This window comes from Hemicordylus capensis, chromosome 6, assembly GCF_027244095.1.
Source record: "Hemicordylus capensis ecotype Gifberg chromosome 6, rHemCap1.1.pri, whole genome shotgun sequence".
NCBI lineage: Eukaryota > Metazoa > Chordata > Lepidosauria > Squamata > Cordylidae > Hemicordylus > Hemicordylus capensis.
This window is the reverse complement of record NC_069662.1, coordinates 158,317,217-158,451,151: the sequence shown is the minus strand read 5'-3', so window position 1 is coordinate 158,451,151 and position 133,935 is coordinate 158,317,217. Positions and strand designations below refer to the sequence as shown.

General features: G+C 43.6%; 2 protein-coding genes across 4 annotated transcripts; one reads left to right on the top strand and one right to left on the bottom strand.

The window, feature by feature from the left end:
- Window positions 1–18,752: 18,752 nt before the first annotated feature.
- On the bottom strand, window positions 18,753–30,731 carry XRCC2 (X-ray repair cross complementing 2). Of its 2 annotated transcripts, none has more exons than XM_053259144.1 (3): window positions 30,382–30,731; window positions 20,627–20,708; window positions 18,753–19,604 (listed from the first exon to the last, which is right to left on the bottom strand). In XM_053259144.1, exons 1-3 carry the CDS (start codon window positions 30,418–30,420, stop codon window positions 18,895–18,897), a joined length of 831 nt encoding a protein of 276 aa, XP_053115119.1. In that variant the 5' UTR covers window positions 30,421–30,731; the 3' UTR covers window positions 18,753–18,894. The 2 variants fall into 2 exon arrangements, with proteins under 2 accessions (XP_053115119.1, XP_053115118.1); XM_053259143.1 differs by lacking the exon at window positions 30,382–30,731 and adding an exon at window positions 22,379–22,844.
- A 24,156-nt stretch (window positions 30,732–54,887) lies between these two features.
- Window positions 54,888–96,991, top strand: ACTR3B (actin related protein 3B). 2 transcript variants are annotated; one of them, XM_053263498.1, is made up of 12 exons: window positions 54,888–55,082; window positions 65,963–66,018; window positions 66,532–66,656; window positions 68,726–68,836; window positions 71,982–72,077; window positions 73,283–73,390; window positions 75,165–75,308; window positions 78,626–78,799; window positions 80,115–80,207; window positions 88,446–88,571; window positions 91,773–91,856; window positions 95,993–96,991. In XM_053263498.1, exons 1-12 carry the CDS (start codon window positions 55,039–55,041, stop codon window positions 96,086–96,088), a joined length of 1,257 nt encoding a protein of 418 aa, XP_053119473.1. In that variant the 5' UTR covers window positions 54,888–55,038; the 3' UTR covers window positions 96,089–96,991. The 2 variants fall into 2 exon arrangements, with proteins under 2 accessions (XP_053119473.1, XP_053119474.1); XM_053263499.1 differs by lacking the exon at window positions 65,963–66,018 and having other exon boundaries at window positions 54,935–55,082.
- Window positions 96,992–133,935: the final 36,944 nt, after the last annotated feature.

Genomic DNA, 133,935 nt, shown 5'->3' with positions numbered 1-133,935 from the left:
TCCCCAGAGTGGAATATCTTACAGTGCTCACACTTCTAGTCTCTCATTCATTTGTAACCAGGGCAGACCCTGCTTAGCTAAGGGGACAGGTCATGCTTGCTACCACAAGACCACGCCAGCAAGGTGGAACAACCACTGGAACAACTCTTTGAGACCAATCTGATCCTTGCATGCTTTGCAAGGAGTACCTGTCACAATCCTTTCAAAGGTTGCAAGAAACCCAAGGAAAGAAGAGGAGGCTGCTGGCAACCTTCTCTCCTCCCCACCCCACACACCACTTTCAACGCTTGAGAGGGTCAGCTCTGAAAGGGGACTGGCCCCACTAGCGGTGTGGGTCAAGGCAGTATTTGGTGCCTCACCTCCAGCACCACAATATCTTGGGCTGCCCTGAAGTCCTCCTTGGTGTAAAAATTCTATCAGCTATGAACTCAGCTTCTCAACTTAAAAGGGATTAGACAAATAATTCATGGAGGATAGGACTATCAACAGCTGCTGTCAACATCAGGATTGGAGGTGCCATGCTCCTGAATGCCAAGTGCTAAGGAGCATCAAGGGAGGGAGCAGTTGCCCTCCTTCCCCTGCTTGACGGGCTTCCCAAGTGCGCCTGCTTGGCTGCCGTGTGAGGCAGGATGCTGGGCTGCATGGGCATTGGCCTGATCCAGCAGGGCTTTTCTTATGTTAGCTCACTAGTTAAGCCTCAAGCAAGCCATTTTCTCAGTCTGCCTCACTGCCTGGCCCATCTGCAATATGTAGGTAATAATACTGGCCAACCCTACAGGGTTGTTTGAAAAAGCAAAGAAGAGTGCAAGAGAGTAGACCAAACCTGTAGGAATGGTGCTGAGATGGCGAAAGCTCAGAATGAGCTGAGGCTCATGAAGGATGCCAAAACAACCCTAAACAGGGTTTGGGGGGGGGTGGGCAAGAGGAAGGTTAAGGAAGTGCTTGCTCTGTTGCTTGGAGGAGATGGGGAAATGGTAACAAATTTTTAGTTGTTATATTTTTATACCACTCTTCGTCCAAAGACCCCAGGTTAAACAACAAGATTAAAACAGTAATAAAACTTTAATAAAAACAAACTGCTAAAACAAAAACACAGTTATGTTACAAAGAGACTGAGGGCCACTCATTGGCCAAAAGCCTGTTTAAAAAGGGCAGTCTTCAGATTTCTCTGAAAGGCTGGGAGAGAGGGAGCCAAGTGGATCTCAACTGTGAGTGAGTTCCACAGCCTGGGGGCAATCACTGAGAAGGCCCTGTCCCACATGCTTGACAAACGGGCCTCAGCAGGTATCAGCACTTGGAGCAGAGCCCACCCAGTCAATTTAGTCAGGTGGGTAGATTCAGCTGAGAGCAGGCAGTCCCTAAATTCCTGGGGCCCACGCCATTTAGAATGATCAAGAGAAGGCAGGGTTGCTAGATTCCTGTTTTGCATGTCTTCTCCCACAAGGGAAATGTGGCCCACACTGAGGGAATTGTGCCTCCAGGGAGGTGAAGAGAACACCTACCTGCTCTAAATGAATTTACATCTCCAGGACCAGATGAGTTACATCAAATATTATTTTTCTACTGTGACTGTACTCACCAAAGTGATGCCTTTAGTGAGCTTTTCACTATGATTCCAAGATCTCGGGCCTTAATAGTTAAAACCAATAGTTTCTGTCCGTGAATATCTGGAATGAAATATGCCAGGGGCTCCATAAACCTTCTGCTATTTCCTTCTGCCTGGGACTGTGAATGCAAAGTGTATGGTGGTTGCCGCATATGTCTGGTGAGCTTCATTCCACTTGGTTGGTCACAGGTTGTGTGAAGGCCTGATGTGGCAGCAGCAAGCCCCTCTATCAGACAATTTCTGCAAGCTTAAAGCCCCTTTATTTTTATTCTACACAGATCTGGGCTTTCAAATATGTTTGCCGTCTGGGCCAGCCAGCTAGCTACTCCCTAGTGTTCTTGGCAGGTGCTGGCATTTGCACCTTGCTATTTTACATACTGCAAGAAATTCCCATCCTTTTGCAGTGTAGAAATCGGCAAAGGGAAGCCAATCACATGTGGCATCAGGGAACTACACAGGGGCAGATCAGCTCTTTCCAGGGATTTGGCACACAAACCAAGGAAATGGAGTAAAGGTAAAGTGTGCTGTCGAGTCGGTCGATTCCTGGCGAGCACAGAGCCCTGTGGTTGTCTTTGGTAGAATACAGGAGGGGTTTACCATTGCCATCTCCCATGCAGTATGAGCTGATGCCTTGCAATGCTACTATTTTGCTGTTTTGGAGGAGTGAGGACTCTTCCACTCACATCTCAAATACAGGAGCAGAAGCAGCTTGATTTATGTGGATCTTTAAAAAAAAATTAAAACTTTCAAAATATAAACAGGTTGCACTTTTAAGTGTTCTCCAAGGAGAAAACAGAGTGTTCCTACAACATATGTTCCTACAATGCAAGCTATTTATTTTTCTTTTAGGGGAAGGTGAGGAGGGAGTTTTAATGGACTCATTATTGGCTTCCCTTGGTGGAGCTGTTAATTAATTAAATAATGGCATGCGAATGGCATCTTTTGGAGAAGAGCATTAGAGCTTCCAGATGTGTGATGCTAGCTCATTTGGGACTGAAAATAGTTACTGTTGAGTCACTGCTTACTCCAAGATGAATTGGCGTGGCGTTTTCCCTTGGGAGAGAGTAAAGCTCTTCCAGTTTGTACCAAATATGTGCCAGTTTTTGATGGAGTTGATATTAATTAGCTCTTTTAGAAGCAGAAGTCACAGCTATAAAATATTTAAGCAAACTCCATCAGTGGAACAGAGAAAAAGAGAGAGACGTTGAGACACTTAAAGGAGGACTTTAAAAAAAAATTCCGTGGTGGATAAATATAGAGCCAGACTGCCTCATCCACCAACTAGTTCTGCTGGCATACTTCACCATCTCATGGACATCAGGGTGGTGATGCCCATTTAAGTTCAAGAATGCTCACGTAACTGGCATGTTAATTACCATCTTAATAAGCATGAACCAGTTTCTGGTTTCTTTTTTTAAACAATCATTTTTATGGCTCCCAAGCATGTAGCCAATATAATTTATGGAGCAGGAAAAAAAAATGATATTTGTTGCCAGGCCTCAGGAGCCAGGTTAGCAAACATTTTCCCTGGCCAAGACTAATTATCGAAGGCGCTTCTTCTTCCAAAAACCAAACTAGTAAAACAAGATGATACAGTCCTCCAGCGTGGTTCTCAACTGCTAGGAAAACAGAAATATTTAAAAGACTGGGCAGCTGTCCCCTTCTTGTGGCTACCATGCAGCTGGTCCAATTAGTCACTTCTGGTGGTTAAAGAAGTGCGCACGCACACACATCCTTCATGCAGTCTTTTACTAATCGGGTTTGGCTCTACCTACACTTCCCATAATGAAGACACATGTTTAGAACTGAACTGCCAGCATTCATTGTTAGAAGCACTGGATGGTTTTAATAGAACTTCTCCTGCAAGTTGTTTTTGTTCTTAGAATCATAGAAGTTTAGAGTGGGATGGAACTTTGGCGATCTTCTAGTCCAACCATTGCTCAATGCTGGAATCAGTTAGTATCCCTGACTGCTGGCCATCTTGTCTCCATCTGAAAACCTCTAGCCAAGGAGAGCCCATGGCTGCATGAGGAAGACTATTCCACTGTCAAAAACCTCTTCCATTACAAAAAGATCTAACCATGTAACTCCTACTCCTCTTGAATTCAAAGGCACAGTATGTCCCTACACAAAGTTCTTGGTATCTATTTGTGAATTTTACAGCAAACAGGCTGGTCAAAAGGTGAACCATGGAGAAACAACACTGCCTGAAGTCCAAAGAGAGACGAATGTTCTCATTTTCCTTGAGTGACTCCCTTTATAGTTCAGCTTTGGGAATGATGGGTGTTAATAATGTCCTGAATCCTCAGCTCTCACATCTGGATTCCAAGAACTCAATTGTTCACTCGTGCATGCAAACCATCCAGCAAGATTTAACTGATTTTCTTGTCTTCCAACACACAAATAATAACTTGCATATTAGAGGCTCAGTGTGTGGTGTTGGATTTCTTGCTTTGGATGGAATTCATGGGAATGTTTCTGGGACTGAGAATGAGTTTCTTCAGGAGCTTATGAAGGCTGGAGCCTGGAGGTTAGAGCTAAGTGAAAGAACTGTGAGTTCAGCCAGATCAGAGCTGCCTCCTCAGTGACTCCTTCATGTTGGATCCCCTAGGCGAAGTCCAGGGGCAAAACAAAAGCAAAGGAGAGAAGAGACCTATCGAAACCATGTTTCATGTGTCGAGTGGTTGATAGGCAAAACTACTAATGGATTCCTGCTTATCCAATCAAACATTCTTAACCAATGATACAGCATAGACTAAAGAATTCCCTAGATCTTACATAGACTACCCGGAAGATTAAGAGAAAAATATAATGAGGTCATTCACACAATCAAAAACTGTTTTCTAACCGGATTTGGGAGCTCTGTGTGCTCCCAGTTTTTGGTTGTGTGGAAGCAAGGTAAGAGGAAAACCTGGGTAGAAGTGATTGTGTGGAAGCAAGATAGGAGGAAAAGCTACCCAGGTTTTCCTCCTACCTTGCTTCCACACAACCAAAAATTGGGAGCACATACTGCTCCCAAACTCGGGTAGAATGCAGTTTTTCATTGTGTGAATGACCTCTTTGGCTCCTACATTATAAGAATTTTAAACTTGTGGTGTTGCCATGGCAGCACAGCTTCTTAAAATGATCAGCACACTTCACAGATGGGCAAAAAAATCCATTAAGCCAAAAATGAGAGAAGACACATAGGAAATTGCAATTAATAATCCTGTTTCAGGTCAGAACTATTTGCCTAAAGGAATCAACCTCCTGGTTCCTATCTCTTGTGGCCATTCTCTTTGGTCTTTGGAATCTGTACATGTGAAGTGTGTTTTGTGATGCATTGGTCCTTTACTGCAACCTCACCCATTATTAAGGTTAAAGAGTTGTGAAAAACTAAAGAAGTACTTTGACTACAAGGTCAGGAATAGGATTTGTCATGAAACAGTTTGAACTGAGACAAAGCAAGGTCACTCAGATTCTCTATAGCAAACAGGGCCATTCCGTAGCACTGGAAGTGCTTCATAAGCAATGGACTGGTGATAAGCTAGACCTCAGGACCAAAGGAAAAATGGCTTCTGACAGAAAAAGTTCCCAGAAACTGAAGGTATGACAACTGTATGTGATTGGTTCTCTGTTGGCAATAACCAACCACCCTGAGACATTTTTGGAAGGGCGGTATATACATCCAATCAATCAAATAAATTAAAATAAAACAAACACCTAGCATCTAGTAGATTATGATTGGGTCTATTGCCCCCATGTCCTTCGCTTTGATTCAGACCTTTTCATTTCATCATCTTTTCTCATTTGCCTTCTTTCCTTTATCATACTTCTATCAACCTAGGTAATTTCTCCTTTTGTTTGTTTCTATAATAATTTCTAATTGTACAAATACTGCACAGAAAGTTTGAGCTAGAGTGGAACTGGAGGTGAATAGTGTAACATTTGTTTCCTGCTCTGTGATACCATTTTAACAGAATGGTTTAATTTAAAAAAAATTACAGAAGAATGTACAGAAAATGACTGAAAGCTAAAATTATTGACCTTCACTAGGGTTATGCTTCTTACCCAGCATTCTCTGCCTCCTTACAGTGTGCTGGGAATACTGTTTGCCTTCAGGACTGAGCAAAGAGGCACCTTTTAAAGTGGCGTTATGTTTAGCAGGGGGAGAGCAACTGTCCCTCTCCAGCCCTGACACAGTGTCCTTCCAGTGGTTGTTACAGGTGTCTACCTTATATTTCCTTTTAGACTGTGAGCCCTTTGGGGACAGGGAACCATCTCTTATTATTTATTTTTCAATGAAAACTGCTTTGAGCACTTTCATTGAAAAGCGGTATATTATTATTTCTTGTTTACACAGTCAGACAGGTGTTATTGACTGGTTTGTTTTATCCAGACATTGCGTCCTTCCCAAGGACCTGGGATGACTGGATTTTATTATCAACGTTGTTGCTGTTGTTGTTATTATTATTTCAATTTCTATAACACCCTTCAAAAAATGGCTCGGGGCGGTTTACACAGAGAAATAATAAATAAATAAGATGGCTCCCTGTCCCCAAAGGGCTCACATTCTAAAATGAAACATAAGATAGACACCAGAAACAGTCACTGGAAGTACTGTGCTGGGAGTGGATAGGGCCAGTTACTCTCCCCCTGCTAAATAAAGAGAATCACCATGGTAAAAGGTGCCTCTTTGCCCAGTTAGCAGGGGTTATAGATATCGTTGCAGAATATAGGCTGTTCCCATTAAAGTTGCTTTTTGTAATTGGCTGATGGTGATTTCTGTGGCCCCTATGGTGTTGCGGTGCTCTTCAAGGTCTTTTGGAATTGCACCCAGGGCGCCAATTACCACTGGGATTATTTTGGTCTTTTTCTGCCACAGCCTTTCAATTTCAATTTGTAGATCTTTGTATTTTGTGATTTTTTCTATTTCTTTTTCTCCTATTCTGCTATCCCCTGGTATTGCTATGTCAATTATTTTAACTTGTTTTTCTTTCTTCTCGACTACAGTTATATCTGGTGTATTGTGTGGCAGATGTTTGTCTGTTTGTAGTTGGACGTCCCATAATATTTTTGCATCTTCATTTTATACCACTTTTTCAATTTTATGGTCCCACCAATTTTTGGCTACAGGTAGCTTGTATTTTTTTGCAGATGTTCAAGTGTATCATCCCTGCTACCTTGTCATGCCTTTGTTTGTAGTCAGTCTTTTTACAACAGCTGATTAGGTGGTCCACTGTTTCATCTGCTTCTTTACAAAGGCGGCACTTGCTGTTTGTTGTTGATTTTTCAACTTTTGCTCTTATTGCATTTGTTCTTAGTGCCTGTTCTTGTGCAGCCAGCATTAAACCCTCTGTTTCTTTCTTCAAGTAACCATTCTTAAGCCATTGCCAGGTCTTGGTGATGTCTGATTTTCCATTTATATTGTGCAAATATTGATCATGCAGTGGCTTATTTTTCCATTTTTCTGCTCGGTTCTTGACTTGTTCTTTCTTGTAGGCCTGCTTTGTTCCACTGCTGTTGAATAGTTTCTCATTATTGACCATTTTCAGTGCATCTTCTTCACTGTCCTTTATATATTCTTCAATGCCTCTTTTCTCTACTGTTTGATGGGCTTGCAGAATTCCTCTTCCACCTGAGCTGCAAGGGAGGTAGAGCCTATCTACATCACTGCGGGGGTGCAGAGCATGATTGATGGTCATTCTTTTCCTGGTCTTACGATCTAGCGTCTCTAGCTCTACCTGGGTCCAGTCTATTATTCCTGCATATTATTATTTTTATTTTATTTTATTTTGTTCATTTATAAACCACCCCATACAAAGTCTTTGGGCGGTTCACAATATAAAACTATTAAAACATCAACAAAATTAAAACAATTTAAAATGCAATAAGAACTCTAAAACCAAAGCTTTATAACCATAAACTAAAAGCCTGACTAAACAGGTATATTTTTAGGTCCTCCTTCAAAACATTCAGAGAAGAGGAGACTTTAATTTTGTTTTTGCGTCCTCAGCTGGGTCAGCTTATGGGAAGGAGCAGACCTGAAAAACAACAGCTTTTGTAAAGTGCTATTTCAGTAAGGTAAAGTAAGGCAGTCAGTGGACTGTGTATTATTACTGACAATGTATATGCTGTGGTTCTGCAACGTTGTGTCCCTTGCAGCTACAATATGTACAAATAAAACATCAAAAATAAATATATTTAATTCAGCTCCAGCAATAATTCAGTTAAATATAATGGCTGACATGATGCATAGTGGTTCGGTGCCACTGCATGCTGTGCCAGGATGGCTGCAGAGCCATAAGCCATCTCCGACACGGTAGAAAATGGGCAGTTATGCAGTCAGCATGACTGCAGTCACTCCCATTCATGAAATGGGAGTAAAACAGTGGAAGCACCAACTCATTCTTGTTTTGTAGCTGCTTTCCTCGTAAACACAAAGCAATCCTATGTTTGTTTAACTAAGTTTTATTCAGAAACTTTCTCTTTTTCCTTCCCTTCCCTTTCCGACTCCACCCTCCCACCCATGGTAGGGCTGCTCAACTTCGGCCCTCCTGCAGATGTTGGCCTGCAACTCCCATAATCCCTGGCTTTTGGCCATTGTGGCTGGGGATTATGGGAGCTGTAGTCCCAAAACCAAAGTTGAGCAGACTTGCTCATAGGAACACAGGAAACATAGGAACATAGGAAACTGCCATATACTGAGTCAGACCATTGGTCTATCTAGCTCAGTATTGTCTTCACAGACTGGTGGCAGCTTCTCCAAGGTTGCAGGCAGGAATCTCTCTCAGCCCTATCTTGGAGATGCTGCCAGGGAGGGAACTTGGAACCTTCTGCTCTTCCCTGAGTGGCTCCATCCCCTGAGGGGAATATCTTACAGTGCTCACACATCAGGTCTCCCATTCATATGCAACCAGGGTAGATCCTGCTTAGCTAAGGGGACACGTCATGCTTGCTACCACAAGACCAGTTCTACAGGATTCCCAGTGGGACAAACTTATAATTAACAAAACATAAAATATTGCTAGACACAATACAATTCTCTACAGTGTTGGGACTGCCTTACAGGTTTGCAATAGCCCATGATACCACTACACATCATGTCTGCCAGAATAAACAATTCACAATATTCCGGTAATAAGAGAAAGAAAAGAGAAAGATTGAATCACCGCATTCTAGGGATGGAAGGGACCTTGGAAGCTTTCTAATCCAACTCCTGCTCCAAGACATAAATTACAGCTGTCAAATTATAATATGCAAAATAATATGCACAAAATAATAATATGCACAAAAATACAAGACTAGCAGCTGTTCCACCTAACTGACTTCAAGAAGAGCAGAACTCACCTTCCCAATCCCATGTCCACACTAGTTCAGATGGAGTTGTAGGCACTCTTCAAACAATAGGCTAACAGAAGCTCAAAGACCTCTTTTCTCTTGGAAATGTGTTCATTCCGCCACACAGCTCTTTGACCTTCATGTTTTAAAGGACCTCGCTGTTGGCAGTTGGGTGGTGAAAGGGCTCCACACAGCGGCGTAGGCGGACCGGCGGTGGCCCCAGTTCAGCCCACTGCCAGCAAGTCTCCCAGCCATGCTCCTGCATCTGACATCACAGATGCAGGGGGCATGGCGGGGGCGGGAGCCACAGCCCTTGAGCGCGGCGGCACGAGTTCTTTGAACCCATTCATGCTATGGTGGCTCTGCCCCTGGCTCCACTCTGAAAACTCCACTTTGATTCTCCCATGGAGTCAGGGAATCTCTAGGAACATACAAAGCTGCTTTTAGTGTCATTCCTGTGTTAGTTTTGCTGCTGCTATTTGTTTTTGTTGGTGCTGTAATTTTTCTTGTGGTGTTTTTAATGGCTTGTTAGACACTCTGGGCACTTCCATTTTTGGGAGGGAAAAAATCAGTTTATACTTTTAAAAATTCTAAATAAATCTATTATCTATTTTGAAGAGTTTGTGGATTTGTTTGTGCAAAATAAATTTATACTTCACAATTACCTACAGATAACAAATTTTGCATACACAATGCTGCCTCTTCAATTAGCTGGACGCACTATGTTTACACCAGAATATGCTGGGTGGAAGATTTTTTTCAAAATGCATTTTTAGAAGAAATTTTGAATATAATAATCTTATTATAACTGTTATTGGTCATTAGAAATTTTTAATACTCAATAATCAGATCAATAATTAAAAAATGACATAATGCCCAAGAAAAGTATAAGATCTTTCTTGATACAAATTTACTATGATTCAAATTTACTATGTATGGCAATCATTCAATAAAATGAACACCATTTGAGGTTGAAATTCTTACAAATTTAGAACATTCTTTTGCTTCCCTTTTTTAAGCATGTTAATTTAAAAATTCTATTATGTATATTTACTTTGCCCAGTCAAAGATAGGCCTCATACTAGTAAATCATAAATAAACAAATAATAGAAAAGTGCCAAGCTTACAAGACTCCATCATGTGTTGAGCATTGTGTGCATAATCACCACCAGCAGCCAGATCATTTTCTTTCTTGCTTGGCTTTGAAGTTTTCCTTTGCTTTGTACACTTGCAAGTCACATGCTCTGTCCACGCAGAACTGGAATGCTATTATCACTGTGGTGGATCCATTGTCTGGTCAACAAGCTTGATTTTCTTTGTGGCAGGTGCCATGTGGAACTGTCAACAAAGTTGCTGGCTAATTAAAAACATTTGGTTAATTACAAACCTGAAGTTGTAAATACATTAACAAACTAATAACTAAATGTTTGCAAACCAAGCACTACAGAATTAATTTGTTTGTAACCTATGATTAGTATAAAGTAAATCTTATTACCGATGGTATTTTGAATGAGAATTGGCCCAGTGTCAATATCTTAGCAGTAGGCAAAACACTACATTTGGAACATATTCTTATAATCTCTACTGGTTACAAATTGACCCGCATCCTCCAAATACACAAGACAGTCTCACCTGGAATGCTCTTTCCAAAACAAAGACCAGGGCAGAGCTAAAATAAGGGTGGATGGGTCCAAAGAACCTGCCCCTCTGCCTCTGGAGCTGCCTCGCACTGCCATAGGAGTCACCTTGCTACCCTCCTCCCCAGCATGCCGGCCTGCTACTGCCCACCACTCTGCTCCTCTGTGGCAGCATGCTGTGCCTCCCATCCTCAACAGCGCGTGGCGCCCCCGCAGCTCCTTCCCAGCCACTCTCGCAGTTCTGACTGTGCCAAAGTGGCTGGAAACGAGGGCGTGCATGCTCCAGTCCCGCCACCTTGGGGGTCATTTGTCCTAAGAGGTTTTATTTTATTTTACAGTCAAGAAATATGCCGCAGAGTAACACTTGGTAGGGTTGCAGTAAAGGCCTTGGGAAGGATATTTGGATATTTAGATGCCGTGACGTGTCTACACCTACAAAGATTAGAGTTGTTTGGACAGTGGTTTTCACCATTACACTCTATGGATGTGAAAGCTGGGCTTTGAAGAAGCAAGATAGAAAAAGTATTGACGCTTTTGAACTCTGGTGCTGGAGAAGACTTTTGAGGATACCATGGACAGCCAGGAAAACAGAGAACAAATCAATCCAGAACTTTCACTCGAGGCACAAATGACCAGGCTCAAACTATCATACTTTGGACACATTATGCGAAAACCCAGCTCCCTTGAGAAGTCCATAATGCTGGGAAATTTGAAGGAAAGAGAAGAAGACGACCAGCAGCAAGGTGGATGGACTCAATTACAACAGCAATGAATACACTACTGAGAGAGCTTAAAGGCCAAATTGAAGACAGATCATCATGGAAAGAATCTATGTATGTGGTTGCTAAGAGTCGGCACCAACTTGATGGCACGTAATCAATCAATCAATCAATCAATCAATCATTATTGGTTTAATATTGTCACCAGCCATGCAAACATTTTATTGTGTGTAGCAAAATATTTTTATAAGAATGTAAAGACCCAAAGAAAAACTAGAAGTGTTGCACAGCCAACAGCATGGGTTTTGGACACAGCACTCCCACTATTTTATACTGCCATCTGATAGCTCTGGATGGTTATATGGCCCCATCTAATGACATGCACTGTACTATCAAACTCTTCCTTTTCTGAAAGCTTGGCCCAATGGTTGGTAAGTCTAGAATGCTGAGAGGTTAAACTGCACTGATTGCCACTGAATGGCTAACCAACTAATGGCAGTTTGGTGAGAATGTTGGTGTCTCTCAGCAAAGTCATAACTTTCCTTGTTTGACTGTTATGGTTGAATATCAGTTTATCCTTTTTGCTTCCATCAGAGGGAAGATGCTGCAGGTCAATCTGTTTATATCCAATGGAGCCTGTGGATTTTCTGGTGAACATGCTGGTTGTTCCCTGTTTCTATACAGTTGTACTACGTACTGTTGAGCGCTCTGCAAGATTTATGCCAATAAGATCAAATGTCTCAATTTGTGGATCAGAATTAAGTTTCCTGAAGTTCATCTTGAATAGCTTAAAGTAAGTTTGAAGTAACAGTCTGAAGTACGTTTGCTGAAGTTTACTCCAGCTGGTGCAGAATGCCCCAGACAGAATGTTGACCAGCACCAAATGTGATCATGCAATGTGGTGTTGTATCAGCTACATTGGCTGCAGGTTGCAGTTCAAGGTGTTGGTCGTTGCCTTTATTTAAAGCATTAAACGGCTCAGGTCCAAGGTGCCAAGAGAACTGCCTCTCCCCATATGAATCCACATATCCCCTAATTAGATTTCCAAAAGCAGTCCATATGAGGGAGACCTTTTTGTGGTGGCACCCACCTTATCGAGCCCCCTGCTCAAGCAGCACATCCCATCAAATGAAAAAACTATTATTTTTAATCTTTGGTTTGCTCAAGTAAGAGCTAATCTGGGGGTGGGGGGAGACTGAAAGACAACTTTCAATCCAAGATTTTGATATTTTGTTCATAAGCCTTTATAGCATACGGTGGTTAGATATTTTTGTTTTTTATTTCACTGCAAGTTATTTATGCTGCAGTTGCAGGAAAAGTGGGATAGAAAGTTTTCAGATAAATAAATCTGGTCCAATCATATTCAAGTTCACTTTCCATCAGATCTTAAAACAAGACCAAGGCAATCATATTTTGATCGTTAATATAAGTAGCTAATGGAGAAAATCCAGAGCTTAATATTTCCTTAAGGTCATACTGTAGTTGGAGTACTGAATCAAGAATAAAATAGTTTCAAATACCTAGTGGATGGTGCATCTTTTTAGTCCATAATAGAAATTTAATAGGAAAGCCTATGAATTCCTCTTCAAGGTCACTCCAGCAAATGACCTTATTTTGATCAAACCATGCTTTTGCTGCAACCAAGGATGCCAATAAAAAACAACCACCACCACCTAAAGGCTGGAAACCACTCGCTTCCTATCAAAGTTATAATAGTCTTTTTACATACTCTGAAGAGTACATAATTTAAATTCAAGGTTATGTATGATTCACAACACATTTAAAAGCAAGGAAATATACAATCAAATGCCACCATGCACAAGACCTTGGGGCAACCTTGAACTGCAAAGGGTCCTATAGAAATGCAAAATGTTCCAAAGGAATTGCTTCTATTCAGGAAGCTATGTTGCAATTCTGCTTTGTACAGCTGCCTCCATGGTCTACAGTTGGGTTGAATGTACTAGTAAGCAAAGAGCACGTTACAATGTAAGATGACAAAAGGATAAAGTGTTGTATTCTATCTAGCCATCTTGTATGTTTTGTTAATTAGAAGCTTGTCCCTGTGGGGATCCTGTAGAAAGTGTCAGGGTGGAGTCGGAAAGGAAAGAGGGGGAAAAGGAGGAGGAGAAAAACTGAGTGGTTTCTGAATAAAGTTTAATTAAACAAACATAAGATTGCTTTGTGTTTATGAGGGAAGCAGCTATAAAACATAAAGCTAATCTAATGAGCCTAAAATGTGTGTGGGGACTGCTAATGGACTGAGTAGCATTCATATTTCAATCATGTACATGCAAATACCACTGGGGGCAAGAGAACAGTGTGGTTGTTGCTGTTTCTCCCTGTTTCACACATGTGCTAAAATTAAGGCTGCAATTCTATGCATGTTTAAGGCAAAACTATACATTAAATTAAACACACATAGGATATGTGTTTGCATTTCCTAAGTAGCAACCATGGAAGGAAGGGAAAGGCAAATTCTCTCCCCTCTCCTCCATGGGAAGGGGGAGACAAGACTGCTCTCGCTAGAAGGGCCAATGACAGGCTTGACATAAAGTTCAGTTTGGCCCTTCTGGGGAGTAGGTCCCATTGAAGTCAACTACTGGACTTTGAGTAAACATGGGAACTGAGGTGTAAATTAACTTCAACTGCTCTCTAGTAGTTTATCCAGCACCATTGATATGAAATGGATAATTGGAAATATGGTTATTCATTTTCATATGTACTGGCCCAACTTCATGTGTTTAGATCAACTTATAATAATTATTTATTCAGCATCATTTGTGTGCATGGTGCTTTATAATGAATGAGAATGGATCTCTGCCCCAAGGGACTCACAATCTAATATTGACACAAAGGAGTCAACTGTGGAAGGGGCTGGAAGTGGAGTCAGGGATAATTTTTTTTAAAAATCATTTATATGAGCTTAGGTTTAGTTACATCATCTTATTGGGGGCATTCTTATGACTGTTCTGAGTACTTTGGTCTTCTGAACCTAGAGTAATGCCTACCAGGAGCAGGACCTTCTCAGGAGTGGCATCCAACCTTTGAAACTCACTCCAATAGAAGCTCACCAGGCCCATTCAGAGCCAGCCTTCGGAGGCTGATCAGCACTCCAAATGAGGAACAGTTGTGTCTTTGCGGTGTGGAAAATGTGGAAGTCATCTATTTTGTATTAAATTGCCCCATGTATAGATATCTGAGAAAGACACTTTTAAAAACATGCTTCGTCAAATGACAAGTTGACCTGCAAAGCTTAAGCTTGGCTGTTTAGAAAAACCAACAAGCGGATGACTCTTGAAGTAGCCTTGTTGGCAGTGCATTTGTGGAGGAATGAGGCCTAGACTTCATGTTTTTGTAAAATAAACCCTTGTATTATAAATGAATTGTAAATTGTATTAATATGCACAAATCTCTTCATTATTGTAGATAGGATTTCTGTGTTAATATGCTTGCAAGTCCCTATGCTGCAAAGAATGCTGGCAGGGTCAAGAATTCATGCCTGCTGTATTTTAGTTTAACATTTAGAATGTCAGTTTGTTTTTGGAGGGAAGAAACATTTTGAAAAATGGCGGGAACTTTGCGTTATATGGACTGGATTGTTTAAAAAGAACTGTTGGGAGAATTTTTGTGTATATATAGGAGTTTGCTTTAGCAAAGTCAGTCAGAGTTGTAGCTGGAGCTGGAAAGTCTTGAGTTTAGAAGCTTTGAGAGAGAGAGTCCTGGAGAGAGAGAGAGAGAGAGAGAGAGAGTCTGAAGTCACCAGTTGAAGAGTGAAGAAGTTGAGTTGGAACGAGTTGGAGAGTGTCTTGTTTTAGTTATTCCACATTACAAGCAACTTTGTGGGTCTGGTACAGGCTGATAGGCCAAATGTAAAGGATACAAAACACAGTTGTGAATACACATCCTGACAGTAATGATTCCAAAGTCACTCCATACTACTGTCATCACCAGTATGGAGAAGGACCTGCTGATATGTTATTTCCTCAGTTGCTATTTGTCTCCTCATAATGCACATATTCCAGTCTCATTTTGGGGCACGTGGTTCAGTGGAAAGAGATTTCTAGCTGCAGTGCTCCATTAACTACCCCTAAAGGATCTGGCAGTAAGGGCAATCATAATGCCATCCAAGTGACTACTCTGCTTCAACTGAAGAAGAAAGGCATTCAGATATGACAAAATCCTTCCAGCACAGCTTCCTGTACCACCAGAGTTGCAGAAGAGTTTTGCAATCTGTGCAAGTACTTTACAAATGCAACTGCCCTAACTTCATTAGGCCCAGAGAATGCTCTGAGCTGAAATCACTTGATGTAGTTTACAAATCCAACTCTGAAGCCAAGCAAGGATGGGACCTCCTCTCAGAGGAACTCCTGGAGACCTCTTTGGAACTCCACTCTGAGCTCCTAGGAGGAAAAGGTAGGATACACATGAGAGCTGATGTAGCGTAGTAGAGACTGAAGTATGAACCAGCAAGTCCCTGGTTTGAATCTTGCTTCAGCCATGAATGCACTGTGTGCATGCCATTGTCTCTTCGTCCCAGTGCTGATCTAACCTACAGAATTGTAAGGATTACGGCATGTTTTTGAAGCACTTTGGAATTCAAAAGCACTATATACATGCCAAGTATTATAATCAATGTATTAAAGGTTTCTGGAAATAACGTGCAATTAACCTCTATACAGAACTACCATTGGTTGAAGCCGATCTTCCAGAATTTGACATATTTATCATATTTCTATACTGCCTGACATAAACATCTCTAGAGAGATGTGTGCTGAATGCTAAACATTAATGGTCTCCTTGGATGTTGTACAGGCTGAACGTCCTTCAGTTGCACTCCATATTTGTCCTGCCATTATACGCAAGATTTTTCAGTATTTGGAATTGCTACTACAAAGCTAAACCGAACCAGTTCAAGGCAACCTCAAGATTCTTCAAGTTGAAGAATAAATGCAAATAAAAGGTTGCTGGTTGTTTGGGAGAACTCACCTTTGTCCATACACTTAACAACTCCCAAGAAGACAACACATCAGAAACTACCAGTGTTAAAGCTTCTTAAGGTATGCACACATAACATTACTGAGAAGATGTCACTGTGAGCTAGTATTAGTCAACATGCTAAATTTTGATTCGTTGAAGCGATAGGATGGACAGGAGAAAATGTGTAAACTACAATGAACAGCTCAAAGGCTGTCCATGAGAAGAGTTACTCAGACATTGACAGTGTTTCAGAATCAGATTGTTAGAACCTGTTTTAAGCTCTCTTTAAGCAACCATGTTCCTGTTACACAAGCCATACAGTTTATAAGACTCTAAACGTTACAGCTCTGGCTATATTCAAAACTGCTCCTGGAACCATTTTCTGGTGCCTGTGCTTAGACATTGCTTGCAGCTTGAGATCCTCCTATAGAGCAGGCTGACAAACAGCTGGGCCTTAGTTGATGATTTCCTGCCAAATATTTGTTCCCCATTTCTTAGCCTCCAAAAGCACTTCAAGACCTCTAAATTTATTTCCTTTACAACACTTCTCAACAGGGGTATTTGAAAGTGTCAGTGCACCTGACATCTGCAAGCTACGAGGGAACTTTGCCAATCACTACTAGTCCAAACAGACTCACAGGTTCAAAGGGCGGCGGGGGTGTGTGTGTACTCAAAATAAGCAACTGTCACACTCACTTGCCATCCTATCTACCTTTTCTAGAGCTTTAAGATAAAAACTAGTTTAGTATTATCATTCTGTGAAGCTGCTATTGGATTCCCTGAAAATTAACCAGTGACCACCACACCCACACACACACTGCCCCCACCCAATGAAACTAGAGTGTGTGGCACACCCTTGAGGTCTGGAAGCAAGTTTTAAGAGTGCAGAGTCACTTTTGTAGATACAAGACCCATCACATTGCAATGATTCTACCATGAAAAGACTCTGCCTTAAGATGGGTTATTAATTAAACCCAGAAGCTATTCACATGCATGTGCAAAACTGGCCTAAGGAAGCCCAGCCCAGTTTTCCACGTGTGTGTGTGTACCACCAGGATTGGGCCCAATTCTGGCGGCAAGATGTCCAGAAATCTCCGTCATTATTGGGTTGAACAATCCACGTCCTCCACGGATTTCAGATCCGCGTCCTCCATTGGTCGTCCAATGGAGCACCGGGCGTGTTCTACCTGCCTCCCTCCTCCGGCTTCTACCCGCCTCCACTGACCGTCCCATCCGCGTCCCCCATTGTTGGGGAGCAATGTCATTGTCTGGTTAACCCAGAAGCTATTCACATGCATGTGCAAAACTGGCCTAAGGAAGCCCAGCCCAGTTTTCCACGTGTGTGTGTGTACCACCAGGATTGGGCCCAATTCTGGTGGCAAGATGTCCAGAAATCTCCGTCATTGTTGGGTTGAACAATCCACGTCCTCCACAGATTTCAGATCCGCGTCCTCCATTGGTCATCCAATGGAGCACCGGGCACATTCTACCCACCTCCCTCCTCCGGCTTCGACCTGCCTCCACTGACCGTCCCATCCGCGTCCTCCATTGTTGGGGAGCAATGTCATTGTCGGGTTAACCCAGAAGCTATTCACATGCATGCGCAAAACTGGGCTAAGGAAGCCCAGCCTGGTTTTGCACATGTGTGTGTACCACCGGGATTGGGCCAGATTCCGGCGGCAAACCTGCCTACAGAGCCACCCTCCAAAACGAGGTTAGGAGAACAAGTGCTCTCCTAACTCCTTTTTACCGAATGTCTGCTAGCCCAGACTGCGGGGCCCCCGGCTGGTTTCGGGGAGGGGGAATCCCTATAATACACTGTGTACTCACACAGTGCATTATAGGATCTCAGAGGTGGGGCAACACAGGATCATGTGCCTGGCACCCCGACCCTCAGAGCTACCAGCAGCAGCTGGCAATCATCTGGGCGGGCAATCCATCCGCCCAAAAGACAGGACCAGATCACCTGCAAGGAGGTAAGTTTTTCAAGGCTTCCTCCCTGCTAGCCCTCTTGCCTTTTCTCATGGCTCGTGAGAAAGGGCTCCCAGTCCATTAAATTGTTTTGGTGTCTTGATTTATTTAGGTAACCAAGGAGCCAGAGTCTCAAGTGAGCTGAGAACAAGAAAATAAGCCCCATGTGGATTTTGCATTATGATGGTATTCTACTGAATCAGAGCATTGCATCTGAATTTATTTCTAGTTTGATGGCAAAAAACCTCCACCCCAAACTGCTACAAACATCCCGTGTGTTCTTCTATTACGTGTGTCAACTAAGTGTCAGCTCACGTACTAACATAATTCCATGTGACTCAGGGAATCAAGCCCAACTTTAAGGTGCTCAGTTAATACCAATCAACTTCTGCTTTAGTAGAACAAGAAACAAAAACAGTCCCCCTCCTCCACCCGGGCACCATGGATGACTGGTCTTTTTCCAATTCCATTTTAGATGTTTCAACACTCCACAACTGTGAGGCTGAATTTCTACAGTAGCAATAAGCAACATACTCTTCACTTTTATTACATGGTAGGAAACATTTGTACAAAAATTTAAAAGTTTGTTTTTTTAAAATGACATTTAAATTCAAACTGTAAAGTATCAAAATTTTGTCCACATTTTTTTTAAAGCAGTCCATTATTAAAACTGGATTCCACATTCTGTAATGCTGAATGAGCGTTTTACAACATTGTTATTTCGGATATGACAAGCAGTAATGGAAAATCCTTTGGTGCTGTCCGCGCTGCACTGTTTGGAGAAAAAGATCCGATGGGTTACCAGCTGTTGCCATGACTTACAGAGGTAAGGCCGGTAGTCCCTATCTGTTTCCTTCTGGTGTTTTCCAGAAGCTTCATCAAAATTCAAGGATTTCTGCATGATTGTTTGAGTTGTTGCAATCAAAACCAAGTGATGCTCTTTTACAAGCTTCTCTAGACACTGAGCACATCTCTTTAGGTTTGCTTCCTGCAGGCTAAGGTTCTCCCCTCCATTGACTCTGTCAATCCAATAAAAGGCTGATATACTGTCAATAATCAAAAGGCAGAGGGATGGATGGGAGCAAAACATGTTTTCCAGAGTGTAAAGGGTGAGAAGCAGCTGAGAGCTGCTATTGCAGGTGACAAGAAAAAATCTCCCCAGACACTGCTTTATCATCTCTTCTGTGCCTTGGGACAATCTGCGTTCCAGAATGGTCACTAAACGCAGCATGTTAAAATGAAAGTCTGTATCGATAAAAAGCAGACCCATCTCCAAGCCACCTTCTGATTTTGGAAGAATGCAGCGAGCAACAAGATGATAGAGCATTTCTGTTTTTCCTGTTCCTTCTGGACCATGGAATTCAACAACATCTCCTGTTCAACAAGAAAAGCAAGTGTTCAAGCTAGAAGCACATCTACCAGTAGATGCTTAGCATCCTTAGCCCAGCTTTCAGCACGCACACGCGCGCACACACACGCACACACACACACACGATATATAAATGTACATACATCTTTAGTTTTCGAAATCCATTTTTCCCCTTTGTACATTAAGGCCTCTCTATAGTACCACATTCTACTAAAGTAAAAGTACATGGAATTCTGTACATATTTAACAGCTCCAATCAAGCAGAAGTAAAAGAAGATGACTTTAATTGAAGCACTTTCTGGATTTACATGAACTTCCTGAGAATAAATGGCATATAGGCAAGTGTCCAGAAAAAATGTAATTCTCACCAATCAATCTGTATCTGTCTGAACAAATATTCTCACAAGCCATTACCCAGTCTTCAAAAGATATTATTGTCCGAGGAAAAGTTGTGCTAAGCAAAAAACAGGACTACCATGGAAAATCTCATATAACAGAGCAATAGATAATTTTTAAAATCATTAAAGATCTTTCAAGAGGGAGCAAAAAAGGAAAGCTCACTTATTTTTTATTTGTGAATTTCAAGATCCTTTAGAAGCTCACTCTCTCATGGTGCCGCTTTAAAAGTATTATCAAAACTTACAAACCAGTTAAAAGGAAGCAGGATTTAACAGTCCATCTAATATAATATGAGGCTCAAACAGGGATTCTTCAAGGTTCCAAACTGGTTAAAGTACTGCCTAATGTTTGCAAGTAGTTATTTTTAAAGGGGGAAAATTGTAATATAGAGAAGTATGCAGATGTCATGATTGTAGGGGACTTCACATTCAAAAGGGCTCCATGTCAAAATCTCTCTGCATGTAGAAAGCATCTCAGATAAGGTTTCTCTTTAAATGTTTGCCCACATGCATTTCAAGGTGATACAGCTGTATAGTGGTGGATCATGTCACAAAATAGCATGTTTTTAATCTACTTTCACATCTACGACAATGTTTACCTGTACATATTTTAGAGATTTATTTTTTACCATGAATGGGATATCCTTCATCAGCAAAAAGACAAGGCTCAAGATTTTTCAGAGAACTTCTGCCCTCAAGTCGAGCAAGCAGCTTTAAGACAAAGGGAAAGGTAAATCATGAACTAGAATTAATTAGTAAAATAATCCAAATGTGTAGTGTTTATGTGGTACACAGAGTGGATTCAGTAACTGGTGTTAAATGTATTTTTGCACATATAGTTCATACATTTTAAAACTCTAGATGTGGCCCCCACCCACAGTATCCAAATAAATATCAGTGGTCAGAAAAAGATGCATGGTATGGGCAGAATACATTGTACCTCAGTGAAGTTATTTCCATAAAGCATATTAACTGCAATAATTTTAATGGAGTTTTGCCAAAATTGCTCAAAGCAGTTTACAGTTTACAAGATACTTCATTAAAATATGCAATCCAATAATAAAATCCAAATGCCTCCAACACAACATATTGTATTAACATACAGCATACAAATTACAAAAGCCATTGTACTATATCTGACATTAAATCATATAAAAATATAAACTGGGCTGGTTGAAACGTAACACTGAACCATGGTTAAGCTTGGTTCCATATGATGTTCCTGAGGCTCAGAAGCACAGAAGTGGCTCAGAAGTGGCCACTCCCATGTTAACATCCAACTTAGGTAAAAGTAAATGAAAATCGGCTGTGATGTCTGACCCAAATGATCTCTGTGTACTCTGACATTTGAAATAAACTACTATCTGTAACTCAATTCAAACCATGGGTACAGATCACAGTTTATTTCAACTAAGTAAGCTGGAACAAACCAAAATTGGTCAGTTCAGACATTATGATCAATTTTGGTTGATTCTAATTTAAATTGGAAGCAGACACACTTTTGGGCCATCATGTGGGACAAGGCTGAACTTTGGTTCTGTGCTACATCCATGTTGCATCTGGACCAACAGAGTGAATGGCAACTCTTTCCTAAAATGGAAGGTTTTGCATTGCTTTCTAAAAACAGGGCTGCACAACTCAAATGCCCTGGTGGGTTTGAACCAACCAAGACATGGTACTCGAGGGCCAAGGCCAATTTTCAGCACATCAATACACTGGAAGTAATTTTTACATATATTAATGAAAGCAGATATTGGTTAATGGTGGATCTTCTCCCTTTGTCAAGGGACCTACAATTTTAACGAGAGATAGTGGCCAGAAAATAGGCCCTGTTCCCGTTCAGTCACTGTAACTGACCCCAAGGGTGACTGTCTGCCTTTCTAGGATGCTGTTGCCGCAGGATATTTCTACCAGTGGGCCAGCAAAAAAGTCCCCACAGGCCAGATCTGGCCCCCGGGCCTTATGTTGCTAAAAGCCTGCATGCTGATACGGAGGCAGGCCTCTCTCTTCAATAGATGTAATAGCGGAGGCCTGGGGCTGATATTATAGTGACACTGGAGCTGTGATTGCAAAAGCTACCTTGGGAGTCCCTCCAGGGGCTGAAAGGCAGGGTATTTTAAAGTGTTCTAAATAAAATTACATAAATAGATCAATTGATAGAGACTTTAAGAATGATTTGTGAGACAGAAACAACAGTGCCACCAAATCCCAAAGAATGAAGAGAACTAAGAAGAGAATGATTAAGCATGAATAATGGTTTCTAAATACCCCTAATCTAGAAAATATAGACTGCAGATTAAATGAAGCTAGTAAAACATGGTCTCATCCATTGCCTCCAATTAAATTTCTAAGAAGTGTGCAAACACCTTCAAATTACGAACCTGATATGGGTGGAGAGATGAAGAAACGTTGGGCAACCTCAGTTGGCGTAGATACCTAGGGGCCCTATACAATCTCATTTTCTTCTTGTCTGGATTTAGCTGCATCTAGTCTGTCTTCATCTATTTGGTGTGGTTGTAGAGCAGGGTTGCTCAGCTTTGGCCCTTCTGCAGATGCTGGCCTACAATTCCCATAATCCCTGGCTATTGACTACTAGCTGGGGATTATGGGAGATGTAGTCCCAAAATAACGGTGTTTGTGTTTGTGTGTGTGTGTGTGTGTGTGTGTGTGTGTGTGTGTCTAAGTTGAGCAAGCCTGTTGCAGAGAAACACATTTGAGGTCCTTATCATATTGAAACACCAGACTTCAGTTTAATCTTCCTGTGACTTCAGTTAGAGATTAAACCAACAGCAAAGGTGGAACTGTTCCCTTAAAGGACCGCATAAATGGTTTAGATTTGTCTGTTCTGGATGGGGTTACATTCCCCCTGAAAGATCAAGTACGTAGTGTGAGAGTGCTCCTGGACCCAAAGCTCTCCCTAGTATCTCAGGTTGAGGCGGTGGCCAGGAGTGCTTTTTATCAGCTTTGGCTGATATGTCAGCTATGTCCATTTCTAGAAGCAAATGACCTTAAAACTGTGGTACATAATATGCTGGTAACCTCCAGGCTTGACTACTGTAATGCACTCTACATGGGTCTGCCTTTGTACATAGTCCAGAAACTACGATTGTACAGAATGCGGTAGCCAGATTGATCTCTGGGACAACATGAGGGGGCCACATAACATAGGTTTTGAAATAACTGCACTGGTTGCTGATAGGTAAAATACAAAGTGCTGGTTCTTACCTATAAAGCCCTTAATGGCTTAGGTCCAAGCTATTTAAGAGAGCGCCTCCTTTGTCATAAACCCTACTGTCTGTTATGATCTAGAGAGGTCTGGTTACGGATGCTACTGGCTTGTTTGGTGGCGATCCAGGACCGCGTTTTCTCTGTGGTGGTCCCAGGGCTTTGGAACATGCTCCCTATTGAAATAAGAGCATCTCCTTCTCTGTTTGTTTTCAGTAAGAACCTCAAAACTCTCCTGTTTTCACAGGCTTTTAATTAGAATTAAAAGAATTATAATAATTTTAAAAACTTGTTTTAATATCTACTTTATTCTATTGTTTTTATTGTCATGTATTTTAATTTGCAACTTAAATATTTTAAATTTTGTACAACGCCTAGAGATGTACATGTCAGACAGTATAGAAACATGATAAATGGATGAATGAATGGATGAATAAAATGAGCTTACAGGTGAAAAAGGTATATGCCTCTATCAACACTCCCTGTTGATGACCCACTGTGTCAACTTTTGCTGAGAGTTTTGCAAGGAGAATAGTATTGCCCTACTTCCTTTACAGAAGACTATCACCAACAAGGGCAGATAAAGCAGTCTTGGTTCCAAACACAGGCTGGACTGAAACACGTAGGCAACCAAGAAAAGGTCGAAATAGCTTGCCTCTTTATTTGTCAATTTTTATTATATTGTAGCTTTCTAGATACAATAGGCTATTATTTTGGTCCGCTTTACCAAGAATTTCCTAAACAGCACAGCTAAGGAGCCTAATGCAATATGGATTTTTGTGTTAAGAGGGACACGTCTCAATTTTATAAGATGCTTTGCTTTAATAGCCAGATATTCTAAAGTATCAGAGGACACACACACACACCACACAGTGCCATCCATCTATCAATCAATCAATCCCCTGAAACCTATTTGGAATATCTAGATGTGGTATTCTGTTTATGGCTAGGTTTTATAGTTTGGTAATAAGTCTTAAAAAAAAAATTAAACCACTACAAAAATGAAAATAAAAGATCATCTCAGATGTATAGTTATTATGGTAAAATATTAAATCAGAGACTCATAATGTGTATTCATTTGATAGTGTTGTGTGTGTGTGGTGTGTGTCTGTCTTCTGGTACCTCAAAATATCTGGGTATTAAAGCAATACCAAAAAAACCAAAAATCAAATTACAGATTATTTTATATTTAGTGGGCTGCGGTTCATAATACATCTGTGTACTCAAGGAATGGATGTCAGGTGGTAAAGAAAGAGTCTAGTTTGTTTAGGAATTCTCATCTGATGAGTTCAAATGTCTGTAACAAGATGTCCTCATATCAACCTTTGGGATGATATTATTTTATTCAAGTTCTAACCCTCAGGCTCTCCACAGCAGAGGGATACCAGTTGTGAAGGTCCATTGCATTTTACAGCGGTAATACTACAATGAATAATGACTGCAATTTTCGATGTTTACTTTCTAATAGAAATAACGTAGAATGTGTTTAAAACGAGTTATTCTATTAATAACAAATCTGCCTACTTTCATTTCACTATCCCTGCAAATGGAATACATTTGGTCCAAATTGGTTAGGCAGTTCACAAGTTGGCCCTCTTGCACCTCAAACATTTATGCATCTGCCATCTTGAATTGGGGTGGATGACATCATCACAAACTATAGGTTTGAGGTGCCCCTATGTATCCCTGCAACTGTACCAAATTTGGTCCAAATTGGTTCCCACTTACACCTCAATAGTTCATGTGTCCACCATCCTGAATCAAGGGGGAAGATATCATTACAAACTATGCCCTTGAGGTGATCCCAATTGTGGCTAAAATTTTCATGTGTCCACCATTTTGAATCGGGGTGGATTACATCATCAAAAACTACACCACTGAGGTGTCCCTATAGCTGTAGCAAATTTGGTTCAAATAGGTCAGGCAGTTCACAAGTTAGTTCCCTTGCGCCTCAAATGTTTACGGGTCTGCCATCTTGAATCAGGATGGATGACATCATCACAAACTATGCCATTGAGATGTTCCTGTGTGTCACTCACCACAACTGTGTCAAATTTGGTTCAAATTGGTTACAGTCCATAAGCTGGCCCATTTGAGACTCAAAATTTCCACGCGTCTGCTATCTTGAATTGGGGTGGATGACATCACCACAAAATATGCCATTGAGACATCTCTATGTTTCCCTACAACTGTAGCAAATTTGGTTCAAATTGGTTAGGCGGTCCACAAGCTAGCCCATTTGTGCCTCAAAAGTTTACGCATCTGCCATCTTGAATCTGGGTGGGTGACATCATCACAAACTACACTATTGATGTGTCCCTACAACTGTACCTGATTTGGTTCATATTGGTCCAGGCATTGCCAAGTTGAGGGGAGGGGATGGACACACACATGGAATGCTGGGTGATCTCATAAGCCTACTGGAAAATTGGCTAAAAACGTAGAACCCTGGTCCTGCTGATATACTCAAGCAACTAAATACTTAGCATGGTGCAAACTGTTGCTGCGAAAGTGCAAGAATCACACAGTGAAATGATACACCAACATCACAAATACTTTATTTTGGTTTTACAGGATAATAAACTGGCACAAATTAAGACAAGGCTTGTCAGTTGTCGAACCTCCCAAACCCATTGTACCAGTGTGTATCTTGGGGAAGTAGAAACTTTAAATGCCAGCTTAATTGGTGGATTCAGACATCATGCAGAACCATGATTTATTTCACTGAACTGTGGTTAGCTTGTATGCCTGAACCTGTGCCAGTCAGCAAACTGTTATTTACTTTGGGCAGTCAGGCTATGATCTATTCTAAACCCAAGGTTTGAAGTTGGTTTTTTTGTCCCCTTGCAGGGCCCTCAGATTGAGAGAGGCAAGTCTAGATCATGAGAAATAAGGGAGGGGACCAACATAAACCATGATGTGGTGAAACATCACAAAATTTGGTGATCACTTGTGACGCCAATCCAAATTTGTTAAAATAAACCATAGCTCTGTGTGATGTCTGTTCAGGCACTGTCTGAATTAATCCAATGTGTTATGCAAGACAATCATATAGATATTCACAATACCATTGAGGCAAGTGTTGCATGTATTTTATGGCTGGCTTCCCCTCCTAAATTATGACACATGCTTTGCTAGTTTTATTACATAGCTTTAGTTTTAATTACTATTGTGATTTTAATCTTATTTTGTGAGTCACCTTGAGGGTTGCACTGGGATTATAATGTGGAATATAAATGTAAAATATAAAATAAATACAAAGCAGTAACCCACCCTGAGTATGCTAATATGCCCCACCCTGAAGAGTGAACGGTTCTTCTCTTGATACCATAATCAATATGCTTGAGAGTACCTCTGTGTATCTAATGGCCTGAAAAATATAATTTAGTAGCAGAGCTGGGATATAGGTGCTACAGCAGGATATATCGTATAGATGCCAATGTATTCTTAGTTTTTATAACCAAAGCATTCTGCACAGAATATTTCCTGGGGATCAACACTGTGATTGCTCTTCCAGCCCCTCTCACTTTGCTAGTTGCTTTCAAGAAGTATCCCACTTATTGTTGATTATATCACAAATATGATTATAATATTATAAAAGCTCACATATTTTGTCAAATAACAGCAGGTGCTTATATCTGGAGAACAGCATATGCAAATTATTATGATAATTAGGTACTAATGCACCTGTGTTTCTGATGCGTGTTTACTTCCCAGTTTTTGAAGCAAAATAACTGCAGCCGTTTAGCAGCATGCTGTGTGCTGTGGGCAACAGCCCAGGGGAGCCAGCTAACCGTTTTCCAAAAACAAAAAAATCCAACGAAAGCCCATTTCTGTAGCGGTCTTAAGCCAAATTGTTAAGATATTAAATAGTTATCCTTATAACTGGATTATTAAAGATCTTTTTTTTTTTGGTGTATTCCAAACAGATTTTTTTTTAAATTTTGCTTAGCTGATAAAATTCCACTTATAACATTAGGAAATACACCTACATAAAACCTAGCGTTGTTTGTTTATTTACTTCATTATTATCCTAAAGGTAAAATGTGCCATCAAGTCGATTTCGACTCCTGGCGCCCACAGAGCCCTGTGGTTTTCTTTGGTAAAATACAGGAGGGGTTTACCATTGCTGTCTCCCGCGCAGTATGAGATGGAATCTTCCTCTATCGCTGCTGCCCGATATATTACCAGCAGGGATTCGAACCGGCAACCTTCTGCTTTTTAGTCAAGCATTTCCCTGCTGTGCCATAAGGTGGCTCTTTATCCTACCCTTCTTAAAAGGAGCTCAAGGCAGCACAAAGGTTCTGTTTCCCTGCCCTCCCCCAGCAAGTTTAAGATCACAACAACCTTGTGGGGTAGGATAGGCTGGGAGATAGTGTGATGTGAGTGCCAGTGTGGAACCGTGATTAAGCTACTGGACAAGGATTTGGGTGACTTGTTTCAAATTCCTGCTCAGCCTTGAAGCTCATTTGTGTTCTTGGGCCAGTCTAATCTACTGTAGCAGATGGGATTAGTAGATGGGGTAGGGAAGAGCCATGTTCCTCATCCTGAGCTCCTTGAACAAAGGGAAGGATATAAATGTACTACAGTGAATAATGTCTGGCCTAATTTAAAGCTTGTTGTCTGACATTCTAACCTCTACAGCACACTGGTGACAAAAACTAATGACAAATAATAGTCATTAAACACAATAAAGCAGAATTTTTATCCCTCCATTCCTAATTAAAATCAAAACAACTCATACAAATATAATCAAATCTTGCTAGAACCAGCTTCCAGTCATCTGCCAATAGTACCAGAACGTTAGGACCTCAAGGTCTTAAATGCAAGAAGCTGGATTTTCCTGGGCAAAGAGTTTCATGAGAAAGGAGCTGCTACTGAGAAACTCTCAGTCTAGGACCACCTGTTCCCAAAGGTTACCACCTTTTTATTGACCCTGGCTCCTAAGATTTAACAGCAGCCTGCCTGACATACAGAAATTAAGCAGCGGGGGGGAGTTGCTTCTGATGCGGAGATAAGCAGTGGAGAAAAGCTTCATCTGCTTAGTGTAAGAGGCGGCTTGTTGCATCAGGCCCAGGCATATCTAGTCCAACATCCTGTTCCCCAAAGGCCAACCAGATGCCTCTGGGAAGTACACAAGGAAGAGATGAAGGCATGCCCCGTCTGTTGCCCTTGCTCTCCTGCTATTGGTATTCAGAGGCATTCTGCCCCTGAACCAGGAGATTGCATATAGCTATCAAGCATGGTAGCCTCTGATAGACTTGTCCTACATGAACTTGCCTTTTAAAGCCATCTTAAGTTAGTGGGATGCTTAATTTCTGGATGCTGGGCTGTGAATGCACAGGAATAGGGGGCCCCAAAGCGGCAAGGATGGTATTACAGGCAAGAACTCCAAAAGGTAAGTCCTTTTGCTGCATACTGATGCAGTGACAGGCAAAGTTTCACCTGTAGTTTCTGCCTGTCATACAGCTGCTAAAGACATTAAAGTCCTCCCACAGAAAAAGAGCGACAGAACCAGGTTTCCAGAACACCAGCATGACAGGGAGACCCTCATAAGAGCCCACCAGCTCAAAACCAAAGTAATATTCGGCCAGTTCAGATGATACTTAGTGCACGGGCCCGACAACATGTGATAAGGATGTGTGCGCACACACTGTGAATGTACGTGTCCTTCCCCGCTCCAGGTGTGCAAAGGTGTTTTCCCTAACTGCATTGGGGGTGGTCTGTTCTAACCGCTTCGCTGCACATGCTCCTCAACCAGTATTCAATTCAAACTTGATTTCGGTCATCAGTAAGCAAAAATAAAATAACCAATACCTATTTACACAGTTTTGACAACTGTTCAAAACAGCACCAGACAGTATTATCCTAATTAACCTCAGAAAAACAAAAAACCACCCATACCTCAAACATACTACTACACTTAAACTCAGCAAAAAATTTGAATAATCCCACAAAAGACTGTTTGTCACTGCAAAAAATCTGGCAACATGAATTGCCAGAATAGACATTTGATTCTGGTCTGATAAAAGAATGTGCACCACATTGAGAGGGATTGCCTCTCCCCATGCAATTAGGGAAAGGCGCACCAGGAGGAGGAGGGAAAGACATGCACACTCACAGCACACACTCCTCCTTATTTGTGTGTGGTCAGGCCAGTGAAAGAAATCTTGTCCCAAGTCTTCATCTTGTATCTGCTGTCAACACTTATTTAGGTTAGAAGAAACAGATCTCATGTTGAGTAACCATTGGTTTTTTTTAAAATTCTGTTGTGAGTTGCTATAACAGAATGTGAGCTTAGAAGTAGGATCTAAATTTTAGAAGGAAATGAAGAAATAGACCCTGCTTAACATGCAACCCATTGTAGCACAATCTTGTGCATGTTTATTTGGAAATAAACTCCACTCAGTTCAATAAGGCAATGAGATTCAGTACAAATCTGCATGTTGGGGCAAGAAATCTTAACCACATATACACTGAAAAGATCTGAACTGGGTCCCCAACAGAAATGGTGGGGCAGTGATGGGCAGCTCACTGAAACGTCAAGTCAATGAAAAAGGCAAGTCAGTGTTAGGAACAGAGTTTAAACGCAAGAATGGCGGGGAGCCAGTATAATGCCTTAATATAAGCTGATGGTACAGGGGGACTAGCCATAATAGCCAAACAGAACCTCCTTGTTCAGAGGCATTCTATCTCTGGATATTAGCAACTGAGGGATATAACATAGGAAGCTGCCACATACTGACCCAGACCATCTCTCAGCCCTATCTTGGAGATCCCAGGGAGGGGACCTGGAACACTCTTCTGCCTGCAAGCATGCAGGTGCTCTTCCCAGAGCAGCCCAGTCCCCTCAAGGGACTCTCTTATAGTGCTGCTCACCCATGTTGCCTCCCATTCAACTGCAAACCAGGGCAGGCCCTGCTTAGCAAAGGGGTCAAGTCAGGCTCGCTCCCACAAGACCAAGGCTGCTGTTTCCATGCTCTGCTGCCTGCTAGGGGTTCTGCCCAGAAGCATCGGGCTAGCCGCTCGCTGCGGGAAAGCGTGCTGGGCTAGAAGGGACCCTCACGCTCACTCAGCTCTGCGAGGGGAGAAAAGGGGGAGAGAGACCCCTTTTCGCCTCCCCTCGCGCGAGGGGCGTCACTCCCGGCGGCGGCCTCACCTGCGCACCCGACTCCGCCTTTCCGAGCCCGTCAGTCATAGCTCCGGCCAGTGGCGGGGCCCGCAGGGGCGCCAGCAGCTCATTACTGTCAAGGCGCCCACACGCTCCACCCTCAGCGCGCACGCGCCACTGCCTCTGCTGCTGCGCACGCGCATTTCCCGTACACGGTATTTTCGGGACGGGCGTGCTGTGTTGGGCTCTCGGGGCACTTTCCTCCCGCACATGCGCGATGTGTATCTTAGGGCGCCGCCTTCGCCTCTTTGCACTGCTAGGTCCATCGCCGCCTTGCTTGCAGTTTGGGGCGTGCTGTTCTGCGTTGTCCGAGAAAAGCTCCTGGGCAGGAGGCGGGGCTTCCTCCTGCGCTGGTTTTCCTTCTGAGCGCCAGCTGGAGGAAGAAGGGAGAGTTTAGATGCCAAGCCCGGCCCTTGCACCTCTGGTGCAGCATCAGCATCTTGTGCTCCATCCCAGAGCTTTTCAGGCGTTTGAAAAGCTGCTGTGGACAATTTGCTTTTGATGCAGGTTGCCAAACGTGCATTACCTCTAGGGTTGCCATTGCCAACTGAAAAACTGTCCCAGGAGAGCTCTTTCCTTCCAACTTTTCTTTAAAAATTGCTTGTCGTCGTCTTTATATACCACTTTTTCTACAGAAAAGACCTGGGCCGATGAAAAGGTTTTCACCTGGTGTTAAAAGAAAAACAAAGTTGGCACCCGGAGAGTCTCCCTAAGGAAGGCATTCCAGAGGGTGGAGTCACCACAGAGATGTCCCTTGCCCTGTTGCCTGTCTGCTGTGGGATTACCAGCTGTCCCTCATTATGTGGAACGTCCTTCATTTCAGGGATGAAATGTTGGTCCCTATAGAGACCGCATTTGTCCCTCGTTTTGGTGGTGGGGCGAGCAGCTTCTTATTTTGTTTTTTATGTTTTGGTTGAAAAGTGGTATAACTTGAATATGTTCTAGATAATAACCACACTGGCACTATTCCATAGCATATAATTCAATTACATATACGTCAATGCTACTCAGGATTACCACTGCATACACCTGCTGCCCCCATCCCCCAACCAGCCCCCCACCCCCAGTTGTGTCCTTCATTCTGGCTATGAAATGTTGGCAATCCTCATCTGCTGCATCTATAGTGCAGCAGGAAGACTGAGCAAGGCCTCAAGATTCATCTGGCCAGCTGAGTAGGTTGACATGAGATTGTACTGTAGAGTGTAGTACACAGGTACTGTGAATTAGAGCATAGGAAGCTGCCTTCTACTGAATTAGATAACTGGTTCATCTAGCTTAGTACCGACTACTCTGACTGGCAGTGGCTCAGCTCTCCAAGGTTTCAGATGATTTTTTCTCAACTTTAACCCCTTCTGTGCAACCCAGCTTCAGACTTTCCTTCGCTCTTTTATCTCAGACTAGGAGAAAATCTGGTGCAGGCTTGTGTTATGTTAGAGCCTGTGTTGTTAGAACTGGTCTTATGGTAGCAAGCCTGAATTGTCCCCTTTGTTAAGCAGGGTCTGCCCTGGTTTGCATTTGAATGGGAGACTACATGTGTGAATACTGTAAGATATTCCTCTTAGGGGATGGGGCCACCCTGGAAAGAGCATCTACATATTGGCATGCAGAAAGTTCCAAGTTCCCTCCCTGGCATCTCCAAGATAGGGCTGCTATTAGAGGTTGTTAATTTTTACCTTCAATGGGTAAAACAGCAGAGCACTAAGTAATGAGCCAGTTACAGAGTAGGTAGCAGAGGATGGTTTAGTTGTTGCAGCTATTTAGAGAAAACACATGGAGATTCTTGTAGAACTAAATATTTATTGGTTAAATACGCTAAAAGACCTAAACCTAATCTAAATAACTACATAATGAATAGGTAAAGAGGGAGAGAGATGTTTCCATCTGCTCTCAAGGAGGAAAGGAAGGATTGTGACTCAGCACAGGAAATGCGGAAGAGTCAGATCAGGGTTCATAGAATAGGGACAGGTAGAACAGTCAGGGAGACACTTACTCACTATCTCTACTCCCAATGTCCCTAGTGGTGATTAAGATAGTTGGTGCAAAAGGTCAATGCACTGGAAGTCCATCTCCAACAGCTGCGGAGAGAAACTCCTGTCTGCAACCTTGGAAAAACCACTGTCAGTCTGTGTAGACCAGGGATTCTCAACATAAGGTCCCCAGATGTTATTGGACTTCAACTCCCATAATCCCCAGCCCCAGAGTCCTTTGGTTGGGGATAATGGGAGTTGAAGTCCAATAACATCTGGGGACCCAACAATGAGAATTCTTCGTGTAGACAATACTGAGCTAGATGGACAAAGGGTCTGACTTGGTATAAGGCAAATTTCTAAGTTCCTTGACAAGAGGCCTGAATATAGCTCACTATAGGTAGTGAGCTTGCCAAATAGGTTAACCTGGCAAGATTGTGTTATTACCAATTACTGCTATTGGAAATTGTCACCATGTTTGTCTTATATCCATTTAAGCTTCACAAAATTGTCAAAGAAGCCCTATGCACAAGTTATGGTCAGTGCAGGTACAGTCTGGGTACAGTGTACACATATACAATTATATGTGAATATACAATATTCAATGCACATACAATAGTAAACCTTGAGGGGGTCTGGATTTAAAAGTAAAACCAGGTTTACTTTTAAAATGAATGCATGTATAGTCAAAGACTTACTTGTTTGGCCTGGCCTTCCAATGTTTTTAAATTGTTCTTAAGCATTTTAATTGGGTTTAAAAGATTTTGAATTGTTTTAGATTTGTTTTTACATTTTTTCTTGTTTTAAATGGTGTTTCCCTTTGTTGTTACACTTATACACTGCCCAGAGCCTTTGGTATAGAAATTTAATCAACCAATTAATTAATAGATAAGTAGATAGATAGATAAATCATACAAAACATGTACATGTGTACAGACACTTGGACTGCCAGCTGCACCTCATGAAGTGGGCTCTAAAGTGTATAACTTTAACTGTATAACATGAAAACCGATGCCACAATAAGTCTTCCAACAAGACTCTTTGTTGTTTCTGCAGCAACTGACTAATATGGATACCCCTCTGGAAGTTGTTTATAAACCAGTTTACATTACCAACGAAAGCCCTATTCACACATTATGTTCAACACTAGTACAATCTGTATACAGTGTACACAGGTGCAAATGTGTATGCAGTTCAGTTGTTCACATGTTATTTTGAACGCAGGCAGAGCAGTACACATCCTATCTGTATCCTGCATTTCAGGAGGCCTCTACCCAGGTTTGCTTTTAAAATGAATGCAGGTACACTCATTCACACAAAAGCATGCACCTGGGTACCGCTGTTCCCTCTGACACGGATTCCCAGATGTTGTTCATTACAACGGAGTCCCAGCATACCTAGCTGCAGTGACCTTTAGCTGGGGATTCTGGGAGTTGTAGTCAACATCTGGGAATTCCTGTTAGAGGGAACATTCTGATGTACAGACATCAGAATGCAGGTACAACATAATATCTGAATAGACTACTGTGGAGTCTTAGTAGTCAAGCTTCAACAGGCAACTATCATCAGACAGAACTTAACACTTGCTAAAAGTGAAACTCAGCCAAGGGGGTAAACATGTGAAAATTCTAAGGATAAGGGAAAATAACATCAAAGCAGGATTTTGACCAGCACTTAAAAGTGTGTGTGTGTGTATGTATAACTAGTGATCATTGATGGCCTTTCTGAACCATAATAATGACACACTTTTCTTTTAATTGCACTTGTGCTTTCCATGGCAGGATCCTTAAGCACTTTGCAATTAATGCTCACGATATCCCAGGAGAGAGTGTACATTAAATTACAAAGGTAATTGAACAAAGATACAATTACCTTTGTCTAGCAGAGGAATAGTAAGAAAGAATAGTTGTCTGATGATACATAGAATTTAAGAAAGGAAAGATTTCATATCCTTGTATGAAGGATACATTGCACTTTTTGTTTCAGCAAAGCGTAATTTTATACTATTATAATTTAATTATAATTAGTGGCTGCTCTTCAGTTATGAAACTACCTCCCATGTGAGGCTTGCTAGAGGGTCACTATTTACCCAATAATTTATTTAGGCCGGGTTTTGGTGATCATGGTTTTTTAAAGTTTGGAATTTCACTAAACACGCTCTAGTCTGATTTTATTGTGATTCTTAGAGCCAATGTTTGATTTTTGGATGTGAACCTAAGATCTTTTTAAAAGTACATCTAAGTATAAAATGTATGAAAGAAACATCTACATTTTTGGAAAAAAGGTAGTAGATGGCTACCTTTTTCTTTTTAAAAAATCAGTATATTGGAATTTAAATATATTTATTTGGAATATCAAATTCAATAGCCAATTCAACAAACTAGACTAGAGAAAAATTCATACATATGTACAGAATCTTGCACTTTCATGTCCCAGTACTGAATGAATATGAAACAAATTTATCTATAGTAGGGACATAATAGATAAATTATCTATAGCATCTTCATCCCTATAATGTTTATAGTATGTACATTTATTTATTTATTTATTATTTTATTTTTAACATTTTTATCCCGCTTTTCCTCTGAGGAGCTCAGAGCGGTGAACATGCTTATTTTTATCCTCACAACAACCCTATTATTATTATTATTATTATTATTATTATTATTATTATTAATTCGATTTCTACACCGCCCTTCCAAAAATGGCTCAGTACGGTTTACAAAGAGAAATAACAAACAAATAAGATGGCTCCCTGTCCCCAAAGGGCTCACATTCTAAAAGAAACATAAGACACACACCAGCAACAGTCACTGGAAGTACTGTGCTGGGGGTGGATAGGGTCATTTACTCTCCCCCTGCTAAATAAAGAGAATCACCACGATAAAAGGTGCCTCTTTGCCCAGTTAGCAGGGTAACTGGAGATGCAGGAAATGAGGTTATCTCTCTTTGGCATCGGAGAAGCCTCAGGGTATCCCCTTGAGCTATCAGTACTGCTGCTTGTGTTATAACAGAACCTGCAGAATGTTGCACTCACTGCATGTGGTAGGTTAGGCTGAGAGATACATGAGTGGCCCAGAGTCACCCAGTGAGTTTCATGGTTGAATGGAGATTTGAACTCGGGTCACATTCCAAATATATTTTAGCCAGTCTAGCATCTTTGGTAGTGTTGCTTCCCCCCCCCCCCCCCAAACTTTTGCAATACAGATTCTTGCTCCCTATTAGCAGATAAGAGATCATTTCTACACCTCTCTTATGTAACCAAAAACAATTAGTTTTGGATCATCATTTAGATTATAGGTTACATCTTTCTAGAAATTAATAAGGCCAGGATGCCCTTAAATTCTAGCCCACCCTGAGCCCTAAGAATAAGGGGGGCTAGTCAGTGAAATAAATTCCAATAGATAAATAATTAGAGATCCTTCTGGACGAGAAAAAGGGATAACGAAGAAACAGAATCCGGAATCTCGGCTTTCCTGAAAGAGTGGAAAGAATTCCCAGTGAGCTGGCTGTGGACCGGAATAAAATCTTGCTCAATTCCATTTGGTTGGGCTGAGGCAGAGAGGATGAGGCCCTCTGCCTTGAAATGGGCACCAGAGTAATTAAGAGCATTACAGTATCTGGAGGCCTGTATGCAGTAACAGCCTCAATTCCTAGAGTCATGGAAATGAGGTTATCTCTCTTTGGCATCGGAGAAGCCTCAGGGTATCCCCTTGAGCTATCAGTACTGCTGCTTGTGTTATAACAGAACCTGCAGAATGTTGCACTCACTGCAGCAAAAAATATAAAAGCAAGGGATCCTTGCTTCCCCCACCGGATCCTTGATTGGTGCTGACATCTTTTGTGCCTCCCCCCCCCAATATATCATGCAAAGGCTGCCCCTTAAACCATTCCCACGGTTAATAGCTATATTCAGCATCCCACAGGCCAGTTTTTGCTCCACAAAGGAAGGAGTATATGAACTGTGCTTGAGAAGGGAAAGTTTAAATTTGAATTGCAGCCTGAGGGCAAAAGGAGCTTGCCAGCTTCTGCTCATTTCCAAAGATTACATGTCAATTCACAATAGCTGGGGCCAAGACCAGCACTTGTTTCCATGAGTCACACAGCAAATGTGGGTCATGTGAAGGGAGGACTGGTGAAAGTGGAGTTTGGCATCTCAGTGAGCAATAAAACAGAGAATCACAGGATTTTAAAGCTGGAAGGGATATTGGAGGCCATCTAGTCCAACCCCCTCCTCAGTGCAGGGAAACTGCTATGGCTTCTCTGGCAGATGGCTATCCAACTTTTGTTTGAAGACTTCCAGCAAAGGAGTGCCCCCTACCACTTCATGAGGCAGACTGTTTGACGGCCGAATGGGCCTTACCGTTTGGAAATTCTACCCAATGTCTAGCCTAAATGTCTAAATGTCTAGCCAGCGTGGTGTAGTGGTTAGAGTGCTGGACTAGGACCGGGGAGACCCGAATTCAATTCCCCATTCAGCCATAATACTTGCTTGGTGACTCTGGGCCAGTCACTCTCTCTCAGCCTAATCTACTTCACAGGGTTGTTGTGAAAGAGAAACTTATGTACTACACTGCTCTGGGCTCCTTGGAGGAAAAGCAGGATATAAATGTAATAATAATAATAAATCTGCTTCCTTGTAATGTGTAAACTCATTGGTTCCAGTCCTGCCTTCCAGAGCAAAAGAGAACAAGTCTGCTCGTTTTTCTGTGTGACACTCCTTCGGGTATTTGAGACGACTGCCATATCCCTCCTTTATGCTGACACTTCTGTATAAGAATGTCTGTGGCACCACAAATGCACGGCTTGAACGGTTACTTCTTTCTTAACACAGTACCTGTATCTAGAGCCACTCCACATATAATATATTTAAGTGTACATCCATGATGCTTTAGTCACCTTAAGTGGGGAAATGCTTGACTAACAAGCAGAAGGTTGCTGGTTCAAATCCCCGCTGGTACTATATCGGACAGCAGCGATATAGGAAGGTGCTGAAAGGCATCATCTTACACTGTGCGGGAGGAGTCAATGGTAAACTCCTCCTGTACTCTACCAAAGAAAACTACAGGGCTCTGTGGGCGCCAAGAGTCAAAATCGATTTGACAGCACACTTTACCTTTACCATGATACTTTAAGTGCACCCCTAAAATATGTAAAGTGTGACAAATCCAAGTTTGCAAATAAGTATTAACACCCATCAGCTAACTGTGTTTGGCTTGCAGCACTATGGTGTGTGTATGCTCGATGGCAAACCTAATTTAGTTTTTGCATCATGTGTGAAATGACTCATGTGCACAGGCGGCAGGTATATATTATGTTTGCTGGAATGTGCCACCCAATTAAGAGGCCTGTCCTAGTCACATGATGATGACGACAATGATAATGATATAGTATTTATATAGTTATATGGGGCAGGAGTTCTTGAACTTGGGTCCTCAGATGTTAGACTTCATCTCTCATAATCCTCAGCCACAATGGCCTTTGTGGCTGAGAATCATGGGAGTTGTAGTCCAAAAAAACCCCCTGGGGATCCATGTTTGAGACCCCTGCTCTAAGGCAGCTTCACAAGTAATGGTGGAAGGTAATTAGGAGGGAACCTCTCGTTCCCTGTGTGCATGTGCTCCCAGTATGAGCCAGTCCTCTCTCCATTTCCATATCACCCAAATCTGGAAAAACGGAGTCCCCTCCAAGGCTGACATCTGACATTTGGTGCTCAATTTCAAATCTAGATTATGAATGTCAAGTTGGGGACCCAACCTGGACAACCCGACATTTCCAGGTTCAGACAACACAGAAACAGGCAGAAGTATTGCCTTGTGCCAGGAGTGTGCATTCATTGGGAATGGCAGTTCCCTCCTACTTACTTGCTGTCTTACGTGTGAAGCCACCGTCAGAGTATTAAAACTGCTTTACATACATTATCTCAGTCATTCTTACAACAACGCTCTATGGCCAGTTTTATTATCCCCATATTGCAGATGAGAGAGCATAATGTTTTGTTTTATTTATAGTCCAGTGTTTATACTGCCTTCAATAAATGAATCTTAAGATGGTTTACAAAAGTTAAAATACAATAAACTTCCATAAAAGTTGCCTTTAAAACCTTAAAACCAGTGAAACAGTAAAAATCATAAAACATAAAAATCCACCATTAAAAAGACAAACAGGAAAGCTGAGAGACTCATCAGCCCTTAAGGGGTAAAAGCCTGAACAAATGAAAGAGTCTTTAGTTGTTTTTTAAAAACAGCCACAGATGTCAAGGAGCGAATGCTCACTGGGAAAGCATTCCAGAGCCTGGGGGCATCAACAGACAAGGCCCTGTCCCATGTGCATGACAACCTCTCTCAATGTTGGCACACAGAGCAAAGGCCTCTCTGATGATCTTGTTGGGATAATAGCTGGGATTTAACTTATTCATAAATGATCTAGAAGTTGGGGTAAGCAGTGAAGTGGCCAAATTTGCAGATGGCACTAAACTACTTAGGGTAGTGAAATCCAAAACAGATTGTGAGGAGCTCCAAAAGGATCTCTCCAAACTGAGTGAGTAGGCGACAAAATGGCAAATGCGGTCAATGTAAGCAAGTATAAAGTGATGCATATTGGGGCAAAAACCAACTTCACATATACACAGAGGGGATCTGCATATCCTGCTACCCTACACTGATGGGCTCTGCACCCCTGCTAACTTGGCAGAGGCACCTTTTTGTGTGAGACATGCCATGGGTTGCTCACCTGTTGTACAAGAGCAAATGTGCGTACACTCGTGCAACTCTAGTCTGGAGTGCGAGCTCCAAACAGATTGCAAGGCGCTAGCGCAGCAGCCTTGTGCTAGTACAATGACCTTGCTCAAGTGCAGTGTGGATTACGATGTCAGATAACAAACACCACCACAATAACAATAATAATAGGCACCCAAATTTATTGTGCCACTTTCAGGGGTGGTGTTGGCTTTCCTTTTGACTTTATTATTTTTTGAAAAACCAGTTTTGAGCTACTGTATCTCCTTACAGGAGAAAGATTAGCCTTTTAATGGCTGGCATGCTAAAAGGTATTCATTGTTCAAAAGTCCATTAATATTTTGATGGACAAAAGGAAAAAAAAACAGAAAAGAAAAGAGAGTGCATTGAAAAATGCAATGATTCTCTGTTTGTGGAGGCAAGTCTTCATTTCATAATGGAAGCTACTAGCTCAAATGTGACAGTTCTATCAGACAAAGCACCTTTCTCCCCACTAAATCAAGCCAACCTGAAGTAGGACATCTGTTATTAGCTTCACGAGGCAGAAAATCAATTGTACCAGACCTTATGGTCTTTCATGCTTCTGCTTCTTCCTCTCCAGGTGAACTTCTGTCGAATGTCTGTTCTTATAACAGGCACTGCCAATTAATGGGAAATTAGCTGCTAATGGAAACTTTTTCGCTCAAGCTATATGGCACGCAGCCATCCACAAGCAAGTCGTGAGGGCTGAAAGTACTGGCCTAGTCTGCAAATGCTGCTGAAAGGGAAGAATGGAAGTTTAGTCCCCAAATGGCAGAGCAAAACTAGATTGGTGAGAAAGCATCAAAGCAAGAGGTCTTGAGACAGTTTTTTTAGTACTGAAGAAGTACAAGGATGTATTTAAAGAAAAGGTTACAAACAAATGTGAAAAAGCCTGCAGCTTATTTCAGCTGTAGCTCATGGTTGAAGAAAGAGACCAAAACAAACTGCATCTCTGGAGAGACAAAATGGAGACTAACACTGGAAGAACAAAAAAGGGGAGGAGTCCAGCACTATTTATCCATGACCTTAAAAAAAACCCATTAGTTACTATGAGACATTGCAGCTGAGAGCTGATGCTGTCAGGGTCCTAGTTCCAACAAGAGTTTGGCTTTTGCAATGGTTGGAAGTTTGAAGATTTTGTTGGAAACTTTGGGGTGAACTGGTATTTCTGAGACTAGTAGAGTGTCTTAGCCTTCACATGGACTAACTGCAGTTGGATAGATTTCATATATAAGAACGCATATTACAAAATTTAATTGCCCAGGGACATGAGTTTTGGGATAGTATACAAATATGTTAAATAAAATAAACAAATGTTTCTTGAGTATTCCAAGGGCTTCCCATACATTATCTCAGTAACCTTCTCTTTTTCCTCCTCTTTTGCACTTGTCTGATCCTCCACCTCTTCTTTCTTTCTTTCTTTCTTTCTTTCTTTCCTTCCACCCCATCTATTGCAGCACTCACTTCTTCCTTTCTGGCATTCCCTTTGACTGTTGGTGACAGCTGTTACTGTTTTGTGCTATTTTCTCTTTCTGTTGAGGGCAGTTGGATTTTTAACTGTGGTTTGGAGCATTAGTGATAGAGTTTCGTAGACAGCCAGCAGATGTTGATAATCAACATGAGCATTGTGAAAAGGAAAACAGGCAGTGACATGAAGCACAGTGAAGTAAAACATTGCTACATGCTTGCCTTTTCAGAGATGGCTGTTTTCTTAGAGGAATGGAGTGTACAACAGGCCTGAATTTTCTAAACCCTCAAGTGTTGTAGAAGGTGAAGGAAACTATGGATTTTTTGAGTGTGAGGAACCAACCCATGGTGGCCTCTTGGATATTCTATATGTTAATTATTACTATTTGCTGTCACCTGATTAAAGAAACCTTAATCTACAATCTTATGCACACTTACATGGGACTAAGCCCCACTGAATATGGTAGGTAGAGTAAACATGCATAGGGTTGTGCTGGTACTTGATTAATTATATGATTTCTAGACAATTAATTGATTAATTAATTGAGTAAAGCTGCATACGTCCACATATGAATAAAACAATACTTCTGAAGAAAAAAGTATTTATACCTGATGCATACAAGCAGTGCTGTAGATGCCATCTTAGAAAAGGCATTCTCTCCTCTGGAAGATAATAGGGGAGTTTTCCTTCTAAAATGGCACCTGGTCCCTTCTCCTCCCATGTTTTTCATAACTGCATATTTAAAACGATTAGTGATTTTATAAAAACCTACTTCCTGGTTAATCAGGGGCAGTTTTTAGGATTTTATGTAATAATTGTGTCTGGAATCTGCTGTTGCCATGCAACAGGAAGGTGGTGGCGGACCTATATTTTGCCACCCAGAGGCTGTCCTGATGCCTCTGAGCAGCTCTCGGCCCCAGACTGCAAGCACTCCTAGCCCCGTCTCATTTCCCTGGGTGTCCAACTATTTACTGGGAGTGGGTATGTGAGATCTCGCCCTGAGATGGTGCAAGAACGGGATGTCTTGCGAGACTTTCCGGCGAGAGCCTGATATCTTGCAAGACCATCGACAGGATTTTGGGCCTACATATAGCCAGTGATGAGAGGCCAGACAGGGGAGAACTAACCAGTAGGTGGGAGCTCGGGGATCCAGGCGGACGGGGGCAGAAAGAGCTGGCTAGTGTGGGGAGCGTCCTGTGAAGCTAATGGGCACTCAAACTACCCTCACTAGAGCTGGGACGAAACTCTGAAGCTGGAAACTAACCCCTGGTAGGACTGGGTCAAAGAGGGGTCATGACAAATTGATTAATCCAGGAGTTCTCAAACTTGGGTCTCCAATTGTTGGACTACAACTCCTATCATTCCCAGCCACAATGACCAACATCCTATTGGGAACTCCTGGATTAATCAATGAAATGTTGCAGTTGATTATTTTACACAACACTCACAGCATATATGGCACTTAACAGAGTAACACAGGCCTGCTCAACTTAGGCCCCCCAGCTGTTTTTGGACAACAGCTCCCATAATCCCCAGCCACAGTGGCCAATAGCCAGGAATTATTTGTTTGTTTATTTATTTATTTAACATATTTGTATACTGCCCAAAACTTACATCTCTGGGCAGTTTACAACAAAACAAAATAAATGACAACAGGAAAATTAAAACATTAGTTAAAATAAATGATAGCAGAAAAAGTTAAATCATTACAACAATTTAAAATTATAAAACAAACAATGTTAAAACTATTAAAACAGTATGTAATTAAAAGCCTGGGTGAACAGATGCATCTTTAAAGATTTTTTGAAAAATGTCAGAGATGGGAAGGCTCTTATTTCAACAGGGAGTGCATTCCAAAACTCCGAGGCAGTAATGGAAAAGGCCCATCCCCAAGTAGCCACCAGATGAGCCAGTAGCAACTGCAGATGGACCTCTCCTGATGATCTCAATGGGCTGTGGGTTCATGACGAAGAAGACGTTCTCTTGAATACTCAGGACCCAAGCCATTTAAGGCTTTATAGGTTATAACCAGCACCTTGTATTTTGCCCGGAAACTTATGGGCAGCCAGTGTAGCTCTTTCAGTACAGGAGTAATATGATCTCTCTGAGATGACCAAGAGACCGACCTGGCTGCAGCATTCTGAACTGGCTGTAGTTTCCGGACTACATACAAAGGCAGCCACACATAGAGCGCACTGCAGTTATCCAGTCTGGAGGTTACCAGCATATGTATCACTGAGGTCATTTATTTCAAGAAACGGACACTGCTGGTGTATCACTAAAGCTGATAGAAGGCACCTCTGGCCACTGGCTCGACCTGGGACAGGCTTGGATCCAGAAGCACCTCCAAACTGCTGGGACTTGAAGGCCAAAATCTGTAGGAGGGCTGAAGTTGAGCAGCCCTGGAGTAACATAAGTAAAAGACAGGTCCTTACCAGAAGGCATTTACAATCACATGGTTCATATGGCCAAGTCAGATTCTTTATAACTGAAGGCTACTTAACTTATTATGCATTTCCTACACAGAAAACACTTGTATGTAGGAAAAAGCATGAAATCTACATGTGGTCACATGTGAGGTTCCAGTGCATGCCTATTTAATTGCATGGTCATGCAGTATCCAGTGCTGGGGAAACTGTAGTTAAGTGTGGTTTCTCAGAGCACATTCTGCACCAAATAACACATGTAATAGCAGAAAATCCATCTTAATTGCTGCTATTCAGTAGCTGGATGAAGACAGGTTGGCTCTGCCCACCTGCCAGAAATTCAGTCCAGCCTTCCAAGCATGCAGGAGAAGCATGTTCAGCTGAAATTGGCAAAGAGAGAGTTGAATCTCTGGAGACACTCAAACAGCAGCAAATGAAGCTGACAGCAGAGTAAGTGAAGAAAGAAATGCAACAGGAATATCCATTGCGCACCAGCAGAAGAATGTGATGAGTTTCAAAGTACAGCAAAAACATCTCATTTACATTAGGATGCATTATTTATTGCAAGCCACTCTGAGTCTACAAGAAAAGGGGCCAAATAAATAAATAAATAAATGCACTCCACATGGGGCTGCTTTTGAAGTCTGGAAATTGCATTTGGTGAAAAGTACAGGCTACAGCATCTAGGCTGCCAACTGGTACTCAAATCAGGCAACAGAGCTTGTGAGTATTTAAAGAACTACACTGGCATGGTTCAAAGTCCTGCTTATTACCTTTAACATTCAAATGGCTTGAAACCAGGATATCTGAAGGACTGTTAACTTTCGCATGAACCTGTCCAACATTTAAGATTTTCTTTCAAAGTCCTGCTTTGAATGCCCCCATCTTTGAGGTGAGGTGGGTAGTAATAAGAAACATGGCCCTCTGGGTTATGGCCCCTCCACTATTCATCCATCTGGCTCCCTCTCTGCTAGTTTTCAGAAATAAGCTGAAAACCATTGATCTCAGTTTTTAGCATGGTGTGACATTGGTGTTATGGATATTAATTAATTAATTACATTTCACTTTGCAAGCTGCTTTCAGTCTCCAAGAAAAGGGGTCAAATAAATAAATGTGCTCTATATGGGGCTCTACAAAGTGGCTCTGGGTGGTTTACAACAGCAAAACAAAAAGCAAACACTTTTAAAACAATCAGCTTTAAAACCAATATTAAAATCAGTTCAAAACCATTTTTAACAGTTCAAAACATTCAAGAACAATTTAAAAACTTTGGAAGGCCAGACCAAACAAATAGGTTTCTGCCGGGAGTGCATTCCACATTCCAGGAACAGCTACAGAGAAGGCCCAGTTCTGAGTTGCTACCAGACATACTGGTGGTAACTGGAGACAGACCTCTCCAGACGACCTTAAGGTGCAGTGGGGATTATACAGAATTGTCAAGTATGATTTGCTGCTATTATGTGCAACATATTGTTTTTGCTTTTTAAATATATTTAATGCTTATGACTGAGAGGTGGGGTACAGGTGTTTTAAATAAAATAATAAAATACATAGAATGATTTCTCATGTATATCTACATTCAAATTTCATGATTTGTTCAACATGCAAGAGCTTTCTATGCATGAAATGCATAATGTGAAGCAGGCTAGGGTTGAAAGTTTGGTCTTGCTAGAACAGAAGTTTATGTAATTCCAGAAGAACATATCTTCCTATTTTTACTCTTAGTAGATCTGACAGTTATCTCTCTACATGCTTATATTTCATACTTCCTAATCTAACATATGGTGACACTTCACTTCCCAATATCCAATTGACATGTTTGATGCCTCTTTTGGACTATTGCCTAAGTACATTTGCAAACAGTTTAGTGCTCAGTTTAAGATGAATACATTCCCAGAATTCCTTTTGCAATCTATTATTTATGACTCACAAATGCTAATATAAAAAGAGAAGAATCAGATGTATATTGCATTGTGGCATGGGGTCCATGGGGATTATAAAACCCCAGAAACTTTAATGCTAAATTTGTGTAAAGGGGATAACCCCCATTCCCCCAAAGATTCCAGAGAATGTCGCTTTTCCTTAAAAGGATAAAAATGGGCTTACTTAATCAGTTATTCCTCTTATTTTTACCCACCAGCATGAAACAGTACACTTGACTGCCTATTTATTTTACACACTCAAATAACAACTGAAGCAAATGCTACCCTTGCATTTTGTTTTCTATGGGCATTTTTCTGGGCCAGTTTTAGCAATTAGATAGCTCTCTTGTTAACCATTCTGTGAAAGTGAAGGTTCAAAAATAAATGTGTAAATTGAATTGTATTTTATTTAAAGAAAATAGTGATTATGGAGCTGGTGATATTGCGTGGATTGTCTTACATGCATCTGCCTCCATCCATCAAGGTACATGTGCAGCTGATGTGCATGCATTTTAGACATACATCTAGTCCTCTGAATTTGCCACATGTGTCTTGTGCTGGTGTTTATGTGCCTCTGAGGATCACTAGTTACATACAATGAACTGTGGCAAAGCTGGATTGAGGCTAGTTCCTCCACACATCTCTCTCTGTAGCACAAATATTCTTTCTCCATTTCCCCTATCCCAGACAAAATTCTGACTCCTGCAAGAGCACATCTTTTGCAAATGGAACAAATTAAGGAAGTTAATTTCAGACTTTTATTTATTTAATTTATTCTAATTCTAGAATTCAGTTTTGCTGGCTCCAGGAGTTTGGCTGTATTCATGGAAAAATCTACACACTGCTGACACTTTTCAGACATTGGGACTTGACAATAACATAATGCAAAATTGTGAGCAGAAAGTTTGTGAGAACTTAAACACATGCTGTTCACAACTTTGTGTTGTGTTGGTTGATCCTACTGGTATTACCAGATTGTGGTCTTTGAAGTTTTTGTAATGGGTCAACATGTCTGCTATTGCCCATGATAATGGAAAGTGGCTTGTGAAGAAACTCCTGAGAACCTTAATACCAATTGCCATATTTTTGACTTGGCCATATCATGTACGTGCATTGATTGCCTAAGGGATCCGTGTCAGGTTATTCTCATTATGGGTTTTCCATCATTTTTCTTAGATAAGCACTTGCTTGGCGATTCTGAGGTTTCACAGCACTGGAAGATGGGAAGATTAAATAAAATGAAATAACATTTCAATTGTTTTTCTTGGGGATTTTACCCCAGCTAATTAATTATTGGACTTGAATTGTTGTGGCTTGGAGTGAAAGTGTCTTGTAATCTAAAAGTTAATTAGAAAACAAACCAGCTTTAGTTTATTAGAAAAACTGAACTGAATTACATATGTGGAGAATTTTCTGCAATAAGGTTTATTTTGTTTACTTCCCAATAGTCCCCCATCTGAGTTTTTCCTCTCCATAGAAGTGCTTGCTAACAATATCTGTTAATTATTCCCCTCAGATCCTGAATGCTAACTACAAATCATTGACATGGGTTAGGTACCTTTCAAACCAGTGTTATCAACAGTAGTTTTACATGATCATGAAAAATATGTGGTACAGTCCTCCTGGGACATTACCCCTTCAGAATGCAGACTGTGGATTTTAAAGATTTATATAGAAAATTCTAAACTGCATTTCTGGTTGCTTAAAAAAAATAGCCAAAGTGGTGTACAAAATGAAACAAAACATTACACAATTTAAAACCACTTCTAAACAATACAACCTCAAACACAGAACATGCACAAAAACATGAGAGTGAATTTAAACACCAGCAAAAACAAAACAAGTTGTTCTAGTAAGAACTAATCAGCCTACTTTCCTTTAACTGCCTCTACAACTGGACTAAATTTGGTTCAAATCAAGGTCCACAAGTTAGATCTCTTGTACTTCAAATGCTCATGCATCTGCCATCTTGAATTGGGGTGGATGACATCATTACAAACTAATGTAAGATCACCATCATTGAGGTGTCCCTGTTTGTCACTCACTACAGCTGTACCAAATTTGGTTCAAATTGATTAGACAGTCTTCAGGTTAGTGCACTTGGACCTCAAAAGTTCACACATCCACCATCTTGGATCGGGGTGGACGACATTATCACAAACTATGCCACTGGGGCATCCCTATGTGTCTGTACAGCTGTAGCAAATTTGGTTTAAATCAGTTAGACTGTCCACAAGTTAGTGCATATGCGCCTCAAATGTTTTCTTGCCCGCCAACTTGAACTGGGTTGGATGACATCATCACAAACTACACCACTGAGGTGTCCCTGTGTGTCCCTACAACTGTACCCAATTTGGTTAATATTGGTCCAGTCGTTGCGACGTTGATGGGGCGGGGGTGGGTGGGGGACACACGGACACACACACAGAATGCCGGGTGATCTCATAAGCCTATTGGAAAGTAAAGGTAAAGTGTGCTGTCAAGTCAGTGTCGACTCCTGGGGACCACAGAGCCCTGTGGTTTTCTTTGGTAGAATACAGGAGTGGTTTACCATTGCCATCTCCTGTGCAGTATGAGATGATGCCTTTTACCACCTTCCTGTATTGCTGCTGCCCGATATAGGTGATTCCCCTAGTCTGGAAAACATACCAGTGGGCTTGCTATTCAAGTCATTTCCCCGCTGCACCATAAAATCACTGTCTCATTCCAAGCCATGGACACAACAAAGCAGACGGTTTTCAAACAACCTATGCCTTAAAGGCAGTATTTGAGAGATCCAACTGGGCCTCACAGAAGATAAGTTTCCACAAATGGAGTTCCACAGCCTGGGCCCAACAGCAGAAAATTTCCTATGCTTTGATTAGTGACAGAATCTGGAACAGGACCTTTTTAACATCTAAGCTAGTGTGATGTAATATGGTCTTGACTCCTGACCCCCAAAACTACCTGCCTATGGAAATCTAGAGGTACGGGTGAGGTAGAGTTGCCAACATCCTTCTGCCCAAATAAGGGACATGAGGCAGGGAGTAATTGGGAGCCTGAGTGCTGTATGTGTTTTTACCACTTTTGACTTAAATTGATATAACCGTGAAAGCCAGTTCTTGTCTGGGTGGTGCACGATGCCAAATAATACACACACATAGGGAAAAGCTCATGGGATTTTACTGCTAACAAGTAAGGCTTTCGGGGTTCACCCAAATCAAGAGCAGTGACCCCCAGTTACAGGTAAGTATTTATACACAGAGGGTAGCTTAGTCATCTATCATGGTGTAACAAAAGTCTTAGAAGGAATGCAAAGCCTATTATCAGTGCAGATCCACCTTTGTTTACATCAGAACGAAACAATTGACCACCCCTTAACTTGTATCAGTTTCCCAACATCCACCCTTTATTGCCTATTCCATTTCCCCATTTGTTGCCCCTTCCCTTATCTTCCTAGAGGTGTCAGCGAGTTATATGGGCCCCTTGTCTCTGTTTCTCTTAGCAGAAGAGTAAGATACCAACAGCAGCAGCAGATTTACTCCTTAAGAGGTAAAGGCTACCTCCCTGGGCAGAGAGGGCTGGGGGAATTAACCCCTTAGTTTCCAGTGTGGAAGAGGGATAGAGAGTTATGGGACTTCATATTAAGATGGCTGTACTGTGGTTCCCTAGGCCTTAGTTTTAGGTTAGACTGCCCTCCCAACGTGGATGGTTTACATGGGTATATCATTATGTTATAAATTACAACTTAGATTGATTCTCCTCTGCTTATTGATATAATCATGGTTAGCCAAACTGGATGTGATGCAGGGGCATAGTAAGGTTGGAGTAAGGTTAGAGTGGGCCCAGGGATGAGATTTTAAAATGGGCCCCTCGCTGACTTCCTCTCTTTCTCCTGGCTCCCTGTCTTTGCTGCAGAAGAACACTAAGGACACGTGTAATATAGTGTAGCAGATTACTAGAGGACAGGAGTCCACAGTTACAAGGTGTAAACAACAGCAGAACCAATGCAAGACCAAGCTGCATCTGATCGCCTCAACAGTCCCAAAGTGACTTTAATATATATTGCTTTCTTTAATATATTTGGACAGGGGAGGGGGGAAGAGAAGAAGAAAAGAGAACAAACCACCCTAAACGGAGTGTAAACAGCAAAGCCATAGATAGGCACAGAAATAGACTGGGATGATTAAAACATGAAAGACCAACAAGGTTTGCAGGGTGCCACAAGAACTTGTTCTCCAGCTGCTAGTCAGCTGATTGGCTGGGAGTTTTCACCCTCTTTCAAGTGTGGCTCCGCCCCTGGTGTTGTGAACTACACCTGGTTTCGCACTCTATACATGCTCAGAGGGAAAGAGGCAAAGTCACATCATACACAAACTGAATTGGTTCTTGGAGATGGTGACCATGTAGGATCTGGGCGCACAAACAGAGATAGAGAGACACACACTCAGAAAGTTCAATGGGCTTTATTATAAGAAGTTGCTCATCAGGATAAAATAATCCACATTAAAAACATGTTTCCGATTCAAAGTGTAGTGTAATGTGCCTAACTAACATATGTTTGTGCAATCAGTAATTACAGCTATCTAATAATCTAACAAATCCTAATAAAACATTTAGAGAGAAGAAGGAAGGAGGGAGGGCTTAGGAAGGGGGTAGCAGTGATTAGTAGGAAGGAGGGAAGAGGGATCCAAGGCTTGTGAAGGCAGCATATTACCAGGATCAGAGGCTTGAGAGTGGTGGGGCTTTCAGCTGAAGTAGAGAGGCTGTAGCAGGGAACAGCAACTTGGGAGCGGTTGTCTGGCTTCTGGTGGTCAAGCAGGCTGGTCAAGCAGACAGTTTGCTCAGAGCGAGGCAGAGAGTGAATGTACCATGGCTGGGGAAGTCTTGATTTCTCACTGCGCAGTGGAAGTCACAGCCAGTTCTTGTCCATGGACAGAGTTCCTGCTTGTTGCCCTGTGGCTTAGCAGCAAACCCTTGGATTGCTCATGAGCAGATCTTGCTTGTAGGCACAAGATTGCTTGTAGGCACAAGACTGCCTGTAGGCAAGAGACTGCCAGTTCTCTGTCCAGTAAGCCTCCTTCTTTATAGTTGTATCTTCCTTTGATCTCCCATCATCTTTCCTGGGTCCCAAAAGGTGACAACTTGCTGTTACCTTCTGGATAATGTCTTTTTAATTATTCAGGCAGTCCAGGGAGATCTTAATCCCATCTTCTGTTAGCTGCTATCTTGGGGAGGAGACCAAAGCAAATCTGCACCTCTGAGCTGCAAATGGGCCTCTTCTCTTGTCCCCAGATTTGGGCCTGGTCCCAGAAGGTATTAGTAAAAGGACTAAATCTACAGGTGTTCTTCTAGGGTGGAATTTCTATAGACAGCAACTGAGTAATCCCCTTTGGGCATAGCAGAGCAATAATTGACAAAGATTAACATAGACGTCTTGCAACAGGAAAGGGGAGATCAGCCCCTGGCCTCTTCCACAGACATTATCTGATAGTGAGTTACATTTTAGCATACTGATTAGCTCAGGCCTAGCCCTTGTGTTTCTGTGAGTGCCCATTTCACAATACAATGCTGGATTGCCTCCTCTTTCACAGAGTGTCACGCCCTCGAGCTCCGACAGCGAGGAGGAAGGGGAAGCTGTCAACTTTCCAGCCGATTCAGGAGTGTCTGAGGGGCAGAGCCCGGCTGTCAGCGTTCATGAAACGGCTGTGGTAGATCCAACTAATGATTTAGAGCAGGCACGGCAACCTGAGTCAGCAGAAGGCGTGGGGGACCAATGCGAAGAAGGGCTATGTAATGAAACACCTATGACTCCACAACAGCGCAGGATCACGAGACGTAAAACGCAATTAGAGGCTGTTAGGAGAAGCAAACGCCTCTTGCTGAGGGCTGACAAGCCGTGAATTCCTACCAGCTGGGAGCTCTCGGCTTGCTCTATAAATCACAGCTCCAGCCTCCTACTCATTGCTGAGAATCAACGTTCGTCAGCATTCCTTGCTGACAGCGTTCAGCCAAGCCATATCCGATTTCAGTAGCTCTGCTTGCTTCGTGAACTTCCCTAGCAGCTGGCCAGACCTTGACACAGAGCAGTACATGAGGCAGTCCTGAGATCTGGGTGTCAGTTCACCTTGAGTTCAGGCATTTAATTGAACTCTTATAAAATGGAATCAGACACAGGCCTGGGTTCCATATAATTCTGGGTTGGTGGCTCTGGGACTAATCTTGGGGTGTGTGTCCCCAACATTGGCTACCTGAGGAACTCTGGGTCTGAGCCACGGTTGGTTGGCCCACTCAGGCAGCCCTGCCTTTCTCTGGAGTGTCATCGAAGTGAGTAATATCAGCCCCAAGTTGGAGTTGGAACTCATTAACTATTTGTTATTAGTGAGAATAACTGGTTTGATCTGAGCCATAGGTCCTTCCCATTAGCTGAAAAAAAAAAAGGGACAAATTGCATACCTCAAGGGACAGAGACAGGAGTGTAGGGAAGCTGCCAGCGGCGCTGGTTCAGCTCACCAGCGGTGTCCACCACCACATCTGATGTGGTGGTGTGCTTGCAAACGGAACTGCGTACTCTGTTTTCAAGCATATTCCGCTCAGTGCTGTGTTTGCAGCAAGGCCGGGAATTTGGCTCCCTGCCTTTTAAAGCAGGGAGAGCCGCTCTTGGCCTCACTGCAATTGCGGCACTGGGTGGAATAAACTTGAAAGGGGTACGTGGCTCTGTTTGCGAGCATGCCACGTCCCCTCCATGTGACATCAGACACAGGGGGCATGGCTGGGGTGCAAGCCACAGCCCCTGAGTGCAGCAGCCCGGGTTCTTTGAACCTGTTCGTGCAATGGTGGCTCCCCTGCCCCCGACAGTTTTGGGCTGAAATAAGGGACAAGTGGTACAAGTATCACTCACAACTCTTTGCAGCAGCCCTACAATCCACACAAAAGTACACTAACTACAATGGAGCTGAGCTCTCAGTTTTGATGGCATTCGTTGTGGATGCAGCAGTTATTGATTCTTCCTTCACAATGTATTATGATGATGGGAGACCGGAGAGGGTGTTGAGAGGAAGGGGGTAGATTCTGTCAGCTCCCTGACTTCTCCTGATGAACAACAGCTGTCTCACCCTGCCTGCGCATTCCTGTCTCGGATGAGGAGGTTTGTTTCTGCAGCCCCAGACCTTCTGAAGAACTGGCTTGGGGCAGCCTGATTGCTGCCCTATTCCACCTGTCCCTTCTATCTGAGTGCTTGACTTGTTCTACCTGTCCCCAAGGACCAGAGATCTCTCATGAGATGAGAGATTTCTGGAGTCCGTGGCAGCATATACTGGAGGGAGGCACGCCAGAGGCACAGTCGGCAGACCACCTGTAGGCAGCCGCCGAAGCCGGCCGCCAAAGGGGGCTGACATTTGGTGACGGGCCTTCGGTGTGGGACTGGGGTCTGTGGGGGGGGAGTTATAAGGTGGGGTTGGAGGTCTGGGTTGAATGTTGTTAGTTCTCCCTTTTATTGGGTTGTGCTAGGCCTTTTGTTGTCATGTGTTTGGGTTCTCTTGGCCAGAATGATGCCGGGTGTGTGTCCTGTGGCTCTGGGCCAGCTATTACTGTTGTGGTGGGTAACAGAAGAATTAGCATTGGCAGAGCAGCTGGCTATTACAGGGGAAGGGAAACCAGTAATTTAGTAACTGTTTCCATTTCTGGTTGCCCTGTCAGCTCTCTGGCCTTGGGGAGCAGATCCAGGCGGTTTTGGAGGAAACCGATTATATAGATCCATTTCAAACCAGCATTAAAGCTGGCTATGGGGTTGTGTCTGCCTTGGTCGGCCTGATGGATGACCTATACCGGGGAATCGACAAAGGGAGTGTAAGTAACTCTGTTGGTTCTTTTGCATCTCTTGGCAGCGTTCGATACCATCGACCATGGTATCCTTCTGGATCGCCTGGGGGAATTGGAGATAGGAGGCAGTGCTTTGCAGTGGTTCCGCTCCTATCTCTCAGGCAGATTCCAGATGGTGGAGCTTGGTGACAGTTCCTCTTTAAAACAAGAGCTATTATATGGAGTCCCTCAGGGCTCCATTCTGTCACTAATGCTTTTTAATATTTACATGAAACCGCTGGGTGAGGTCATCAGGAGATGTGGTGCAGGGTGTTATCGGTATGCTGATGACATCCAAATCTATTTCTCCTTGTCATCATCATAGGAACATAGGAAGCTGCCATATATTGAGTCAGACCATTGGTCTATCTAGCTCAGTATTGTCTTCACAGACTGGCAGTGGTTTCTCCAAGGTTGCAGGCAGGAATGTCTCTCAGCCCTATCTTGGAGAAGCCAGGGAGGGAACTTGGAACCTTCTGCTCTTCCCAGAGCGGCTCCATCCGAGGGGAATATCTTACAGTGCTCACACATCAGGTCACCCTTTCATATGCAACCAGGGTGGACCCTGCTTAGCTAAGGGGACAAGTCATGCTTGCTACCAGAAGACTAACTCTCCTCTCTATCATCATCATCATCATCATCATCATCATCATCATCATCATCAAATGGCATTCACTACCTAAATGTCTGCCTACAGGCAGTAATGGGCTGGATGAGGGATAACAAATTGAAGCTGAATCCAAGCAAGACAGAGGTGCTCATTGTGGGGGATCAGAATTTAAGGGATGAGTTAGATCTTCCTGTGCTGGATGGGGTTACACTCCCCCAGAAGGAACAGGTACACAGGTTGGGAGTGCTCTTGAATCCAGGCCTCACACTGGTATCTCAGGTGGTGGCCATGGCCAGGAGCGCTTTACATAAGAACATAAGAACAGCCCTGCTGGATCAGGCTCAAGGCCCATCTAGTCCAGCATCCTGTTTCGCGCAGTGGCCCACCAGATGCCGCTGGAAGCCACAGCTTTCTACCAGCTTCGGCTGATTCGACAGCTACGTTCATTCCTTGAAGAGAACGATCTCAAAACAGTGGTGCATCAGCTGCTAACCTCCAGGCTCGACTACTGCAGTGCGCTCTACGTGGGCCTGCCTTTGTACGTAGTTCGGAAACTTCAGTTAGTTCAAAATGTGGCAGCCCGATTGGTCTCTGGGGTAACCCGGATAGACCATACTATGCCTGTCGTAAAACAGTTGCACTGGCTGCCAATATGTTTCCAGGCAAAATACAAAGTGCTGGTTATTACCTTTAAAGCTCTGAATGGCTTGGGTGCGGGCTACCTTAGAGAGTGCCTTCTTTGGTTTGATCCCCATCGCTCATTGAGGTCATCTGGAGAGGTCCATCTCCAGTTACCACCGGTACGTCTGGTGGCGACTCGGAACTGGGCCTTTTCTGTAGGTGCTCCAGGCCTATGGAATGCACTCCCAGCAAATATCCGCAGTTTAGGCTTGCTGTTGGCCTTTATTTTAATTGTTTTTAATTGTTTTCAGATTGTTTTTACCACTGTGATTTGAATTGTGTTTTTTTTATTTCTTTAAAAAAGTTGTTGGACACAGCCCAGAGCCTCTGGATGGGGCGGTTTATAAATGTAATAAATAAATAAATAAGTTATGCAACATTAGGGGCCTTCAAACACGAATCAGCAACTGGCAACCACTGCTGTACTACAACCTTGTGGCACCTTCAAGCTGAACTGGCTACTGTGACCTGAGTTGCTGAATGAATTTCTTTTATTATGGCCAGAGACCAGCAAGGACCTGAATGGTGTGTAGGTTATCAATTAGCAGCATTGTATCAGCACTGCTGAGGCTGGGCGTCTGCGGATAAGCTATTTTATTTCTTCTTTTATTGGGCATTGCTGTGACATTAGATTTCCCTGGGCTTCTCTCCCTTGTCCCTGCTCTGCCCCGCCCGCGGCTCCAGGCCAAACCCCACCGGTTGCTAAGTGATGGGGCGGGGGCGGGGTGGGAGGAGGAAGGAACCTAAGGGCAAAGGCTTAGCCGTGCCCCATCTCAAAATGGCCGCCCCGGGGGCACCGCAGGGTTTTAAAAGCACGTGACGTTGGGGGGAGGGGGTGGGAGAAGAAGCGTGGGCTTGACGCCGGCGCGCTGAGGCCGGTGCTGTCAGTTCAGTCGGCTGCGCGGTGCGGCGGTTGGGGCTGTCCAAGCAGCGAGGAGGGCCTGAGGCGCCCCCCCCCCGCGCGCCGCCCGAAAATGACGAACCACCTGCCCCCGTGCGTGGTTGACGGCGGCACCGGGTGAGTGGCAGCGTAGCCGGGCTCCACGCTCTGCAGGCATGGCGCTCCCCGCCCCGCTCTCCTCTCCCAGCGGCACCCTCCTCCGTCTCTCCAGCGCAATCCTACCATGCATGCACGTCTACTCGGAAGCAAGCCCCACTGCCGTCCATAGGGCTTGCTCCTGGGTAACCGTGTGCCTCGGACTGCAACCTCGCTCTCTCCCTGCCGCTCTGCTCCGGGACCTCTCTGACCCCAGTGAGGACCTTGCCTTAAACCAGCATCTCTTCTGGGAATAGCTGTTATCTGCTCCCCCAGTAACAAGAATTCAGGTGCCCCTGCCTTGCCTCTCCCATCGCTCTCTCGGCACAAGCCCCTTTTCTTGTGAGGAACTGGGAGCAGGGGGCTCTTCCTTGCCCCACTTTCATTCCCCTAAAGAGCCTCGGCTCTTCCGCTCCTTGTCCCTCAGGGCCTGGGGTGGTGGTCCTTCTTCTTATAGCACCAAATGCAATAGCCTTGCCTGTGCCTGTGATGTCTTGCTCTGTGTGCTGCTGCTTCTACTACCAGTTACTGCTGCTGGGAATGGACACTGTGCTGATCTTATAGCCATTTAAGGTTTGCATAGTATTGTCAGGCATGCATTTGATGACTCCTCCGTTTGCAATTTTTTTCTCCCCTCTGCCAGCTGAAGAGAACACTTTAAGCATCTGATGAAGTGGGCTGTAACTCACAAAAGCTTTATGCTACAATACATTTGTTAGACTAAGGTGCAGCAAGATTCCTTCTTGTTACTGCTACTGTATGTAATAATAATAATAATGCTCTATATTTAACCCTCTTCACCTCTGTACAAGGCATTCCTGTTCCCCTGCCATTGTCATTCTCTCAAAATCTCAAAGCTAGCATCTCTAGTGGTGTCAACCTTGCTCTTTTTCCCATCCCCCTCTTCTCCTTTCTTCATAGGGGAAGTCTCCAGATTTCCACATTCCATACCCAAATTGGGTCTCCTGACACTCGCCTCAACCCCGTTCAACTCAGTACAGGCACCTCTTATCATTTATTCCTTGGAACAGTCGGGGAGTTCAGAGTGCATGAGATTTGCCACAGATTGTGCCTTGGGGCAGCTCAGTCTGTTTTTTACCTGATGCCCTTAATGGCCCCCAATGACCACTACTTTGCTTTCTCCCTTGATAGGACTTGCTTACTCTTTCTCCACTGCTTGAAACAGCAACCCTGTAACCTTGCCTTTCTTTAGGTCCTTTTTGGAAGAGCGGGGAATGTTCTCTTACCTTGTAGCAGCTGCCACCATTCTGCCTGTCCTCCAACCCCTATGGGACCAGCCTTCTTTCCTTTACCTCAGAGCTGGCACTCCTTCTTCTCTACCCTCTGCCCTGTCCTCCATTGCCAATACTGATGCAGTCGGATCCATACAACTCTCTTCACCCCCTAGAATTTTTGGCATCCTTCTCACACCCCTGGACTTGGAGCAACCAGCCATTTTTTTCATTCCTTCTCCTTCCAGTATTGGTAAACTTCTAGCTGAACTTTTCTCATGTGTTTGATACACCCCCTCCCCAGTTTTGCATGCCTTCCACCCATTTCCTACGCCTGCTATCCATACATCTTCACATATTTAAAAGATGATCCCCTCTGTAGGGCTCCTATAGTATTCTCCTCTCCTTTATTCTCCTGGTATCAGCTGCCAGGGGAAATCTGTCTCATGCCATCTTCTGACAGCTTCATCTTGCCTGCCTTCCTACCTCTAGCTGATTCTTCAACCTCAGATTTCAGTAATATGGATGCAATGGCGTATATATTCAGAAAGGGAGATCAAGGAGCACGGCTATTCATGCTGACATATTGAAGAGGGGGTCTCTCCCTTTCTGTCTTTGCCAGCCTTGTGAGATTTGTTCTGCGTGCCATCTGCTTTTAGTTCAGGTTTGTTACAGTAAGATGGAGATGAATGAGAACATTGATGGAAGTCAGAACTAGTTCACAAGTGCTCTGTGGTGCTGCTGTTCTGTCTTTCCCTCTATACTTTTCCTTCCAGACCTGAGCGAAATATTGGATTAAAGCGCACATTAATTGAGAATGCATTTCTTAAACCAGAATTGAACTCTCCCATCTTGGATCTCTTCCTCCTCCTCTTCATTGCTTAAACAAAGAATTATTCCTGTCATTCTAGGCAACTCCAGTGCTGAAGTAAAGATTTTTCAAGTAACAATGTGAGAACTAAAGACTCTGGTTTGCATGTTTCCATAACTGCTTATTTCTGTCGCAATCCACCAGGAGACATGCATTGTATTAGTGAAATCCTAGCCGAGTACTATCTATGCTGACTGACAATGGGTGCTCACGGGCCCCTTAATTTCCCCTGTAAGCTTTGTATCTTGCACCCTAAAGTCTTTGGTTTCCATGTTGTTTCTTATGAGACTTCAATATTAATGGACCTTGTAAAGAGTTGACTGTGGGATCCTCTGAATTTCAATAGTTATGAAGCACTAGAACTCCAGCAGCTGCTACAGAATGGCTCCATACTGTCTCTAATGCTTTTTAACATCTACATGAAACTGCTGGGGTAGATCATCAGGAGACTTGGTGCAGTAGGCTTATGATACCCAAATCTATTTCTCCTTGTTGGCTTCATCAGGTAATTAAGCTTCCTTAAATGCCTATTTGCAGGCAATGATGATGGACAACAAACTGAATCCAGATAAGATGGAGGTGCTCATTGTAGGAAGCTGGAATAGATCTTCGTCCTCTGGATGGGCTTATATTCCCCCAGAAAGAACAAGAACAAGTGCACAGTTTGGGAGTTCTCCTGGATCCAGATCTCTCTCTCTCTGATACCTCAGGTTGAGGTGGTGGTCAGGAGTGCTTTTTATCAGCTCCAGCTGATACACCAACTGCATATTTTTTTTGGGGAAAAGTGACTGTAAAACAGTGGTGCACATGCTGATAACTTCCAGAGTTGCCTGTTGCAATGCACTGTATGTTGGCTGCCTCTGTCTGGAAACGACAAGTGGAGCAAAATGCAACAGCCAAAGAGTGCCTTTTTAAAAAACAACTTCATTGACTGCTGCAGCAATTAAATTTATTTATATACTGTCCCATCCAAATGGCTCTGGGCAGTTCACAACAACAAAATCAAACCCCACAAATCAGTCCTTTAAAAACAATCCTTACATAACACTGGAAGGCCAGGCTCTCCTGAAGGCCAACAATGAACTCAAACTACGGATTTCTGCTGGGAGTGCATTCCACAGCTCAGGAGCAGCTACAGAGAAGGCCTGCCTTTGAGTTGCCACCAGACATACTGGTGGTAACTGACCTCCTCAGATGACCTTAACGTGTGCTGGGGATCATGCAGGTGAAGGCGCTCTTTAAGGTAACTCATACCTAAGCCGTTCAGGGCTTTAAAGGTAATAACCAGCACTTTGTATATTGCCCAGAAACATATCGGCAGCCAATGCAACTGTTTCAAAACAGGCATAATATGGTCTCTCTGGGTTACTCCAGAGACCAATCTGGCTGCCGCATTTTGAACTAACTGAAGTTTCTGAACTATATATGAAGGCAGCCCCACATAGAGCACATTGCAGTAGTCAAGCTTGGAGGTTACCAGCTGATGCACCACTGTTTTGAGGTCGTCCTTTTCAAGGACTAGATGCAGCTATAGAATCAGCTCAAGCTGGTAGAAAGCACTCCTGGCCATAGCCTCCACCTGAGATACCAGGGTGAGGCCTGGGTCCAGGAGTACCCCAAGCTGAGTACCTGTTCCTTCTGGGGGAGTGTAACTCTGTCCAGCACAGGAAGATCTAACTCATCCCTCTAATTCTGAGCCCCTACAATGAGCACCGCTGTCTTGCTTGGGTTCAGTTTCAATTTGCTATCCCTCATCTAGCCTATTACTGCCTCTAGGCAGGCATTTAGGGAATGAATGCCATTTCCTGATGATGAAGATGAAAAGGAGAAGTAGATTTGGGTGTCATCAGCATACTGATAACACCAAGCACCAAATCTCCTGCTGAACTCACCCAGGGGTTCATGTAGATATTAAAAAGTAAGTAAGGGACAACCCCTGAAACATCCATCCATCCATTCATTGACCTTCTGTGTCTTTGCACTGGGTGGAGGGAGGGAGCAAGCTTGACTCTGTGTGCGCACGCTGCATTTATACTACCTGCAGATTAGGACTGATCAGGTCTGTCATCCCTATATACTGCTGTTAATATGTTCATAGAATATAATTAGTAGTTGTGATTAATATTCATGACAATATCTTTAACCTAGGTTCTTTATGATTTTAAATAAATAAATAAACAGATAAAGAAATAAATGTAAATTTAAAAATCCATTTTTTTTAAAAAAAAACCCATTTTAAATTTTTTAAAAGTTGATTTTTATCAACCCTGTATATAAATGCACCAAATAAATAAATGATGCGGCTGTGAAAAAAACTGCATTTTTTGGATGTTCCATTTCTGTATAACTACTGAAGATCCTCTATAGCTGGGCTTCTCAACCAATGGATCCACAGATATTGTTGGACTGCAACTCCCATCCTCAAAGGCCATAGTGGCTGGGGATGATGGGAGTTATTATTGATTAATTCCAACTCAAGCGTTGGAAACTCCTGCTTTGTGCTATCTGATCACCAAATCAACTGCAATCTTTATTCCCCTCCCCTTGGAGATATACCTTCCCAGTTTACAGCCCTTCTTTTTGATGTACACATCACACACACACCAAAGCTATCCCCACTAAGTTCCAAATTGTGTGTGTGTGTGTGTGTGTGTGTGTGTGTGTGTGTTTGGGAGAAAGTCCAGGAAATTGATTGATTGATTGTTAAATTTATATACCGCCTTTCATAAAAGCAATCTCAAGGTGGTTTACAGCAAAAAAATTTAAACACAAGATGGTGAGGAAGATGCAATTAAAATATTAAGTGAAAAAAATATTAAACAAATCTGATTTAAAATTTAAAACAAAAGCATACAAGCAATACAGACTATAAAGAGCAGCAGCAGAGAATCAAATAAATGCCTGGGCAAAAAGCCAAGATTTTACACTTTTGCTAAAAGCTGTGATGGAGACCGAGGAGAGAATAGCCACCAGGAAAGCATTCCAGAGTCTGGGGGCAGCAACAGAGAAGGCCCTGTCCCACGTGCACGACAACTGAGCCTCCCTCATTGTCGGCACCCAGAGCAGAGCCCCCTCAGATGACCTCATCAAGCGGGCAGCAACGGGCAAGGAAATGTCTGGCTGGGATTGAACAAGATGCTTCCAAAAGCCTGGGCACGCTCAAGGAGACTCTTGATTTCTCGTGGCAGGTCCCCATTACACATCACAAACTGCTTTTGAAACTTGCTTCTGTTTCAAAAGAGTTTTGCAGGACTGCGTGGAGGACTGCTGTTCGAAGCTGTTCTGGGTGTGTAGAATTAGTTCTTGGGGTCCAGACCATTATGTTCACAACATGCAAATTAAGTATATGACTGACTCGTTTGCATGATATTTTGGATTTTGTTCTTTCTGAGAGAGTTGCCGAGATGGTTCTTTTATTTATATTTATTTATGACTTTCGAATTTGTAGACCACCCCAAACTTCAGTCTCTGGGTGGTTTACAGTATAAAGCAAGTAAAACAAAAATGAAAATCTTAAAAACAATTAAAAACCACAGTCAAGTTAAAATGCTTGAGTGAGAAAATGAATCTTTAGGGGCTTTTAAAAAGTTGTAAGAGATGGGGAAGCTCTTATTTCAGCAGGGAGCACATCACAGAGTCCTGAGAAAGCAACATAGATGGCCCTTCTCTGTGTAGCCACCAGACAAGCTGGTAGCTACTGCAGATAAATCTCTCCAGATGAACTCAATGGGCGATGGGGCTCTTGGCAAAGAAGATGTTCTCTTAAATAGAGGTAATGTGTGCCGTCAAGTCGATTTCGACTCCCGGCACCCACAGAGCCCTGTGGTTTTCTTTTGGTAGAATACAGGAGGGGTTTACCATTGCTTCCTCCTGCACAGTATGAGATGATTGCCTTTAAGCATCTTCCTATATCGTTGCTGCCCGATATAGTACCAGCAGGGATTTGAACTGGCAACCTTCTGCTTAGTAGTCAAGCATTTCCCTGCTTCACCACTTAAGGGGGCATACTTATGGGATCTGTGTGTGGTTTGGGAGTTGTACAGCCAGAGAAAGAACACTGCTGTCCAAGGTTGTTAAGACTGCGGAGAAAATAATTGGGTGTACTCTTCCTACCTTAGATCAAATCTATGCCACTAGGTGTTATAATAAAGCTGTAGAGATAGCGCAGGATCCCACACACCCTGGAAATGATCTCTTTCAGCTTCTGCCTTCGAGAAGGAGGTATAGGGTCTTAAAGACCAGGACCAGCCGCTTGAGAAGTAGCTTCTACCCAAAAGCGGTCTCAGCTTTGAACGCAGCAAAACACAGCTTCTGAGGGGTTTTTTGTATTTAGTTTTTAGAGTTTTTTTAGTGGGTTTTTAGTGGGTTGATGGGAGGGGGGCGTATGGGTATATGTTTAGATTATTCTTGTTAGGTCCTGTAGTAGTGGTTGTAGATTCTTTTCAATCTCGTTGTTCTGCACAGGACAATGACAATAAAGATCTATCTATCTATCTATCTATCTATCTATCTATCTATCTATCTATCTATCTATCTATACCTTGGGCCTGAGCTGTTTAGGGCTTTATAGGTTATAACTAGCACCTTGTATTTAGAATCCAAGTTCCTAACTACATGATATCTAAGGAACAAAACTATATGCAACATGCACCATACACAACTGGTGTCCTACATAAACCATTTGTTGTGGGTTTAACATTATTTTTGTCTGGAGAGAAATTTTGAACATGTGAATCTTTTAAAATGAGCTGATCAAAAGCAATATTGAGACAGTAACATTTTTGAAGCAAGCCTGCCAGAGGCAAAAACAGAATCCATCTTTAAAGGCGGCCTTTGACTCACAGGTACAGTGGAATTGTTCTGCTAGGTGGGCAGAAAACTGACACCTGAGCTTGGATTTCGAACTCTGTTATTTATAGTCTGATGTCAAAAGAAGTTTCAAAGAGCTTTACTTAATTTATTTCAAGTTTCTGGGGGGCCATTGTGACCTGGCCTCTATCACTGAACATTAATTTGTCCTTATTAAACTTATTTTTAAAATACATTGTTGCAATGTTGTGAAACCTTGCAATAAAGTTGGATTTGAAATAAACCTGAACATTTATTATGAGCACTTTATCATGCAAGTTATTAAGCCTGTTCAGTTCCATACTGGGGAGCTTAATTCCCTCTTAAGTGGTGGAGTTCTGGATACAAAGCCTGTGTGGTTTAGTGGTTGCACTAGGAGCAGGGAGACCCACGTTCATAAGTCATGAAGCTCATGATCACTCTCTTGCAGTTGGACCTATCATTATTTGTCCCTTACAGGATAGGCCTAAGCCACCTAATGGCACAGTGGGGAAGTAATTTGCCTAGGGAACAAGAGGTTGCTGGTTCAAATCCCTACTGGAATATTTTCCAGACTATGAGAATCTCCTATATTGGGCAGCAGTGATATAGGAAGATGCTGAAAGGCATCATCTCACACTGCATGGGAGGAGGCAATGGTAAACTCCTCCTGTATTCTACCAAAGACAACCGCAGGGTTCTTTGGTCACCAGGAGTCGACACTGACTCTACAGCACAACGTTACCTTTGCAGGATAGGCTTATTTTTATAACTTGAAAAATCCCAGGCACACGGCTGCCCAGTAACCTAGAAACTTGAAATATTTCAAAATAACCTAGCTTTAGACTTTTGGGAAGTCTAAAATGCCTAGGCCCAACAGACCAAGGAGAACACTTCCTCACCCATTTCAAAGATGTGCCATGGACTCCATCTTTGCACCAAGTCCAGATAGAGTTTGGGTGGCTTAAGGCAGTGTTTCCCAACTAGTGTGCTATGGGACATTTGCTGGGTTGCCACCTCATTCTGAGTCAACTGCAAATGGGGAGCTCTTGGAAGGGGAAGGAGCCCCCTTCCCAATGCATAAAGGAGCGGGCTGCTGCAAAAGCCGAGAGTTTAAACTCCCATTTTTGCAGCTGACTTCCTCCTTCATGCAGTGGGAAACGTGTGCCTCTATCTCGTGCATGATGGGGTAAGTTGGCTCCCAGTTGGCCAGTGTGCCCCCAATTTTTTTTCTTCCTTTTTATAATCAAAGGGTGTCATGTAGGGGGAAGGCTGGGAAACACTGACTTAAGGAACTTCCTCCCACTGGAAGCTTGTCAAGTGCAATCTTGGATATTTTGCATTAGTATTTTGAGGCCTCTCTATTTGAGCTGACTTCTGAGGGATGAGGGTTAAGCCAGAAGATTGATGGAGACTTAATGTGGTGAAATCTTACTCTGTGCATTCTTTCTGTTTTAACTTGCTGCCTACCCTGAGCCTTCGTGATCAGGCGACCCATGCATCTTAATAAATGCTTCAAGTCCTGCTTCATTCCCATCCTAATAATGCCCACAGCTGTGCAGTTACCTGGTGTAATAAGGCAGTTGATAAACTAGCACAGCAGCTTCACATATCCAAGCCATAATTGTGATAGCTGTGAGCTCATGATTGGGGCACTTACATTTAGTCATCTGTTCAGTCATGGGTGGATGTATGTTGGCTGTATGCAACCTGGTGCAGCAGCCTGCTGCCACTGTGTACAACTGTGCTTTTCATGTGGGCTTGAAGGTTCATAAGCAGAGAGAAGGGTTATCTCTGTCTCATTACACTGTACATAATAACCAATTATCCAAATCATAGTGGTTGTAACAGTCCCTGTCAAGTGCAAAGTGTTTCTCAGATGTAAGCCCTGTAGGTTGCAGCAGGGGAATATGCAAATAGCGCTTGTCTGTGTTTCATCAGTACAATCCAAATTTGTTTTGGTAACTGTGGCTGGATCCTTTGATTAATGCTTGCTTATGCTAGATCTAATTCTTGGGCTACAGCTAGAAGACGTTTATTGAGTTTTCTTACTTTCTGGCCATTTGCGTTACGCAAATATCTACATTCACACACTGCCTGTTTGATTTACTTCCAGTCTTGGTTGTATAAATCCTCCCTCTCCTTTGAGTTGCCCTAGAGATCAGTTTACATGCTGATCCTGATTCCATGTGGGACAGAGTGGTCTATTTTAAGACTGTTTGGGGAGGACATGCCTTGGTGATGTTAAAAGTTGAACTGTCTTAAGCAGCCTTTCTTATTAATTGTTTTGGCAAAGTGATGTGCCCCTGGGAGCTTTTGAACTGTGTGATATGCCCTGCTGTGATTACTATTACTATGAATATTTATATACCACTTCTTCAACCAAAGTTCTCAAAGCGGTTTACAGTACATAGAAACATAAATAATACATAAATAAGATGGATCCCTGTCCCCAGTCTAAAAAGGAACATAAGACCGATACCAGCAACAGCTACTGGAGGGATGCTGTGCCGGAGCAGGATAGGGTCAGTTGCTCTTCCCCCTGCTAAATATAAGAGAATCACCACTTTGAAAAGTGTTTCTTTGCTTAGTTAGCAGGGGTGCAAGCTAGAGAACATCTATATGGGAGCAAGTCCCAATGGACCCAGTGTGACTTCTGGGTAAATCTTTTGAAGATTGTGTGTGTAAATCAGTAAGACTTGTAAAAGTGAAGTTGAGCAACTTGTAAGAGAGATGGAATCAGAGCCTAAATTCTCAAGATGTTGGTATGAGGGTATGTAGGGTTGGTATGAGAGATGTAGTGTAGGGATGCGCATGGAACCAGGCGAGGGTGGTTCGATGGCAGGGGTGTGTGTGCATCTTTAAGGGCAGGGGAGGGTGCACTTACCCCTCCCGTCACATTTCTCCTGCCAGTGCTCTGTTTTGTCAAAGCCCTTCGGGGCGGCAGCATGCTGCCCCATTGCCACGTCTCCCGGAAAACAATAAATCCTGCACTTCCGCTTATGTTGACTAGTCAAAATTGTGAATTGATTAATTTTCAGCTGTGTCAGTTTATTTGCAGGTGAATTTAAAGGAGGGGCCAAACACATGCTTTCCATGCTTAATTCTGATCATTTCTAGCTAGGAAACAATCCAATTATATCTGGGGAAAAGACCTCCTTCTGAGAATTGGAAGACCCATGGCACATCAGTATAGATAGTATGTGGCTTGGTGGCCGTCCCTTCAGTGTTCTAGTGCTGTCTACCAGGAGAATGCTGCCAAAATGTGTGTCAAGGGTTTGGAAAAAAGGAAAGATTGTGCCGTCAAGTCGGTGTCGACTCCTAGCAATCACATTCCATGTGATTTTCTTGGTAGAATACAGAAGTGGTTTACCATTGCCACCTCCTGTGCAGTATGAGATTATGCCTTTCAGCACCTCCCTCTATTGTTGCTGCCCAATATAGGTGACTACAGATGTATTTACTGGGCACAGTCTGGGAAGCACACCAGTGGGGATTTGAACTAAGAGCCTCTAGGCAAGCTGCTTCCCCACTGCACCACAGCAGCTGATGTGTTGAGGGTTTACACAATTTAAAATACAAGGCACAAAAATCAGGCTCCAAACCCTATGGTGTTGAAGAATGAGTCCAACTTGATAAGACCAAACATCTGGAATCCTGCTTCCCACAGTAGCCAGCCAGATGTCTCTGGGAAGACACAATTGTTCTTCTCTATTGTTGCTCCCCAGAAACTGGTATTTGGTAGCAAGCTACCTCTAACCACGAACGTTCCAAATAGCCATAATGGCTAGTGATTGGTAGTCTGTGTCTAACTCCCTTTTAATGTCATCTAAGCTAGTGGCCATCACCACACTTGTGTAACAAATTTGTATAAATACAGCCCTGTCTTTTCATGGTATTCGTTTGAAGACCGGTTAACTTTCTTTCTTTAGGTATACAAAACTGGGCTATGCAGGGAATACTGAACCACAATTCATTATCCCATCATGTAAGTAATATTTGCTTCACCTTCTAAAACTAATTATTCTTGGTGAAAGGAGAAGAATACTTTTGCTTCTTGGCTCTCTTAACTCTGCTTTCTCAGGGTGGGGTGTCTCTTTTGGGGAAATGGTGTTTACTGCACTAGCATCCTTGGCTAGCGTGTAGCTGGAGAGAAAAGCTCGCTTTCCTTCTTGCCAGCCCAGTCCTCATTAAATCAGTTTCTGGTTGCTATGACAAGTCCTGTTTCCTTCCCATCTCCATTGTGTTGCTGCCAGGGATCTGCTTTTGCAAACAAGTGACTTCCTTTTTACCTGACACCATGGATACAACTTGAATAATCCCGTGGGAGTCTTCCGGTCAATTTAATACTGAATTGCAGATGCCACCTGGCTGGGTAATTGTGTCTATATGTGAACTGACTAGGCGTTTGGAGTGAGTGTGTTTGTCTACTTTAAAAAAAAAAAGAATGTCAGTGGGACTGTCTCTGGTATGCACATTTTCTTATCATTTTTTGATTTAGGTATTGCAATACGAGAATCAGCAAAAGTAGGCGACCAAGCACAGAGGCGGCTGACGCAAGGAATTGATGATCTAGACTTCTTCATTGGAGATGAAGCCATAGATAAACCTACCTATGCTACAAAGGTATCACTGGGCCAAAAATGGAAATTCCCAAAAAGAATCAATGGGCAGGCAGTGCTTGCTGTTGTAAGGTGTGGCCACCCTAATGGCTGTGCAGGAGTTTAGCAAGTGTACACTTCATTCATCACTAATTTGGCACCAAAGTGCATCTTTTACAGAAACAAGGAAAGAATGTATTAATATTCCAGGAGTGGAAGAGTTGTTATGACCAATGCACAGGATTAAGTTGGATACTTGATGTTTCTGACTTGGCTAACCCTCCTCTGCTTGAGCCTTCTGCTTTCTTGAGCATCCCTGCCTTTTCTCCCTTATGCTTGAATTCTATCCCAGAACACCTATGTGATACCATCACCATTCCTTCAAATATCTTATTAAAAACTCAAGGAATGTTTAGCGCGGGTTCCCTGTCCCAAAAGGGCTCACAATCTAAAAAGAAATACAAGGTAGACACCAGCAACAGCCTCTGGAGAGATGTTGTGCTGGGGTTGGAATGAGCTCGTTGTTCTCCCCCTACTAAATATAGAGAGAATCACCACCTTGAAAGGTGCCTCTTTGCCCTGTTGGGCAGGATCTGTCTCTCCTCCTTCCTTTTGCTTTTCTGACTCTGTAAAGCACCATTTACACCAATGGGCGTATTTCATGTCCAGATTTTATATGGGTTGCATCCGGACCAGGAAATACCAGTTGGTGCCAGACTGCCGTCTCCTTGGACCCCATCTGCTCGCCTTTGTACATGTTCTGGTGCTGCAGGCTACTGCTGCCTTCCTGACTGCTGCCATCTGTAATGCACATTCCAAGGAAGGAAGGGAATGCAAAAGGCACAGAGAATTGTGCAGGACTCCACAATCTCATTCACAAAATAGATAATTGATAGGCCTGAATTATGTTTTAGAGGCTCAGTGCCAGGGAGGTCCTTGGGGGCAGTCAGGTCTTAATTGTTGGGAGGGTGACGGGACTAGTTAGACGCAGAGGGTTCACAAGTTGAGAGATGGCTCCAGAGTCCTATGGCTGTTGCAAGGGACTCTAAGGAGTGCTCTTACTTAGTGCAGGGCTTGCCAAGGTCTGTGTATATTTCATCAACCCAGTTGGATCCTGTGCCAAGTGAAAGCCAAGATGACAGCACTGCTGCTAGTGGGCCCCATAACTGGTATACCTTGGTATACTGGTACACCATAACTGGTATACTGCTCAGCCCTCCCCAACCTCCCACACTGGCTGTGTATATTTGATGTGTGCACAAAATGTAGCCCAGAAAGGGGTTGCTGTCTTCACTTCAGTGTCATACATGACTTATTCCTTTATATTGAAATCTGTGGGGCAGACCCTGCACATGAGTTGCTTCATGTGCACCATGGAATCTTCTTGTGTGCAGTGTAGCTACTGGTTTGGTGCAACAGAGTAAAGAACTACAGGTGGCCCTTGTTATCCACGGTTCCAGTGACTGTGGTTTCACATATCCACGGTGAGGTCCTAGAGACCTGGTTTCCGTATCTGTGGGCACAAAAATAGGTGATTTTTGCCTATCCATGGTTTCAGGGCCACCAGAAATGACTTCTGGTGTCATTTCCTGTCTGGAAGTTGCACGAAGCCATTTTGTGGCTCTTTTAACCCCCCCCCTCGCGATTTCTTTTTGCTAAAATTGGAGGAAGGGGGGGCATTTCTGGAGAGCAAGGCAGAGTACTTTATCTTATTTATGCTCTCCCCAGCCAATTTTTAGTCTTTTTTGTTTGTGTGTAGGAACCTAGCCCCTAGATTCCCATGGGGTAAGGTTTCATTATTCATAATTTCCGTATTCGTGCCTATAGGTAAGAATGGAACCCCTGCGAAAAACGAGGGCCACCTGTATTGTGTTACCTGAAAGAAGACGAGTCTGAATTTAAAACTACCCTCTTGAAAAAAAGAGGTTAAATACAGGTCCTACCTGTATTTACCCCAAAGGAAAAGGACTCTGAATTTAAGACGACCCAATTTCTAACGTCAAAAAACTTGAAAAAAACCTAGTCTTGGATTCAGATAAATGCATATTATGGACACACAACACACCTGTTCCACAGTGTTCTCTCTCCCTTCAGTGGCCTATACGACATGGTATTGTGGAAGACTGGGATCTTATGGAGAGGTTCATGGAGCAGGTTATTTTTAAATACCTTCGAGCTGAACCAGAGGATCACTACTTCTTAATGGTAAGGTTAAGAGGCGCAATGCATGCTGTCACTGACTAATTTTATAGCCTTGGTAGTGTTGCAACATCATGCGCAGCAAACCCAGACCTGGGATAAATCGGCCAATTCAAGCCCAATTCAGACATTGTTACCAAGAGATACCTGGGTCAGCATCTCTTTGCACTACTAATATTTATATACTGCTTTTCAACAGAAGTTCTGGAAGTGGTTTACGTAGAAAAATAAAGTAAATAAGATGGTAATGACATCGAATTTAGTCTTCATTTCTGACATGTGTACTTGTATGGCATATTTGTTTTGCTGTGTTCACATGTCACATTTTTCAGTGTATGCTTAAGTTGATGTATAAAACTGTAATGTGCTTAAAAACTCCTGCAGAAGGCTTTTCATTGTATTTTCTATTTTGTTCATAAATGTGTGTGGCTTTAAAAAAAAAAAAACAATTGCTGGAGTAACAATTTATAAAACCCCATGACAAGTATACTCCAATATATTTCTTGAGCAGGCTTTCTGATCTGAGTGTGTTTTAGTAATAATGGGTGGTGCGGTCGGAGGGAGCTTTGGGTGGCTTGATTAGATTACAGATGCTGCTTCAAATAATTGGCTGGTTTTTTACTTAAACAAAGGACAGCATTACAGCAAAATGGAGCAAAATGTCACTTAGCAATATGCTGTGTTTTAGCAGCTACATGCGCAATTATGTATTGCCTTCTGTGGAAGCTGCAACATTATTGCAGATAATGTTAATGCAAGGCATTTTCTTAAGATTCAATTTGTGACTTTTATGTTTATATAAGGAGACAATATGCAGGCTATGTATCTCGGCTTTTTGTTTTTTATTTGAAAACAAACAAACCAAAAAGGAACAATTTTACATAAAGGTTCCAAATTAGCTGTGTCTTTAAGCTTGTCAGTGGCTATATACATATTTTTATCTCCCTTCCCTCCACCAGCTAGACTGGCAGAAAGGTTGGCTATTAAGTCACATTAATGTAATTTATGATACTAAGATGCTTTTTTCCAAGGGTTCATGTAAACAAAGAAATTTGACTTTTTCTTTTTTAAAGTTTGATTTGACAGTGACGGAACTACTATATTTGACCTGCTATTATTTGACAAACACTGCTGGATTGGATGAGAAGTCCAGCTTTTTGTTTGGCCAGCTAAGCTAGGAACAGGAAAATCTGACTTTCAAGAACTTTAGCTTCCATATTTAAGTATACAACAACAGGTTACTTGATGGAAAGCATACTTAAGGACAAAATTGTTAAACCTATAGAAAAACAGGCCTTGCTGAAGGAGAACCAGCATGGCTTCTGCAAGAGCAAGTCTTGCCTCACTAACCTTTTGGAGTTCTTTGAGAGTATCAACAGGCATGTGGTTGAAGGTGATATAGTATACTTGGTTGACATAGTATACTTGGACTTCCAAAAAGCTTTTGACGAAGTTCCCCCCAAAGTCTCTTGATTAATCTTAGCAGTTGTGGGATAAGGAGACAGATTTCATGTGTGAATCGGTAACTGGTTAAAGGACAGGAAGCTGAGGATAGGAATAAATGGACATTTTTCACAATGAAGGGAAGTACTAAGTGGGGTCCCCCGGGGATCTGTACTGGGACCAGTGTTGTTTAACTTGTTCATAAGTGATCTAGAAGTTGGAGTAAGCAGCAAAGTAGCCAGGTTTGCAGATGACACCAAACTATTTAGGGAAATCCAAAATGGATTGTGAGGAGCTCCAAAAGGATCTCTCCAAACTGGGTGAGTGGGTGACAAAATGGCAAATTTGGTTCAGTGTAAGCAAGTGTAAAGTGATGCATATTGGGGCAACCCCCCCCAACTTCACATATATATACTGATTGGATTTGAGCCTCCCTCTCAGGAGAAAGATCTTGGGGTTGTGGTGGACAGCTCATTGAAACTGTTGACTTGGTGCGTGGCAGCTGTGAAAAAGGCAAATTCCATGCTAGGGATCATTAGGAAGGGGATTGAAAATAAAAATGCTGATATGATCATGCTCTCATACAAATCTATGGTGCAGCCACATTTGGAGTAGAGTTATCCCTCACCAATCGCGGTTTCCCCAATCATAGATTTGAGTATCCGTGACTGGGAAATTGACTGCCCTCACCAACCGTGACCCTAGTTTGGCGAGATTTATTTTGAAATTTTGTGTGGTCCAGGGGGTTATTTCCAGGGGTCGGGGATTTTTTTCTTTTTTCTTTTTACTGTATTTTTCAGTCGTTTCGTGCCCACGATTCCCCTAACCCCCTGTTTTCAGTGATTCCCCATTGCTTCCCACCTGCGAATTTGCCCACTGCGTGTGTTTCCCGGAATGGAATACTCACAGCTGGCAAGGGACGACTGTACTGCTTATAGTTCCGGTCACTGTTAGGACATTGTAGAACTGGAAAAGGTGCAGAAGAGGGCAACCAAGATGATCAGGGGTCTGGAGCACCTTCCTTTTGAGGCAAGGCTACAGCATCTGCGGCTTTTTAGTTTGGAAAAGAGGCGACTACAGAGAAATGTGATAGAGGTGTATACAATTATGCATGGAGTAGAGAGAGTGGACAGAGATATTTTTCTCCCTCTCTCTCAACACTAGAACCAGAGGTCATCCAATGAAAAATTGGTCAGGAAATTTAGGGCCGACAGAAGGAAGTACTTTTTCACACAGTGCATAATTAATCTATGGAATTATCTGCCACGGGATGTGGTGATGGCCACTAGCTTGGATGGCTTTAAAAGGGGCTTATACAAATTCATAGAGGGCAGGTCTATCAGTGACTATTAGTCTGGTGACTATTGGCCACCTCTAGCCTCAGAGGCAAGATGCCTCTAAATACCAGTTGCTGGGGAGCAACAGTGGGAAAGACCTCTTGCCTGTGGGTTTCTCGGAGGCATCTGGTGGGCCACTGTGTGAAACAGGATGCTAGATTAGATAGACCTTGAGCCTGATCTAGCAGGGTTGTTCTTATGTACTTTACCAATCACATAACTGGGTCTATGTATGCTTGTCAGATCAGTTTATACTCTTTTTATGGGACTGCTCTTAAATCTGAGCACCTCTGTTTTCTGCTATCAAGACCAAGTTTAATGAAGGATATGTTTTTTTATTTGTAATATAACAATATCTTCTTTCTGAACAGACGGAACCTCCATTGAACACACCTGAAAACAGAGAATACCTTGCAGAAATTATGTTTGAATCTTTTAATGTACCAGGACTTTACATTGCTGTTCAGGTAAACGGGGAAAAAATTGAATGGTGTAGTGTTTTAACAGGAGAGAGAGAGAGAGAACCTTCTGTGTGTATTACCTAGATGCAAAGGCCTTCAATTGAAAGGAATGCTTTATTCGAAGGTTAAACTGTTGCTAGAGTCCTTGTTGTCGTCATCTCCTTCTGCGTATGTTGTGAATGATGCTGAATACTGCCTATGTCACTCTTGTAATTAGTTGTGTGCCTTCCCAATTACTATGTTGATTGAAGGTGCTGAGGATCAATAGAGCATCTCTGTGTGTGTGTGGTATGCTTTTTTATATAGATCTTGACTATAGGCAGCTTCATGTGACCACTGGTGAGTCTGTAAGTGGGGAACATATTGGCAACCTAGCGTGCTTGCCCCCGTTTGAACTCTCCCTCCGGTTTCTGTGCTCTCTGGCTGACATTCTCTGTCCAATTTTCAAATCTTGGTTACTGAAGGTGGGAGGAAAATTTCAGAAACTGGACTTGAATGGAAAGATTCGTTCCTTGTGGGTGCTTGCTACGATATAGTCTGAGTACCGCTAGTATAAGGGGATGGGGCTGCAGCTCAGTGGTTGAGCGTCTGCATTGCATGCAGAAGGTCCCAGGTGCAATCGCTGGCAGCATCTCCAGGAAGGGCTGGGAAAGACTCCTGCACGAAACTTGGGAGAAGCTGCTGCCAGTCAGTGTAGACAGTATTGAGCTAAATGGACCAAGGGTCTGACTCTGTATTAGGCAGCTTCCTATGAAACTGAAAGCAACAAACTGCATCTTTTGAAGAAGCTAAGTCTAATGACACTCAGAAACAGCACTACAAAAATATGGGTGCCATTTCTCAGAGTGATCCATTAAAGTAGCTTTCTGCTTAGCTTCAGACAGCAGATGATTTTTAAATAACACTTTTAATTACTAGAATAGAGTTATTTTGAGGATTTAAAGCACTTACCGTGCTTTATTTTGGTGATCCTTATGACCATCTTTTATGACAGGCCAGTATTATCTTCATATTGGAGATAAGGCAGCAAGATCATGACTTGCCTAAGGCTAGCTGGTAATCAACTGGATTTGAGCAAGGGGCTTCCTAGCTCAAGCCCCTGACTATGCTTTCAGGCTTTTAGTCTTCAGCTGTTGTGTTGGCTGGAAATTTGGGTGGTATTATGGTTGCTGTATTGTTGTAGTTGACACTTGTATTTGATTTCTGTGCAGGCGGTGTTAGCCTTAGCTGCATCCTGGACGTCACGGCAAGTTGGGGAGCGTACCTTAACAGGCACTGTCATTGACAGTGGTGATGGTGTGACCCATGTCATTCCAGTGGTAAGTAGCACTTGCAGGCCGCACTTTGCCTATTCAGCATTATGGCCCTTCTCTTAACACCATGTTTCCCAGCTAATGTGCTGTGGACACTGGTTGGTGTTTCATGCTGACTTACTCTGAGCCAGCTCCAAAAGCAAAGAGTCTGAATTCTCCACTTCTGGAGCTAACTTGCCCCATAATGGAAGGAGAACACTCACCCCCACCACCATTTCCGAACTCCTGAAAGAATGAGTCGGCAGCAAAATCTGAGAGTTTAAACTTTCTGCTTTGCAGCTGGAGATTCCTTTGTCTGGGAAGGGGACGCCACCTCCCCTGTGCATTTTGAGGCAACTCGGCTTGAAATGCGGGAAGCTTAAACTCCTGGCTTTTGCAGCTGACTTGCCCCATAATGCAGAAGGAGGGCTGCGTGGATAAGCAAATACATTGTATAGAGAGAAAATGGGGGCACATCAACCCTCTGACAGCTTGCTTTTTTTTTTTTTTTTTGGCATGTGATTATGGTGTGCCCCCATTTTTTTCTTATTCTATGTCTTGTTTGAAGGGGAAGGTTGGGGAACACTGTCTTACCACAGCTGAGAAGAAGAGGTTTATGTTGTGGTTTGTGGAAGAATGAGACGGGGCGGAAGATTTATTATGCAGATATATTAAATATATAGGAGGAAAGATTATTAAATGAATGCTTTTAAAATTCAGTATCAAGACGCACAGAACACAAATATGTATTTAGTAAGCAAGCCAGAAATGTTTTCAAGTTGATTGCACACAAAAAAGCAGATGTGAAAAGCTTAGATTTATTTGGAGTGTAAGCCTGGCAACAGGGCTTTGCCATTAATTCTTTGTTGCATACTGTACAGTGCCTTGCTTTTCTCTTTTTAGGGGCTTAAGAAACATTTTGCTTGCCTTAAAAAAAAAAAATCACAACATATAGAAGTTATTCTATAGTTACATTACAGAAAGCATTCTAAAAGCTCTTATCTGGCACCAGGATCTAATGATCTGTGCATGAGTTCTACGCACCCTCAAAGGGTTTAGATTTCTGATTTTTTTTTCTGCAGACACGTCCCATATTTCATTGTGGACCACTTTTGAAAACTCTGCTATGTTTTAAAAGTAGCTTGTGGTGCATGGGGCCCTGCTGATGAAAGAAAAAGGGCAACAATCCCACTGAGTATACACAAGCCCCTGAGCGCACACGTAAAGTAGCTTTTTGGATCCCAGCCCAGGTTGATTAAAATAGCTTTTTCGCCCTTAGAGAATGCTTTTGACGGTGTTCCTGCTGCTGGAGTTTAATCCTTTGAGACCCTAAAGAAGCTAAAATTCCATTTAGAACATGAAAGTACCAGCCAGTTCACACTGCCACCATGCATACACCTGGCCCCTCTTTGTTTTCCAGCCCCAGCTTATACTGTGCATGTGGCAAATGGGTCACTTCAATAGTTCGTCAACAGCAGAAGTCTCGTTTTTGCATGCCTGCCTATTGTGCTCTGGGTGATGGCAATGCCAAATCACGGTTTGAGGTCAGTATCTCGGAGACCAATTTGCAATGGGCACAGTGCAGTCTAAGCTGGGAGGAAAACTGTGACCACCTGAAGGAGCAGTTGTGTAAATTGGCCTTCGGTCTGTCACCTAGGTCTTATAGGTGCACAACATTTTGTTTGTTAACAGATAACAAACACTGGTTTCATTGAGCTAAAAGTGGCTGAAATTCAGCTGTAAAGGCTGAACTTATTGCTGTTGGTTCTTGATGCATAAACGTTTTCTTCTTCTTCTGTAGGCAGAAGGTTATGTAATTGGAAGCTGCATCAAACATATCCCTGTTGCAGGCAGAGATATTACGTATTTCATCCAACAGCTCCTAAGGGAAAGGGAGGTGGGGATTCCACCTGAACAATCGCTGGAAACGGCTAAAGCCATAAAGGTAAAAATGTCCATGGAGCCAGCCAGACTCTGAAAATGTCCCTAACAGAGCATCAGTGATCTCTCCCCCTCACTTTAGTTCAGTACCCCTTCTCCCTGCTACCCAAAAGCAGTTTGCTATTAGTGGCTGTCTCCCACCATTGCTGTAGTACCACTGTGCCACATGTAAATAGTTGCATGTGGGTGGGACGTAGATTAGATTTCTTCCTGCCACTTTTTTTGTGAATTATCTCCTGTCATTTTTTTGCCCCTTGAGATACTTTCCTGCCTGAGGTGAAGGTCAATGTGATGGTACCCTCATCTGTGGGTGGGTACCATCACATTGGCCTTTTCAGGCCACTAGCCAACTCCACATTGGCCTTTTCAGGCCACTAGCCAACTCCTTGGCCTTTTCAGGCCACTAGCCAACTCCACCCAGAGCATCTGTGCGCTCTTTGGGGCTGGCGGTTACCTCTCCCCCTCCCTCTGCCCCAGTCTCTGCTTCCGGGCCCAGCCACCTCTCCTCCCCACCGCCACTTCTGCCCCTGCACTTTCTCCCCCCCAATCTGGGCCTTGCCTCCACGGCCGGGCCAGGCCCGCTGCCGCCTCTGGCCTCTGCAGCTGGGCCCGCCACCGCAGCGACCAATCCTCCTAGGTGCGCCTCAGCCAATTAGGTGTGTCTGCCGCCCATCCAATCAGCTGGGTGCTGAGACACACATTCCAAGGCACACCCTGTAGAATTCTATATATAGATGCTGCTAAAGTGGTGGCAACACATGAGCACCCTTCGGCTATGCCCCCAAGGTAGGCAATGGTGACGAGGGCATTCCCTCCTCAAGTCAAGAGCAGGGTGGGGATGGGTGAGGAAGCCGTGTGCCCCAGCAGAGCAAGGAGGAGAAAATGAGCAGCATACCCCCATGGGCCAAGGGCGGCGGCAGCAGCACACAGAGGGGTGGCACCCATGGTGGCAGGGACATGACCCTTGTCACCCCCTGCATACCTCTGCCTCACCCTGCCTCATGGAAGGGTTGCCCTTAGCCGATAGTGCAAATATGCAGCAAAAGGGAAACTAGAGCAGCACCAAAAATGGCCAAGGCAACAAAGAGAGATGAAACTCAAACTGTTGCTAGGTGGAGGACTTATTGGGAACACATGAACTGGCCTTCTACTGAGTCTGACTGTTGGTCCATCTAGCCAGTTTTATTTCATTCATTCATTCATTCATTCATTCATTTGTTAAACTTCTATACCGCCCAAACTTTCATCTCTGGAGTTGTCCACTCTAAGCAGGTATAGGGCATGGTTCTTATCAGTTGCTACCACCATCCTTTCAATTGAAGTTCTTATATGGAATTCTCTGACATGGGATTGGTGATGGCCACCAACTTGGATGGCTGTACATACAAGGGGCTTAGACAAACTCATAGAGGACAAGTCTATCAGTGGCTACCATTCTTGATAGCTATAATGCTACCTCCAGGTTCAGGGCAGAATGCCTCTGAATACCAGTACCAGTGGGAGGGAACAAAGGCAGGAGAGGGGGCATGCCTTTAATCTCCTGATTGTGGGCTTCGCAGAACCATTTGGTGTGCTACTGAAGGAAACAAGATGCTTGACTAGATAAGCCTTGGGCCTGATTTAGCAGCCAGGCTCTTCTTATATTCTGATGAAGTTTGCAGGGATTGAATCTGGGACCTTTTGTATAGAAAGCTTGTGCTTTAACACTGAGCAATGGCCCCTCCTAGACACTATGCAAAAGCCCAATTCATTTTTGACCAATATGATTTTTGACAATTTTTGACCAATCCGCCTTGGGATTGTTTTAATGAAAGGCGGTATACAAATTTGTCAATCAGTCAATCAGTATGTCTTCTTTAGGAGCAATGGCCCTGTATCCCTAAGGATGCTTTCTCAGAGTTCTAGACACAACCTTCACCTTTCCCTTTTGACTATGATTATTGAAAAGTAGAGCAAAGCTTGGTCAGTCAGTTCTATGCAGCTTGCCAGGAGTAGGATTGGATGTTCAGTGGTATTTGCTGATGATGATAATAAAAAACAAACAAAAAGCCCTTGTCACAGCCTGGTCTCAACCAATCCCATGACTTTAAGCTTCAGCACTGCCACCAAGTAGGCTTCTGTAATTTTTTTCTGGCTGAGTCTACTTAAACAGCCTTCCAAACCCCTGTTTCATTCAAAGTTAGATAGTGTGGAAAGGCTCCTAAGCATGGGGTGGGGAAAACAGACAGAGGCTACAGATCATTAAATTCAAAAAGAGAAATTTTCCTCTAAAACAGTTCAATCAAAAACAGTAGTTATTTTGGAAAATTTAGTACAAAGGAACAGCAGCCATATGAGCATAAATAAAATAGGATAAAAATGCATCCAATCTCACCTGCACCTCATACTGTGTCTCAATCCAGATTCCTTACCAGGAATTTTTTTATGATCAACTCTAATCAACTTCTGCAGCAGGCCTGGCTTTCCCCCTTGCTCAGCTTCAGGTCTGACTCCTCCTTTCCTGTACTGGAGGTTCAGTTCCAGACTGTTCCTTCAGCTGCTCTGAGGGTGATTCAGACCTCAAGAGAATTTTCAGCCTAGACTCTCCCAGTGATTTCTCAACTCTTAATTTCAGCAGCTCTTCTCAGCTCTCTGCTCCTGGCTCTCAAAGACTCCAACTTGAACCTAACTTGAACTCTCTGAACTAAAACACTTTCCCCTCCCAAACCAGGTTTAGAACAGGAGCTGTGAATGTTTGACCTCTGCACAACTTTTAAAAATGGAACATAGGGATGATGCAGTATAGAAATCTGTAACACAAAAGGAGGAGGTTCAGGCTTCATTCCTTCACACCCCTGTAGCTGTGCTTTCCTTCCATCGTTGAGTATGCAAGCACGTGGACAAATGTAGCATGTCAGTGAGGTGATTAAAGATACAGCCAGGAGCAGTTCCTCGGAGTGTGTGTGTGGACAGCTGCCACAGTCACAGGAATTGCTGGGATTATTCAATGGAACTTACTCTGGCTGACATCCAGATTAATGTCTCGCTCACAGTGAAGAAGGGGATCTCTTCTCTCTGCAGCCACCTGTGCCCCTCTATGACACATTCCTGAGAGGCACAGACAGTTGCAGATGGAAAGGGGAACCACCAAAAAGTACCCCTTCCCCCTTGCATGACTAAAAACATACTTCCACAAATGAAATGTTAGTCTGGATGTTGCCTGTTTTCTTTAAACTTTGCTTGGAGTTCTTCTCCAAGTATGTTGCAGGCTCAGCTGTAGGCAGCTTAGCCTTTTTAATCACAAAAATAATTGTCTATCTTTGTTCTTGTGTTTCTTCACAGGAAAAATACTGTTACATTTGCCCTGATATAGTAAAAGAATTTGCCAAGTATGATGTTGACCCACGTAAGTGGATCAAACAATACACAGGCATTAATGCAATCAACAGAAACAAATTTATTATTGATGTTGGTTATGAAAGGTTCCTTGGTCCAGAAATCTTCTTTCATCCAGAGGTAAGAAAGATGGTGGCTGAGTTGTTTGTTGGTTGAGGTGGTGGTTTGATGACATTTAATAGTGCTTCTGATGGCAGAGCTCCATCTTGTGGCCAAATCCTAGTAAGATGTGAGAATTTATTTAAACATAGCTTTAAACAATGCTAACATATCCTCTGTTTTCTAGGCCTTAGCTTAAACTATTTAAAAAAATTCTGCTATATCCTATTAGTATAATTTTCTTGAGAGCCAGCAACAAGAGTTACAAATTTATGCAATAAAACCCAAATGTGTAACAGCAGGTTTTAAAGAGCAGAAAAATAAAACCAGCTTGGCTGGTATTAAAGAGACTGGGAAAACTCAAAAGGGTATTTACCAGGCACCAACACAGATGGGAGGGAGGGAGGGAGGGCGGGCCAGGCAAGCCTTCCTGGAGAGAGTGTCCCACAGACAGGGTGCCACCACCTAAAAGAACCTGCTACCATGCTGCAAAAGGCAGAGGCACCTGGAGAAGTGCCTCCGATGAGGGTATGGCATAGGCGGATATATCATGTGAGAGAAAGTGGTCCTGTGAGTCACTGTGGACTTGAAGTTGTTTTAGCCCATAGTTGACCACCTGTAGTTTCTATTCTGAAAGTGATGGGCAATTATCTAGTCTTCCCTAGATCCCTCAGTGATGGATAGTTATAGGCTGGTCTCCAGTCTCCCATGGTTGGGCAAGGTGATTGAGAGAGAAGTGGCTAAACAGCTCCAGGCATTTTTGGAGGAAACCGATTATCTAGACCCATTTCAAACTGGCTTTAGAGCTAGCTATGGGGTTGAGTTTGCCTTGACCGGCCTGATGGATGACCTTTACCAGGGAATCGACAGAGAGAGTGTGACTCTGTTGGTTCTTTTGGATCTCTCGGCAGCATTTGATACCATCGACCATGGTATCCTTCTGGGTCGCCTGGGGGAAATGGAGATAGGAGGCACTGCTTTGCAGTGGTTCCGGTCCTATCTCTTAGGCAGATTCCAGATGGTGGAGCTTGGTGACAGTTCCTCTTTAAAATGGGAGCTATTATATGGAGTCCCACAGGGCTCCATTCTGTCACCAATGCTTTTTAACATTTACATGAAACCGTTGGGTGAGGTCATCAGGAGGTTTGGTGTGGGGTGTTATCAGTATGTTGTTGGACTACAGCTCCTATCATCCGCAGCCTTTGACCAATGTTGCTGCAGAAGATGGGAGTTGTAGTACAACCATTTGGGAATCCAGGTTTGGGAACTGCCGCCTTGTATAATGAACCAGTAATTTGTGTCCCTGCAATCTCCCCCTGCCCTCTTTTCTTCCCAGTTTGCCAATCCAGACTTCATGGAGTCCATTTCGGATGTTGTTGATGAAGTCATACAGAACTGCCCCATTGACGTTCGGCGTCCTTTATATAAGGTATCTTTTGGGACTGAGGAGGCAGCTAAAGCATATTCAGCTGAAAATGGAGAGCTTGCACTGGACTGATGGGCTCTTTAACTATATTGGCTATTCCCACCTGTTTGAGATGTCGGTTGTGGATACAGGTGGGATTAGATAGGCTCTAATCCAGGAGGAGAACTCGTGGTGGCAAGCATGGATTGTCCCCTTTGCTAAGCAGGGCCCACCCTGGTTTGCATATGAATGGGAGGCTACATGTGGGCACTGTAAAGTATTCCCCTTAGAGGATGAGGCTGCTCTGGAAAGAGCACTTGCATGCAGAAGGTTCTAAGTTCCCTCTCTGGCAGCATCTCCAAGATGGGGCTGAGAAAGAGTCCTGCCTGCAACCTTGGAGAAGCCACTGCCAGCCTGTGTAGGCAAAGCTGAGCTAGATGGACCAAGGGTCTGACTCGGTACAAGGCAGCTTCCTATGTTCCTAATCCTCATGTGAACTCCTGAGAAGCAGCTATGTACTGGCAAACCTCAAGGTGGGGTGGGGAAATGATTGCCTGCGAGCCTCGATCTGGCCAGGATGGCAGTGGCCAACCAACCTGGTGTAGCCAGCTCTGTATTGAGCATGGAGGAAAAGAACGTCCTGCCCTGTCCTCATTGGATGGAGGCCAGCAGACAGCCCCTCCTCCACCCACTCCTCCTGACACACTTCTCGGGAACATGCATGGCTCAAAAGGTCCAGCTGGAGGCTCTTCCTACCCAGCTGCCAGTTATGAGAACAAGCCCAGTAGTTTTGAAAGCATCCAGGCAGTTTCATGTTGAAGAAAGACTTGAACTGTCCAGCATAAAGTTTCCAGGGTGGTGCATAGATGGCCACCAGTGAGAGCAGCTCAAAGGTTCTTTTACATGGTGGTTATATTGCATGTACTAAATACTCTTGTTTTTTCAGTCTTAAGAGTACTGTGTATCTTAAGAGTGGTGGTGCTGTTTTGCTGATGGTAACAGATATACTCGGGATAACTGGTCAGTTGGTGGGGGGAAGGAATTGAACTTTGAGAGGCCCCCCCCCATACTCTTCTGCTTGGGTCATTAAAATGTGTAGGAAAGGAGGAGGTGAAAAAATATTTGAAGGTGGGTATTGTTATGAAGTGGGAATAAGCCACAAATTGCATGCAGTTTCAATACAACAGACTTGTGGGATATTGCTCAAAGCTGATTTTGAAGCTGTTCATTAGCATGGTCAATAACATGAGGCTATTTCTACTTCTTCACACTATGAGTCTTTTGTTCTGAGTGTGTGCTGTGTGGCAAGATCTAGCATCTGCCACATGAACACAAACACTGCCTCTTAGGGAGACTCCTCAACATGCTAAATACCAGACTATTCAGAGGCATACTCATTCAAGGAGGCCCTTTCATGAGGCAAGGTGAGGCTGTCGCCATAGGTGGCAGATCATTGGGATGCCAGCAGGGTGGCAAAGTACCCCACCGGTGTCACCATTAGCGCAACTCTTTGAATCAATCTGACCTTTACAAAAGTGGCAAGGTGTGCCTCCCCTCACACTCATGAAGCTTGCAAGAAATACAGGGAGAGGAGGCCACTGGCAACCTTCCCTGTTTCCCATGAACTTTCAAAGCTTGCAAGGGTTGGTTTTGAAAGGGAGCTTCCCCCCTACAGGGGATGGGGCAAGGCAGCAATTTACGCCTTGCCTCAGGCACTTTAGTACCTTGGGCAGCCCATGAGTGTGCATCTGCAGACAGAAGTTCTGTTTAGCTGTCTAGAAAGCTTTTTAATTTATTCATAAATGATCTAGAAGTAGGGGTAATATGTGCATCACTTTACACCTGCCAACACTGAACCACATTTACCACTTTGTTGCCCACTCACCCAGTTTGGAGAGATCATTTTGGAGCTCCTCACAATCCATTTTGCATTTCACTACCCAAAAGAGTTTGGTATCATCTGCAAATCTGGCCACCTCGCTGCTTACCTCTACTTCTTTATGGAACCATCATATTCAGAAGTAATATGCCCGTGGGACTCAGTCACTGAGAAACAGTTGCCTTCAGGCCCTGCTTGTGGGCTTCCTGAAATTTCGATGGCCATGGTTGGAAATTGGATGTTTGATTCAATGGTCTGATCCTGCAAGGCTGCTCCTAAATGTTCTATGCTAGACTATCAGCACCTCTTATGATAGTGAGTTCCACAAGATAAGTTGTGTGAAGAATTAGTCCATGCATTTGTCTGCATTAAAGATATATATCTTTAGATTTTTATATCTAAAGGCCTAGGGCACTTAAGAGAGTGCCACCTTCTTTATAATCCCCACCATTTACTGAGGTCATTAGGGGAGGTCAACTTCCAGTTGCTATTGGCCCATTTGTCAGTGACTTGAGGCCAGACCTTTTCTGTAGCTGCCCCTGGGCTTTGGAACACACTCCCTCCCGAGAAACGTGGGTTGACCTCCATTGATGGCCTTTAAGAAGGCCTTTAAAATACATCCTCTTAATCAGGCCATTGGTACTTCTTTTTAACTGTCTTTGTTTAACTGCTTGTAGCTTTTAATTGCAAACTTTGAGGTTTGTAAACCACGTAGCAATCTTTGACTTGGGCAGTATAAACATGTAACAACATAATTATTTGATCGCAGGGGTTTCCCATTTTGGTTCCTCTGATGTTGTTGGGCTACAGCTCCCATTGTCCCCAGCAACAATGACCAAAGGGAGTTATAGACCCTTAAAGATGGATGCAGCCACTTTACTATATCTTAAGTGTCTGAAGAACAGGCACAAGCAAAAATAAGTTGGGAGTCAGCCCTGAGGGAAAAGAACTTGAGATCTCCCATTGTCATGTGGGCTCTCTATGAAGGAATTAATTGTTAGTGGTTTGGTAATAACAAGGAGTGTTGCTCTGTCCCTGCTGACTGTCCCTTCTTTTTCTTTATTTTAAGTATTTATTGAAAGTGTTAGTCATTTAAATGCTAAACCCAGTATCCGAGCTCCCACTTTATTGTCAATAGCAGACTGCCGAGTGGAGTCTGCTTTTATTAATTTCTGTCTTTTGTTTGGTGGTTCATTCTTAAATCTTTTCCAGCTGGGATTAAATTACTTGGGTCTTTCCTGGAGTGCTCCATATTTTTCTGCTATGCTGCTTTCTGAATAACAGACAGTGTTTTCTTAAGCTAGGCTGATGACAAATCACACTCATTTCAACATGGTTGGCTGCGTGAAGGACTCCTCATAGCTGTTAAGAGTCCTGCATCTGAGAGACCCAGTTCCCTTCAACCATGGGGGCTTCTATTCGTGCCTATTTTTGTCACTGCCCATCATCTTTATCTTCATCTTTTGTGTGTGTGCGCGCACACACACCATTTGAGAGTCATTTAGCTGGGAACTGTTGATTGCTGCACACAAATTTCCATAGCAGCAGATGCAAACTGACTGAAGAGGCAATTGGCAAGGAGAAGTTGGAGTGAAAAAGCAATAAAACCAGGGAGGAAGCATATTAAAAGTGTGGGGGCAGAGTTTGACCAGGGACTGGGAGAAGAGTGTGATCAGCTGAAGCCAACTGGAGCTTGTTCCTGTCCCCTTGCCTTTTTAGGTTTAAGTATATATTAAAAGTGTGAGGAAGATTGTTATTTATTTAGATTTATAAACTGCCTGCTATAAATCATTTCTAAGCAGTTTACATAAAATTCAGGAGCTTGCATTAAATCCTTTCTTCACTGCCAACCTAAAAAATAAATAAATGGTGAAGTACAAAGGAAGACAATGACCAACTTAGTTTTTTACACTCTCCCTCTCTCTCTCTTTGGGGGGAAATCCCAAACTGCAGATGGCAAAAAAATCCCTTTGAAACTATTAAATTGGTTTAAAGGGGTGGCTTAAAATCTGAGCTTGATAGGTAGGTGGCACTGTCTGATCATTATGGCATGCCTGGCTGGAGTGCCTAATAATATTATATTTTGGAAACTGCTGATCAGGATGAGATAATATTGGATCTTTGAATATATTATTATTATATTATATGTGTATTACTATGTATGCTTTAATGTTGGTCTATGACCGCAAATAAACACGATGATAACATTATATTCTTCAGAGGACAACTGGTGGTTTTTCAAAAGCTTCCAACGTACATCCTTGCTGCTCTGTTTCCTGTCTTTGTTTCAGGAGTACTGTGCTTACCTTATGTAAGGTGTTTAGAAAGATTTTGGATATTCCTGTGCAACACTGTATATACCTCCACAGAACACAGGTTTTATATTATGTAACATGCTGGAATGAAGACAGAAAAGCTCAGCAGCTCTTGCTATGGCCAGCACAAAGAGGAGGGTGTAATTCCCGCCCCTCCCTCCACTTCCCCCTTAAGCAAATGTTATTATTTGGCAGCCATAGGCTGCCTGAGTTCTTATCTGTAGCTCCCTTGTGGGCGGGGTGGGCGGGAGAGAGAGAGAGTGTGTGTGTCTTTGCTTTTGTCCCCCCCCCCCCCCGTCCCCACAACTGCTCAATCCAGGGATAAATCTTGGAGCACAACTTACTCAAAGCAAATGAGTCCAATTTCTGTCCGACAACTGAATCCACCCTTGAACCTGAGCATGTTTTATCTCCTGAGTTACAGGGATGCTCTCTGTAGATGTAGTGGGCTGTTAGGTGAGCTGTGATGATGACCTCCTTGTTTAGCAATCTTCCCAATCTCCAGAAGACACCTGTTCTGTTTAGTCCCTGAATTTGATTGGAAGGATGTGTGATATCTTGGTGGTGTTGGCATGAGTGCACAGTGCTCTCATAAGAACTTGGTGTAATAGACGAATGGTTTAAGCTGCCCTCTTGGCCGTTGCTATGTGTTTTATGGCGGCTTCTTTTGTATGTTGCTTAATGATTTAAAAAAGGAAAAGTAGAGTATAAATATAAATACTACTAGTCCTGATTTATAGTTTATGTTGAAGCTAAAATGAGTTGATGCTCTTCTCAGTAGACTTCAGTGGGCTGAACAGATCTTATGAATGCTCTGATATGATGTGTGTTCCCAACATACCAGATCTGGGGTGGGGGGAGATCCCAAGGCAGAATGAAGTGAATCATAATCTTTAAATTGCTTCAATTAAGTGCTCTTAACCCTGGACATCTGGGCCGAAAATTACCTAGGTGCACCTCTAAATGCCAAAATCTGCTGCAATGTAATTCACTCATGTAGGCTTCAAAGCCCAGAGATATGGAAGACTCTAAACCTGTGGAATCTTCTTCTAGAAGAGCTCTTCCTGGTGCCAGGATTCCATGAGGATTCTGCTGCAACTGTATTTCAACCCTCTGCGCACTAGGTCCATGTGCAATCTTTGAGTGGCAGTAACATCTTGTTGAACAGATGTGCCAACATGACTGCACCAGTGGCCAGCCAAGCATAAACTACAGTCATCTTGGCTTAGTCTATAATTGCTTACTTCGCTTCTCTAAGGAGCAAGTGCGATCTAGCGCATGGTAGGGCAGCCAGTAACTCTTACTAGCAGGTACTTTATGCACTGTGACAGATGTGACTTGGCTTCTCCCAGGTAATTGCCAGCTTTGTCGTCTTTCTAGCAGCATGAATTGGTGGCTTTCAGAGTTTCCTGCATTCTACAATAGTGCAGAGTCCTGGGATTAGTAGGGGAGAAATGGTTTTCTTTGTTCATGAAAAGTCGCTCAAGTGCATCCACCTTGGATGTGTCTTGATAATGTGTGGTCTGCTAATATAGATATTTATTGGTTGCTACAGTTCCAGCAGGAGGGGAAGGAAGGATTTTGATCTGTGAAATGGCAGCTTCTACTTTGGGAAATATTGGATGACCATGTGAACCTTCTCCTTGGTGGCTTAATAGTGGCAACACAACCATTTGGCCCTACTCCAGAGGAACTGAGCATGCACAGTTCAAGGAAATGTGAGATGCGCCTTCATTCAGGAGCAGATTGCAGAGATGAAGGCTCCAATTGTCTAGCATTAGAAGTGGTTTGCCTGTTGAGATCCGAGGACTGCTGTGGTGAAACCTAATTATTTACATCACACGGCACTTTTGCAGGGCAGAAGCTGGACAGCTCCCTGCCCCCAAATAATTTGCAGTCTAAAACTGGAAGAGTAGGGGAGCGAGAGACGAGGGCAAGAAAGGATGGATTGGGGCAAATGCAGTCAGTGGGTGCTTAAAGCTTGGTTATGACTGAGAGTAAAAATCAAGAGGATAAGCCAAAGGCCACGTGGAAATGGTGAGCTTTGAGAAAGGACTTGAAAGATATGTGAAAGAGTGAGGGCGTAGCTCAATAGCTTCTGCTTTGCATGAAGAAGGCCCCAGGTTTAGTCTCTGGCATCTCTCCAGGTAGGGCTGGGAAAGACTCCTGCCTGAAAACTTGAAGAGCTGCTGCCAGTCAGTGTAGGCAGTATTGAGCTAGATGGACCAGTGGTATAAGGCAGCTTGCTATGTTCTAATGAGGGAGAACTCTCAGCTCCAAACAAATTTGCAGCTTATTTTCCCAAGTCCCTGAGTGCAGAGGTGCACCTGGGTGCCAAGGTTTAACACAGCATTTTTTGAGTGCACTATTCCCACTGTTTAAAAAGTTACAAAAGATCAAAAAAATCATTTAAACATCAATGCATAGACTGATCTGCTCCAGATTAAATATACAGAGCCCTCTCATCCTGCCCTGCATCTGAGCTGAATATCAAAACCCTAGGCCAAGCCATTCCAGGAGATCTAAAGGGTTGGGCAGAAATGTTGAGTGCTGTACCCCTTTTAAATGAAAGCATATTCCTCCACATGGGGGTGGAATTATGGTCCAAGGGGGGGCTTCAATTCCAGAAGTTTTTGTAATTTTCTGCCATAAAACAAGTCACTTACAGGCCTCTTTAGAAGTTTAAAAAACCCCTCCCTAATTTATTGAAAATAAATGGATTGACCAATCTGCTTCAAATTAAATATCCAGAGCCCCGCCCTCCTGCCCTGCATATGTGCCAATTATCAAAGCCCTAGGCCAAGCCATCTTAGAAATACAAAAAAAGTGTGGGGGAATAACCCATACAAGTCCCATATAATCCCACCCATGCTTTTTCTGGATGGGTCCCACAATGAGGCAGGCACAGCACACAAGCAGGCAGTGGTGAGGGAGGCAGAGCAGAGGGCTTGCGCAAGTCTGGGGGCAGCCAGCACTGGCCACCTGCCTCCCAAGCTTAGCCCTCTGCTGCTTGGTAGCCTTCCATCCCATGCTGCTAAAGAGCCAAGAGGCAGGCAGGGGCCTCCATGCTAGCCCTGCCCACATGCCAAACAGCTGATCAGCTGGTGTGAGGAGCAGCAGCAGCCTGCTGAGAGACAGGGAGAGAGTCTCTGGATGGCCAGCACCAGGCTGCGGGTGTCCTGGACGGAGAAGGGAGGCATTGCAGAGCCCATGCCGGCGACCACGCGGGGAAGAGATTCCCAGTGTTGGCTGCTGGCACGCATGCTGATGGGGCCCTCCAGGGGAGTGGGGACCTGCACCCTGAGGTCCGGGCTTAACAGTGCCTCTGAGTGAAATGACTTGCAGTGTGTGGCTTTTTCTAAATCTGAAGGCAGATGTACACAATCCAGGCTGTGCCTCAGAACACGCACTGATCTCCAAGCTGATAACTGCTTGTGCAGTGAACCCGGTGTTCATACTTGCCATGGGACGGTCCAGTGGCATATTTGTTTTGCCATATGGCTAAGTGTAATGTGATTTGTATCCTGTTTTTCCTCTGTGTGCAGTGTAGTTTGGGCTTCCCCTTAGAAAATCCCTATCTCTCTCTCTCTCTCCATCTCTCCAAGGCATAACCATTGCTAATCCCATGTGTGGCAGCTCTTGCAAGAGTTTGCGAGCAGCTGCCTGGATAGTGACGGGGACAGGTGAGAAAATGGCAGCAGCGGCAGGTGGGCTGGGAAAGCACCAGCCTGGCCAGCCAGCAAGGAAAAGCACCTCTGGTGGGTACGGAGGGAAAGCACTGCTGGTGGGCCAGTGGGGACAGAAAGTGGATGTCAGGCCGGCCGGCAGGCAGGGAAGGAAAGCGCCGGCCAGGATGGCTGGTGAAGGAAAGCGCCCGCTAGGCTGACGGGTGGGGAAGGAAAGTGGACGGGGAGGGGGAGGAGAGACAGGGAGAACTAAGGGCACAGATGCTCTGCGCCGGATCAGCTAGTACATTTGATTTTGTCTTGTGCTCATGACCAGTTTTGGACCATATAGGCTGAAAGGAACAAAAGCAAACAAATGAATCATTCTTTCTTTGCCCCATAGAATGTGGTTCTTTCAGGAGGGTCCACAATGTTCAGGGATTTTGGGCGCCGGCTACAGAGAGACTTGAAAAGAGTCGTGGAAGCTCGACTGAAAGTCAGCGAAGAGCTCAGTGGTGGTCGGATAAAGGTAAACAAGACTTTTACTACCTATTAAATGCATGAATGAGCAAAGCAAGTGCACGTGTAGCTATTAACGAGGCCTGTAAATCAGATGACACTTTTACAAGGGTACTACAAGCATCTGTTCAAGCCAAAGACGAGTCCTGAAATGTTGTGGTAAAGGCAAAATGGTTCTTATGGCCTATAGTACATGAGGGGCAGTGGCAGCTGGTGGCTCCTGGGAGTGAGGTGGGGGTGCTGCTAGGCAGGGCAGGTGATGGGTGGCACCAGAGGTAGTGAGAGGTGGAGCCAATTGCAGGCAGCTGTGGAGGTGGAACCAGGACTAAGCGAGTGCCTTTGCAGTAACTGGCAAAGTGAAGATTTGTAGCTAATGAGTAGGATCCAAAATGCGCACACACAAAAATCTCAATTGCTCGACAGGAGAGAGTTAGTGGGATCAAATCACAAGCCCACACACCGAGGAAAAGAACTGTACAAGCCACAAGTAAAGCACAGACCAGCTACAAAAGGCTGCTTCTGTGGAGAGTGAATTACATTCTGAAGTTACCGAGGCAGCTATGCCTGCCTGATCTATTTAAAAAATGAATACTACTAATAAGCAACAAGAGAGAACTCTGAGCCAGAGTGGTACAGTGGTTAATGTGCTGGACTAGACTGGGGAAATAAAAATTCAAATCCCCATTCAGCCATGAAACTCACTGGGTGACTCCGGAACCGTCATTTATCTCTCAGCATAACCTTCCTCATAGGGCTGTTGGGAGGATAAATGTAACCATGTGCACCACTCTGGGCTTCTTGGGGGAAGCACAGGCTATACATATAAAAGTAAATACATATAAGCCACAGATAAAGCAGAAACCAGCTACAAAAGTGGAGAACAAATGCATTCTGAAGTTACAAGTGTAGCTCTTTGTAAAAATGGATACATAATCACAAGTTTTTCAATGATTCTTGCGGCAGCTATGAACTATCTCTTGTAACCTAAAGGATTCCATGGGAAGCAAATATGCATGGGGACACCCTCTCCCTACTCAATGCCTACTGAACAGCTGGGTGCCACTCTCTGCCTGCCTTGGGTGCCCATCTCTTAGCCTGAGTGTCCATCCTAGCAAGCAACAAACGTTTTTTAAATAGAGATCGCCTCCTTAATCCTTGCCCAATGAACCATAACTCCCAGTGGACATATTAATGTTACAGATACTGGCCACAATCCAAAGAAAAACCTGGTTAACTCTCTACATATCATATGGATTTTTAAAATTATTTTCATTGTAACAGAATTCATTCTTTCTCTACGTACACCACACCTATATGGAAAGCTACTTCTGCAATTATTTGAAAAGCAGTTTGGATCCTAAAAGAACTTTCTGGCTGCTTATGCCAATTTCTAATCGAATTAGTCCAGTCTTACAGTTTGCTGTCCCTTCCAATGTTTTATGGCATGTCATGCTGGGAATGGGCCATAATGCTTTGCATACAGATCAGAGAGCAAGGGAGAGAAAGCAGAGGTTGCATTCTTCCCCTCCAAACAAAGAACCCAGCAAAAGATCAGACTTACCAACAGCCTGTCTGCCTGCCTGCCTGCTTTCTAACCAAAATGTGATTGGATTATTTTGAGTGGCTAAAAGAAAAAGACTTTACCACCCTCTGGGCACTCTGGCTGCTTGAGGAGTCAATCTTCCTAGTTCCTCTCTGATTGGTTTATAGGGAGGTCCTAGGACCACTCACTTTTCAAAAAACAAAAGTGAGCATGCTTATTGGCTCCTGCCTTATTAATATTTATATTTTTAAAAGATCTGGAGCTTTTCATTTTACAACACAGCTGGAATTTTCTTTTACATTTTTGCCATAGCATCACGTTCTGCTTAGGACATGTGCTGCTTTAGGCCTGATCTGTGGCTTGTCTTTTCGGCCATTGGAGCAGCTGTTCTGAACATTTCAGACAGGCTCAAGAGGGAACCACTGTTGCTAATATGGAGATGATGTAGGCAGGGAGACTTCTGCCTTCCCTTATCTCTTGCAGTGGACTTTGGATGGCAATGTTGTGGGTCCTATTAGCAAACAGAAGAAAAGATGACTTCTGCAGATTGTGGGGTGGGCAGGGGCATGGAATAGTTGGAGTGGGCCCTGGAAGAAGTGAAATCTGCCCTGCCCTGCTTTGGTCTTACTGCATAAGAATGGTAAGGTCACCGTGAAGAAAACAACCTCTCGCACGCCTGTGCAAATAATATTGTGCCCTGGTTCAGAATCATTTTAAAGCTTATATACCTACAACAATAGCCTCATAAATCAACACTTTTATCTTTCTTATTTGCCTATGCTCTCACTTTAAACACACATGCACACGCCAAAATTTTCCATGGGAAACTGAGTCCCAAGTTTTGCTCTAGGATTTGGGGTAAATTGAACCCAGTTGCTAAGGAATGTTGCAAGGGTGGTGGTGAAAAGAAGTATTTGAGTTTTACACGGTTGTGTTAATGAGGGCGGGATTCAAAAAGGGTCCCTAAGCTGTGATCATGAGCTAACAGTGTGCCAGTGAGTTGGGGAAGTGGGAGATGAACAGCGAGCAGCCAGTATGCCCCACAGACATTTGTCCCCCCTTCTTCAATTACAGCTGCATCCCGGGGGGGCGGGGGAGAGTTTAGAATGGATTTGAGATACTTGAAACTGGCTCCTGTAAGGATGCTCGTTCCTCAAAACCTGTCGAAACAGTTTACAAGCTTATGAGCCTTGCAGTAGGGTGTGGGACCCAGATGCTAGACGACAAATGCAGCAGTTTGTGGACAGAAGAGTGCTTCTGCTTGTCTCTGCACGGCTGGGTATTCGGACTCCCCTTTCTTCCCCCTATAGTAGCCGTTCCCAAACAGGGAGCCTCCAGATGTGGCTGAATTACAACTCCCATTAGCTCCAGCTACAATTTATTGTGGGTGGGGATGATGGGAGCTGTAGTTCAGCTGGTTTTAATTTTTAAGGTGTTAAATGATTTTAATGTGTCAAATGATTTTGATTGTAAACTGCCCAGAGGTGCAAGTTATGGGCGGTATAAAAATAAAAAAATCTGGAAGCTCCCAGTTTGGGAACCACTGTCCTATAGCAAGCACTTGAAATACGGGGTCAAGGCACAGCTGTTCTTCAGGCCAGAGAGGAGGTCTGAACAAGCAAGGTTGCTCTGTGTTTACTGAACTGGAGGTTGTGTTTTGCTTTCCAGCCCAAACCGATTGAAGTTCAAGTGATAAGTCACCACATGCAGCGCTATGCAGTCTGGTTTGGAGGATCCATGCTTGCATCCACGGTATGTTGCTTTTGAAATCACTTTGCTTTTAGAATCGCTATTCTGGAAGAGATCCGAGGTCATCTGCTCAGGTTCTTGTCTCTGTACATAGGACTGATCAAACCTCCACAGCAGATTGAGATGAAGCTAATGTCCTTTCTATCAGTGGGCATGCAATAATAATAATAATAATAATAATTATTATTATTATTATTATTATTATTATTATTAATGGATACTAAAATGTTTAGAAACAACTGGTGTCAGCAAAAACATTCAGATATTTATTTAAAAAAGCAATGAGCATGTGGAGTACACAGTTAACAATCAATGGCGAGGCACTTGGACAGGTTAGCATTAGAAGAGGCATTTTCCAAGGGGACTCACTATCCCCTCTGTTGTTTGTAATCGCCATGACCCCACTTTCACAAATACTAAACAAAACAGGCCTCGGTTACCAAACATCTAAAACATCAAGTAAAATCAACCATCTGCTGTACATGGACGATCTGAAGTTGTATGGAAAGTCCCAGTCAGAAATCGAATCACTGCTAAACACTGTCCGTATATTCAGTAGCGATATAGCAATGGAGTTTGGACTAGACAAGTGTGCTGCATTAATAATGAACAGAGGAAAAATAAGAAAAACAGAAGGAATAGAACTGCCCAATGCAAGCAAGATCAAGAACCTGGAAGAGAAAGAACATTACAAATACTTGGGCATTCTCCAGGCTGATAACATTGCACACACTGAAGTTAAAAGAAAAATTGGAAGTGAATACATCAGGAGAGTCAGAAAAATCCTCAAGTCCAAACTCAATGGCGGGAACATCATACAAGCCATAAACACCTGGGCTATACCTGTTATTAGATACACTGCAGGAATAATAGACTGGACCCAGGCAGAGCTAGAGACGCTAGATCGTAAGACCAGGAAATCATGCTCTGCACCCCCGCAGTGATGTAGATAGGCTATACCTCCCTTGCAGCTCAGGTGGAAGAGGAATGCTGCAAGTCCATCAAACAGTAGAGGAGGAGAAAAGAGGCCTTGAAGAATATATAAGGGACAGTGAAGAAGATGCACTTCAAATGGTCAAGAACGCGAAACTATTCAACACCAATGAAACAAAACAGGCCTACAAGAAAAAATAGTCAAGAACCGAGCAGAAAAATGGAGAAATAAGCCCCTGCATGGTCAATATTTACACAATATAAGTGGAAAATCAGACATCACCAAAACCTGGCAATGGCTTAAGAATGGCAACTTGAAGAAAGAAACGGAGGGTTTAATACTGGCTGCGCAAGAACAGGCACTAAGAACAAATGCAATAAGAGCAAAAGTCGAAAAATCCACAACAAACAGCAGTTGCCGCCTTTGTAAAGAAGCAGATGAAACAGTGGACCACCTGATCAGCTGTTGTAAGAAGATCGCACAGACTGACTACAAACAAAGGCATGACAAGGTAGCAGGGATGATACACTGGAACATCTGCAAAAAATACAAGCTACCTGTAGCCAAGAATTGGTGGGACCATAAAATTGAAAAAGTTGAAGAAAATGAAGATGTAAAAATATTATGGGACTTCCGACTACAAACAGACAAACATCTGCCACACAATACACCAGATATAACTGTAGTCGAGAAGAAAGAAAAACAAGTCAAAATAATCGACATAGCAATACCAGGGGATAGCAGAATAGAAGAAAAAGACATAGAAAAAATCACCAAATACAAAGATCTACAAATTGAAATTGAAAGGCTGTGGCAGAAGAAGACCAAAATAATCCCAGTGGTCATTGGCGCCCTGGGTGCAGTTCCAAAAGACCTTGAAGAGCACCTCAACACCATAGGGGCCACAGAAATCACCATCAGCCAATTACAAAAAGCAGCTTTACTGGGAACAGCCTATATTCTGCGACAATATCTATCACCATTGACAATAAAATTCTGGCATCCCAGGTCCTTGGGAAGGACTCGATGTCTGGATAAAACAAACCAGTCAATAACACCTGTCTGACTGTGTAAACAAGAAATAATAATAATAATAGGAGCATCCCTTGCTATAATATTAATCCATCTTCTCTTTTTTGGGCCACGTCTGCAAATATACATTCATTTTTCTTCCTCTTAGGACTGTTGGCACTGGCTTGTAGGGAATTATGATCTGCTCTGAGCGATAGCAGATTTCAAAGACGTGGAGCACAGACATTGATGGCAGGAGTTTAAAAGTAGCCATGAACCTTATTTTGTGGCCTGTGGTGGAAGAAGCCAACCATGATTGCTTCCAAAACCACAATACAAATGATCTAACGGCCTTCTCCAGACCCAGATCTTGGCTAGCCAATCATGGGGCCACAGTGCAGTGGTAGAGCATCTGCCTTACATGCAGAAGGCCTTGGAACTGGCATCTCCAAGTAGGGCTGGGAAAGACTTCTGCCTGAAACCTTGGAAACCTGTTGCCAGTGTAGACAATAGCTAGATGGACCAAAGGTCTGACTCTGTATAAAGCAACTTCCTATGTTCCTATGGAACAAGAACTTGTTCTCTTTTTGCTCTTTCTACACATCTTTGCCCTGTGAGGACAAGCAAGAGTAGCATACAGAATACAAGAAAAATGCATTCGGCATATGGAATTCGCAGAGATCAATATACAGTCATCCCTTGCCAACCGCTAGGGTTTCGTCCTGGCAAAACCTCACCTTTGGCAAATTCACGGTTGACGAGGCATTAAAGTTTATGGGAAACAGGGGGTTAGGGGAACCGCAACTGCAAAAAGACCTAAAAATAAGGAGGGAAATTTAAAAAAATTGCTAGAAAAATCCTATAGTATCTCCAACAGTCACCAAGAAGAATGAGAAGATCAAACCTCTCGGATTTTTTTTAAAATCCCACCTGCCCCCCATCACTCAAATTCACAATACAAAACGGAAAACACGTGAAATCAAGAAATCTCAATCAGAATACCGTGTTAATAGAACACACAAATGCAGTGGAAAAATAAATACTAAATAAATGGTATAATCAATCCATATATTCATATATTCACATATTGCTGTCAAACATAATGTGCACAAAGGAGGAGCCAAGCTCCTATATGGACCCAGAGAATATAGTTTCTAATGTCTCTTTGATGTATCCTTAATGTCTTTGATAATAAACCTCATGGGTCACTGAAGAAATGAAGTTATGGGTGCACACATTCCAGATCCAGGAAGCCTGGAAATCTGAACATATCCACCTCAGTCAGCTGCTCAAGGCATCGAACTTGGAATTCATCTGTTTTAGTCAGCTGCTCTGCTTCCTGGATCTGGAATGTGTGCACCCATAACTCTTCTCCAGGCTTTCTGTTCTTCATTTACACTTTTGTTTCCTGTCTCAAGTGTTTGTGCTGAAAAACACCTTAAACACACATCTGTATCTTGCATTTTTAAAAAATAGTCTAAAAATAAATTGGCAAGGTAGCCTAGGGATGGATCTCGCAACATGTAAACACAACATGTTGAATGCTAAGATCCAGTGGCAGTGCAGTGGATATCAGTGCTGCTGTTTCCAAAAGGGATTATTTCAAAGTGTCCTTCCAGACAGTTGTACAATGCACAATGTGCAACTCAGTGCAAGTTCTAAAAAAGAACTTTACTCACCCTCCCACAGATTTGGTTTGGCTTCTAGCGCAGATTCATGCTCTGATCAAATGCTGAGCAGGGTCCTTATATGACTCCACTGCCTGTCAGTTCTTGTTTTCCAAGAACAAATTACTATTCTTCTGGCAGGTGTGGGGAAAAGGGGATTTTTTTCTCGGAAAGCAAGAGCTAGCCAGCAGGTGGCGCTGCAGAAATTGTATGAGGTTGCTGCTGGGGATCTGACCAGCATGTGAATTGCTGCTGGGAAAGAAGACGGAAGCCTGTAGGAATGTGGAGAGTGAGTAAGCTCTCGCTTAGAATTTGCATACTTCACATTGTACATTTTACTGTTGTCTCAAAGGAACCAAAGTCTAATTTTAGAGCAACTTTTCTGGGCACTGCTAGTGTATGTTTTTTCTCTCCTGCCTTGAAGTGCATGCAGTAGTGCTATGCCTGTTCTAATTCTGAGTGTCTTTGTTCTCATTTTGGTTGGTATACTTTTTTCATACATATCTTCTTGCCTTTGTTTACTGCAGCCAGAATTCTTCGAAGTATGTCACACCAAGAAAGATTATGAAGAATATGGTCCTAGTATTTGCCGTCATAATCCTGTGTTTGGAGTTATGTCTTAACCCCCATTGTGTGGAGGTATCTGCTCTTGTGTCTGATAGACCTCCTTTTTGGATGGTTGGAGGACAGAACATGTGCTGTAAATACTGAGAAACACAGTGTGGGTATTCCCTTGCCTTGGGGAGGAGAACTTGAAGGCCACAGTGTGCACTGGAATCATGCAATGCAATGCAATGGACAACCCAGAACTGTTTCCACAAAAGCCATGAATGTGCCAATTATTTCACATATCCCTTCTCCCCCCCCCCCCACCTCACCCAACATGAGCTTCCAGCTGATGGGCAAACTCCTGCTTGGAAGATTGTGTAAATGGGAGTTGCAGAGAAAAATAGAAAGAAAACAAAGCCAAAAGGCTCACTGTCAAACTCCTGGAAAAGTGCTTAAGTGTTTCTGACGTCAACCTTCAACCTGAATCTGGTCTGCAATGATGAGACTCTAATGCTGGCAAATCACTGCGTTGGTTTCCATGTTGAGCATGATAGTCTTCCCTGAACAGATGAGAAAGTAATGTGGAGGGTCTTCATTTGTAGAAAAATACTCTAATCTTGCAATACAATTTTTTAAATGACAGTTTATTGAGATGGTTTTTCTGGGTTGAGCACAAACGGGTAGTAATCTCATGCAGTTGGTGGAAATAGTGCAAGTTTCCAGTTGAGATGTGGACTGGTAGGTCTTGTTGGCCAAAAGAGAAAACAACCCCAAGCCCCCTTTTTGGGTATATGTGTGCTTAAAAAAAAAAAAAAAAAAAGTGGTGGTACTACTTTGAGTGAAATGAATGTTTACGCCTCTGAAAGTATTGTATGAGATTTACTACTGCTATTTATTTAACTTTTATTGTTTGGGGGCTGGTGCGTGGTGGGTGAAAAACTGCTGACTACTGGTGAAATAAAAGCTGTTAAGATGTTTTCATGTGTGTATTGCCACTGGTGGTTTCATGCCTTCTTATTTTTCTGGAAAATTCCACATTTGCTTTTGGATGGGATTAGCATATCAATAGACAGTGGCTGACATCCTGATTTGCTCTTGCAGAAGGACACTGCGCCAGCACAAAGCTGTTGCACTACTTGTGCTACATCTGGAGTTTAGGTTCCAGACTAGTGTTGCACTACGGCAGCCATGCTTGTGCAACCTCTAGCACAGCTCATTGGTTTTGAAGGAAACTTTTGCCCAAGGGCATTATGGTGCAGTTCCGCAAATCCCCATTTTTAACATAGCTATGCGAACTGCTTGCACTAGCACAGCATTTCTCGTTACGCAAGTTCTTAGTTAGGATGTCAGCCAGTAATTAATGGCTGACAGCCAGCCTAAGTTAATCATGAATATTCCTATTAAAATTAATGACAAATTAGTCATGATTAACTTGCCCAACTTCAAACAAAATTGTTCCCAAACTTGGGAATTGATCTTGGCTGAAAAACTGGGTGTAAACATATGAAGAGTCTTGCTAGATCAGACCAAAGGCCTGTCTAGTCCAGCATTTTGGTTCCCAATCTATGGTTCCCAGAGATTATTCTAGGAAGCCCTCAAGCAAAAAACAATAGGCCTTTCCTAGTGTTGCTTCCCAACAGTGAACCTGGAGGAAGCATAGAGCCATCAAGCTTAATAACCACTGATAGACAAATCCATGGAGGACAAGTCTAATGCCCTTTTAAAGCCATCTAAGCTAGTGACCATGGCTACATCTCGGGAACAGGAGATTCCATAAATGTGAAGGAAGTACTTTATTTTGTCTGTCTTGAATCTGCCAGTCAGTTTCACTGGATGACCCCAGTTCTAGTGTTACAAAAGAGAGAAGCTTCTTTCTAACCACTCTTTCCATACTATGCTCCTTTCTCGAGTAACCATCTGCCTAACTTCAGAAGGCAGGGAGCACCTGAAAAGAAGTCCTCCAAAACAGATCTTAACTGGCAAGTGGGTTGACATGGGAGAATGTGGTCACTGAACTGTTACAGGGCTTTAATGGTTAAAAATCAGCACCTTCAATTTAACCTACATTGGGAACGAGTGTAGCTGTGCTAAAACTTGTGCAGTACAACCCCTGTGGTGCGTCCCAGTTGGCCTGCCTGCTGCATTTTGTACCAGTTGATGTTCAACGCTCTTCAATGGCAGCCCCATGTAGAACACATTTCAGTAATCCAGGACAATGGCAGCCCTTTCATGAGGCAAAGTGAGCACCAACAGGGTGGCAAGATGCTCTTTGCCACTGCCATTGGAGCAGCTCTTCGGGGCTGATCTGACCCTCATAAGCCTTGCAAGGAGTGCCACTCCTCCCACTTCTTTCAAAGCTTGCAGGGAGCACAAGGAGAGAAGAGGAAGATGCTGCTGACCTTCCCTTCTTGGGCTGTGGGATAAGGCAGCATTTGGCACCTCACCTTGGATGCTGCAATCCCATGGGCCGCCTTTGCACCAGTCATTCTTAAACCTGGGCCCATACTGTAGATGTTCTTGGACTACAACCTCTGGAGACCCAAGGTTGGGAACTCCTGCCATAAGCCCTCTCACTGCTAATCGTTTAACATCACATGTATCTCCTTGTTATAAATCCAACAAACATTGTGCATATGTCTCACCATGGAACTTTCAATTAAATGCAATTAGCAAAGCCTTGACGTGACTTGGAGAGCTGATTGTCCTGTAAATAATTCATTCTTTATGACCGTGCTGTTCTCTCTCATCTGGAAAAAAACCCTCAGTTGTGCCAAACCAAGTGTCTGAAGAGGCTAGAGCAAAATGCTTATTCAGAACCATCAAAGGGAGATGACTGCAGGAAAATATAATCTCCCACTTAATTGAAAACCATTACATAGCATCAGAATTGCTGTGAAATAAAGGTAGGGAGTAATGCTGTGTGGTTGTGACCAATTATGCCCATGTTTCCCCTTTTGAACAGGTTTTTTATGAATTCATTTTTATTCACAAGAGATTTGCATGTAGCAGCCATGGTTTTGGGGGGAGTTGATGTAACTGGGAATTACAGAAAAGCCTTTTGATCTCCTGCTAACAGCACTTGAGAAAGGAAGGCTACTGGAAACAAACTGTAGCCATACATTATGGTCATACATTTCCCCTGCTAACTTGTCAAAGAGACACCTTTTAATGTGGTGATTCTCTTTATTTAGCAGGGGGAGAGTAACTGGCCCTATCCACCCCCAGCACAGTACCTCCAGTGACTGTTGCTGGTGTCTATCTTATGTTTCTTTTTAGAATGTGAGCCCTTTGGGGACTGGGATCCATCTTATTTATTATTTCTCTGTGTAAACGGCCCTGAGCCATTTTTGGAAGGGCAGTATAGAAATTGAATTATTATTAATAATAATACATTAGATTCTGAAAATATAGTTTCAAAGGGTAATAGCTTGATACTGGACTTGAAACAGGAGTATGGTGAAGCTGGAACTCTTTGATAACTTCCTTAATGAGCTGGATGAATGAACAGGCATTGCTCTTAACAAACTTGCGGATGATACAAAATTGTGAAGAACTGCACTTGCTTTTGAAGACAGGCTAAAACTTAAAAGTGATCTCAAGCAGGACAACTAGTAACAGAATGCCACAAAGCAAAGGCTAATGTAAAGTATATTGCAAAGAACAACCAAATACAAGGTGGGCAGATAATTGGGTAAGAGGGAATTAAGTGTTGTGCCAGATAACAAATAGAACACAAATCAGTAATGAAATATGTTGCATACAAATCAGTGTCATTTTTGGTTGTAGGAACACTGCAGCATTATTGCCAGACTGGAAAGCAAATCATATCATTTGGGACAGTTAAAATCTTTCACAGTTCAAACATTTGAGTTCTAAATATATGTTGGATTTAACATTTATGCAAAGTTTCATTTTGGTTGGAATATAAATTACAAATATGATACAGAAGACTCTTAACAACCTTTCTCTTTTTCCTTTGTAAAAGATGCATTCTGGTAGGAATTGCTTGTGGGGGTGTATTACAAGTGAGTGAAGTGACAGAAAAATGGCACAGAAAAGTTGTCTACAATTTCTGTGACTTAAGTATTCCAGCACAGTATCGGGACTTGGGGAACATGACCTAAGACATATAGACAATTTAAGTAAAAGGAATGAGGATATGATAGATTTTCAAGGACCTATTGGAACAGCCTCTCCTGGGGATACATGACACTTCTACAAGTACTGTTGAGACTTCACATGCTATTCACACCCAAGTTGCTTGTTTTCTACTCTTGGGACACCATGCATCTCTCTCCAAAGTTTTTGGCCATAATTCCTGTTAGTCCATGAGCCAGCTGGGTCGGTACCATCTGGGGAGATGAATGCTGATTGTGGTTTTTGACATCTACACCCCTAAAGATGGAAAATAAGTGATAGCATTGCAATAGTTTCAGTTTTCAGTGTATTTTTATTCTCCTGACACTCGGGTCTGCAGTGGCCATGTTTGCAATGGTATTTTTAAAAGTTCTTAAAAACACAACTATAAAATTGTATCAGTGCTGTCAGAGGAATAGAAATGAAAATTGGCAGGAATATCCTCCAACGATTACTCCATGGGAGAGAGTATAACTTGATCACCCTAACCCTTTGCTCTGTGCAAAAACAACTGCAGAGGGGTGTAGGAATAAGAAGAGATAACACACAAAAAGCTGCAAGTGCAACAATGCTCTCACCTATTTTCCATCGCTATTGGGTAGACGTTGCCAAAAATCATTATGAGTATTCGTCCTCTGACATGGTAAAGTGTGCTGTCGAGTCGGTGTAGATTCCTGGTGCCCACAGAGCCCTGTGGTTGCCTTTGGTAGAATACAGGAGAGGTTTACCATTGCCATCTCCCGCGCAGTATAAGATTATGCCTTTCAGCATCTTCCTATATCACTGCTGCCCAATATAGGGGATGGCATCTGAGCTGTCGGTGACTGACCAGGAGACAGATCTTGGGGTCATGGTGGACAGCTCATTGAAAGTGTCGTCTCAGTGTGTGGCAGCTGTGAAAAAGGCTAATTCTATGCTAGGAATCATTAGGAAGGGGATTGAAAAATTAAAATGCTAATATTATAATGCCCTTATACAAATCTATGGTGCGGCCACATCTGGAGTACTGTGTACAGCTTTGGTCACCGTATCTTAAGAAGGATATTGTAGAACTGGAAAAGGTGCAGAAGAGGGCAACCAAAATGATCAGGGGCCTGGAGCACCTTCCTTATGAGGCTAGGCTACAGCATCTGGGGCTCTTTACCTTGGAAAAGAAGCAACTAAGGGGAGACATAATAGAAGTGTATAAAATTATGCATGGAGTGGAGAGGGTGGACAGAGAGAAATTTCTCTCTCTCACACAACACTAGAACCAGGGGTCATCCCATGCAACTGAAGGTTGGGAAATTTGGACTGACAAGAGGAAGTACTTTCTTGCCATGGGATGTGGTGATGGCCACCAGCTTGGATGGCTTTAAAAGAGGCTTTGATAGATTCATGGAGACCAGGTCTTTCAATGGCTACTAGTCTGATGGCTGTGCGCCACCTCCAGCCTCAGAGGCACAATGCCTCTCAATATCAGTTGCAGGGGAGCAACAGCAGCAGGAGAGAGGGCATGGACATACCTCTTGCCTGTGGGCTCCCCAGAGGCATCTGGTGGGCCACTGTGTGAAACAGGATGCAGGACTAGATGGGCCTTGGGCCTGATCCAGCAGGGCTGCTGTTATGTTCTTAGAGGTGTTTCCCATAGTCTGGGAAACATACCAGCAGGGATTTGAACCCGGCAACCTCTGGCTTGCTAATCAAGTCATTTCCTTGCTGTACCATTATGTGGCTCACTGATGGTCAAAATTTGTGGGCCTGGCTCATGGGCAATGTCATGGTTTCTCATAGGTTTGCTTATTTAGTTGCACATCTTACTTAAGGCAACTTTGCTGCCTGTGCTGCTTGGCCCCATAGTGCAGGCTGTGTTCCCTCCCCCCACTCTCCTACAATATATCAAATGTGAGTGGCAGTTAAAGGATTAGGGACAGGCTGTAATTGCAGCCTCGTGGAATAAACTTCTTAAATGAGTCTGCTGTGGCCTGTACTGTCATTATTCTGGCTGTGCCCTGATGAGTAACAATTCATGGTGGGCGGGGGTTACAAATTGTTTGTGCAGAACACATGGTTCACGGTACGCAGTTTGAATTTTGGCGGTGTTAAGGAAGTGAATCTGCACTGCTTCCAGATAAAATGGTCTTTTAATAAAAAGGATGGCTTCCCCTGTGCTTGTCTATGCTAGCTGTCCACAGTGTCAATCAGAGCTGTCCATAATCTACAGAAGCACAGCAAAAGGAGGTTAGAATGTATGCAAATCAACGATTTTTTACTTTTCATAACTTGATCTTTTAAACAGTTGTTGAAACTTGGTAGATACTACATCAACATTGTTACTTAATGAGGCTATTCTCATGATTGCCCAAAAGTGGGCTATGGGAGCCTAGCCCACTTTTGGGTGATCATGTGCTGCAACGGATGTGCGGCTCCTGGCTGCTAGCCTCCATAGATACACACGAGTAGACCCCTGACCGGGGCATTCTGGAACTTCTGGGGGCTGCATGGCCCCCGACCCCCACAGCCCCCACTGGCTAAGCCCGTTCTCCCCATAGAACTGGAAGAAGTTCTTCTCACTGATCGGAAGAAGAGCTTCAATGTCTATTCAGACATTACTTTGTGTGTGCAGGTGTCTCTACACATGAACATGTGTAAACGATTATACATGTGTTCCTTTTAAAAAGTGAACCTGGGTACAGTAGGGCTGCCAGGTCCAGATGGTGAAAAAAGTTGATATCTATCACCAAACAAGTGGAAATAGAGGATGCTTTTCACAAAATAAAATAAAATAAAATAAAATCTCCACTTTGCATAAAAACCACATATGTTTGTTTGGTATCAACATAATTTGAGAATAAATACTGCTCACCATTGTGAAGCTGATGACCAGAGTTGTCGGGGCTCCTGCTTCTTCATCATAAGTCCACCTCCTGGCTGGGTTTACTGCACACACGGTCTTCAGGCCTCCTTCCACAGGGGTCACCCAGCTTGCTCTCCACTGCCAGGCCAGCAACTTCACCTCTTGACTTGAGGCAGGGCAGCCAGCTAGCTGCTGAGCCAGACTCCTTGTATGCTGTTCCGGCAGTGGATGAATGGTCTCCCACTCGCTTACTGGTCTCTAAGATGGCAAACATTTATACACCGGGGCCATTCACACAACATACTCAGTGGGTGGCTGGAAGCCTCCCCAAACCTTGCCTCCCCCCTCCCCCGCCCCCCAAATTGGTTGTTCTTCATTGGGAGCATGGAGTCGTGCACGCTCCCACACGATGATCATTCCTGCTCAGTGCAGGGTGACACTTAAGGTGCATTGTGGGATTCCCCCAGGAAACAGGCACTCTAGGCACCCATCTCTGTGTGTAGCTGGGCTGGAAGCAGCCCGTGCTTGAACATAAGCAGGTAGCCAGGGATAAGGGAGACCTTGATCCCTTAACTTTGGCGAACAGCTGGGCTTAAAAGCCGGGCAAGGTGGTGCTGGATCCCAGCAGTTCTCATATGCACCCTCTCTGTGTTTCGACAGGGCTCACAATGGTTTTCAAAGAAAAACAAATAGTATTTTATTTCCCCCGTCCCCAAAGGGCTCACAATCTAAAAAGAAATGCAAGGTATCACCAGCATCAGCCATTGAAGAGATCTTGTGCTGGGGTTGGATAGGGCCAGTAGCTTTCCCCATGGTAGATAGAAGAAATTCACCACTTTTAAAAGTGCCTTTTACTCAGTTAGCAGGGGTAACTGCTAACTGAGTAAAGTTCGTTAGCGAACTGCTAACTACCACCGCATGAAGGAAGCAAGCTGTACCTGCCAGGCCCACCTATCTGTGTTCCTGCATCGTGTGGCTCTGCAACCTGCCACTGAAGCAGAAACTCCACTCTGGCTTCCCCATTGGATGGATGGTCAGTCGGAAGCTGGCAGGGGAAGGAGACAGAGGAAGAGAAGCTGCTTGTGAGACCAAAGTGTGCAGAGTGAACAAAATGTTCCAGCTGCTCCCCAGAACTTCAGACAACAAATGCAGAAAAAGTCATTTGGTCCCCCCAAATAGTTGGCATGTCCTCAATAAAATTCCCTAGTTGACAACTCTAGGGTACAGTTGCAGGGTATAGAAATGAAGTATACCACTGGAGTTTCAGGCAGTGGTCTTTCCCACCCCTGTTACCTGAGACTAGGGATGTACATGAAACAGATCTTGCGTTGTGTTTTGAGCTTGAAATGAAATGCAAATGGCCGAAGTGTTACTTCGAAACAACCAGTCCGACTGGTTGTTTTGATGGAACAAACTCAAAAGGTTTTAAGTGTTTTGGCCATAGGGAACAATGGAGAAACTTGAAATACCCCATTGTTCCCCATGGGTCACTCCTATGGGCAAGCAGGTGATTTTGAACAAATTTTTATGGCTAGAACAAGCTGCACTCAAAGTGCAATGCATTTTGCAACCCTGCCTCAAGAAACACTGCAGACGCACACAATAAAAGGGAATTTGTCCCTCCCAACACAGAACATCCATTTCAAACACAGACCAAATGGCCAAAAAAAGAATCACTGACCCAGAATCCACTGCCAGCCACAGTGCCTGTGCTGCAGTAACATCATTGGCACAACTTGTTCTCTTACACACAATTATGACTCCTTACTTCCTAGCATTGCAACAGCTGCCACAGCAGCACCCTTACTTAGCAGCAAGCAGAGCTATACACTCAACTAGAGCAACTTCAGTCACATTTTGACTGAGTACACCTTGCAATGTAGATTGGAGAGGAGACCAGAGCAGTGAGCGAAGCACAAATTAGTCTTAAGACCAGACATGGAGCTCATCACAGCAATCACCAAGAAATAACACACAGAGAGCTGTCACTGTCCATTTCTTGCCACAACACTATCCCACAAACAAAACAAACCACAGCTCAAGGGAGGAAGGCACCCAAGTTCTGCCTTTATTCAATCTGAGATCCAACAAAGCCATATAGTTATAGCAGCCATTGCACAGTATATTATACTCAGTGCTGAGAAAAGAAAACCACAAAAACCAAAACTTCCTTGATTCCTTCCTCCTCTCTTGATGAATAGTCTTCAAGAGATTGTAAGGAATCTCTCTGCCTCTCAGTCCCTTTGAACACTTTCTTTCTTTCTTTCTTTCTTTCTTTCTTTCTTTCTTTCTTTCTTTCTTTCTTTCTTTCTTTCTTTCTTTTATCCATTCAATGTTTAGACCGCTCTTACAAAATAGCTCAGGGTAGTTCACAAACATCAAAGACCCTTTAAAACAATTTAAGAGCACTGGAAGGACAGGCTGAACAGGTAGGTCTTTAGGGCAATCCTAAATTCCAATAAAGAATTCAAATTAAGGATGTCTGCAGGGAGCGCAATCCACAGTCCAGGAGCGGCTACAGAGAAGGCCCGCCTCTTGGTTGCCACCAGACAAGCTGGTGGCAACTGGAGCCGGACCTCCTCAGATGATCTTAGCGTGCGGTGGGGATCAGACAGAAGAAGGTCTGCTGACTGCAGAGCAGTGAAACTCCCTCCAAAAGTGTTCCTCCTCCCTCCCCCAAGCTAATGGGGGCACAGTTGCCCATGACAACACTTGAGTTGTATGCTAACAAGCCAACCAAGAAACAAGTAGATTGCAAGCCAATCAGAAGCTAGTGCCAGAAAACCAATCAGCTAGGGAAAAACCAGTCCTCCAAAATGGCACTTGGAATGTCAAAATGTTTTGATCAAAACGGGAGTTCTGCTCTGAGATCGAAATAGGCCTTTTAAAAAAAAGGGTGTTCTATTTTGAACTCAAAACACTCACCGTTGGAATGTTTTGCACATCCCTACCTGACTGGTCTATATGTGTTTCTTAAGTTTGGATTATTTAAACATGAAAGGCCTGCTAACTTTTAAGATAGTGCTGCATAGGACATCCTAATTAATTAAATATTATACCAGAATTAAAATGTGAGAAGTCTATTAAGCAATGGGAAACTAGGCCATATGTTGGGAAGAAACTGCCGGGTACTGGAAAGCTAAGTTGTTGCTGTCCCTTTAGTGTAGCCTATTAATCCATTTCCCTTATTTGTGGCCAACTGTGTTTTGGTTGGTTGTCCTTGCATGAAATTTTTTATGTACACTGTTGGAGACACATGGATGCACTACACTTCCTCTCCAAATCCCCAGGTTAATTTAAATGTGTGTTTAAATGGTATGATTAGTCAAGTGTCACTTTAGATCAAACTGACAGAGTAGAACCAGGAGTAGAGCAGACACAAACACATATGACAGCTGGGCAAAAAGGTCAAATGACAGTAAGGGAGATAGCACATGCCAACGCCTGGTAAGAGACTCGGCACATAGGTGATTATTTACAAATACCAGAAGCCTCCAAGCCAAGATAGGTGAGCTGAAGTGCCTGGTTGTTAATGAAAACATAGATATAGTGGGCATAACGGAAACCTGGTGGAACAGTGAGAAGTGATGGGACACTGTTATTCATGGATAAAAACAAAAAGGGGGGGGGGAATAAAGGGTAGAGTAGCACTGTGGAAGGGACAGAATCCAACAAGCTAGAAAACCTAGGAGGACCGGAGTCCTCCACAGAAACATTATGGTTGACAATACGAGGACTGAAAGGAAACACTGAGAGTGACCCGGAGAAGCAAATCAGAGAGGCATCACAGAGAGACAGAGCTGGATGGGGTTACACTCCCCCAGAAGGAACAGGTACACAGCTTGGGAGTGCTCTTAGATCCAGGCCTCACCCTGGTATCTCAGGTGAAGGCTATGACCAGCAGTGCTTTCCATCAACTTTGGCTGATTCGACAGCTGTGTCCATTCCTTGAAGAGAACCATTGCAAAATAGTGGTGCATCAGCTGCTAACCTCCAGGCTTGACTATTGAAATGTGTTCTATGTGGGGCTGCCTCTATGTGGGGCTACATAGTTCAGAAACTTCAATTAGTTCAAAATGCGGCAGCCAGATTGATTTCTGGACTGGAGTAACCCGGAGAGACCATATTATGCCTGTTTTGAAACAGTTGCACTGGCTGCTGATATTTTTCTGGGCGAAATACAAAGTGCTGGTTATTTCCTTTAAAGCCCTGAACAGCTTAGGTCCAGGTTACCTTAGACAGCACCTTCTCCTGCATAATCCCCACCGCACATTAAGGTCATCTGAGGAGGTCAGTCTCCAGTTACCACCAGTACGTCTGGTGGCGACTCGAAGGCAGGCCTTCTCTGTAGCTGCTCCTGGGCTGTGGATTGTACTCCTGGCAGAAATCCATAGTTTGAGTTCATTGTTGGCCTTCAGGAGAGCCCTTAAAACCTGTTTGGCCTGGCCTTCCAGGGTTTTAAAACTGTTTTAATTGTAAATGGTTTTATGCTGTTTTTAAATTGTCATGTAAGAATTGTTTTTAAAGGACTGATTTGTGGGTTTTATTTTTGTTGTTGTGCACCACCCAAGCCATTTGGATAGGGTGGTATATAAATGCAATCAATCAATCAATCAATCAATAGGTGACTGGAGGTCAGTCTCCAGTTACCACCAGTATGTCTGGTGGTAACTCAGAGCTGGGCCTTCTCTGTAGCTGCTCCTGGCCTACAGAATGCACTCCCAACAGATATCTGTAATTTAGGCTCGTGGTTGGCCTTTAAGAGAGCCCTAAAGACTTACTTGTTTGGCCTGGTCTTCCAAGGTTTAAAAATTGTTTTCAAATATTTTAATTGATTTTAATTGGTTCTGAACTGTTTTGAAATTGTTTTTATATTGTTTTAAGCAGTGTGTTTTCAATGGTGTTTGTTTTTTATGTCTTTTTAAACTTGTACAGCACCTAGAGCCTTTGGAAGGGACAGTCTTGAAATGAAATGAAGAAAGAAAGAAAGAAAGAAAGAAAGAAAGAAAGAAAGAAAGAAAGAAAGAAAGAAAGAAAGGGTGACTTCAATTACCCCCATACAGCCTGGGCAAATTCACTTGTGGGTATTGACAGAGAGGCCAGATTTCTAGACATACTAAATGACTGTGCCTTAGAACAGTTGGTCGTGAAAAGAAAGCGACCTTGGACTTAATCCTGAGTGGTGCCCAAGACCTGGTGTGAGATGTCAGAGTTGCAGAACCATTGGAGAACAGTGACCATAGTGTGATCCAATTCAACTTATATGTGAGTGGAGCATTGCCAAGGCCATCCAACACAGATGTGTTAGACTTCAGAAGAGGAAATTTATAAAAAATGAGGGGACTGCTAAAAAGGAAGCTGAAAGGGAAAGTCAAGAGGGTCAAATCATTCCAGAAAGCATGGAACTTATTTAAAACCACAATAATAGAAGCTCAGTTGGAATGTATACCGAGAAGGAGGAAAGGTACCATCAAGTTCAAGAGAACACCAGCATGGCTAACAAGTAGAGTTAGGGAAGCTATAAAAGAGAAGAAGCCTTTCTTCAGAAAATGGAAGTCCTGCCCAAATGTAGAGAACATAAAGGAACATAAACTCTGGCAAAAGGAATACAAGGAGATAATAAGGGATGCAAAATGAGAGTTTGAGGGGCATATAGCTAAAAATGTCAAGGGGAATAAACTTCTTTTAAAATATCAGAAGCAGAAAACTTGTCAGGGTCAGGGAGGTGGTTGGACCTTAGATGATGAGGGCGTGAAAGGGATTATTAAGGAGTTCTTTGCATCTGTCTTCACTGAGGAGGATTAGGGATGTGTACAAAACAAATTTTGAGTTCTGTTTTGAGTTCAAAATAAAACACAAAACGGCCAAAATGTTCAGTTGAAGCAGTGGTCAAACTGGCTGTTTCAACAGAATAACTTGAAACGTTTCAAGTGTTTTGGCCATAGGGAACAATGGGGAATTTGAAAAACCTCATTGTTCCCCATGGGTAGCTCCTAGGGATACCAACAGGGGTTGTGTGGTTGGGCATGATGGGTGCTACCTACAACCCAACCCACAAAAGAAATGGGCAAGCAGGAAACTTTAACCTTTCCCCAAAACCCCTATAGGATACTATGGGGGTTAGGGGGAGGTTAAAAATTTGTTTAAAACTGCCTGTTTGTCCATAGGAGCTACCGATGTGGAACAATGGGGTGTTTCATGCAGGGTTACCCAGATTCGGAATACCAGAACTGGGTTTTTTGCTATGGTTCACACAAGTTTGGTCTGGACTTCCAAGGTTTTTAAAAAAGTATTTTAATTGGTTTTAAATGGTTTTATGTATTTTTAAAAAGTTGTTGTATACCGCCCAGAGCCTCTGGATGGGGTGGTTTATAAATGTAATAAAATAATAATTGACATAGCAATACCAGGGGATAGCAGAATAGAAGAAAAAGAAATAGAAAAAATCACCAAATACAAAGATCTACAAATTGAAATTGAAAGGCTGTGGCAGAAAAAGACCAAAATAATCCCAGTGGTAATTGGCGCCCTGGGTGCAGTTCCAAAAGACCTTGAAGAGCACCTCAACACCATAGAGGCCACAGAAATCACCACCAGCCAATTACAAAAAGCAGCTTTACTGGGAACAGCCTATATTCTGCGACGATATCTATAACAATTGACAATAAAATTCAGCCATCCCAGGTCCTTGGGAAGGACTCGATGTCTGGATAAAACAAACCAGTCAATAACACCTGTCTGACTGTGTAAACAAGAAATAATAATAATAATAATAATACATCTGCCACACAATACACCAGATATAACTATAGTTGAGAAGAAAGAAAAACAAGTTAAAATAATCGACATAGCAATACCAGGGGATAGCAGAATAGAAGAAAAAGACATAGAAAAAATAACAAAATACAAAGATCTACAAATTGAAATAGAAAGGCTGTGGCAGAAGAAGACCAAAATAATCCCAGTAGTAATTGGCACCCTGGGTGCAATTCCAAAACAACTCGAAGAGCACCTCAACACCATAGGGGCCACAGAAATCACCATCAGCCAATTACAAAAAGCAACATTACTGGGAACAGCCTATATTCTGCGACGATATCTATAATAATAACAGCAACAGTACTGATGATAAAATTCAGCCATCCCAGGTCCTTGGGAAGGACTTGATGTCTGGATAAAACAAACCAGTCAATAACACCTGTCTGACTGTGTAAACAATACTACTACTACTACTACTACTACTACTACAAATTAATAATAAGTATGCAAGCCTGGGTTAGAGGCAGATAAACCAGGTTTAAATGCTCACGTGAAGAGGCTTACAGTCTTCTTTGCTCTTTGCACCTCAGTCCCCAATAAACAGTTTGTCTCATAAGCTGCATTCCCTCTCTTGAATATAAATTGCCTAAGTCAGCATTCATTTCCAAAAATAAATGGTTTCAGACTGGATTTCCAACTTGCAGGCATCTTTTCATCTCTGAAGTGTTAAGAGTTTTGCTGCCATAACAGACTGGGAACTCTCTCTGCCACTGTATCCTCAAACCAGTGCAGGCTAGTCATTGGGGCCATTCACATGATTGGGTGGGTGGTGGTGGGGAGGCTGGTCCAACTCACCTTTCTCCAAGCCAGTCACAGAACTGTTGCTGTCAGCACAGACCACATTCCCAGACAATCCGTGCTGCATTGCACAGTGTGGCGCTCCGGAGGCTGCGATGATGCATCTTGGCCTCTATATATCCCACAATGCACTGTGCAACATGTGTGATGCATTTGTGGATCCCCCCAGGATATGGGAGCTCTAGCTGCCCATCTGTTTGGCCACCCCCATTGGGTCCGACCCCAGACCACCACCCCTGGGTGTGTGTGGGATTTTGCAAGTGGGGTTTTTTACTTCCTCTGGAGGGGCTTCTCCAAGGCCATGGGACGGAGTCTGTGGAGGTCCCCCTCCCCCTGCCGGCCTTCCTCATGCCAAAAATCATCCAGTTTGGGCATTCTTTGGCCCTTTCTTGGTCTTTCCCTCGTCACAGTGGCCATTTTGGAGGCTGCCGCGCATGCGCAATGGGCCCTTGCATGGACCCAGGCCACGCAGACAGTGACCCATTGTGCATGCATGGTGGCCTCCAAAATGGGCTGGACTTCCCTAGTCTGGGTTAGGGTGCACATGAGAACAACCCAATTCACTGGTTATCTGCACAGGCTGGTAATTCAACCTTTGAATGAGCAGCTTGCACAGTTCGAGTTAAAGCTGGGGTGTGGTGCTTCTCAGCTCGCGGGTGGGTGTGTGCCAAAATCATACTTTTCCTAGGGCAATGAAAACTCCAGGGCTGCCCTGCTGCCAGTTAACATAGATAATACTGAGCTAGATGGACCAATGGTTTGACTGAACAGAAGGCAGCGTCTTATGTTCCTTAAAAATCAAAAGAAAAACCCAGCCTGGGGCACATAGTTCTTATCCTGTCTTGGCAGAAGTCCTTTAAGATCTTTGTGAAATAAAGTACAAACCCACAGTGAGTATGTTTCTTAGTGATGGAAGCGTGCTTAAAGTGGATATTGGGCACATGCATATTTGACCAACATGATTGGGAAGAACACCAGGAAGCCAGAAATCCATTTTCACATGGGCCCTGTTCGGAATTTCTAATTAGAAATAGAAATTGGGAATCTTTGTTGTATTGTGTTTGTGCATATTCTAAGCAACAGGAAACCAATTAACTTTCTTAAAGCATCCATACATTACTTCCTGTTGAGGGTGAAAGTGATAGAAGATGATTCCCTGTATTAATAGCTGCCTTTTGGCCTTAATAGAAATCTGGTTAGTTGCAGCTGGTGAGACGATTAGGAAGTCTATATGGAAGCAAAGTGTTTATCTTTACAAGCAGGAAAGGGATGCTAGACCATTATGGTTTCCATAAATACTTTTGCATATATGTGTGTGATTTCTCAGTGAGCTTTAGATCCTGATAAGAATGCAGATTAATTCCAGTGTAGATGAATGAAATGTCTATGCAATTAATCTCTAAATTCCAACTGTCCTGTGATGCACAAATCTTCCAGGACACTCTTTTGATGCCAATAAGCACTTAAACAGGATTTGACTTTGAAAAAGCAAGGAAGTCTATAATAACCTAGAACTCTGTGTGAATTCATGTTTTGCAGATTAACTTCTCCGCTTTGTTCAGGCGAATGATGCTGGAGTACTCATGGCAGTTATGTAGTGTTATTGATTGATTTTATGATTGTGGGGCAGACAGGTAAGCCTTCTGCTTACTTATCCTCTCCCATGCCCTCAAAATAAACTGAAGCTTATACATGTAAATACAGACATGAGTAGGCCCAATGAGTAGGCTAATTATCCACCTATCCATTTTTTGTAACAACTGGATCCCACAAGTGGGCCGACTTGCATAGGTTCTTGTACTTGGAGGCCCCAATTCACCCTATGGAGGGTACGCAATGGAGGAGGTTGTATGGCCAGAGGCTCTCTCCTATGCCCCACCTTGTGGTGTGTAGGTTCTCCAGGTGGGGCCAAAATATGACAAGGAAATGTGCAGCTCAATCTTATAGAGTTAGGTATGTGAACCCAGGAAGCTGCCTTATACCGAATCAGACCACTGGTCCATCATGCACAATATTGTCTACACCGACCATTGGCCTATCTAGCTCAGTATTGTCTTCACAGACTGGCAGCGGCTTCTCCAAGGTTGCAGGCAGGAGTCTTTCTCAGCCCTATCTTGGAGAAGCCAGGGAGGGAACTTGGAACCTTCTGCTCTTCCCAGAGCGGCTTCATCCCTTAAGTGGAATATCTTACAGTACTCACTCTGCTAGTCTCCCACTCATATGCAACCAGGGCAGACACTGCTTAGCTAAGGAGACAAGTCATGCTTGCTACCCCAAGACCAGCTGAGGTGTAACAGAATGTTAAAAACATTACATTAGGTGGTGTGTGAGAACAGTTTTGGGTATGACACCAGTTTCTGCAGTATGGTAGTCAGCTTTGTTTAATTTGTGAAGACAAAGCCAACCCAGGCTGATGATAGGGGACTCACTATGGTTACAAGAAGATGGATTTGGTGTTAAATTACAGAACATATCAATTACGGAAAAATACTGGTTTTATCATTTAAGACAAGATATTCTGAAGATCAAAAACTCCTTAGTAAACACAGGTTGCAACTTTTGGTAGCTATTAGCTGTAAGAGTTCTGGCATTAGTATCTTGAAATGAAGCCTCCCCCGGTGGGCTTAGCTGCTGAGGTGTAACAGAATGTTAATAGGTGGTGCATGAGAAAGGTTGAATGGGAAATAGTTGAGAGCGCTATTGCAAACAAAAACACATCTGCACATTTTTGTGGGTGTCCACTTATGTTTCAATTAATCTTTCCAAGACTGGGTTAATAGTTCTTGTGACCAATATTAATACATGCTAATGTTTTAATAGCTAATTCCAGGATCCAACCTGTGCCCAGAATCTAGGCTCTGGACTATAGCTTTAATGAGCTTAATCTCAAATTAGGTTTTGAGGCTCACCCTGTGAAACATTGTTCGAAGTGGATCTCTGTTTAACACAAAGCACTTCAGAGAGAGCTAGAGGGAGCTCTTTCATTGTGTAAAAGGCAAGTTGAAACTAGCACTACTTAAAAAAAAAAGACTAACAAACAGCATCAGTAAAACTGCTAGTTAGTGCGGAAGGAAGCTTCCTTCCTTCCTTCCTTCCTTCCACAGTGTAGGACAGAACATTTATCTTCTGAATGCTCAGGGGCCAAAGACCAGGGCCCAGGGGAAAAAAAAAACCCATCATAAACTACGAGATATTACTCCTACAACAAAAACAGTGAAAGCAGCATAAAACCAAGATGAGATGACAAAAAACCCGACAGCAGTAAAAATTAAATAGTGGGAATAAATCATGGTCACCAGCGTTTATGAAAAGTGTCATAACAAGATTTGTTTTAACCAGACACCTGAAACGGAACAAATCCGGCTGATAAGCACGGGCTGCCTGGTTTGCATTAGGATGGGTGACAACATGTGAGCACTCTCTGCATGTGAGGGCCTCATCCTTCGGGGGTGGGGGCATGGCTCAGTAGTGGAGCAACTGCTTTGCATGCTGAAGAGCCCAGGTTCACTTCCTGGCAGCAAAGTAATACTGGTGCAACTGTGTTGGTGCAATTTCCCACTTTTGCACAACTGTGCATGTGTTCTGTTAAAAGGCAGGCGGAACACTGTGTGTATACCAGCCATTCCACACCACATCTTGATCCTGGATTGAGACCCATTGGTTCAAGCTCAGCAGACACCCTGTGGACACCCAAGAAAGATGCTCTCAGCTGAGCAAATTGCTCCTATACCTGTGCTCGTAGCAGAGTTGATAGGGTCACTTCTTGGAATTAAAAAACTGGGCAGGGTCAAAGGAAGCCACAGTGTGGTGGTGGATGTCAGCAATCTGGCCACCCAGAAGGGAAGTCCAGGAAGATAGTCCACAATACAAACTGGGCTGCAGAAATGAAACACGGCTCGGAATAGTTCTTTATATCAGGCTTGGCCTGAAAGCTGTCGACACGAGGGTTGACAAATGTTGTCTTCCAGCAGCTAACAGAAAGCTGCTGATGTGCTTTATAGTCCAAACTGATAACTCTCAGCTGGCAGGGATTCAAGGCTTATCAGCCCTCTGCAAGAGGCATTTACTCCTCCTGATAGTTTCCAGCAGTGCTCTCCGCCTTGTGATACGCCGTTGCTGTGTAGTCAGTGGGGGTTAGCCTGCACAGCTCATCTTCTAGTCTGTCCGTTGCTGTCTCTGCTGCCTCAGACGTCTGTGCCTGCTCTAACTGCTGTGCCTGCTCTGAAACATCAGCTGGACCTTCCTCAGCCGTCTCTTGGGAACTGACAGCTGGGCTCTGCCCCTCAGGCACCCCTGCATCAGCTGAAAGGCTGACAGCTTCCCCTTCCTCCTCGCTATCTGAGATCGAGGGTGTGACACTGGAGCCCAGAGATTTCTGGAGGCAGCGCTAGGATAAATTGTGTCCTGGGCAAGGGGTGTCTTTGGTGCCCCTCTACTCCATGGTTCATTGATCAGTGTTTCCAAGTTGTGTGGCTTGTGCAATATTGTAAAGCCTAGTAGTGTAGCAGACCATACTGCTCCAGGCTTTCCCAGCAATACCCATGAAAAGGGTCCAGAGCTATCTTTCAATACATTGCCACTTTGCTGTCAACACTTTTCTGCTCTGGTTCTGGCATCCCACTGGGGTCTCACAGGACTTCTGCAACTTCTTTCCTCTCTCCAAGTCCTCCCTCCTTCCTTTCTCTTTCCAACCTAGCTATCTTTCTATTATTTTTATTCATTCATTCATTCATTCATTCATTCAACGATTTCTATATACTGCCCTTCCAAAAATGGCTCAGGGCGGTTTACACAGAGAAATAATACATAAATAAGATGGATCCCTGTCCCCAAAGGGCTCACAATATAAAAAGAAAGATAAGAGAGACAGACACCAGCAATAGTCACTGGAGGTACTGTGCAGGGGGTGGATAGGGCCAGTTACTCTCCCCCTGCTAAATAAAGAGAATCACCACATTAGGGGTTTCATTGTAAGAGAAAGATTAGGCAGAGAAAGCTCGTTCCTAGTTCTGCTTTCTTCCTTTCTAGCTCAGTGCACACAGAACAGTCAATAAGCAGTAAGCCACCAAGCTCAGCTCAATGTCCCCTTTAGGTAGGCATCCTGGGTAATCATTCCTCTGGCCTACCCCTAAAGCTGGTCCTATCTGGAGGGAAACACAATCATTTTGGGTCAGTCCAGAGAACCAGACTAGTGCAAAAGCTGTCAGTTCACAGCAGTGGGGATTCGAACCAACAGCCTCCTGTTCTCTAGGCAGGTTGCTTCCCCACTGCGCCACTAGGTGGCTTCACTGTGCATAGTTAATATAATAAAAGAATGGTGTGGGGAAAGCAACATTTCCCTTTATTTTTCTTGTCAGAAAGCACAACATCCAGTCATGCTGTGCTTCCCCTACCTTGGTTGATCCTCTGTTTGACTGGCAGTGCTAAGAGCTCTTGGCGTGTCTGCTTTGTGGTGTTCTGTGGAGCCAGCCATGCTTGTTTTATGAAAGGAGAATATTGTGAAACAAGTACATGACTAAGTGTACAATTCACTTCATATAAGGATGTGTGACCTTGAAATGTCTGAAGATCTACCCTCCAGTGCCTGAAAACTATGAAACAGGTACACATTTTACATGAAACAGATAATAGCAAATAGCTATTAGATAATAGCTGCTTTCAGGAGGACCAGGCCAACACCCCATTTCCTACAAGGCATTAGGAAATGTGACATCTGACATTACCTTGTCCTTATTTTTCTTATTGCCAGTAAGTTATCCTACCCAGGAGGCTAAACTCTCTTCATTAATTCTACAGCTGTACTTGCTGCAGATTCATGCGCTGCAGCCGCACGTAACGTGGCATTGGAGTTGCAGGGGCCAGAGGTTGACAAATCGTTCGTCTGAATGTGTGCAGCTCCAGTCCCGTTTGGAAAGTGGCCAGAGGTTGTCCTCTGCAAACTCCAATTTGAGCCCTCGGTTTGTAGTGAGTTTCGCTGCTCAAAGCCAAGGTTGGAGTTTGGGAGTGTTACGAGCAAATGCAGAACTAAGGCTGCATTCACTCTAACCGGAGTTGAGAAAGGAAGCTCCTCCCTCTCTCTGGCCTTGATTTGTGGTGCGGGTTGTCCTTCAAGCAGGAAGGAAGCCCGCACGGCCAGTTCTCCAGTTCTCTTTAGCCTCCCGGACTGGTCTGTCCAAATGAGGACAGGAGAGCGGGAGTGGAGTGGAACGGGGAGCAGAACCGCATGACCACTGGACCCACAGTTCCGTGTTACGTGTGAATGCGGCCATAGAGTCATGAATCTACAAAGTTATACTGCTTTTAAACCAGTTTAACTCTATTGGCTTCCCTCAAATAATATTGGGAATTGTAGCTTGCTGAGGATGCTGAGACTTCTCTGTGAGAGATCCCTAGACCCTCTTACAGAACCACCTTGCCTAGAACAGGGGAGGCACTTTCATGAGGCAAGGTAGGGCAACTGCCTCCGCAGCAGATTATGGCGGTACCAGGAAGGCAGTAGGATGCCCCTGCTGCCCTCATTGGCACAGTTCTTCAGGACCCATCTAATCCATGCAAGCTTTGCAAGGAGCACCTTTCCTCACAATTCTTGCAGAGCTTGCAAGAAACATGAGGAGAGAAGAGAAGCTGATGACAAACTTCCTTCCTCTGCACCACTTTTAGAGCTTGCAAAGGTTGGCTTTAAAAGGGAGCTGGCCCCCATCAGAGTTGTGGGGCAAGGCAGCATTTGATGCCTCACTCTAGCAACTACAATACCCAGGCCACCATGTCCTAGAATTCCCCGAGAAAGAGGGAACATGTCATGGTATATATTCATCAATGGAGCAAATGTTGGGTATGGAACTATGGTCCAGTTAAGAAGTAACAAGAGGTAACAAGATGATCAGGGAGCTAGAGCACCTTCCTTACAAGGCAAGGCGACAACACTTGGGGCTTTTTCGTTTAGAAAAAAGACGACTGAGGGGAGATTTGATAGAACTCTATAAAATCATGCATAGTGTGGAGAACGTTGAGAGAGAGGAATTTTTCTCCCTTTTGCATAACACTAGAACCAGGGTCATCCCATAAAACTGATTACCAAGAAATTTAGGACTGACAAAAGGAAGTACTTTTTCACACAATGCATAATCAACCTATGGAATTATCTGCCATGAGATGTGGTGACAGCCAACAGCCTGGATAGCTTTAAAAGGGGATTAGACAAATTCATGGAGGAGAGGTCTATCAATGGTTACTAGTCGGAGAGGAGCAGCAGTAGGAAAGAGGGCATGCCCTCACCTCTTGCCTATGGGCTTCCCAGAGGCATCTGGTGGGCTACTGTGTGAAACAGGATGCTGGACTAGATAGGCCTTGGGCCTGATCCAGCAGGGCTGTTCTTATCTTCTTATCTTCATGGTTTGCTGCTATGTTCACAAGCAGGCAGGAGCCTCAGCCTTGCATGCTCCCTCCTTCTGTTTCTATCTCTTTCTTGAATGAAGTAGGAAGTTTAAAGCTTTCATTTGTGGTTTGTATGAAAACCACAGTTTCTTATTATGCCCAAATATGGGAAACTGTGGTTTGTATAAACTCAGTTTGTTAACAAACTGTGGTCCTTATAAAGCCACTTCCTATATTTGGATTTAACAGGAAATTTTGCACTTGTTTCCTGTCACGTCCAAATACAGGAAACAAGTTTATAGGAAAAACAGTTCATTAACAAACTGGGTTTACACAAATTACAGTTTCCCATATTTGGGCATAATAAGAAACTTTGCCGTCTTCTCTGGTGTATGATGGAGGAGAAGCAGAAGAGCGAGGAGCAGCCAAGCTTAGAATCCTGCACATAAGAACAAACCAACCATGTTTTGCTATGATGCTGGAATGGAACCAAAGTGTGCCTGTATGCTGCTTTGAGTTCTATTGAAGAAAGGTGGGATACATTAATAAATAAAAATCTCTCAGAAAGAGAGCAAGTCAGGCTTGGATTTAGCAACTTGGTCTGGATCTAGCAACTACTCTGAACCAGAAGAAAAGTTCTTTCAATTCTTATTTTAAAATCTTGGGGGTCTTCCTGATCCATACATTTTACTCTTGTTTTATGTCGCATGACAAACTCTGTGACACATAAGGACACATTTTCAAAGTTCATATACAAAGTGTCTGGGCACTGTTCTATATTTTTTAAGGGCTTTTTTTTTTTTTTGCTGGCAAAGATGCAGAGAAATGAAAACCTCAGAGACATTTTGACATGAAAGTCATTTAAGCTTTGTAATCTGCTGACACAGCATGTTTGGTTAGAGTAACTGTTGTAAAGATCAGGCCATATATTTCAGCGGCTGTGTTATCTCTGACAAGATTGAATGTGTTCCTGCTGACCAGAATTTTCCAATAAAGATTTCATTGTCTCTTCCCTATGTGGAAAGTGATAAGTGACCCTGATATTTCTCTGCTCAAATTTTTTCAATAAAAAAATGGTTCTGGATGGATTATTCCTGGTTGATTCTTAATGAAGTGCCATTTTATGGGATGTCAGTAAGTCCTGAAATGGAGAGGTGCTATATATTAAACTGAAGGCAGCCCTGACACACTTGTCAGAGGGATACAGAGTATAAAGGGATTGAATCCACTTTCCATTCGTTCATAAATCACTCTTTTATAAATAAATACATGCAGAAAGGAACACAGATTGTCTGTTGGCCCACATTCATGACGTTAACTCAAATTATTGCTTGCTGGACCAAGTATGTCATTTAATGAATCCATCACAGACAACCACTTCTTGAACATGTCCGGATACTCTGGACTTCCACTGGTGGACCTGAATGCGATCCTTGTTTACTTACATATCCCATTTGTGTTCCACCTTGCTCCAAGGTGCTCAGGGTAGTACAAGTGGGGTACATTTTTGCTTCCCCACACTATTGTCCTAAATCGGAAGTGCTCAACCTTAGATGTTGCTGGACTGTCACCCCAACTTGTGGTCATTGTGGCTGGAGATGATAGTCCAACAACATCTGGGGACCCAACTGGTTGGGAACCCTTGTCTAAAATTTTCTGGGTTCACAATACTTAAGGACCACCTTCTCTTATATGAATTTGCTCATGCTTAAACAACTTTGGAGCCTCTGTTCTTGTTCCCTCCACTATTACAGTGATAGCGGAGGGCTACCTGAAAATGGTCCTTCCTAACAATGGCACCAAAGCTATTTAGCTTTCTCCTGGAGGATGTTAGCTCTGCTCCCTCTCTGCTGACAAAGGCAGTGTTTTTTAAAAGGCTTTGGGACTATTTTGTAGAATCGTAGGCATTTTCTCAGTTTGCTGGTTGCTTCCTCCATTCAGTTAGTTAATCCGTTTCTTGTTGTGCTCTGCTGCTGTGTGTTTTACTGTGTTTTTAAATCCAATTTCATTTACTTTTGTATTACAGATTTTAAAGCGGTTAGCTGCCTTGCAGTCTCTTTAGACCAAAAGGTAGGTTCCAATTGTTTTAATAAATACAAACCTGGTGAGGTGGTGGTAGGGTTGGAAGATGGCTGTTTGCCCAGTGAACGTAATGATGAGCAGGATGAGCAAAGACTTCAACCCAGCTCTCTCTGGTCTAAAGCTACCGCGCTTCTGGGGCTTCAGGCAGCCATCTTCTTGTCTAGCACTCTGCGAGTGGTTCCCTCTAAACTGATTGGGTGCATGGGGAAAGGCTGAGGCAGCCCTGGCAACAGAATCCCAAAGAAGAGAGCCCAGCATCAGGCTGGGACTTCGTAGCTTTTAAATGGGCAGAAAGCACCCAATGCATTTCACTGGGAAATCTTCAGGGACAACTAGATTCAATGGCCTTTTCTACAAAGATGATTTCCTTGGGAAAATTGCTCTCGAGAGCGAACCAGTGTAGTGGTTGGAGTGCCAGTCTTGGGTGGGGAGGGGATACAGCAAGGCAACTCTGGAACTGTCTGGGTAGCAAAGAACATTTAGGACTGACAAAAGGAAGCACTTTCCAATGCACCACATAATTAACCTATGGACTTCTCTACAATTCTCTGTGTGGTGATGGCTACTAATCTAGATGGCTTTAAAAGGGGCTTAGACAAATTCATGGAGGACAGGTCTATCAATGGCTACTAGTCTGGTGGCTATAGGCCACCTCCAGCCTCAGAGGCAAGATGCCTCTAAATACCAGTTGCAGGAGAGCCAGAGCAAGAGAGAGGGCATGTCTTCATCACTTGCTTGTTGGTTTACCCAAGCAAGTGATCTAGTAGGCCACTGTGTGAAACAGGAAGCTGGACTAGATGGGCCTACAGCCCGATCCAGAAGGGCTGTTCTTATGTTCTTGTTATTAAGGGAGTGAGGATTTTGCTATATCCTCGTTAATCACAGGTCCAGCACCTGCAGTTTCGCGTACCCACGGTCGGGTAATGGACACCCAACCTCAATGTAAGCAGAAAAACCCTGGCTGAAAAAAGAGTTAAACCCGGGTGGCTAGAAATGAGGTCAGAGGTCATTTCCGGCTGCCATTTTGAGTTCAGGAGCCATTTTATGACTCATTCCTTGAATAGAATCAGCTATTTTTGGCTGATTTTCTACTCTTGGTGGGCATCATTGGACTTCTTTAGGGCAGTGGAGCACAGTAGGGCACTTTATTTGGCCTGTTTTGTCATTTGGGGGGTGATTTGGGGGCAATTTTGGGCGGTGTGGGAACCTAACCCCCCAATTTACATTTACTTTAATGCCCCATTATTTGTGGAATGGAGCCCCCACGAATAACGGGGTTCTCTTGTAGATCGAATACTTCTAGACATAAGATAATTAATAAGTCTCTCACTTACTTGGATGCACTGACTTCTACAGCTTGTTCTGTGGTAGTGGAGGGAGCGAATGAGGCTTCTTTAAACAACTGAGGCCTTTAGAAATAATTCAAGCTATATGACCATAATATACTATGACTGTACTGTCTGACACTTTCTTTTAAAGTTCGTCATGTGAACGGGGGAACAGGAAACATTTGCGGGGCGGGGGGGGATGCCTGCTACCCCTTACTGTCCATTTGAGTCCCAGCCCCATTGGATTTGATTCGGGTTCAAATCCCCAGCCAGGAAGCCAATCACCACCTCTAACTTACCTCATAGAATTGTTGCAAAGTTAAAATGGGTAAGGGGAGAACCAAATGCATCACCCTGAGCTCCTCTGATGGGACAAAAAACGATCTCTTCTTCCTTAAATATTTCCAATTCAAATGTGTTGTGCATCCTATGGTTTTCCCTCTGTCAAAATAAAACATTTTTCCTGCCATGCACCAACTTGACACCTGCCTCTTTCCTGTTTGATTCCTCTCGACTTACTTGAGCCCTCATTTCCATCACTTAGTTTTGATATACAAGCCAAACCTGTTGGCAGCAACTTGGACTAATTGCAGCTTTTCCTTCTTCAGTGGCCCTGGCAAATGGCTGATATATTGTCCATTTGTGGCAGCCTTTTTTGAAAATTGAACACACAGTGATTATGTCCCTTCCTATTCTTTTCTAAGTTACTTATTTTATTTAGAACCATTTATATCCCACCTTTCTGCCCTAAGTTCATAGGGTTAAGTTAGATGTTAACAGAAGTTAAGCAGACTCAATTCCTTCATCTCTGAAGAAGTTGAAATCTCAGGGCTGTTATTCATGCCATTTGGGCTGATGTTCGCTCTGGCAGCTGTGACAGTGGAGAGGTAATCTTTGAGATAAGCCCACTTCAAGTGATATACAGTACTCTATGCTGAGCTCAGCATCTTAGCTGGGATCCAAAGAGCTTCTCTAGGGTAGCGCAAAGACTTTGGCTCACACAGTGAGCTTTTTCCAGTGATGGAAGGGCCATAGCTCAAATGGCAGAGTGCACGATTGGCACGCAGAAGTCCCACATTCAATACCTGGCACCTCCAGGTAGAGCTGGACTTGTGGTAGCAGGCATGAATTGTCCCCTTTGCTAAGCAAGGTCTGCATGGGTTTGCATTTGAATGGGAGACTACATGTGAGCACTGGAAGATATTCCCTTTAGGAGATGGGGCCTCTCTGGGAAGAGCACCTGCATGCTTCCATGCAGAAGATTCAAAGTTCTCTCCCTGGCATCTCCAAGATACAATTGAGAGAGAGACTCTTGCCTGCAGCCTTGGAGAAGCCACTGCCAGTCTGTGTAGAATATACACAGTGTAGATTCTGTGTAGAATCTACACAGACTGAGCTAGATGGACCAACGGTCTGACTCTTTATATGTCAGCTTCCTATGTTCCTATGACCCTGTCTATCTAACACAAAGATTATCTCTGTGCATATTTTACCGTAACAATCTGTATCATCAGTCAGATGCATGCAGCAACTCAGACTACATACGAGTCTTAACATGCATGCTTTTTTAAAAAAAAGGACATGTCAGAAGAAACACTGAATTTGTGTGATAAAGCAGCTACTTGTGGTAGCCATTTTCTTCCGGTTCCATTACAATGCAAGAGCCCCGCCATCTGCCACAGCCGGCCTCTATGTTGCTGATGTGCCGTGTCTGCGTTTTAGCAGAATGTTTTTCCTAGTCTCTAACATTTCCATCTCTCTTGTGTTCTAACAACACTGAATATATATTTACACTTGCATTTTCTTCCTATCAGTGTCTCCTAGCATTTCACTAATCAAATAGATTGTGTTTTGCTGACGGTGAGATGAGTGTGACTTTCAGAGAGCTTTTCATTTCTCATTGCCATGTTCCTTGGCGTTTTGATCACTCCAGTGCTATGTGTAATAAACCTCCACAGCCAGCTATGCTGTGTATCAGAAATGTTCTGCCTACAGCAACAGGGAACACAGAGGTAATGCATATAATGGAATGGCACCACTAATGTACATCCAGACAGGACCTTGCTCCACATCATGACGCTGCATTGGAAGACAACTCAGAAACTGCAATTGATCCAGAAGGGGGCTGCCAGAGTTTTGACTGGAGCCCAGCAGTTGGACACTATAGTGCCTGTCCTGTACCACCTTCACTGATTGAGCCTTTTTGTTCTGAGCTGAATTCAAAGTGCTGGTGCTAACCTTTACAGCCCTAAATGGTATAGGACCAGAATAAGAAAGAACTGTGTTCATCAGCAGGGAGATGCGATTGCATGGCAGCAAATACAGCTTTACCTTTTATAATATGTGAAGATCCTTCATGTTTCTCGTAGGACTAAATTACACGTGATGTGGGACTTCCATGGCTGGAATTTCCAAAAAGCAGCATGTGCAGGGGGCCAATTTGTCTCAGAGCCATTATGTGGCAGGTGTGTTTGTGTCTAATCTCACCCCCAATGCAGTGGCTAAGATTCAAATTCCTCCCCACCTCCAAAGCTGCTATTAGCTGCAGAGGAAAACATTTATAGTCACCCAAATGGTGGCTGCCCCTTGATGAATAACAGCTCTAGTGGCAATTGCAGTTGGAGAATTGGCACAGGGGGAATGGCCAGACTCCCCATCCCCTATGTTGTGGCCTCAGTTCAACTCACTTTCTCTCTTGCTGCTGCTTTTCGTGAGAGAATATTGGGAGTTCCAACCACGGAACTCCCACATCACGTTTATTCCAACAGTTACACATGCATTTTGAGTTGCAGGCATTATAGACGTTGTTTCCTTTTTTAAATGGCTGTTTTGGATTGCAGTCCTTATTTTAGGTCAACTTCTTGCTTGCAGTGAAGGACCCTCATCCTTTTGGTCTGTAGTCTATATATTTTGTTGCTGCGGCTAACCAGAAATGCACTTCATTACCTGACATTTTGGAAACCTGAGGCTATGCTCAATAGTTTAGCAGTCTCATGAAGGCCTCAGGCTATCCCTTTCTCTCTAGGGCCCTTCCAGCTGCCTGGACTTATGTCAAGCAGTGTCACTGCAAGTATTAAATGGATCAGAGAGCCTCTGGCTTGAAAACAAAGCCCCATCAATGTATCAGACCTCAGGGTCAAACCAGACTGTACATGAGCATTCCATGACTGGAACTCCCAATTCCTCTATTGAAAACTGTGGAAGGCCCTCAATTTGAATCAGGACCATGGCAAGAGGGGAGGGGTGTTTATTTCTTCAGAGGCATAGCAAGGGTGCTGGTGACCCCAGAACAAACCCCCGAGGCTGGGCATGCTCCCCCATACTTTTTTCTCCCTTGTACTAAGTCTGGAAGGAAAAGGGGGTGAGGGGTCCCCCCAGATGGCCCCAGTGCCTATCCCCTGATCTAAATCCCCCACCGGGCTGCTATAAACTGCCCCGTTCTCATTCAGAGGTCTGATTTAAGAAGAGGAATCGGAGCAGGATCAAGGGGTTGACTCTTTTCCCTCCCTACGTCTCCAATTCTAGTCAGGGGCCTCTGGGGCTGCTTTTTGTGACAGAAAAAAGGCCAGGGAACTTCCATATAATGTCAAGTTTTGCTCCTACAGCAAATTCTCTCTGGAAAAAAGAAGCAAAAGCATTTGCGAAGGAACACTGCCTGGTTCCTCGCATCATCGAAACGAGGCTTCGCCTACGCATCAAGTAGGTTTTTACCTAGGAAAGTTCATGCTACAATAAATATTTTAAGGTGTCATTGGCCTGCCTTTACCTTTACTTATCCAGCAGAAGTGTGAGAACTGCTTCCCTGTAACTTTTCCACCACTGCAGTCCAAGGCTTTGGATCCAGGGAGTCCATGGGTGGGGCCAATTCCATGATTCCTTCCCACCAATTGCTGTTTGGCCAGGAGGGAAGGAGGAATCTGAGTTAGAAGTGATGTGATGGGCTCGGCCCAGGTGGTGTCTATCCAACTATCCCAATAGTGGTGTGAAGGAAAAACAATGATAATGTGGAAGTAGCGCCATCTGTTGAGTAAATGTGAATTTTGGCCTAAAACGGTTACTGTTCGGAACTTGTACCTATACCTGTTCAGTTCTGGGAAGAAGAGAGAGACTGAACCTGAGTAACACTGTGCAGCTGAGAATAGGGGCATGCTGATAACACTCCTATTCTCATGGTAATAAACACTGCTAGAGTTTCAACCCCACTCCCATTACACATGGCTGAAAGGGACACACTTTGACTCTTTGCTGTGTTAATTTACTCTCAGTAAACCATCCTAAACCAAGGACATTTTTAGTTAAAGATGGGCTGGAAAAACTAAATGATCCTAGAATTGTGATCAAGAGTTCAGAATGAGCCCCACCAGACTAGGCAGTGCATGGCATATTAATCTTCATGCATGCATGTTTATGGCCATGCATGCTAGTCTTGTGGTGGCAAGCATGAATTGTGCCCTTTGCTAAGCAGGGTCCACCTTGGTTTGCATATAAATGGGAGACTACATGTGAGCACTATAAGATATTCCCCTTAGGGGATGGGAAGAGCACCTGCATACTTGCATGCAGAAGATCCCAAGTTCCCTTCCTCCCATCTCCAAGATAGGGGGCTGAGAGAGACTCCTGCCTGCAACCTTGGAGAAGTTGCTGCCAGCCTGCGTAGACAGTACTCTGCTAGATGGACCAATGGTCTGACTCGGTATATGGCAGCTTCCTATGTTCCTATGTACATGCATGTGCATTAGAGTCAAGATGCAGTCGCTCCTGCTCCCCAGCTCAAAATTTAGCTTCTGTGGATCTGAGAGAGGGTGACCGAACCCTGAAAAAAACAGCAAATCTGGCAACTCACATCTCCCAATGGCCAAAATGTGGAAGGTTGTTTATCAGAAACAGAGGCTAGAAAACAAGGACTGTCTGATAGTGGGTTGTTCTGAGTCTTGCAAGTGACCCTATTGTTCCTTTTAAAACTGGTTCCCTCCAGCGATAAACTGGTTTATTGCTTTACCACTGGGGAAATGTAAAGCCTGCAGTGGTTGCTATTAGAAGTCTCCATATTTCTGCAATCAGATGTTAACTGCAAGTGTGAGTGTGTTTCTAATTTAACTGCCCCCCCCGCCCCCAACTGTCTTGTTTTGGTGTCTGTGGATGTGCCTTTGAAAGACCTTACAAGGCTCTGACAATATTTTTGACTGCACTGTTTTTTTGTTTTTGTAAGTCTATTCTCTTCCGTCAAGGCAGAAAGCTATTCTGGCATCATATTTCCCCCCACTTCAATTGATTTTTTGTCAGAAATAACAAGATCAATCAAAACATATGGCTAATAAAATGGATATAGAAGCCATAAAAGTCTGAGGAACATCCCGTCTGGCAGGCTGAAAATGAGCAACATGAAAATAAGGCCAAGCCACTGCTCAAATCTTAACTTCCTTTCTTGCATTAGAAGCTCATTCATGCTTCCCAACTGCGTAACATTTTCTCTTTCATCCAATTAAATTAATGTCAAGGAATTCATAATCATGCAGTACATCTTTGAAGCCTTTAGGTCTGTACAGTTGCTTTTCAAAGCCAGTGCATTGCTAGCTGCAGGCCACCAAGTGAGGAAAATTATTCTAGCATAGAGAAAGATGCTAACCCCCAGTCATCACAATGAAGCTCAGTGGGGATGGGGCCCTAGCTCAATGGCAGAGCATCTGCTTTGCATGCAGAAGGTCCCAGGTTCAATCCCTGGCAGCATCTCTAGGAAGGGCTGGGAGAGAGTCATGCCTAAAACCTTGGAGAGCTGCTGCCAGTCATTGTAGACCAGGGATTCTCAAACTTGGGTCCTCAGGTGTTATTGGACTTCAACTCCCATAATCCCAAGCCTCAGTGGCCTTTGGTTGGGGATTATGGGATTTGAAGTCCAATAACACCTGAGGACCCAAGTTTGAGAATCACTGGTGTAGACAATACTGAACTAGATGGACCAATGGTCTCATGCAGTATAAGGCAGCTTCCTATGTTCCTACGGTGGAAGATAGTACACATTAGAGCTAACATGGGGTTGCTGCTGAAAATGGCATCCTCATGTCAACCTTTCCTCACTTTCTTCTGTAGCATCAGAAGGGCCCTGCTAGGTCAGACACCTCTCTGCTGCAGACTCCGTTAGCCATGCTGTCTCTGTGTCTGTGTCTGTGTCACTGTCTCTGCTCCTCCCTCCCTCTTCCCCATCCCCCATACTATGAAGACAGAAAGCTCGGGCATACAGGCTTTGTATCCAAGCAGAGGCGTACTAACCCCCGGACCTTGGGGACCCGGTCCGTTTCTCCAAGGTCCAGGGGAGCCTCCAAACAGCCGGGATTTCCAGCAGCCACCCTGCGCCCACCCCACCAAACCTTCGCTTAAAAAAACCCCTCTTACTGTGGCTGAGGGGTGGCTGCAGGCAGACGGGGGGGGGAGTGGAGCAGTCCTTCTCCCTTCTCCCCCCTCCCCCAGCGGCAGTGGGGTGGGAGCAGGAGCGACGCTGCGTCCATCCGTTCAGGCCAGCGTCTTTAAGCAAATGTGAGGCGTGCCTGCGCAGAGGAGATTATCACAAGTCTGTGACGTCACGGGCTTGCGACAATCTCTCAACTTGCGGCTGGTCGGCCCGGGTGCCCAAATTACCTTGGTGCACCACTGTATACAAGAGTATAGCTTCCCCAATAATTCTTACTTGCTTTTGGATCTTAAACAACTGTCTCAAGCAACTCTTTAATGGGCTCAACTTTTACTGCTTATGCTAGCTCTGTTATAATTGGGGTTAACCCAAACTCCAACAGGTAGCGTATAGCCATGATGACTAGCAGTGGCACACCCAGGTCATTTGGGAGCCTGGACCTTAAGGGCTTTGGAGGTCTCCTGTCGCAATGGTGGTGGTGCTGCTAGGAGAAAGTCCGCCCCCCTTTTGCACACTTGTTAAAAAAATGCCACTGTCAAGTGGTGGCACTATTTGCGGACAGGGTCGGGGGGCGGGGAGGGGAGATTTCCCCTTTAAGGAGATGTTTACCAGCGGGAGGGTGGGATGGGGTGCGGCGGTGGTGGTTTCAGGGAGGGTGGGAGGGCAAGGAGGGGGGAGTTCCCCTTTATACCCTCTGTTGACTCCGGGATGGGAGGCAGCAAACTCTGTACAGCTCCGCTCCCTCCTCCCAAGTGATGGCCTCTCCTGATAATCTTGGTTGCCTTCTTCTTACCATTCTGATTAACCCTGGGCACAATGCACAAAGTTGCACTAGTACAAGAAGATTGCTTAACTGAGTGAAATCACAGGGAGACCTGAGAATGTGCTCTTCTGCTATTGCACAAAAGTGAGATCATTGCATGAAATCAGAGGGCTACTTGAGACTGCGCTCTTGTGCTTTTGCACTAAAGTGCAACAATTATGTGAAGTCAAAGGGATACTTGAGACTGTGCTCTTGTGCTATTGCACTAACGTTTCCTGCAAAACATATGAGATATTTCACAGCTGTGGACCTTGTTGTGGAAATGGAAATTTTGCACTAGTGCAACACTAGTCTAGAATGCACATACCTCTTGCATGTGGGCTCCCCAGAGGCATCTGGTGGGCCACTGTGTGAAACAGGATGCTGGACTAGATGGGCCTTGTGCCTGATCCAGCAGGGCTGTTCTTATGTTCTTATCCTTACTCAAGAGCAGCGTCAGTGAGGATGTCAGCCACTGAGGCACTTCACGTGATTAGTGTGAAGCACCATGAGGGCTTCTGCAAGGAGAGCAGGCTTAGCCCACTCTCCCTGCACATGAGCAGGCTCTTAGCCCTGGGTGGTCAGATCGGCCACCCACACGATTACTGGCTCCATCACGGAGCCGGTAGGGGCTGCAGAGATAGGGGACCATATAGCCCCCAGAAGTCCCAGAATACCCCACGTGAGTACACAGAGTCCCCTGAGGCTGGGAGGCTTGTTTTAGCCTCCTGATCAGGGGTCTTCTCATGAATCGCCGCACCATGGAAACACACTGCAGCATCTCACGACCAAAAAAACCAGGTTAGCGGAGTGCTTGCTCTGTTAACCTGGTTTAAGGAGAGGGGTTCCTAGGTGGGCTAGCTGTCGTAGATCCACCGGGCTTGCCTGCGAGCCCAGTGGTTCTCACGATGGGGGAAAACCGGGCTAGGCTCCCTTAGCCCAGTTCTCCCCCATCGTGAGAATAGCCTCACTGTTCTTTTCCTCCTTCCATCTTGCTACTTGTCCTCTGAGACCCAGTTCTTGGTCCTTCCAAAATTCAAATACTGAAAGAGATATGAATGATATAGACGGGAAATGATGCATGCATATCTTGGTTAATCTGTTCTGACAGCAGAATCTGCATTTCCAAGATGCAGCCATAAACTGAAAAAGGGGAGAAAGATCATCTCTGCACAGATTCATTGGATACATGACAAAACCGTCAGAGATATAAAAAAAATCTATCAAATGGACCAAGTAGGTTGAAGTGCCTTGATAGACAAAGAATAAAATACCAAATACAGAGACAAATGCAATTTTCTCAGTGAAACAGGAAGTTTTATCAGGAGTTATTACCTAGTACTAAAGAATCCAAGGCAGGAGGAGATAGCCAATAAAGCCGGAAGATAGCAGTTTATTATTTTTAAGAGGTGGAAGTTTAGGATCCTCCTTGGCAATATCCTCTTGAGTGCTGGAGAAGCCTGGAGCATCATTTCTCTGCTGGGTAACCTTCACTTCAGCACCACACCTGCAGTTTCTTTGAACTCAGTGTCAGTGACAATGAAATTGTCATTGCCTAGGGCGAAGCCTACAATCCATGCTTATTTTCTAAAAGCCAGAGTGGCGTAGTAGGTAGAGAAGGACTGTAGTAGGTAGAGGACAACTTTGGCCCTCTTGCAAATGTTGGACTACAAAGCCCATCATACCTGACTACTGGCCACTGTCACTGGAGATTATGGGAGTTGTAGTCCAAAAGCAGTTGGAGGGCTGACATTATTCACCTCTAGGTTAGAGTATTGGACTAGGAGATCAGGTTCAGTCCCTCCTCAGCCATGAAGCTCAACTGCATGACCTTGCTCCAGGCATTTTCTCAGTCTAACCTACCTTACAGGGTTGTTGTGAGGACAAAATGGAGGGGGAAGAAACATATATGCAGCCCTAATCTCCCCGGAGGAAGGATAGGACACAAATGCTCCTTGGTTTTCCTCAGAGCATAGGGTGACGAAACAACACAGGCGACGGCTGGAACAACGCTGGAGGAAGAGTCGTGATGAATCTGACTGAACACAGGCTAGAGAGAGCCCATTTTAGGGACTACACCATGGTGCTGGGGGCAGTGAAGAAACACCTTTTTTCTGCCTCCATTGCATCTGCTCACTGCCTCCATTGCATCTGCCTCCATTGCATCTGCTCAGCTATTTTGTGTAGCAAAGACATTGCTCCAACCCGTCCCCACTGGTTACCCCTGCTAACTGGGCAAAGAGTAACTGGCCCTGTCCACCCCCAGCACAGTACTTCCAGTGACTGTTGCTGGTGTGTGTCTTATGTTTCTTTTTAGAATGTGAGCCCTTTGGGGACAGGGAGTCATCTTATTGTTTATTATTTCTCTTTGTAAACCGCCCTGAGCCATTTTTGGAAGGGCGGTATAGAAATCGAATTAATAATAATAATAATAATAATAATGATAATAATAATGGGGAATGATCTACAGCCTGCATCCAGGCTGATTTGGACTCCAGAGTTTTGGCAGTTCCAGCAGACGTGCCTGTGGTACCATCTGGTCCTATTGTGTTGGATTCTTTTCAGTTGGTGCAGCCTGAGGATGTGGACAAGATCCTGGGTAGTGTGCAAGAAACATCGTGTGCTCTTGACCCTTGCCTTTCATGGCTAATAAAATCTTCCAGGAAGGGTACAGGCAGATGGTTGGAGGTGATTATTAATACTATATTAAGGGAGGGCAGGATGCCATCATGCCTCAAGGAGACGATGGTAAGATCATTATTAAAAAAGCCCTCCCTTGATCCCCCCAACCCAGACAACTATAGACCTGTCTTTAATCTTCCCTTTTTGGGCAAGGTGATAGAGCTGCAGAGGGCCTTGGATGATAAGGATTACCTAGCACCTTTTCAATATGGCTTCCACCCCAGATATGGGACTGAAACTGCCTTGATCACTCTAGTGCAGGGATTCTCAAACTTGGGTCCTCAGGTGTTATTGGACTTCAACTCCCATGATCCCCAGCCTCAGTGGCCTTTGGTTGGGGATTATGGGAGTTGAAGTCCAGTAACACCTGAGGACCCAAGTTTGAGAATCACTGCTCTAGTGGATGGCCTATGCTGGGAACTAGACTGGGGGAATGCCTGTTCTGCTGCACCTCTCAGCGGCATTCGATACCATCGACCATGGTATCCTTCTGGACCGCCTCTCGAGTAAGGGAATCAGAGGGAGTGCTTTGGAGTGGCTCCGGTCCTTTCTTGGGGGGAGGGTCCAGAAGGCGGTGTTGGGGGACTATTGCTTGGCTCCATGGCCATTGACCTGTGGGGTCCTGCAGGGTTCAGTTTTGTCCCCCATGCTATTTAACATCTACATGAAACCACTGGGAGAGGTCATCCAGGGACTAGGACTGAGTTGTCAGCAAGATGCAGATGACATTCAGCTCTATCTCTCCTTGTCACCTGATCCTAGGGAGGCAGTGGATGTACTGAATCAGGGGCTGGAGGCCGTGATGGGTTGGATGGTGGCTGAATCTGGACAAGATGGAGGTAATGTTGGTCAGTAGGAGAGCTACTGGTTCTGGATGGGGTTGCACTCCCCTTGAAAGAGCAAGTACACAGCTTCGGGGTATTGCTGGACCCGGCTCTGCTTTTGGAAGCTCAGGTGGAGGTGGCGGCCAGGGGTGCCTTTGCACAGCTTCGGCTAGTGCGCCAGCTGCGTCTCTTTCTCGAGAAGGCAAATCTGGCCACAGTTACCCATACCTTAGTCACATCACGGCTGGATGACTGTAACACGCTCTACGTGGGACTGCCCTTGAAGAATATTTGGAAACTGCAGCAGATAGTGCTAAATGCGGCAGCTAGGGTTTTATCTGGAGCTGCCCACTGGGATCACATCACACCCATTGAAAGAGCTGCACTGGTCCAATTTGTTTCCAGGTCCAATTCAAGGTGCTGGTTTTGACCTTTAAAGCCCTTTGGGCCTGGGATAACTGAGGGACTGCCTGCGCCCAAGAGTTGCTGCCCACTTGACGAGGTCATCTGAGGGGACTCTGCTCCAGGTGCCGACAATGAGGGAGGCTCGGTTGTCGTGCACGTGGGACAGGGCCTTCTCTGTTGCTGCCCCCAGACTCTGGAATGCTTTCCTGATGGCTATTCGCTCCTCAGTCTCCATCACAGTTTTTAGAAAACGTGTGAAATCTTGACTTTTTACCCAGGCATTTATATGATTGTCTCTACTGCTGCTTCTTTGAATTTTATATGGTTATCTTATGCTTGTATTTTAAATCTTTTTAGTCATATCTATGTCTTTATATTTTAGCTTAATATTTTAATGGTGTAATTTTTACAGTCCTGTTTTAATTTTTGTGTGAAACGCCTGGGATTGTAAACAGAATATTAAAGACTAGGGCATAAGTTTTTCTGGAAGTCATATCCTTTGCTGCTCTGGAAGCCCTTTCCCCAGAGTACAGGAGCTGGTCGCTGTCACTCCGTGGTGAAAGAAGGGCACCTTCTAGATAGAGAGAATTTTCTCCTTCTCACATAACCATAGAACCAGGTGTCATCCCATGAAATTGATTGCCAGGAATTTTAGGACCAACAAACGGAAGTACTTTTTCACACAATCCATCTTCTTATTTATTTATTTTATTATTTCTCTGTGTAAAACACCCTGAGCCATTTTTGGAAGGGCGGTATAGAAATCAATCAAACAAACAAACAAACAAACAAACAAACAAACTTGTGGAATTCTCTGCTACAATATGTGGTGATAGCCAACAACCTGGATGGCTTTAAAAGAGGTCTGGATAACTTCACGGAGGAGAGGTCTATCAACAGCTACTAGTCTCAGGGCTATAGGCAGGATGCCTCTGAGTACCAGTTGCAGGGGAGTAACAGCAGGAGAGAGGGCATGCCTTCAACTCCTGCCTGTAGCCTTCCAGCGGCATCTGGTAGGCCACAGTGTGGAACAGGATGCTGGACTAAATGGGCCTTGGGCCTGATCCAGCAGGGCTGTTCTTATGTTCACCTTGCACGTGCTCAGGGGGTTCTCATCTATTGCTTCACAATGCTCCATTGTTGAGCCTTGGCACTGAATAGATGATGTTCTTGTTCTATTCAGTAGAATACTATTATGACCATCAATGTGAAGATAACCTTTTCTGTACAATAAAAGGAAGAAGGAGAGCTCGCATTAAAAACAGGACCCAAGGTTCATCCGTGGTGAGCCCTGGCTCAGATATGGTCTGAGTGGTATAGTGAGAAGCCACTTTTTGGAGAATGGACAGCGCACGCCTAGGGGTCTGCCACTAGAAATAATATTAGCTGCAGTTTAGTGAATCCTCCCTTCGAATGCAACTGCTTGAC

Excerpts from the sequence above, each read along its gene's own strand:
- ACTR3B (XM_053263498.1), top strand. The coding sequence starts at position 55,039 with ATGACGAACCACCTGCCCCCGTGCGTGGTTGACGGCGGCACCGG. Across the intron at positions 73,391-75,164 it reads TGACCCATGTCATTCCAGTG|GCAGAAGGTTATGTAATTGG; the intron begins GTAAGTAGCACT and ends CTTCTTCTGTAG. Across the intron at positions 91,857-95,992 it reads GATCCATGCTTGCATCCACG|CCAGAATTCTTCGAAGTATG; the intron begins GTATGTTGCTTT and ends TGTTTACTGCAG.
- XRCC2 (XM_053259143.1), bottom strand. The coding sequence starts at position 22,483 with ATGCAGCTAAATCCAGACAAGAAGAAAATGAGATTGTATAGGGCCCCT. Across the intron at positions 20,709-22,378 it reads CATCTCTCCACCCATATCAG|CTGCTTGCTCGACTTGAGGG; the intron begins GTTCGTAATTTG and ends TTTGTCTTAAAG. Across the intron at positions 19,605-20,626 it reads TGAAGGATATCCCATTCATG|GAGATGTTGTTGAATTCCAT; the intron begins GTAAAAAATAAA and ends CTTGTTGAACAG.